General features: G+C 41.0%; 1 protein-coding gene and 1 long non-coding RNA gene across 5 annotated transcripts; both read left to right on the top strand.

The window, feature by feature from the left end:
• The first annotated feature begins 49,252 nt into the window (after positions 1 to 49,252).
• TSC22D1 (TSC22 domain family member 1) lies at positions 49,253 to 140,013 on the top strand. 4 transcript variants are annotated; one of them, XM_030946191.1, is made up of 4 exons: positions 49,253 to 49,799; positions 50,429 to 53,283; positions 137,585 to 137,636; positions 138,607 to 140,013. In XM_030946191.1, exons 2-4 carry the CDS (start codon positions 50,462 to 50,464, stop codon positions 138,862 to 138,864), a joined length of 3,132 nt encoding a protein of 1,043 aa, XP_030802051.1. In that variant the 5' UTR covers positions 49,253 to 49,799; positions 50,429 to 50,461; the 3' UTR covers positions 138,865 to 140,013. The 4 variants fall into 4 exon arrangements, with proteins under 4 accessions (XP_030802051.1, XP_030802044.1, XP_030802060.1 ...); XM_030946184.1 differs by lacking the exon at positions 49,253 to 49,799 and having other exon boundaries at positions 50,420 to 53,283; XM_030946200.1 differs by lacking the exons at positions 49,253 to 49,799; positions 50,429 to 53,283 and adding an exon at positions 136,833 to 137,164.
• LOC115902589 lies at positions 53,290 to 89,953 on the top strand. The gene is made up of 2 exons (XR_004060616.1): positions 53,290 to 86,874; positions 87,840 to 89,953. It is a non-coding gene; the product is annotated as an uncharacterized LOC115902589 (long non-coding RNA).
• Positions 140,014 to 144,179: the final 4,166 nt, after the last annotated feature.

Genomic DNA, 144,179 nt, shown 5'->3' with positions numbered 1-144,179 from the left:
ATTTTTGTATTAACAGAAATGATAAAATTAGAGCAGAAATGCCCTTGGTTGGCTTCTGCTGTGTTCTGTTTTCATAGGATCAACTGCCCTGAGTGGGAATCTCTGCTTGGTAAATCCCAGATGTCATACAGGAGTTCTAGTTCAAGCTTCTTGTTCCCATGTGCACAGCCACAAACCACACTGAACAGCCCCCTGCCTCGTGAATTCTGCCCTTTGTGTGCATCCACTGAGAAACCATGATGCAGGGTTTTTCTAGCCATGAATTTTCCACTGTTTCTGGTATATCCCCTACCCAGCTCAGTACGTGTAAATTCATCAGCAGAAACAGATCAAACTGGTAGGCTGATACAAGCAGTAATAAGTGGAATTGATAAGAGTTTGTCATTGGCCATGATGGATGGGATGCATTGGGTGAAGCAAATGGGGCCCATCTTTGCAGGAAAGCCTGGTGACACCTGTCAGCCCTCTTCTCACCTCTCTGTTGGCCCATGTCCTCACTGGTCCCAGGTGGAACCAAGCACTCTGATCAGCAGGAGCCCTCTGGACAGCTGCAACCCCAAGCTCCCCAGGGATGACTTGTAAGGCAGGACCTCATCTCGGGATCTCTAACTGGTCAGAGTGACCCCGAGATATGTCAGAAAGTCTCTTTTCGCAGCCTGGCGGTTGAAGAAGGAGCCAGAGCTCTTCATTCCTCGATCTCAAGGTTATTTATTGTTTCTTATCTATGAAATTCCTTTTCCTGACCTGCCGAGGTCTGCTCAGCAAGACAGTCCAGGCACTCTGCCTGCTCCCGGGGCGGTGTTATCTTTTTATACTAAAAACTACGTGTACAATATTTACAATTACTTTCCAATACCTATCACCTATGTTAGACAGTGAGCTTCTACTCTAAACCAGTCTAAAAGTGCCAACATCACAGCAGAAGAGGGAGGCCAAGAAGAAGAAGGAGAAAGGCTGGACACACCCAGATTCCTCCATCTTGCCCCCTGAACCCCCATACCAAAAACCCCAAAAAATCTATCTTTCACCCCATGACAAACTGATTATTATTCTACTTATATTTTTGTGGCTTGCAGATCCTCATATAAAGTTGGTAACTTTTTCCATGGGTCATAATCAAAGTCACAGGCATCCTGGGCTCTGTCCCAGGGTCTCTGAGCCCCCTGGCAGGGGTCCTGGCAATCCAGGACAGCCAGAGGGATGTCCTGAATTCCAACAACCTCAGATATAATTTTCTAGCCTGAAAGCCCAAACACTTTGGAGGATCAGGCCTCTTCTTTCCTCCTTCCTGCACCACATATCAGAGAACCAAGGACTGGAACCAATAAAATACCGAGTTTCCAGTAAAAACATCCCCACTAAGTCCTAAAGGAATTTGGGATACATTTTTCTGGGCTGCTAAGCACAGTGATTGCACCAGTCTGGAAAATAAAAGCTGTGGACCTGAAGTCTTGAATCAGGAGCAGGAAGCACCGACTGGACTGATAACTGGGATGTTAGCTTAAAATAACCTGGTGAATACAGCAGGCCAGCAAGGCTAAGGCAAGGGTGCGCTGTGCCTCTCCCATCATCTATTAGCTCCCCTGCTGTAAAGAGAAGAACTGATTCAAAACCAGACCTACATTCTTAGTAGCATTTTAAAAATCCTCCTCAAGTAACTGGATAGGCGTGTGAGTAAAATTCAGTCATGGATAAAAATTGCCAGTGAGAGTGTAAAGCAGGAGTTCACTTGCCATGTGGCAAAGGCAGCACATGGCTACTGGTGTCCTGATGGGCAAAGCAGGAGGAGGGGAAGAGAAAAGGAAATATGCTGAAGACATCAATTTGTCCAGGTTAATTGAAACTAGAAAAACCTGTGAGGCACTTCAGAGATGAGGTCAAAGTAGTCTGAGGAAGCCTAGAAAGAGCAATAAAAAGATTTGAGGAGCGGAAGAGACTGAAAGATGAAAAGGCTCAGGTGAGAGTGATGGTAGATATGAAGGAACCTGACAGAATGACTTGAGATAATATAGAATATGTCAGCTAAAGTAACATAGAGAATTTCAGCTGAACACGGCATTTCCTTTTATTTAACACAAGAGAAAAGTGACATCAGATGAAAATGAAAGATGATGGGTATAAACACCCAAAAAAGAAAAACTGCTTTTCAGAACAGTGTGCACCTCCACTGCCATAACTAAACAGGTGGGCTTTTTTCATTCTGCCTAAATACAGGGCAATGCCCATAGGCGTGTGACTTCATTTTTCTCTCACAACACTAACAGAAAATGCTTCATGCATGGAAGTGGTTTTCATAACATAGTGTTAGAAGAGATAATTCATCCGAATTCCAGGAACAGCTTGCATTTACATGAGTAATAGGCCCAGCAGGTATGTCAAGAGAAAAAATGCTCTAAAAGCCACCCTACTTTGAGGTGTGATACAACCAGTAATTGCCTAAGATTAGAAGGAAAAAAAAAATCCCCTGAACTATGTACTCCAAATGTACATGATTCTATGATCCTTTCACTTTCTTTTAGCACCAAACATTTCTGGAAGCTAATACATCAGCTGAGTTAATTATTAGGCTGGGACCTATGATCTTAGCAACCTCTGCAGTCAGGTGGAATGCAGTGCACACGCTACAGGAAGGGAAATAAAATCCCATTTTATAAAGCTTCTCTTAAGACAGCGAAAATACATGCAAACCTGATGGACAAGACTCCAGTGAAAGCCTCCCCTCCATGTACCCCTCCTGGAACCCCAAATATTCCCACAGGCCAACAGACCCAAACCCAGTGAAGCTCTGTTTCCCTGGGGAGAAATGAGAAGCCCAGTGGCCAGAGTGGCAGAGCTGGGTCCCCCAACCCAATCCAACCCAATCCAACCCAGTCCAACCCAACCCAACCCAATCCAATCCAACCCAACTCAATCCAATCCAACCCAACCCAACCCAACCCCTTTCGGCATATGAGCTGCAAAGGGAGGACACTAGCACCTTCGACAAAGAAGGCAGCAGCCACAGCCACAGGGCAGAGCACAGACTATCCCATCAGCTGAGTAAGTCCTTGCTACCCTGCAAGGCTAACTCTGAAGCCACCAGGGAAGGTTACACATGACTGGGAAAGTTGCCAAGCAGTTATATCCCAGTGTAAGAGAAAGTGAAAGCGTCACAATTTAGACATCTCTTCTTACAATGCTGTTCACGTACCTCATTCAAAATTCCTTTTTTGCCCTTTAATAAGTGCATTGTTTGTTACCCACCTGACTGCCATTTGGGAAAGTTTTAAGAGTGGCTGCCCCTCGGACAGCATAAGCTGGTATTTCCCAGGTTGCTGGTTCTGAGCTCAATCTGGCATGTTTGTAGTGATGCCCTTACACTTGAAGGCAGCCCTGGCTGCTGCCCACCCAGTCCTGCCGAAGGGTTACACACACATGACTCTTATTCACTCCCTCGGAAAAGCTGAGCAAGCTTTGTCTCCGTGAGCGGATGCAGTATCTCATTATGATCTGGAAGGATCGTTCTCAGACATTCAGCACTGGGATGACAAATCCGTAAACTCCTTTGGGATCTGTTTCTTTGTAAATACACAGACATGACTCATTACACTAATGTAGTTATGTGTGAAAATTCAAGGGGAAAATATAACCCCAAACCACCTTCATAAGAAAATAAGCTGCAAAGCCAAACATTACTGTGTGCTTTTTTTTTTGCCTGGCTATCAGCAGTTTACAAGTTCCCTCTTGTTGGCCCTTGGGAAACAGCACATCCTGAGACTACGAGCACCAGGCAGCTCAAAGCAATGCCAACACTCTTCAGTGTGATTAAAAAAGCAAGCTTGTTGTTATTTCCTGGAATTATCCATTGGCCTACATAGTCCATAAATTCCTTTCTGTATGCCATGCTGCCTGACCCTTGCAGGCCTGAGTGTTTATCCCCTGTGATGCCTGTGCCTCTTGTGCTTGCTAAGGGTTCCCAGGTCTCATCCTGCTCCCCAGCAAGCCCTTGGAGCTCTGATGTTGCAAGTTGTCTGCTAATGGGCTGTGCACTGGTGCTAATGAGGTTCAGAGCACTGACCACAGAGAGGATGGGCCACTTGTTATTTTTCTAATTAATTCAAGAACTAATCACACAGCAGCATGCTCTGAAGACAGCCCATGTAACAACCGTGTTAAGAAGTCTGCACAAATCTGTCCCCTCTGCATTCGCCCCTCAGTATTTTTCCCTGCTTTTTGCAACTCATTTGAACAAAAGATGGCAAAAAAATCTTGTTCTACCAGCCGCTTGTGTTCTCCCCCATGGCAGCTCATCTGTACATTAGCTCCTTCTGCTGTTTTAAATCATTTGGCATTCCTTTTGGGCCCACCCATCCCGCATACCCTGAGCTTAAATTCTTGACCCCTACTGGGAGATGACATTAGCTCTCCGCTTCACTGCCTCTCCCATCTTACTCAAAGCTTATCTAAACCCACAGTTGCTCATATCTCCGATTTCTCTTTTTCTTTTGGTCATAACACTCTAATTAGAGTCTTGAAGCATACAGAGATGTGATTTGCATGAAAGGCACTATTCAAAATGAAACTGGTTCCCAACCCATGCAGCTTAGCAGCAACATTTGAAGGCGATAAGTTATTTAGAGCCCTCACTTCTCACCATTATTTTTTAAACACTCAAAGCCCCATTCATCTGCTCTTTTCTAAATGATTGGAGCTAGTTTTGCTAGTTTTTCTAGATGGGTAGTACCCTCATAGCTCTGTACCGTGTTAAATAAACCCCAGAAGAGTTTCCACATTCCTCTTCAGTGTGTATATATTTACTTGAATGTGTATCACCTGTTCCCCAGCCCACACAGTGGATGTCCATCCTGTATGTTAAAACACAGAAAATAAGGCCATCATGATAAACATCTGCACTCACCACTTTCTTGCTCCTCCAAAGCTGCTTATTAAAAAAAAAAAAGAAAAAAAATCATATCATAGAGGTAGGTAACTTTAAAGCGAAGTACTAAGAGTAAAGATGAAGACATCTTATTATAGTAACCAGTTATTATTAAATATTAACTAAAATTAAATCTGGAAAGTTTGTAAACACCCTATTTGCATACCCAAGTGGTTGTCTTATGTTCAAAGCCTCCCCTCAGAAGGAAAGCAGCTCCCAGTGCCATTTGGCATGAAGGGGACATAAGTTACAGAAGACCTGACACGAGGAATTTGTGCTGTGGCTATTCATGGTACCAATGTTTTCCACGTAACTCTCCATTCGTGGCCTGCTTGGGGAATGGGATGTGTCCCAGGCACTGGAGAAAAGCCAGAAAAGGGCCATTTATTGGTAGCATATTCAAAGCAACATTTGCAAAACAAATTCAGCACAAACAAAATCTGGCCCAAACAATGTTGACAAATCCTCACTTGTGCTGTCCATGGAGAGCAAGTCCTTGCTGGGGCACTCTGGCTGGACTCTGTGAATGTCCTGCTGCCTTGTAAGGATGCTTTACCCATCCTAAAACTGTGAGAACTCCCAGCACGCTGAATGCATGGCTAATCCCATGGGAAGCTTTCTGCACTGTGCTGTTTCAGCAGCCAGCCAGGCAACAGCAAATTGGTTGTGCAGACCCAAGCGTTTCCCCGTCCCCCTGCCTTTGAACAGGCAAGGATGAAGAACAAACTTCTAATGAATGGACTTCAGAGCACTGAATGTGCCCCTGGCTGGAGTGGTGCAGCTCCGCTGGCCTCGGGCAGAAATGCTGCAGAGGAAGGACACGAGGAGCAAAGCACTCAGAGTTGAATTTGGCCCTGTAATTTCAGTCTGAGGCAGTACCAGGTTAAGCTATGCAGCACTACATGCAAAGTTGAATGTTGTTACTGCAAGGATCAGGGACAGAGGCCAGGCCAAGGCTGAATGCAGTGGCAAGGGTTAAAAATCAATAAGGAGTCTAGATGGAGAGCTGAGATTGCTACATCTGCCTGTAGGGCACGAGTGCTGAGCAGAGAAGATCCTGCTGCTGTGGGAGGATGGACCCCTGCTCATCACTACATCCCACCCCCACCTCCAGCAGCATCAGTAGCACTGTCTTTAGTTTCCAGGGCTCTGACACAGCCAAAATGAAGAGCAGGGTCCCAGACCTTGAGCTAGTCCCTTCTTCCACCCGGCTTCCAGACAGCCCTCCCCTGTGGATATCCATCCACTTCATCTGTGTCTTCAGCTGGCCTTTCTCTGTGGACTGCATTTATCGTTTTATATAAAAGATAATTCTGAGAAGAGCAAGCCAGAGAATGTGTCAGAGAAGGGGAAGAAGTGACTTTGTAACTCCAAATAAGTGCATGCAAACAGGGATGACTGCCAGTGATTACTCCCAGAATTGTGCCTCCTGAACCCACCACATTCCCATCCCGTGATGTTTGTTCTTCTCTCCAGCCTGACTGCAGTCATTATCCAAAAGATATTGTGGAATTTCACTGTCAGCTAGTAAAACTAGGCCCTAGAAATGATCTTCCTCTATAATTACTTCAGAATACTCAGAGGACCAGATGTTGGGGCATGTGGGACACATCACAGCATAACAGGATGGTTGTGGTTGGGCAGGATCTCTGGGGATCATCCAGTTCAAGCCCCCTGCTGAAGCAGGGCTGGTTGCCCAGGTCCATGTCCAGAGTGCAGTCCCAAACTCCAGCAGCAGGAAAAGTTCCTGAGGCAAGCTGGCTTCTCAGAAGGAGGAGAAATTCTCAGAAGATGCTCTGCCCAGATGGCAAAAGATGCCTTTGTGGCTTCTGTAGGATAAAGCAGAAAGAAGGGTGGGGGGAGACTGGGGTTTAAGTGGAAATAGGTTTTGGCCACAAAGAAATAGGTGGATACCAGAAAAGGGGGGCTGCCCCAAGTTAGAACAATAGTCCAAACTCCCATCAGTGCAGTTTCATTCTCACCTATGGAGCTGAATTATGGGCAGTGCTTTAAAAGAAAAGAAACCAGTGTTGAGAAGACAGTACAGCTGTTATGGTTAGAAGGAGACCCAGTGCCCAGGGACCTGGTGGGTGGGAGAGCCAGGCTCAAGTTTCTTCATTGCCTTAGGTTTCCTATGCCATCCTGGACAAATCCTGCCTAACAGTGCCTCAGTTTCCCACAGGAACAAGAGGCAAGTAGGAGCTTTTCTCAGGCTCTTTTCCTTCTTTTTCGTTGTACATGCTAGGATGGATAAACCTTAAGTATCAAGGTGCTGGTGCCAGGCAAAAGTGGTGGATATTTAGGTAGATAGGCAAAACTCTAAGCAGGTGGTGCCAGGTCACCCTTTCTGAAGATGTCTCTAGTAGCCTCAGAAAAGAGGTGATTTGAAGACCTCCCTGAAGTGTTTCACCAAATAAATCCTGATTATTTGGGCTTTGAAAAGACAAAGTGATTGTTACTCTAACTTCTTAAGGCACATAAGCATTTAAGCTGCCTTAAATCTTTAAGGTAGCACAATGTAAGCATTAGAGCCAACTCAAATCCCTATTAAGTCCTCTAGGTGCTTAAAGCATTTAAGCCATTTTTAAGTCTTTTTAGAATGACTGCTGGTTCCATGGGGAGGATGCAATGTTGAAAGACACTTTGTATGCGATGTCACCTTAAAGTTCATGCTGTCAGACAAGCTGGTGTCTCATATGCAGCCTTATCAGGAGAGATTTGAAAAATGTCTAGACTTTAATTTCCCTGCCATTTCAGCTTTGGTCCCAGGTTCACAACAATGCTTATAAAATGTGACACGGTTTTGAGAACATAATGATGGATCCATCAGCTCATCCTGGTGGTTCATGTTATCCCACATCAGGGCTCTACCACACTGGTCTGTGGTACGTGCTTCAAAGGACAGTAGAGGATGCTGAAAATTAGTGAGTTCCTTGTGCATACAGGGACAATCACAGCTCACAACTAAGCAAATCTTTTTCCTCTGACTTTTCAGCAGTGACCTTTGGATTGCAATCAACCTTGGAACGCCCAATCTGAAAAGGCAACATTTTTGGCATGCCGTGAAAGCGAGTCTTTATAATAGAAACTACTTTTGCAACTTTTATTGTATGACTTGAACTCAAGAGGATGCCATAACAAACTGCTGAGCACAGTCTTTCTATGAGAAGAGATGCAATCCAGCTAACCTTGTCCTGTGTACATAAAAAAACACTTAACACCTTGAAAAAGGGGCAGCATATGTGGCAAAAGTTCTAAAGGACTGGGCTATCAGTGGACAGAGGGTTTTTCCAGTAACTCCAGTGATAATTCTGACTTGTTCTTAATTTGTCTTGCTGGATCATATCCCTTATACAATTATGATTCTGAATGGCCAATAAAGCTCTCCTTTTAGCTTGATTTTTGACTGGCAGTGGCTGGGAAGTAGTCTGCCTCCTTCAGACCCTTAGCTGGTGCTGACATTGCAGGCACCCACTGAAGCAGCCCTCCAAAGTCAACAGAAGAAGACCCAGAGCAAGCACGAACTAGAGAGACGTCTCACCCAAGTGTTGGCCACTGTGCTGGGACATGGGCTCTCCTGCTGGAGCCCTTTAAGGACTGACCCTACAAGACGCTCAAGGGACTATGGTATGATTTGTCTCTCCTCATCTTCTAATAAAATCTCTTTCTGGCTGGGTCATCCGGTCAGACCTTGTCGCACTTCTCAGTCAATGGGCAGGGATAGGCACCTTCAGGAAGCCATTCTCATGACCTGTTTAACACAACTCTCTTAGTAAAGGACAGCCATACCTTAAAATAAGCTCATTGCTCTCCTCTATGAGTCCAGGCAATGTCAGATACAGGCAGCCACAATACACATTTGAGCAGACAAAACTGTGCATCTTACACCTAGGTACAAACCAAATGCTTAAATTGGCCAGACTGGGTCTTACCAAGTGTGCTCTGGTGTGTGTACAAAAGTGAATGACTTTCTCACCCACCTCTTGAGGTCAGTTTCGAAGACCCCCTTTACTTTAAAATGCCATTGCTATTGAATCATGGGGCCAGTCTAGATTCTCCTCCTTTCGCTTAATTGCAAACTGTTAGCCAGTATGCCATAAAAGGTTTATGCAAGCATACCCAAGTGGGTTTGAATGCTTTCCACTTCCCTGCTTTTGCACATGAGAACTTGCTCACTCCCATTTGCAGACTCTCAGCAGATCTGGGGGTTATGACTGAATGCCTCCAAGCTGGGGGATGCAAACAGACATCAGTGTTTGGAGTCAGTGACCGCACTCATGCCCACGATAATCACGAGCATGTACAAGCCACAGGGAATTGTTAACATTGAGACTGATTTGACCATAACAAAAGTCTCAACTGTGTTTTGTTATAAAGTGCCTCATTAGTTTGATATTCTTTGTGACATCCCATTGGCAATAGATATGAATAGAGAGTTTTTTTCCTGTCTCACACATGAGCAACAGGCACAAATTCCCACGTCAGCCAAAACCAGGCCTGCTCTCCACACCAGAGATGTGTAATCTGTGGAACAGCTTGCCCAGGGAGGTTGCAAAGTCTCCCTTACTGAAGATATTCAAGAACTGCCTGGACACAGTCCTGTGCCACATGCTCTAGGATGACCCTGCTTGAGCAGGGAGCTTGGAGCAGATGAGCCCCTGTGGTCCCTTCCAACCTGACCCACTCTGTGATTCTGTGCCTGTGTGTCTGAAGGACTGAGCCTGCAAGATGCTGAACATCCCCTGCTGATGAGAGGAGCCAGGTAGTTATTGCCTCAGTCTCTGGGATAATGTAGCCCAAAAAGGGAATGGAAAGTTCAAGAGCTTATTTAAGAGCTCTGTGCCCAAACTTAGCTCGCGCAAAAGGAATCTGCAGGCTGAGCAAGTGCAGCCTGCTGCACTGCTCCCTCTCCTCCTGACCCCCGGGGACGAGCTGAGGAGTATCACAACCCGAGCAGCGACTGCACCTGATGAAACTGAAAGGAGATTGCCATGCACAGAGTAGCATCTGCTGGATTGTGCAAATATGCAACATGCTTGGCTATGCAGACCAGCCATGGACAGCAGGAGCAAAAGAGGGCTGGCTGTGTTCCTGCTCGTGCAGCCCAGGGTGAGGCTCATCTCCTCTGCTGCCATGAGGTGCAGCTAGCTCAAGGTCACCTTGTTGGCCACCAGGACAGCCAGATCCTTCTTTGCAGAGCTGCTTTCCACCTGGCTGCTCCCAGCCTCCACTGGTACACAGGGTTATTCCCTAGGGGCAGGGCATTGCATTTCCCCTGCTTGACTTCATAATGTTCCTGTTGGATCACTTCTCCCGCCTTCTTAACATCCTTGTGCACGACTCAGTGCCACTGGTGACCTCATTGATGAGGCAAGCTGTCCTGTTAGGTCGTGTTCCTGAACCAAAACCTGACAAACTCCTCCAGCTGGACTCTGAACCACTGCCCACCACTCTGGCAATACAGCCAACTTTCCATTCACCTTATTTATATCCAAATCACTATAATTAGGGCATGCCCTATCAAGCATTAACTTTACAGATGAAGCCACCATGGTCAGGAATTGAAAGCATATCTGCTTTTCCTTTTGAATGCAGCTATCCCTGTTTGAAAGAGAGTCATCCCTCTTCTCCTCTGCTATCTAGACATGCAAAATGATTCAAACTGCTGATCCCATGAGAAACAGCAAATTTCATCACAAACATCACAGGAGCAATCTATTTGGCTCTGCACACTAGTGAGAAGGAATACATTTTATTTAATGAATTACAGATCAAAGGCCCTGAACCAAGCCTTGGTATCACCTCACTTACTACTTGGACAGACGAAAGACAATATTCCTGATACACTGAGACATCTCTGCTTATCTGAATGATCTGAAAGAGAGATTTGTAGTTGTTCCAATTAGATTCATAAAGAATATACTGCATGCTTGGCTATCTCTGAGATGGGCAGTGCACTGTTGTTAAATTGCTGATCACCTGCAGAGACAACGACCTCGATTCCATAGCACCCTCTTAATAGCTAAGGCGAGAGATCCTCTGCAATTGCAGTCAAGAGTTCATTCTGTTTGCTAAAGCCATTACGGTCATTATTCTAATTACCTATTGAGGCCTATTCTTGTGCGTGGTGCTGCACAAAGACAAAGGGAATATTGTTTCTGTCTCTCAAAGTTTGCACTCTTAATCACAGAAGAAGAGAATTCAGGCACCTAACAAATTGAGTGAGTTAGGGAGGGGAAGGAATTACCCCATGAATTAGCTACGAAATGTTTGTGAGGAAAATCTCTGGGTGAAAAACGGATGTATTCCTGTCAATCACCAGCCCCTATATCCTTGCAAAGTGGAGTGCAGGAAGACTGAGTGTCTAATAGCCTGCTTCACAGGCAGTAATTCCTCTGGAATATGGTGACTGATTTGCTTGACATTTCCTCTGGCGTCAGTGGTATTAGAACCATCAGGCAATTTCTAGGAAGCTAATTTGCTCCTTTCTACTATATGTTGATAAGGAACAAAGAGATGTTAAGTGCTGAAATCTCTCAAAAATCCATTATGATTTGGATGCAAATCTCAGGAATCCTTTCTTTAGTGTAATGTAAGAATTTATACAATTCCCTTTTCTATTTCATTAACAAAGTTTCCGGCTGGTAGTATCCAAAATAAATCTGAGGTCTGGCATAACATATAGACATGATTGTAGAGAAAAATAATTTTGTTATCAATAATATGCCCTTATATGGAAACCTTGTCAGAATGTAATTATGTATGCAAGCAAATGTATTGCTACATGCTTCTTAGGAAGACTATTGCAGAGCAAAACCGTGAACTTAAAAGGAACAGAGAGGCTTCAGATGCCCAAACTATTCTACAGTCTCTGTGCAGATGAAATTCCCAGTGCTAGTGTGTAGGGTTAGGAGCGCACTGTAACCCACCTATTTACCAAAAGCAGCTATTTGGGATTTCTTTTGCTCTTTTTTTGGGTAGTGGCTGAGACTGTGATGATCCCTGCTGGTAAAAATCAGGTTTGCTAGACAGGAATCCTCTGGCTTTAGTTCAAATGAGTTTGTGCTGCATGAGATGGCTTGGCCCAAGGGACTGGCCTGTTTACCTTTGTCTGTATTCCTGACCTTTCTGTTCCCGTTTTTGTCACCTACATGGCACTTCAGAGACAGTTCTGCTCCCATGATTGCCACAGCCACTTAGTGATGCTCAGCTTGGCTTTTTTGCAGTGCTTCTGCTGCATGGATCACGACTATTTGCAGCAAGAGACATTTGGGAGCCCACGGCAGGACAGCCCTTGTCCTGGTCTGCTGCAGTAAGCACAAAAGCTGAGATGGAGGATCACCATGAAGAAATAGCTGTGTTTTTATTGTTACATCCCTTCCTTTTTAATTCTTCCCCCACCTATTGCTACTCCCCACATGTCTAGGTATTGGAAATATAGTTAATATTTCCTGTTGCTTTATCCAAGGTGCAGGTTAGACACACAGAAGCATGAGTTCTTTCCCATGCAGGAGCCAGTTAGGCTAATTAACTGATGTGAACATGAGCTGAATGACTTTCAAGGTCACCTCATATCTGAGAATTGCTTTTGTGCTACATAAAACTCAAACTTCCCAGCAGACTCTCTCGCTCTACCCCTATTTTCTGCAATTTGTTTTATTTGGCGAACCCAACTCCCTTGTTACCCTGGATCACGGACAGTTGAATTCATTCATTCTTCAGGCTCAATGGAACGAAAGATTTGGGCAGAGTCCTGAGGTATCACCAAAACACACGTAACAGGGGTGAGCATATTGCCTGCTCTGCTGTTTGCTGCAGGTTGAAGATCAGTGCTCCCTGTGGGTGTGACCAGCTCCTTCTGGAAGCTCAAACAAGATTTCAGGTCTACCAGCTTTTAAAAGCTACTTGTTATTTACCAGTACAAGCATTTAACAGCATGCAGCTTCCTAAAACATTATTTTCCCCCCCTCTTGATTAGTTTAAGAAGAGGAAATACTCTTATTTATAAGAATAAATTAGTGAGAAAAGACTGAGCCCCAGGTGTAGTCTTATCTCAGACTCGGACTTTGCATACACTTACAGTGGTGGAAGCTACTGCACTCAAAGGAGAGTGCTACAACCTGGAGGATGTTTAAAGGCAAGCACTGAGTGCTAACAAATTCAGCAGTTTACTGATGATGGTTCTGCTAATATGTTTATGCAAAACTTGTCCTTTGATTCTCCCAAGGCATGGGTAAATGCATGCAAGCAGTGTTAATGATGAGCTACAGAAAGTGTCAATGTCTGAGCTCTTATTTTACTGACAGCACTGCACACATAGGCAGGCACCAAGCCCAACTATCTTTTTAGGGAAGGCCAAAGGGCTGGGATCCATACTTGTGTTTAGGTTCTTACATCCCACATAGGTGCTGGCAGCCAGACCCTCCTCACTTAACACCAGGCATGCTGCAAAATTCATGTGCTCGGAGCTTAGTCACCCAAGCCAGTGAGAAAAAATCAGCGTTTTCAGGGTGATTCAGACTTGAGCCACCTCTCAGAGCCACACATCTCCATGCAGGAAACCTACTTCAAATGAGCTCCCAGCTGCACTGCCACAGGTGCCTGAGGGCAGCAAGTGCAGCTTTGGTGCTTCTCAAGACTGCAAAGGAAGATAACAGGTATGGTCCGTAAACAAGCCTGGAGAGGAACTTAGTGTGAGAGATTGAAGAGTACTTCTGTTAGCAGCAGAAACATGAAGAAAAGATGGTACTTTACCCTCCAGGAGTGGAGAATAGAGACATTGGTGTATCTGTTCTATGATTTCCATGCCTGGGAGCTAGACAGTTGCTGAACCTTAATTTCTGCCTTTCAGACTATTCCATTCCAGTGTTCGAGTGTCTTCCCTAGGATGCTGGGGATTTTTATGCTGTGAAGAAGTTTATGCCCATTTCTTAAAAGAACACTGACTCCCATGCGCCATGTGTTCAGTTTTCCTTTCTTCAAACCACCTAGCATGGAGAAGAAGAAAAAGGCACAAAAAGAGTTCCCTGTAGGTAATGCAAAGGAATGCCTGCAAGGCTTAACCCTTGAGAGAGTGTGTTTGTCCTATATCCACAGTTTAATTAATTTATTTCTGGAATGGTGCTGTCCTGTTTTAGAGTAGAGCAAAGCAAACATTTATTTGCAGCTGCCTGCAGTGAGGTTACAAGTAAACTAAGGATATAATATTTTCTCTTGGAATTTATTCTATGAAGATGACTCATACTGGACAGCTAAATGCCATCAGTGTTGTGTCAGCTTTTACTGACTAAAGTGTTTTTCCATATGTGATAGTGGACTGTTCTTATTAATGGTTGAGCTGTAAAATCTTGCTTTCCCTCTTATTTATGATACTGGAAAAAATCCAGTGTGGCACAGTACATATGTAAGTCATTACCCTCCCTCTAAGCTCCCCCCCAAGTATGGAATGTTACTGTATTTTAATATATTACAGAAATAAACAAATGTTTTACATGTGGGGGATGAGTATAAATCAGAGATGACTCAAAGGGCAAAGGGGTTTAACAGAGTTTGCTGTGTCTGAAAATCTCTGGAGCCCAAGAAGAATTGTGAGGGGGTGTGGCTGTGCTGCTGCACTCTGCTTCCCCTCACTAGTTTGGCCACGTCCAGTTCTACATAGTGCCAGGCTTAGAGTTCAAAAAATTTTTCAGGGCTGCTCTTTAAAGGGCTCAGGATATCTGATGGCTTTTTTTATCGTGTGGTCTGTGTTCCTTACTGCTGCATCCCAAAGCCTGATGTTGGGGCTTTTCCTTCCAGACAACAGCTGCTACAGCACCTCTTCAGAGAGCTCCCATCCTTGAAGCCTCCTGAGGGCCATATGCAGACCCTGAGTACTCCTGTCCCAACCTCAGTGACTTCAGTCAGCCACTGTTGTGATGTCCACATTTCTTCTTGCTGAGACAAGCAAAGGACGGTGGAGGTTAAATACAGAGACACTCCTGAGAATAGGGATCTCCTGAGTGCCTATGGATTTTAGCTCTCCTCCCTTCTGGCACCCCATATCTCACATCTCCCTTTCCATTCGTGGTGCAGCTTGCAGAGGAGAATGATGGAGATTCCCTTTCCTGAGGATCTGTGACTTGAATGCCCTCATGCTGGGGAGTGAGCTGTCCCTTGGCTGCTGGCTCCCACCATGGAGAGTGTCATCACCCAAGGGCTAGAGTCCTTTGGAGAGCTCTTTTAGCCCCACCAGGTGCAGGATCATGACCTGGGCATCAGCAGGTGCCATTTGTACTGGTGGGAAGAAGGGGCTGCTGAAAACTGATGTCACACACAAGAGTTTCCATCCTTCTGCCTGAACTCTTTTACCTCACCTCTCTCTACCTGTGGACAATCCCAAGGCTGTTCCCTGGGCTTATCAGCATAGCTGTAGGCACTGAATCCATGCCTGAACATGCTGTGAGCCTAACCGGGGCCATCAGGGGTAGCTGGCAGTGGCCACTCAAGTGCTGGGTATCACATCTCTTACCCAGGAGGTGCCCAAGGGCCCCTTCACAATCAGGCCTTGATTTTGCCATGCCAAACTCCTCAGCTCAAGCATTTATGCTTGGATCAATTCTCTGTCACACGGGGAGCGAGAAAAAGAAATCTTCCTCTTACAAGAGCCTTTTCTTCCCTCTGGATCAATGAATACAACTTCATTTGACATCAGTGGGAGCTCTGTCAGAGATCAAGAGCAGTAAATGGCCTAATGGAAAGAATAATAATGCTATCATGTGTACATACCACTTCTCATCCATCTTGTGGGTTTAAAGATCTTCCTCTTGGTGATCTCACTGGTCATAATGCTCACCCTCAGCTAATTCATACATTTTAATTATCTTTTCAAAGACACTATCAAAAATCAGGAGGAAAATGGAAAAGCAGAGAATGTGCAGATTGCAAGCTGAAATGAGATGCTCTAAAAGTTGAGTCTTCCCTTCTTAGAAATATAATAGGCAATATAATTTTCAAAAAAACAGTAACTTTTATTAGGAGCTCCATAATATAAAAATTATGATCCTGAGATTTAATTTCATCCAGCTGTAAAGTAATACTTTGTTGACCTCAAACTGGTTTATACAGGCTTTTTTTTCTGCCTCTTAATTATAACAGGCACATCTTTATAAGCCACTGGATTATTTACTAATGCAGCACTTTCATTTTATTTCAAGTGGGAAGAAAATCTATTTGTTGTGGGATTTTATTTTTCGTAGTGTTTTTTTCCACTGGATGTTGCATCTTTGTGGGTACCTTTCATCTAATACAATATTAGCCTTCATGATGGGGCTGACACTTCCTTGATATTCACTTGAAGCTGGATAATAAAGTAGGGAAGAATAAGAGAAAGACAATAGAAAAGTCTGCATATATGAGGCAGTTAATTTTCTAGCAGCAGCATCATTAGGCTTTCCAAAAGTGCTTCTTTCTTTGAGATTTCACTCTCATTTTGATGTGTTGTGGCTCAATGGACACTTAAAATAATTATTGTTACTTTTTCTCTTTGCTTGAATAGCAAAAATATTCTGGCACTCTCACAGATTCAGTGGCCTCATTCACTTAGTTTAAACAGAAAGGATGAAAGGAAAGCTAAGTTATTTTCTGTATTTATTTTGGCATCCAGCAAAATAGAAAACATCATCTTGTTACTGTAAGTGGTCATTAAGAAGAAATTATGAGTTTCTTGATGGCATAATTTAGAAATTCTTAAAAAAAGAGGAGGCTAAAAGTGTGTGATCATGTAAAAAACTGTAATGGACTGATTTTCAAGAAGCATTCTGTCTATATCAGGTATCACCATATACTCACATTGTGGAAGACCCTCTGCACAATGAATAGATTACAGCAAATCACAAAAATGAGGAATCACAATAAAAGTATTTGTGTCTCATTTTGAAACACACTAGCAGCTGAAATTAAACATGTGCTTCCCCTCCCTCAGCTGGTTCACCTCAGTCTTCAGTGGGGAAACCAAAGCACTTCTGTACATGACGCAGTAAAACACAGAATCGGAGACTATTGATAGAAAATGATTTTAGGGTAATTGCTGCTTGCATTCAGTCTGCTCCTTGGAGATGAATGAGTTGTTATTAACCATATGCTCAAATCTGTCATGAGTAAATCCACCTTGTTTGCCTGGATGGGTCTCAGAGAATGTGAAGGGTTACAAGGAGGAAAGAGACATTTTAACATGAAACCTACATCAATGTGCTGTGGTCCTTAAATAGAAGAGAAAAGGTCTTCTGTGGTAGGGAGGGTTTCATGCAGAAATTCTGAAGTTTTAAGAGTAGGCAATTGGTGTCTAATTCATGTTATGAAACAGCACACCATTCCATCAGAACTGTTGGGAAGAACTTAGCTTGTCCAGCAAAGTCTCAGGACAAAGCAAAACATATGAAAATGTTCAATATTTTCCCCACCAGCATTTGGATGTTGGACAGCACAGGGCAAAACAGAGTTTGTGAGCAGCTGCCTGCTGTGGCAGGGGAATGTATGACTCCATCAGATTCTTCATTAGGTGCCAGAAAAGATGCATGTCAGGGAGCAGTCACGATGCCTTGGTAGTTTGGAATGATTCAGAAAACAGGAAAAAATATCAAGACTATAGACCAGTTTAACTCCTTTGAGCTCCCATTAATGAGCTAAACCAGTTCATTTCCAGTTTCCAGAGCACTCCTTCTATTGCAGAGGTCAGGGCTGAATCTCACAGAGGTTAAGTGCCTTTCCCAGGACTGGAGAGCAACAGCAGCAAGGGCTGTGGGGACTGATGACAAAGATAGGTCACGCAGCAAAACAATTGCAAGTCAGGAAAGGAATCTGGGCCATGGGGATGCTCAGACCCCCACACAGCCAGACGAATGCTAACCATGGTGGGAATAAGAAAGAAGACATTGTTCCTTCAAACATCTTGGGACTGAAGGTTTATCAACACAGAATCCTCTTCAGATTTTTTTCAAACATGGTTCAGCCCAAGGCTTTCCTGGATGTCAGTGAAGGAGTTAACAAAAGGCAGTGAAGACTAATGAACCTTTAGTAGACTTGAACTCTTTATTTCAGAGTTACAGGATAGATGTCTGCAAAATCATTTGAAAAAAATAATGGATTCCATCCTTATCTGGAAAATAAAATTATATAAGAAAAAAATTGAAAAATCTCAGAAAACATCCACCAGAAAGACATCATTATCCAGACTTCTCTAGGAAAGTATGAGAAAAGATAAGATCAAAGGTAGATGCACCAACTGCCTTGAACCATGTTTATACATAACATCTTCCATGTGTTCTGCTTTTGAAAGTAGATTAGCACTGGAAATGATTCAAAAACTTCTTCAAAATGAGCAATGAAGCTTTAGGAATACCAACATGAGGATGAGAAAACGCACAGAAAGAGGTTCAGATCTAGATTCAGGGCTGTAAGGGAAGCTGTTTTAAAGTCCTTGCAAGTTAAAAATGTTGGGGAAGACATCCAGACATCTGGACACAGGGAGCTGCTTGTGTCATGCAAGAACCTCAGCTATGAATAGAGGGAACCAAGAAGGGCAGACCAAGGAGAAGGAGAATTATGCTGAGCTTCTGGCAAAGAGAAATGAAAATTATCTAAAATCTCTTATTCATTTTATGTTATGTTTTGGGTGTGCGAGAGGAACAGAATATGCATTTGACTTAGTTTTAGTATGCTTTTTCTTTTTTTTTTTACTCTCATATCACAAAAATGCTTATTTAATGGGCTAAGATAAGCCTGGGAAATGAGAGTACTTACCTTCTGCATGGAGCCCAGATGTGGTGATGAAAGCAAAGAGAACCTGCCAACAGCTCCTTGAGGTCAAGATTAACCAGAGTTCTCTAATTTCTGCAGGTGTCACAGTGGTTCATCAGTGGCCTGATTTCACTAGAAGATGCCAATGCGCTAGATTATGGAAAGCGGGTGTCTGCTGACCTCATGCACACAGTCTGGGTTTCTTTGTTGTGTAGAAAAGAGAAGGAGATGACAAAGGAAGCTGTCAGCTGTATCAGGCTAACATTTCCCCAGCTGATTTTGACCAGCAAAATTGTCTTTGTTCCATTTGAGAAGGCTGAAGGGAATGTGTCCCTCCACAGAGCAGATCCTAAGGAATGGTAAATACGTTGGCATTCAAAATACACTTGAAATACAACATGCCAGACCTAGTCTTCAAAGAAATCACAGGTCCTGCCTCAGCCCACTGCCTGAGTACATGCTTCGCTTTGAGTCCCACTGAAATCAATGCCCCTTTGAAGTGTACTTTCCAACACTTTCAAGAAGCACAAGGGAGATAGCAAAAGGTTAACCCAAAGTAATGGCACTATGATCTATATAAATCTTACTCCTGGGTCTGTAGCCTTTCCATCTGCAGCTGCATAGATGGGCAAATCTCTTTTGATGCCTGGAACTGTTGCAGCCCACCGACATTTAGAAATTGCGCCTCCTGATTTATTGCTTCAGTGAATTTCTCTTGTTGCAACAGAAGGCGCAAGAGAGCCTCTGTGGATCTGGCCAGTCTGAGGACTCATCTGGTTGAACTTCTGCTGCTGCCAGTGCTGGGAGGGCTGCCAGTGATGGGCAGGTGGGAAGACACCCGGCTGAAGACAGGATTACTCGGACTGCTGGAGAGTAGGTGTATAATGCTGAAAAGCTTCAGGGAAAAGCAAACTGCAGCCTGGCTCCAGCATGGGGATGCCTCACCCTGCTGTGCCTCCAGCTGTATGGTCTGGCACCTTGTGTGCCAGAGTGAGTGCCAGCTCCAGCATGTTCTACTGACACTGCCCTGTCTGCCACAGGGTCATGTAACTTTGGGTCAAAATCGTCCCTATCATTTCCTTTCACATGTCCCTGCAAAGCTCATTCTTCACATTCTGCCACTCCCAGATCACCACCAAAGCTCTGACTTTCCAGGTTTCTCATCTGCCTTTTGCCTGGTTTTCCCCTAGATATATTTTGTTTCATTTTCTCACTGAATGTCACTGTTATTTTTCAGCTGGTATCCGTCTATTCCCACTTGTGTTTCCAACAGTAGTGACTGGGAATCTTAATAAACTAGAGTAGCAAACACAACAACTTTGGTTTGTAGGAACCTCTGAGCTAAGGGAAAGGGAAGGCAAACACTCTGCCCAAAGACACAAAGGTGGGCTTAGACTCTGGTGGCACAGAGAGCATTTGAGCTTACACCTGATCTGCAAAGATAAAGTTTTTCATCTGTTTGAAAAGAAAACAGCAATGACAGCACCGCCCCCAGCCCTCATGGTTTGTAAAAATGAGAGTCGGTAAAGATGAAAAGCAATACAAATAGAAGAAGAAAAGGCATCCCTATGAAAAGTGCAATTGGCATTTCAGAGGCTGCTTTTGCTTTTAATCTGTGGGTTTTAGAAATGAATGCACTTCAGTTGCTGTAACAAGAGATGACTTGTGCTGAGTGGGCAAGTTTGGTGATGTGTGGAGGAGCTGAGTGAGGAGCAAGCCCTGCCCAAAGGATGTGTATGTTCAACCTGACATTTCTCCAGGCACCCACAGCTGACCTTTAAACCAAACATGAGCCCTGGGCTCTCCCTGAGGTTGCCAGAACTTTTCTAACTGGGAATGTGCTGGGATTTAGTGGGGATGTTTGGAAATTGGATGGGGCATATTTATAGAGTACAGGTTCAGACTGCTCCACAGTTACCATGTCTGTCCACACCTTAAGGTGTTGTCCACTGAAACAGCCTGGGTCTGGCATTCCCTCTGCATGGGAACCCTCTTTTCCCCTTGGAGAGGACCATTTTCCCCAACTCCATTTCAGGGAGAAACTTCATGTCCTCGCTCTTCTCCTAACCATTATAAACAGCAGGTAAAGGGTGGATTTTATAACAGCACTGATGTATCTCCTTTAAAAATACTTCTTCCCTTCTCTCTTCACCTTTCCCATCTCTTTCTTTGCTGGCTTCAGAGTGAATGGTCAAGGGCAAACCCAATTTCACAGTCTTGGTATTATGTATGGTAGGCTGGAGAGCAACAGCTTTCTGAAGCAAGTCTAAATATGGAAGTTCTCATGGGAAAAGAAGAGAGAATGCATCTGTAGCAAAAAGGAAAGCTGGGATGAATGAGAAATGAAACACCGGAGGTGATTTCCTTATGGCAGGTGAGTACTTGCTTAGTTTAGGACAAAAGGGTTTATTGTAAAATCCATTAGCTAGTGTGTTCTAACTGCTACCACTTAACATTATTATTAAAGCATATATTTAATTTTATTTCATATATATAAAAATATTTTATATTTATATTAAATTTATATTATCAGATATTTGAAGGTACAGCTCAGACTGAAATGAAGGCTAATGAGGAGATAACTTTGCCCTAGCTGGCTAATCTGCACTAAAATAGTTTCTCTTGCCTAGATTAAGGTCACAGGTCCATGACTGCAAGCAGTTGTAGTAGCTGATTGAGTTTTCCTCATCAGCTGACCTGCACTACTGGCTGCGTATCTACTCTGCGCTCACCACAACACTGAATTCACATAATTTCCCAAAGGAGACCCTTGTGCAAAATCTGAGTCACAGTCTATGCTAAGATGTACAAAAGGAGTAGCTGCTGTGGCCTTGGTTGGCATTTTCAGCAGAAGACCTGCCTCAGTTTTGTGCCACAAGTACATCTCTTGATGCCATGACGTCTGGGTTTTGGATCACTCAGCAGTCCTTTGATCCTTTAAGAGTCACAGAATCTACGTGAGGCACTGCTGATAGGCAGTCTGAATAAAGCCCCTTTCTCTATCTAATCTGACTGGGCTGATGTAATGCACGATACGAGCCAGCATCTTCACAAGATAGGAATCTAGGAGCGGCTTATGTGGCTGAGCCTTACACCAGACACTGCCTGGTAATGCCGACTGCAGGGGGGAATTAACTAGAGGAACAGTCAGGGCTCTCTGCTGAAGGGATTGCATCAATTGTTATAAGATATATTTGCAATAAAGATCTGTGGTTCCTGCTAGTAGGTCGGTATCAGTTGTGGCTAAGAACACTATCTTGCCATCTGCTCTTGGCAAGAATCGTACAATCCTTTCTTTCAAGTCGCAGATATTACACTTAGTCAGCCTTTGTCAGCTCAGGACTTGACCATTATAATGCTCCCTGCAGGATGCTGCTTGCTGTGACCATCTGGAAAAAGAAGCTAGATCAGTATACAGCTGCTTATTCAGTAGCATTCCATACCACGAATGTCTCACACATCTGCCTTGTCGTCTGCCCCAGCTATTCATTTGAGGGTGTGGTGGGAGGTGCTGCTTTGAATCTATACAATGCTGTGCATGTAGACAGAACTATGCTAAAGGAACACTAGCCTGCAAAGTGAGGCAAAATTTCTTGTTTGGAAGCTGCAAGAAGCCTCTGGACTTCATTAAATACAGGGTAAAGGAGTATTTATATCTCCTGTCTTAGGCTACATGGACACAACCTGTCCCCACCAAGTAAATTTCTAACTTCTTCCCCTAAATTGCCTTCAAGCCAGATTGCTGTGACATCCTCCAGTCACTGTGATGAGTGGTACAGAGGGATGGTGCCCACCAGGTGAACAGCTGTTCTGTGTTTTGTTTCTCATTATCCACTGCATGGCCCACTGCCCCACTGAGCATGCATTATCCAAGCCTTTCTCAGAGGCAGGTCTGTTCCCTTCCTCGTGGTCCCTTCTGTGTCACTCATCACTGTGATGTGGTCATTAATCATTTTATTCTCACAGACTCATCTGTGAGAGTGGTGGTGGTTATGTCTTTGCCTTGCCTGACTGTGATTGTTACATTCTCCTGGGGTCTCACCTGCTTTGTTTCACCTCTCACACCAAACCTTCTTGCTGTTGGTGGCCAGTGTGGCTCTCACAAACTGAGGGCATGGTGCCTGTGCCTCCTGGATTTTTGACATTCCCCTGCCTGATGCCCAGGCTGCCTGGAGAAGGAGGCGCTCACCTCAGTGGCAGAGAAGACAAGCAGCAGCACAAATATGTGAAGTCATGGTGGAAGCATCTGGGAACTAGGAGCCTTGCAAGGTGGGCGAGGGAAATAGGAGCAAAGACTGTGACTGAAGTCAGGCCACTGGCTCTGTCCCCTGTGGTGCTGCAGAGACTGAACCAAGGACTAGGAGAGAAGGCTGGGTGAAGGATAAACAGCTCAAAAGCTGGCAAATAGTTAGGGTTGGAATGATTAGGAGACCAGGAGAAGGAGGCATGGATGAGAAAAGAAACAGCAGAGGCTGGGAGAGGCTGGAGCATGTTTTCCACCAAGGTCTTGGACAAAAGCCACCCTGGCACTCCTCTGCTGGCAAGAAACAGCCTTGAAATTCACCCACAAACTGTGCTATCACCCTCATCTTCTCACTGGTCCAAAGATTGGATGGCAACCTATCGCTACTATCAATTACTCCCTCAGATCAAGTGTCTGAGTCACTTCAAGTCCCAGAGGACCAATCTACCACAGACCACATCTAACCTGCTGGCTTTTCAAGGCAGATCTTACCTGTGGAGGCAAGGTAGAAGTTAAAATTCAACTCACAGTTGAAAATCTTTGGAGTTGCTGCCATACTGTGAGTCGTATTTTCCCGGGTAGTGTTCATGTAGGTCGTAGCAGCAACACAATGAATGCACAGCTCCTCTGTAAGTAGCTACAACTGCACGAGGACATCACACAGCCTATTTGCACAGCCTGTTAGCTGCATAACTGCTCTTCTGTATACTAAATCTCTGGTTCAGCAAGTTCTTTAATCACGTGTCCCACTTTAAGCACGTCCCTGAAAATCAGATCTTATGCCACGTACCCCTGAAAAATCAATTTTTGTTGCAGTTTGTGGCTTTTTCTGTAATTTGAGCTCTCTAGCTGGATTTGTCTGGAATTCTGTGCCTGAAGCAGAACATCAAGGAAACATACATGTTCTTATAAATTATTACATTTGTCAAACAGTTATCTTCCTATGGCTTTAAGTGACACATCGCTGTTTTCCATTTTTTTCTGCATTATTACCCCATGAAAAAGGACTACCCCTTTAAAGCACAAAAATCTGCTGCTAAAACTACCCACAGTCTGAGGGTTTTTTCCTCTTTTTGATTAATGAGAATAAAACAGGACATCAGAAAAAGCCACATTTGACAGGATCTATTTACTCTATTTGCTTCCCTTAAGCTCCATAAATTGTATGGGCATACCATTCAGCTTCACAAGTGTGTCTGCAAATCACAAACACCCTAAATTGGCATGATCCCACAAAGCCTACCATGCACTGCGTCTAAACACATTTGTCCAAATAACAATTTTATATCTGGTTCATATCTAGTTTAGTTCTAGTATATACCAAAACCCCTACATGTGCACAGATCAAGATTAGTGATTCAATGATGCCTGCAGAAAAATGGGAAAAATTAACTGTATTATTAAAACCTAGAAGTTTTTCTATGCATTTAGGGACAATATTTTTTGGCTGGAGTTATCTAAACTGCACCTTGCCTTCCTACTCCTAGTAATGTGCATGACAGACTTCGCTGCTGGCTTCCACAGGGATGATTGATTGCATTTGGATATCAGAGAGCACATTCCTGGGTCTCAGGAAGTGTGTGAAGGCAGGCAGCACATGGCTCCCCTGGTGACTTGCAGAGGTTGTGATGGAAAGAAACCATGACCTCTCTTTTTTGTCTTCAGAAATTTTACAGATCTGTCCACAGAAAGACAATTTGGGAATCGAGTAACCTTTGTGTTTTCGAGGCTGCAATCTGAATAGGCAGAGAAGGAGGAAACCACTGTCAATAAATGCAAAGCTAAAAATAGGAAGACCAAAAGCCTCAGCAGGACTCTGGAAAAATTCTTAAGGTGGAAGTAAGAGTTATTTATAAGGTTGGAAGCTGAGAGGGGAGAGAGAGGTCAGTAGAAGACATTACATTACTTACATAGTTTGGGTTCCAGAAATTACTTTCTGGAGCACACAACATCATTAGGAGGTGGTTCTGCTCAAGTCCTGGGTCCTAGCACTTTTTGTGCCAACATGTCATGCCATGCCAGGAAGCAGGTTTCTAGGTATTCCCAGGATGTAAGAAGGACAGGATTCATGACCTGTGACTCTGATTTGGAGAGCAGAGATTCTTTCTTGATACATGTTTTCAGATACATGTTTTTCAAAAGCACTTTTTGGAGCCTGAAAGCAGGTCAAGCTGCCTCCACGGGCATGGTCCTAACTGGGAAGTAGTTTGATGGAATTGTAGACAGATGCAAGCCTTAGGTGGAGTCATCTTCTCCAAACTGAGGACTGAGTTTTCTACGTTTGTTACCTAGGATGTGTCCAGACATCTCCACAATGGAAGATGAGCTTTGAGCATTGGTACTGACTTAGGCCATGTACAATTAAGCAAATAGTTCAGTGCAACAGGGTTAGATGCTGGAAAGTTGACATTTACATGATATAGATTGGTCTCATTCTAGTCTCATCCCATTAGCACACCAGATGTGTCCCCAGGGAACACCTTTTCATTGAATTTTATCAGCAAGGGATCCAGCTGGTGTCTCTGAGACTACTGCATGATGTGAACCCTAGCAGGGAAAGGAGAGGTGCCTAGGGGATACATTTCAGAAATACTTTCCAGTGCAAACAAAAACTCTGCTGTAGACAGATTATTAATCCTCAGATTAACAATTTTTATACAGCTGAAATAGCTACCATGATACCTATCCCTCAGTCTGAGTAGTCCACTGAAAATGTGAGGTCTGAGACAAAACCAAGATGACTGACCTCATTTATACTTCTAAAATTTGAAAATTGTATAGGTTTTCACCTCACATTTTTCAAAGGAAATAGAGGGAATATTTCTTTCACAAGAGATAACACAGTCTCTTTTCTATCTTTACTCTTAAAGGTAATAAAATATTTGGGTATTAACTAGCAAATTACCAAATTCTGCATTATAAAATCTGTTACAATTTTGTTTAATGAAAAGTCTTGGGCAAGCTAAATAACAGATGGATATTCCAGCCTAATGTAATGTAATAGAATATAAATGACCAGTAAGTGTGTATTTAAATATCTCCTCTTGGGCATATTTTAAATTGGCAATTTACATTAATTCTGAGTTAAATTGCTAGTGAATTTCATGAGGAATTTAATCTAGTTTGCCATGTCAGAAGAAAGGACAGCAGTTATGCAGGAGGTGTGTCCTGCCTGGCGGTTCAAGTGGACCTCCTTGGCTGTGGAAGGACACCTCTGAAAAGCTGCCTGTGCAGAGGAACATCAGAAGGAAATGTTGGGACAGTCAGTTCCTGCATGAAATAATTGACAGCATCCCACGGAGGAGCACTAATACTTCAGAAGTCTGATTTACTTCTTGCCCACACAAAACAATTCCACTGGCACAAGTGCGGGACAGGGAATTGCAGTGTGGAGGCAGGAAGGCTCACCCGGGGCTGTAATCACTTAAATGGGCTTTGCTGCATGAGGAAATGAGTGAGATAAGGAGCAATGAGGTGGAAATGTCTCTCGCTGAGGCTGAAGCTTGAAAAGCAGCGGCAGTCCTTCAGCAGCTAATTTAACAGTCATATTGCATATCAAAGGGACCCACTGACTTTTGGAGTGCACAGAATAAATAATTGATACCTCACCAGGGGGACTATCATGTCTCAGCCGTCAAGCTGATGGGAATTAGCCTCATTGGAGGGGATGTTTGCAAGGCCAGACCATAGGCAATACTGTTGATAAGCAATTTGGCTGTGACATAATGCAGAAGTCAATGACATGTCAGTATTTTGTTACACCATTTTACTCTCTGCTCTTCATTAAACCCTTCCAGTGTCTGAAAAGTAATTTCTTTCCAGTCACCAGTGCAGTTGTTGGAGCCCTCTGACCCCAGCAGCCTGGTCACAAGGGTGTCATGACATTTCTGCTAGAAGAAAACAGCTCTCTGAAAAGCGTGTAGGCAAGAGAGACACTGAACAGGCTATTTCCACTGCGAGGTTTCTTGGATGTTTCTGCATTTGGGAATGAAAATACTAAAATTATTTTTTAAAATAAAGGCTCAGGGTCAGGATCCTGCCAATGGCACCTAACAAACAGGATGGTTCAGTGTCACCCACCAGTTTGTACATAAGGACATGACTTTGGATGGGAAACTGGCTGTACCGCCATCGGCAGGAAAGTGTGTAACCTGAGGTTTCCTTTGTATTGGCCTGGGGACAAACACTTCACCAAGAGAAAATCCCATTGCAAACCATTTGGTCAGAGTCAGTGCCTTGTCACGCAACTTAGAATCTAGATGAGGGACATGAAAATCATCTGGGAATATAACAAAGACTGCAGGGAATAGCTGAGAACTGGGAAGGCAGTGAATGAGGCTGCTCTATGACATGGCTGCGTATCTTGGTCTGATTCTGCACTCCCATGCTCTGGATCTGTTTGCATGCACCTAAAATTTAGAAGAGAGATTTTCCCAGACACCAGAGACAGCAGAAAAACAGACTCAGGTGGAAGTAAATCCACCCCACATCTTTATCTGCAACAGGAAAAGGAGACATAACAAAGCTTTTATTTCTCAGGGACAGGCTAGGACAGGCTATTAGACCTGAGAGCTCCTGAGTATCACAGTGATGACTGCTGAGACCTTTCAGGGATACAGAGCAAAAGTCCCCTCTATCCCCGTGTCAGGGGGCTGAAAGATTGTAGCACCTCTTGCTCACATCTGAGCAGTGCCAGGGCTTGGAACACAGTGTGCCACTGCAGCCAACTCCCAGCTCCGGCCCCAGCCTGCAGCTGTTCCTTGAAAACAACATCCCAGGTCATTGGTTCCACCTGGGATGGGACAGGAGCTGCCCCCCAGCCTGGCCCTGCATGCCATGCATGCCTCAAGCCCCCTGCAATCAACAGGGGGGGCAGCAGCGGAGGGGGGGGAACCCGGGTCAAGCCCGTGCCATTAAGTGCTAATGAACAAGCTGGCAAGAGAGGGGGTTGTTTTTTCAGCTTCCTCCTGAGAGGGAGCCTAACGTAACTAAATACTACGAAGACAAAGGTGAGCAGGTCATTCCTGCTTTGGGCGGCCCCAGGTCACAGCTCTTTCCACTGGCGCTGGGTCACAGCCCTGCGCCGAGCAGGGAGCTGGGTGAAGCTGCTGCACTTGCCCAGTGTCAATCAGGGATGGGGCAGGGAAAGGCCATGAACTCGTTCATGCTGAGAACATGAACAGCCAGAAGACAGGCTGTGCTCTGCTGCCCATCATCTTCAGTAACATCTGAGCTCTGCCTTAAGCTTTGGAGGCCTTAAGCCCCCTCAAGGAGGCTGCTGTTTTCAGAAACATGGAGGTCTGTGTAAAAAATTGTTCTATGGGTGGAATCTGGGTATGGCCCACAAGACTTAAATACATGGAACTCCCCACTTTGCAGTCTGTACTGCTTTCAGAATCCTGAAGCCAAGGTCAGAGGTGGTGGAAGTGATGCAGATTACCTGACATTACGTTGTAACAAAAAAATTATTGGGAAATTGTCAACTTATCAATAAGCAAGACCATTTTACCAAAGTTTCCGGGAACCTAAATGCCATCAGTGAATATATCCTCCCAAATCCTCTCTGTATTTACCTCTGTACAGGTGAAGAACTAAATAAAAACGGGCACTGGGAAATAAAGTGACTTACTCAGGTCACACAAAAGACCCGCTGCCCTGCTTTTTGGCATTCAAACCAGGTACACATGTTGGGAGCAGTCTCACCCCATGTTCCTCCTCTTTTCTGAGATTAATACCCCCAGAAGCTAAGCTCTCTGGAGGTGCTTGTGTTTTCCCTTTTATGGCAGATGGAGCCTCATCTGGGTAAATGGAAGGCACTGGATACAGCTCAGCCTCTTCTGAGACACTGTCCAATACCTTTAGAATGATATTAATCACCATTCTCAACTGTACTGCTCAGTCTCAGATCAGGATTTAGCATGCTTGCATTTCATAATCTGCCTCTGAATTCTAAAATAATCCACCACAACCACTGTAGTAGACTCTTCAAATTAAAATGCTGTTCAACAGGAAAATGAAGTTCTAGAAATGTATTGCAAAATTAGAATTACCCACAAAATAAAATAATTTTGATGTGACATATCTGGCTGTAAATTTGCCTTGCAACAGAAATATTCATAATTACAGTAATTTGCAGCTCAGCCTCTTACTGTAGTTACATGATCCCATAATTGCTGAGTTGTCTGCAAAGCGCTGGTTGTGCTAGCTAAACCAGTTTGCTGCTTTAAAGGAACAGACTCCCAGCCAGCTCCAGTGCGTCCTGAAGCCATGGAAAACTTCCTAGAGACTGCAGAGAGCACTGGGCTGGACTTCAGCTGGAAGGGAGGATATTCAGCCTCCTGCAGAACTGTTTCAGTAACATTTGTTCAGAAGTGTGGAATACTGGGATGGAGACAGATATTGGTAAAAATAATGTGAAACAACCTCTACTGTAAATCGCTGCATCCTAACTGAGCAGTTCTGGGTTTATGCCAACACAAATGGAAAATACTCTGGTCAACATTATGGATAAAACATTGGCTTGTAGTGAGGATACCAAGCTGTTGATTTCCTCAAATTCAGAAATGAATGTTCACTTTATAGGAGCCACAATTAGGAGGGGTGTAATTCAATAAATACTACTTCCAGATTACATAGGCATGCCCCTCAAAAAACATTGAATATTTGAGCTTGATTGCAATTAATGACCTTGAAAAAATAGTCTGTTTCTGCTCTTACATTAGAAATGGCATAATCCATGGAGGTATCTTGTCAATAACACCAGTAAGCAAAGAACTTGCACAGGAAAGGAGAGCCTAAGGTTTAGGTCCTTGATCCCAGGGCAGCATCTGCATTTAATTTTGGGTAAAGCAAAAAAAGAGTCCTAACATTCTCTGTTCCTAAATCATGAGCCTTTAAAGTTGCTTTCAGCTAGCTCTACCATCTTGCTTCCTCAAACCTGTGTTCCAGGGAGGTTTATAGTCAGCAAGAACAGAGACTGGACTACCTGTGGAACTGTGTTCTCTCCTGGGATGTGGACACTGTGGGCTTGGACTCCTATAGATTGTGGTCCAAAGGGATTTTCCATCCCCTAAGGAAGCCTTCTTAGTTACCAAGCTGTCAGAGGCAAGCTGTGCTGCATGGTCAGACAGTATGTAATGCTGTAATAAATAACAGATATTGTTTGGTTTGGTTTCGTTTTTTAAAATAATTAAAACTTTTTTTTCTAATAATGAATACTACTACTAAAGCTATCTTTCTTTTGGTCTATAAAATTAATGTTACACTTAATCTCATTTTTTATGACACTAGAAAAAGAGAAACCTTACAAGTGAAAGGTTTTTATACTTTGGCCAGTGTTGTAGCCATGCCTGTTTAGTCAAATTTATTGAGCATAGTGTTTGAAGGATAACACCTCTATTATCTAATGCCTGTCAGCAATGATCACCCACTTATGAAGCACTTTTTGCAGCCAACAGCACGAGGTTTCTTCAAAAAAAATCTGTGACCAAGGTTGGCCAGGTACCAACCTAATTCAGCTAAGAGACATAACCACTAAGTTCTTTCTGCTGTGCCTGGGGAAGAAGCAATTAAAAAGCTACTTTACCCAAAAGCTCAGGAGAGTCCCATGACACAGTGCCTCTTAGCAGTCTGAACCTTGCTGCTGATGGGATGTCTGCTTGGAAATGCCCCATCCATCCAGCTCATACATTATAGCATTTCATTATGCTCACTGCAACTTAATACCTCCTACAGCAAGCAGGTTCCTGGCACATAAAAAAGCCACCAGCTCACGTGGACGCTCATTGCTGTGAGAAACCTTGCGTGATGTGCCACAGTATTTTATACTACAGGTTTTGTGGCAGTTGCTTACAAACACTGCTATTATTAGAGATATAAAATATGGCTATTCAGCTTGTGTAAATCCCTTCAAAAGACTATTTCAGTATGTGACCTCTGGAAGGAGAGTTCAGGTGCACATACTGCACCTTTTCCCTTTTCCCTGGGCCAAGAAGGGAAGCTGCTAGTCAGGCTTTGCCCAATAAGTTTAAGGAGTCTTCTGGCCTCATTCCACCTGAATTTTCCCATCACTTCTGTTGAACTAGGTTTCTGTCACTGTAGTTTGAACAATGCTGTACATTGCTGACCTTCCTGAGTAGGAAAGAGTCTGACTTCAGACCTGGGATTTGGGATTGTTCATCCCCACACTGCAATGCATCCTCTTCCTCTGAAATCTGTATCTGGAGCTGCTTGTCCCTCTCCCCCCTCATCCCTAGCAAGCCTTCACCGCCTCCTCATCAGCCCTGGGGTCATGTCAGGGATGCTGCAGGTGGGAAGGAGAAAGATGAGGTGAGATTGTGGTTGCTGCCATGCAATCAGGAATGGGAGCTGCAGGGACGACTGCTGCTGCTGGGAGGGTGGGGGCAGCTCCATCCTGGCCAGTCTGTCCTCTGCAACCCAGTGGCAGCTGCATCACTGCAGCACGTGTGGCCAGTCTACAGCAGGCACTCTGCCACTTTCCTTTTAACAAAAAGGCCAAGGGGAAGGGACCTGCAATCCCTCTTCAACTTGCAAGCCCAAGAGCAAATGATTGTCCAGTGTTTCTTCTGAAAGTAATGGATTGCAGTACAGGAATATCAGGACCCAGAGTGTCTGGACAAGCTGCTGTGAGCAAAATCACCCCTCCTTCCTCCCTGCATGAACATCATAAATAGATGTTGATGCCATCAGTAACCACAGCAGCGTGCCAGCTAATGGACTGGCAGCAAGAGATGTGCTGCTACCACCTCAGCAGAGAGACCTGTTGGAGTAGAACTTGATCCAACTCTGTTCCTATTCTCAATTTTTTTTGTTTGTTACAGTAGGTCATTGGGGTGGCAGAAATGCTAGAACTTCTTTCTGGATGGTTCTTCTATCCTCTACCCCACCTCTTTTTTATTTTTTAACACATACCTCTCTGCAGGTTTTTAATTGAAAGTACCTTTCTCCCACCTAAAGAGCTGACAGAACTGATTCCTGGTGTCTAATATAGTGATTCTTATAGAGGGACACACTGGTGCCTACAGAGATGGAGCCACAGTCCACAGACAAGCTCTGCAATGGGTCCTATGCTGACCTTCAGCACATGATACTAAGGATCCATCTTCTCAGCAGTTTTCTTGACTGTGTCCCAAATTATGGATCAATTTTATGCTATCATCTTATATAATCTATTTTTTCCCTCTCTTAAAAAAAAATAAAAGCTATGACAAGAGGGTTGTTACATCAGTAAGAAAAGCAGTAAAAACATTGACTTTATGGAGTCTTCTGCCCTGGGCTGTATGTTTTGTAAAGCATTTTTTCAATCAGTGCCAGGCTGGGATTATGAAGTGTGATAACCAGATGCAGATAATCTGCATGTACAAAGCTGAATAGCTGGACAGTGCAAATGGCATTGATTTTTGTCATACTTGATGAAAATTATTATTCTGACCTTAATGCTTCCTTAACTTTCGAAGTAGTGTGTGGTGTTTTATCTCTATGGCTTCCTGGCCCCATACTGCTTCTGTCCAAGATAACAGAAATTTCATCAGGGATTTCAAAGGGGACAAGCTCATACCAATGGTGTCAATATCAACTGCATCATAAGGCTATTCTCTTGGAAAAAATACCTCAGCAGGAGTTCCCTGAATAGGAAGAACCACAGTATGTGTAACAGCACCAAATATTTGCCATATGACTTCATGTGGATCCACATGTCCATCATAATTCTCACAGCTGATGTGGCAGAAAGTAGATGCTCAGCTGGGCTCATTTTCAGGTGTCTGTTTCCTCTAGATTGAAGCCAAAGTCCAGATCTGTTGGCAGTGACTCTGTAATGTCAGTAGAGCTTATGCTTCTGTGGCCAAAGGTAAATTGTGTCATTCTTTTTAATGAAATGTCCCTTAATTGCCTTTATTCCTTTGAATAGCATGTTTAATAAATAGAATATACATTTTATAAAGAGACTACAGAAAAGGAGAGCTGCTAATACCGTTATATAATCTTGCAAATCCTAAACCTGAAATTGCCTTTTGCTTGCTGTTCTACAGCACATCTTTTCTTTGTGTCCTCTATAGCTGACAGAATAGTGTTTGTTTAAAAAAATATGTGACAGAAAACACCATGGGAAAAAATGTATTGTGAAATCTCAGCCAACCCGCGGGAAGGCTCAAGCCGGGACTGTCAACACACACAACCCCAATTCAATGTCTGCTCTTTGCAGCAGAAGAAGGCAATGCAGAACTAAGCAGAAATTAATTAGAAGAGCAAAAAGAAAGAACAGAGCAAATTTTATTTTTTCCTAATCCCAACCCAAACATGATTGGCAAATACTTGTCTACTGTATAAGGATATAGTTTCACTTCGTAGTTCCTACCTAGTGAAAGTCATAAACTAGCTCACAGTGAAGTTATCATGTTTTTGAAAGCCCAAACAAAACTCCTACTGATTTCAGTGGAGCTAGGCTTTCGTTTGATAAGCTTATCTTCTGCAATTTCAGCACTCTAAGAAACCAATATTAGTTTTTCATTTTTTTTTCAAATCCTGCATTTCTTGGTCTTTGTATTTCAAGTAACTCATCAAAAACACTGCGAACATATAGCATGATGCTATATATTTCTCAGAGTTGTAGGATGTCATTTTACTGCTTGCCCCTCACAGAGACACACTAGACAAAACAGACAAAAGGCTTCTGTGTAACTCTCCCCAGTGTAAAACAAGACCAGCTCTTAAATTGACTTTTCTGATTGGAGATGGATCTTGAGATTGATTAACTGTTCAGGGCTTGAAGGTACCCACAGGCTCTGCCTAAAAATACCTATTTGTTTGGCTTGGTTCCATCAGAGAAAAAAAAAATTGTGCCACACCCCAACAGATTCACTCACATCCGTTTTGGATGCTTTGGACACTCTCCAAATGAAAGTGGTTTTGCTATTGCTAAGGAAAGGTTTTCACCTTTTATTATAAAGTGGAAATATTGCTATGGAAGTAAAGCATCAAAAAAAAAAGCAAAAAAAAAAAAAAAAAACAACCCACCAAAAAAACACCAAAAACCCATCCAGGAACTTCAAGTGGATTTGATAGCTGCTTAGGCCAAGCTGTCACTTAAAATTCCTTTGAAGCATGATGAGGCCAGGAGTCCAGGACTCCACAGGAGTCCAGGCCAGAACTGGTGAGCAGCAGATTTCTGAGCTGCTGTTCTGCTTGGTACCCTGACCTTCCCAGATTGCTAATGCCCCCCACAGTATCAGGGTTTCACTGTCAACAAACCATAGAGTTCACAGGACTCTTTCTTCTACTAAGCTACTAAGGAACTCTGAACTATTTTTGCAAGCATTTAAGCATACTTTAGAAATGATCTGGATGTGGGATGTGCAGCCAGTGCCAGGCTTACCTTCCAGAATGAGACTGCCCTTCCCAGGTGGCATGACCTGCACGGAGAATTTCCGATAGTGTCATAGCAATGTACACATTGCTTATCACACAGAGAATTCCATTCAGAGCCTTTTGACAGCCTCTGGGGTTGTGAGTGACTAGCACTGGCTTTCCACAGAGACAATACGGTCTCGGGGCAGGTGTGGGGCTTGGTGTGTCACCTACCTTACGTCAGTATTATAAAATCATCACATATGCTATTGCGTCAGTAATGGCTACAGAACCTCCCTCTGCAGCTGCTGCTGCTCAGGGTGGCAAGCTGGCCTGCAGCAGGGCTAGGAGAGACTGGCTCCCTGCAGCTCTGTGTCTGTGAAACTCAGCAGAGCTATGGCTATAGGGCTTTTATGCAATAGAGCTTCTCTCTCCTTCTCATGCACTTCTCTCCAACCTCGTGTCATACCAGGAGTAAAAGTTAAACTACAACCTTGCTCCTCTACTTCATGAAGCTTATGCAAACTAAAGGTGTTTGGGACCTCTATCTTTTTATCAAATTCCCATATTGTTTGAGAATATATGTAATTGTTGGAGTTTGAAGAAAAAATGGGGAAAATATTCACTCACAGATATTTTGAATCATTTGGAAAGTAGGTTAAAAAAATACTACCTGAGATGTAGGGCTTTCACTTTCTACCATGCTGCTCAATATGAATAATATGGTCACAGCACATATCTATTTATAGAAATGGTGCTAGGGCAGTGCTCCTGGACATCCTGCTGGTAGGGGCCCTTCTGCTCTAAAGAAAAAGCCTTTCATGAGTAGGATGCCAGTCACCATCTCTGCCGTACAGTACTGTTCCTAGATACTGGGCACACCAGAAACCAGAGGCGCAGGTTTAAATGCTGTCCATGGCATGTTGTGACCAAAATCTGGATTTAGTTATAGTCACCTTTTTAGCTCCCTGAAGGTATTCAAGTGCTTTTATGAAAGATGGGGGTTCACACAAGGCAGAATGGAGTACTGCTGGGATATGATTTCACAGAACCATAGAATGGTTCGGGTTAGAAGGAACCTTTAAGATCATCTTGTTCCAGCTCTGCCACCTTTGGCAGGGACACCTTCCACTAGACCAGGTTTCTCAAAGCCCATCTAACCCAGCCTTGAACATTGCCAGGGATGGAGCATCACAGCTTCTCTGGGCAACCTGTGCCAGTGTCTCACCAATCTCACAGTAAAGAAATTCTTCCTAATATCCAATCCAAATCTACATTCCTTCTATTTAAACTCTTTCTGTTTTTTTAGATCACTTGAGGCAGAGGCTCTAAGATTTCTTGTACCCCCACAAAACTGAATATCCTTGGATTTGTTGTCCACATCCATTGCTTATGCTGTCTTTTCCACTAACTTGTCAGGTCAGCAGGTAGTCTGCACAGAGTCAGCTGCCTTTGAACAATCAGAATCCCTTTCACAATACAGAATAGGAGCTGGTTTGGGGTTTTAAAAATTGATTTATTTCATAAATATGCACTTCTTTTTTTTGTCCAGCAGCAATTTATGCTGCTGAATATGTGACTTTCCAACAAATCCCTTGCTTAAAGCATATAGAAAGAAATAATAATAGAATGGAGAACTCTAAGTCCTGTAAGACTTATGGAGATCTCTGCCAAAGTAGGTCAGTGTGTTTGCACATCAGTTTTAGCAGAACTGCTAGAATATTTGTGAGAGAAGTAAAAATCTAAAACTGCTTTATTTGTTGCTGGCTGTGCAATCTGCTAAGATTTACTTTAAAAAGTGGTTAAAAATATAGTGAAACTATTTTTATAGGAACTGAGACAATAGCAGTCATGTTGAGAAAGGAAGCAACATGCTCGTATCATTATGCAAAGCTCTAAATGATTCCTTCAGTAGGCTCCAAATGTTTCTGATTTAGTCCCAGATGTTTCTCATATTTATTATAATTTTTAGCCTTAAGAATTAACAAATTATGAGAACTTTCAGAAACCTATGGTAACAATCATGATCTTAGAAAAAAATTGTTTACCTGGGATTTCCTCAAATAGCAGGAGAACAAATAGAAAATTTCTGAGAAGTTTAGTGAAATATCTGCCAATTTAGATCCTGGCCTGTGTCTAGAAGCCATAGCACTTTCTGCATCCTAAACATGCAGATGACTGGATATACAGGTTTTGATAAAATATTATTATACTTATACAAATATACCATGCAAATTCTTTGGTACCCTTACACCTTTGTCTCAAAGCAGAATGTTTTCTACAAAGATGCCCAAATTTTATTCTCCTTTCCCAGTCTCCGGTAGTTAAATTTAATTCCTGTTTTTTAACTTTGCTAAACAGCAACAACTGGTGGCCAATTATCATTTTGGAGCTGTGTTTTCAGCCAAAGAGCTGGATTTAGAGCTCTGAAATGTGAAAACACAACCAGGGCATTTGTATCACACGCAGTTGCCAGCCTTTCCTATAAATAGCTGGGTCAGGAGAGCACCTGTGTTTTTTCCCTCCCAGCATTTGATGGATAGCTTTGCTGGCATCTCTGCAATAGACGCTACACTAAATTCAAAAGAGAGGCTTAGTCAGTTCTAAGTAATGGAAACTGTCCAAATTCTCTTTGGCTTTGATTCTAACAGGGAAAGACATAATTTTCTTGTCTCTTTCCAGATTAAACTCCATTCCATTTTCTGCTGCCCTCAACGCACACTCCTGAAAATCCCACAGACACATTAACATTCAGTCAATGAAATATTTCTAGAAGCTAGACTACTACAATGTTTAGGTTCTTCTGCATTTGCAAGGGCTTGATTTTAGCTTGCCCTTACAGTGCATAAATTGCCTTTAATTTTGACAGCCCTGAACAATACCATCTTGACAGCCTGTAACGTCTTGTACCCTCGCTAGCTGTGCCACCCTGTCTTTAAGGCTGCCATTTTGATCTTCTGTTGATTGCTGATGTGAGAGAAAAAATTAATAATCACCATCCAAATCATGAAGAACCTGGCTTTTCACAAGTTCTCATGGAAGTCCATGGGGAAACTTTTTCAGCACAGATTGTTTGGAAATTCCTCAGAATGCTGGTGAAACAACAGTGTGCAAATGTTTTCTCTTTCCCTTGTGCAGGATAAATAAACCACCCCCAGCTGGTAGAGTATCAACAATTCCACATTCTGGCATTGGGGAAGCAGGATGAAGGGAGGGATAGTATATCAAGGGAAGCACAAGCTGCAGGTTCGGGCTCTGAATGTAAACTATAGCTATGGAAAAGACGAGATGTAACCTGCTAACATCGACCTCTTAAACCCTTCCCTTGAAGATGGCATGCTACAGAAAGTACAAGCTATTTTCTTGCCACTCACAACCTTTCCTTCAGCTCCTTGCAGACTCAGGAGGATTTGCTACCCAAATTTATAGCAGATCATGCTTTCAAAGTTTCTTTGCAACTTCAAAGGGCAGGAGGGTACTTCAGACTGGAAATTAACAGCAACAGCACACAAGTTCTAGACTGTGCCAAGTGCTGGCACTGTCTGGGTAGTCCATTCCAACACACTGCAGTGTCCTTGACCCAACCTTGTATGAACCACCTTGCACATGCTAACATGTGCACTAGCTAAGGGCAAGATCACCAGCCAAGAATACAGCCCATTCCTCAAGTGGCTTCTACTACTTGTGTCAAATTTCAGATTACTACATTGATGGAGACTCCAAGATGGCTTAATGGCAGCTCATGCACATCTCTGCACACCCACAGTTGTACATTGCTTGCTAAGCAATGTAGTCAAACGTGTTCAAAAAGTGTGTGTCATCCTCAGCAGCCTTTTTCCACATAAAATTCAGTTCAGCTGAAGTAACTTCAGTGGCCTGAGCATATGTAGAGCTCCAAAAGGCCAGGTTCCTAGGTTACACCTTACTTTACCTAAGCCCCATCGAAACTGCTGAGTTTCGTGACAGAGCACACTCCACCAGATTGACCAGTTTGTGTTTGGCCATGACACTTCTAGCCTGATTTCCTTAGGCAAAGGTTTGTTATTGCAGTCTTCATGCAAGGGCACATACATGCATAAGTGTACATTTGCATGTCTATGAATTCTCATCACTGTCCATCACTCATTAGTAATGTTGAAGCTCTCAGTCACTTCCAGACAAATCTGACAGCAAAGCAGAGATTTCTAACATGCTTATTTTCTATGGTCTGTATAAATAGGCAGTTAGTGAATGGATAAAAGCTCTGGTAGTATATCAGTAGTCCAGAGGAAAAGCTGTAACTCCTATAGTGTACATCTATATCCCTCCATTAATTTTCCAGGACCATTTTCTGCCATTGAGGGCAGCAGGCTGTGAACAGCCCATGCCATATACCACTAAATGCTCTTGCCCTCTGAAACAGGGTGGCCAGCTACTTGATGGAAATGTTGTTGGCCAAAGCTCACTCCCACACTGTGTTCTGGATCCATTTGGGAGACTGTTACAGACACAGGTCAGCACCACGCCAAGCACCGTTTGGATAATTTGACAGTACAGAGCACTTGAATTTGAGTGGCCAGAACTGTTCCCTGGGACTGTTTGATGTAGTACAGAAACTCGGAAGGGTTTAAGAATGTGCCATCCATAGGAAAAGCTTGGATCAAGGTCACTACCATACTAGACAAGGGAGAATCCAAGAATGAAGTACAAACCTTCAGGGAATAGGCCTCATTAAATCTGTTTCTGACAGAATGACTTGTTTAGCTGACGGCAACTTATTTAGAATTCACTCCCACTAGCAACCCATTTCAGATATGATACAGAAACTCTCAGCCCTGGATGCCAGATGCATGAGTTGGTTTTTTTTAGTATTTATTTAGCTGTTCAGATTTTGTTCTCTAGTTTGTTTGTAGTAGCTTCCACCATTATTGTTTTTTTAAGACATTGTAATTATGTGCATCTTTATTGCTTAACATATGAATCAAATGATTTATCTTATTTGTTATCTGTAGAGGCAACTGAGAATTCAGATTGTGACCTCCATAGCTAAAGCATGAAGATGTTAAAATCTGAGAGTATGAAGTCTGCTAACCAGCAGCTGCAAAGTCTCATCTTCCACGGCACAAAGAGAGACAGTGGACAAATACCAAGTATCTGCACACTGGGTATCTGGAGAACAGCCTCCTGCAAGGATAAACAGCTGAAAATTGTAGCAATGCTGAGAAGATTTAAGACTTGGAGGAGCTGGAAACTTGAATGCCCATGAGGACTCTGAAAATTGTAAGCTGTAGGCTCTATCTCTTGGGAACCAGAGAATGAAATCTCATATTCCTGCTGCAATATTATTAACATCTGTTTGTATTTTGCTGGCACCTAGTGACCCAAATCCAAGACTAAGCCAACCAACTGAAAAATGAATACACATGCACCATGGGTCCATGATGTGCATACACATGAAGAGAATGACTCCAGAGAAGGAAACTCTGTTTGCATGCATCTTTCTTTGTCATAAATGCACTTGTCCCGTGAATAACAGCAATAACAACGCTTGCCTACAGACTTTTGCTGTGTACAGAGCAGGCCTCCATCCTTCCCAATTCATCAACATTTTTCTCCTCACCAGAACATTGCCCCTTCTCAAGCCCTTTTTGCCCCCAGAGAGGGCTGTGTGGTGGCTGGCCAGACCTTGCCAGCTGATCCACAGTGCTGTGACCACTGCCGCCCCAAATGGCCGCAGGGTTGCCTGCTTTTCCCTGGAGCCTGTGTTAGGACCTCATCCTTTCCTAGGCTGCAGAAGTGCAGGATCTTCAGTGCTAGCATACCTTTGGGATCTCTATTCCTGTCTGAAATGAACAAACAGGTTCAGAGTTATTAAAGAGGGGCTGACAGACAAGCAGACAGACAGCCAGGCAGAACAGTTGTGTAAGCTTTGTTTCCTTAGGAAAGCAGGCTAAAAAAAGAAACAAAATGCAGTATTCACTCATCATTGTCTACAAAAACACTGAAATCAGCTATTTAACACTTTGCAATGAGTGTAATGGCTCAGCAGAGTTATTTATTCTGCTCGAAAAACCTGTTTCTAGGCCTCAGAGGATTAGTTGAGAAGCAGCATAACCTCTGCGTGACCCTACTCGAGAAGAAGCTGGTCTAACTGGAAGCCTGAAAGCAGCATTCTGAAAGTGGTGGCAGCTATGTGTAGCTGTTCTAGGACTGAAGTTAAGGTGAAGTTTTGCAGAGAACGAAAATACTCTAAGCATCAAAAAGGAGAAAGAGTCACAGAAATTAAGTGAAAAGTAGGATTGAAGACAAAGAAAAAAACCCAGGATGAGCACATTAACAAATGCATTTAAGTGGATGTGGAACATGGTATATGATTAAAATTATAGGTTAAAGGTATGTACAGATAGTTGTTAGAAGCTGTATGGTGAAGAAATTTGTACAACACAGATTTGGTGTTCTTAAACACTTTTTAAATCAACATGAAGCATCACTGCACCCAAATGCAAAGAATGCCAGAGCAGAGAAAAGGTGACATCAGTAACATGAAGCCAGGTCTGAACCCAAAAATCTGCTTTCATCTACCTGCCAGTGTTGGGTTTGGGAGGTCATGTTCACGTAGACTGTAGAGAGATGTCCAGTTTGGGAAGAAGAAAGACAAAAAACATGGGAAGGAGCTCTCAGCTGCACAGATCAGGCTAAACCAAGCCCAGAGCACCCTGGCTAATAGCATCTGACAGCAGGAGGAGGTGGAATTGTCAATCAGCAGACAATGAAAGCACCATCAAGTTATGTTAGGAAACATTATTGAGATTATTATTTCCTAACACAAATTAACATATATGTTAGGAAACATATATTAATATTATACATATAAAATAATACAATGTATGTTTTCAAACAGAAAACCACAGATAAAAATATTTACTTATGTATGCACATACTTATATACATGCATAGATTTATCTATATAAAGAATGTAATTTTATTCCCCAGCATAATGTTGAAGAATAAAATCACATTCCTTTCTGCTCTGGGTAATCACTTGTCACTTTAATCCTGGTGTCAGGTAAAAGTCTTCAATTATTGATTGTTGTTCTTTGCCAGATAAGAGTATTGTATATATTAATGGTAGGAATAATCTTACGGATTATATGAACCCTCTCTTGGTAAGCATAGGATTACTCTGTACAGGCAGTTCTTTAGTAATTTATATTGGCTAAATTTGAGTGTCACTGTAATTGATTTTCTACCCTTTTCTCATGGGCTGTCTTTCACTGTTAGTGTGCAATGTACCTTCCAAACTCTTTCTTCTAATGTTCAGCCTAAATATTCTTTTTCTGATGCCATGGGGTCACATACCTCCCACCTTACACAAGGTCCCTTTTGATAGACACACACTAGACATCTAATTACCCTGGATTCTCCTAGCAATCAGTGGAGACAGCTCCAGAGGATGCAGAGCTTGTCGGTGAATGTTCCTGCTCTGTACGAGCAATGTTACAGCAACACTTCTAATTCAGGTACCTCACTGGGGTTGAGCTGAATTTGGATTTTGAAATACTACCCCTCCCCTTTAAATAGTCACAGATGATTATCTTGTGATTTAATGCCTCAACCTGAGGACACTCACAAACAAACACACATTATGACTGAAACTCCTGCTTTTTCCAACATCAATATTTGTTGCATTTTTCTGGGCTATTTGCTGTTCTCCAATATATTTCTAGTACCACAATGTTCTAAAATTATTACAATTCACAGGCCATATCAAAAACACCATCTTCACAAATGTCACCAAACATTAAAAATGTTACTTTGCATCCATTTTATATTCCAAAATCAGATTTAATTTTGTGTTTATGAAGCATATGAACTAAGCAAACACTTCCGGAACTACTAAGCCTGCATGTTATTTCCTGGACCTGTGTGATTGACACATCACCTCTCATCTTCATGTCAATGAATTTAATTTGTATCCCATTCACTTCCTCCATTATGCACCAAGAAAAAAGTACCATCTCCTGCAGCCCACGCCAAGAAGGAGTAGTTAGGAGTCCTCTCACCAAGGATTCCCCTCTGACCATCCTTGCTAAGCTGCTGAGGAGGCACCCTGTCAATTGGAAAGCAAGTGTTCTGCATGTTACTGAGCTCGATTTAGCACGAGTGCTGACCAGGGTTTGTCTTTTACTTCCCACAGATGGTTTCAAAGAGACAACTGGGAAACACAGGGCAGGGTGTGTTTGCTGCAGGAAGCAATCCCCTCACTTACAATGTCACCATATTTTGTCTCACAGGACAGATACACTGACACACTGCCCTTTATTCAAGTAGAATGGGCTCCATCAGCACAGTCTGAGGTGTGTTTTGACACTATTTCTGCCTTTCCTCATATGTTATCTAAGAATTCATTCAGCACTGAGATGTGGCAAGTAACCCCAGAGGGTTTTAAACTCTCATCAGTGCTTCCATGCTGAAACTACTAATAAAGGTATTAAGACTGAGGAGGAATAAAGCACTTTCCAATCAATAGCAGCATGCATTTTTGTTAGACAGCCTATTTAAAATAGGGATTTTTTTGATTTCTTATGAACAACAATTAAAATGCCTTAATAACAGGTAAAACTGGAAACTAGGTAATGTAGCTTGATCCTAAAGCCATGAAATATTGCAGGACTGGCTTTTAAGCTAAGACACAAAGCTCCATCAGACACAATGTCAGCATCTTTTAAAAAAATATTGGCAGCATGAGGAGTAACCTTCTTCTTGATAAGGACTCAACAGTGTTACCAACTAAAGGTAAACAAAATCCTGTGTCTCCATAAGGCCACACCTTTGCACATACCTCATCTTTTTGTCTTCTAAGCCTACAAATATTTACACATTTAATGTTACGTTTTTAGGGGTTTGGTGACCAAATGTTAATCAAAGGGACTATTCACATAACTGAAGTTAAGCCTCTTTGTGTTTGAACTGTCAGGACTTGGCACATCTTTTGTTCTACTGAAAGTGATAAAGACAAATTTTTTTCTTGTGCTTGACTTAAAAAAACCTGTTTCCAACTGAATTTTGTCACAAGGGCGTTTTTAATACAACTTTCAAGGCTTGTCAGTGTATGTGTGCAGAAGCAAAAGTGACACGTACAGTATTTAAAATTCAGAGAAAATCAGAGACAAGATGCCTGAAAAATCATAATACAGGGAAACAAACTAAAGACCTCACAGATACAGAAGAATTAAATTTACTGTTATTGTGAATGAGTTTGTAAGTCCTTTAGCAGAGAAACACTGCAGTATATATAACTTTTATTATTGGAGTTATCAGGAAACATACCAAGTGACTACTGATAAAAATTGTGTTTACTTCTGCTGTGCTCATGACCAGCCTGTGCTTACTTTCAGTAAGCAGTTCAGTTACATTACAACTAATGCATATAAAAAACAAAGCTGAAGTTTGCTCAAGTACTGTCCCATAGAAAATTCTGGATTTCTGCAAACAAACACTTGTTTCCACAGAATATGTTTTAAATGGCCAGAAATACTGTTGACACAGCCAAAAGGGAGATGAAAACTAGATACACAAGCTTCAGACAATTAAATGAGTTTAAGAAGAATTTCTCTGTACCCTCCACAATCAGGAGATCCTATCTGCCTCCAGTTACTGTGTGATAACATGACAAAAATTGTGTGGCTGTACAAAATACTAACTAACTACATTCTACTTTTCCAAAGAATTCAGCATCGAAGAAACCCATCTCTTCAGGGGAAAAACAAAATTTAATTCTAGGCTGAGATTTTAAAGATTTGTGCCTTATCACAACAGACACATTCACTCCTGACCATTCAAGAAAGCCACACATAAATCACAGAACTTTTAGACATCACAAAATTCCCAGTGTAGTGAGGGAACACAAAGTACACTCCCAAACAAAGCATTTTCCTAAGTGCTTTTCTCTATCAAGTTTAGGATCAGTCAGAAGAAAACAATTCCACACCATCTTTGCAACTGAGAACTACAAACCAAGAGCTCACATTTTTGGCATTTTTAAACAGTCCTATGCAAATGTTTATGATTAATTCATAAAACCTAATCTAAAAAAATGGTTGACCATTACTTTGCTCAACGCTTTACCACACAAAAAAAGAGGGGGGGAAGGAGTGTCTATTTAACTGTATGACCATTTTCCATTGATTTGATCATCTATTTTATTTAATCTTCAGTTTAATTATATATACCATTTGGCTGACTAATCAAAGATCAAACAGTTAGCAATCTAAGACCTGTACTCTACAAACACTTAATTAAATAAATGATCTCACACTACAGTTGCATGTTGAGGTATCTGGGAAATATTTTCCATAATTTGGCACTTCTACAAGATGCAAATTCATCAGTTGACTACAAATTCAAGAGAAAATGGAGGAATAAAGGAGAGCAAGATGAATACAGTGATAAAATCATGGTGATCTTTTGGCTGTTAGTTCATTAGTCATGGGATGGTGGAGGATTTACTTTTAACCCTTGCTCCCACAATACAGTCAATATAGTCCTGTATGTAGTCTACACACCTATAAAGTTTAATGTGATGATAAAGCTTCTAAACTTCTTTCATTAAATCTGAATTTGAATACAATCCCCATTAAAAAAGACTGCCTACTTGGCCACATTCCCCAAGTGCAGGTATAATGAATATTTTAAAACAACTTTTCAAGATGATCTAGAAAGATATGATTTTGTGTATATTGGCATTGGAATACACCTTACTAGTCTAAAGAGGACTTTTTTTCCAAGACTGCTAGATTGCAGTCTTGAATTGTTAATTTCTGCAAGCATTTATTTAATAAAAACTTGTGAGAAAGCTTCCCTTTCCCAAATGTTCAACATTATTTAATAAGAATTAAAATAAGGGATGAAAAATGTCTCAGTAGGCGTTTTGGAATCAGTAAACTCAATCAACCAACTAACCAGCCAACTAAAAACAAAACAAGAAAGGAAGATCAAGACTTGACTTGAACTTTCCAAGAAAATGCAGAAGCAGAATTACCACTTTTTCAGGGCTGAAAGGTGAGAATTTTCTTATGACTACTTCTCTTAGAAGGAAGAAGAAAATGCATACATCTCTTTGCAAATCAACTGAGAGACTACAGTCAGCAATATTAATGAACAGAGAGAAGCTTTCTGTCTAAACCAACAATGGCAGCTTCATGGGAAAAAATTCTTTTCATTAAATTTTTAAAAAATTATTTATGAAGCAGTCACACAGGATTTAAAGCATGCATCAGACTGATTTGTCATAATTCTGACTGTTTTGAGTAAAAACCCCACAGTATTCCTGCTTGTTGGCTTTATAATTACTTGGTACAAAGACATAAACTACTGCATATGCTAGGGTGAATGCACGCAACTGTGTCAAACAGTAAAGGAGCCAAAGAAAGAAAATATTAAAATACTGCTTCTTTTGGTATCCTTGGAGAACCTGTGGTGGTAATAAGGCTTGTTGTTTCCTGTCTGAAGAAATATTACATATACAGGAGACAGATTTCTAAATATTTATACTGTGAAGATCTTGTTCTCTTGTACTAGCCCGAATCATAAGATTTTAAAGTTGAAATAAGGGTTATTCCAGACACTCACTCTCCCTGCCTGGCAGTGAGGACTGCATCAAGCTCCTCTGTGCTTGTTCATTTGGGAAGCATGTATGTAAGAGATGCAATCCAAACGGATTCCTCTATCCTGGCAACCCTCCAGCACTCTTTGGTCTGCAGCTGAGGTAATGATGGGATTGCAGGACTGCCTGCCTTGCAGTCATGAGCAGTGATCATGGTCAACAAGCTGCTGAATTCATCCAGTGATGACACAAGTAACTCTGGTTCCAGCTGGCTGATCAATACAGTTAATTAAAAACTAGCAGGTAGACCAGTTTGGAATAACTACTGGGTAATTTCACTTACTTTCTACACATGGTCGGTTGTGTGGTGGCTGAATTTTGAAATATCTGGTGTTTTGTAAATTAGGTATATGATGAAATTTCTTTTCCCACCTTGAACAATGAAAGAACACAATTCATAACAATTCTAAATTTCAGTTTTTAATTTTTTAATTTTAATTTCATAGAGTTTAATGGATATGAAAAGGAATTAAAATTGTTCAACTGAGAATCTCATTTTATGCTTAGACTAATGCTTACAAAAAAATGAAAGAAAGAGAATTAAGCTTATACCTGAAGAAAATAGGCAAGGAAAGAAAAAGGGTGTAACATGAAAATGTTCATGTTTACAAACAGCATTAAAAAATTACTTTCAAATGTGCCACTTCCAATGAGCTTTGTCTAGTTTACACCATTATTTTGATTGTTAGCAGATCAGTGACCAAATTATACAGATAAGTTAAAACTGTTATCTAAATTTCATTTTTTCTTCAGTTTCTCTTCATAAGAAGAGAACAATATGGACCCAATTAATAAAAACACCATTTCACACACTGTACTATGAAGCAGCCCAACTACTCAAATTGAATATAAGTTAATTAGCATAGGCAAAGCAAACATTTATTTACTAATAGTACTTATCTTTTAATTCTTTTTCAGCCTTGCTGATATTGATTAGGTACATACAAACTTTACAGCTCAATCCTTTTTAGGTTCCTTTTGCACAAATTTTTAAGTCTAGAAACCAACTCATCTGTATTCATAGCCTCTGCGCTTTAAAAGTAGTTGGACTTTGTTCAAACATTCAAAAAATCATCTTTGAGCTGTGAATTATTACAGAAGACTTAATTCCTCAAAGGAAATTGTTCTGGAAAAGTCATAAGCAGACAGAACAGGGATTTTTAACTGCAATTGACTTGCAGTGTTGAGCCCTCATCTCAAAAATGTTTACATGTGTGAGTTATCTCATTAAAGACAATCTAAGATTTCAGTGTTGCACCAAGGATCAAGATTAGACAGATTGTGGGCACCTTTGTGATGCTGCCCTGAAATCTGTGAAGCTTACATGTAGGCAGCTCACTTTCAGGCAGTATGGTCTTTAAGTATAGGCTTCCATCTGGTTATCAGTTTTTAAAAAATAATATTGGTTTGCCCTCAGGAAAAGAAGGATCTTATTTAACTATGTGTCAATTGTTCTTTAGTTTCTGTATAAAGGCAGTACAGCCATGCAAGGAGCAAGAGTTGCAAGTCTAACTTTCAGGTACCTGGAGACCTGAGCTGAGTGCCTGCATTCCAGATAAAAGGAATTAAACTGCAAAAGGCAGGGTTTTCTCAAAAGCCACCGCTATCCCCACACTAAATGAGAGCTAGATAAGCCAGGTTAGCAGAGAGAGACAAGATGGAAGTCTGAAATTCAGGAACAGGCAGCAAAAGCTCTCACTGTGTGTGACCTTGAATCCTTGTCCTTTTCACAAAATGGAGCAAGAAAAGCAGCTTTTTAGTTCCTCAGTGATTAAACGCCACAGACTAAACATGGGAGACTCAAATCTCCTCTCTGCCTGAAGGAACTAACGTTTACATCTCCCATAAGAACTCTCTAATGACTCAGCTACATGATATAATACCTTGGACTCTCACAACTTTTTTCCCATTAAAGCTCTACCACTCTTCCTTATGTGCTTAAATATTCACTGCAGCAAGAGCCAAGCCCTGTTTTTTCTCCATGCCCTCTTGATTGTCCTGACCAGTGGGCTCCACAGTCAGGTTACAACATTAGCCTGAGCCCTTCAAGTCCTGCAAACATTTCACTTCCAGGCAAGCCACACCAATCTCAAAGCAGCGATTTGTGGTATCTCCTGCTTGCTCATAGATGTCTCTGGAGACAAAGCCATGCTGCCAGGAGTTGGGAATGCGAGCAGCTCTTCATGGTGCACACCGTATGTAGCATCAGGCTGCTGGAGAAACAGGACAGAGGGTGTGAACCTGTCCCCGTCTCTGTCTCTGCAGGAATGCAGGACACCTACCGAGCTCTGAAAGGCTGGCTGGAGAGGCGGAGCAGTGCCAGTGGTGGGGATCCATTGGGCTAGATCGATTGATCGTGGTGGGGCCATTAGATACCTGCCAGGCAGCTCTGTGCAAGCCAACAGGCACAAGAACATGAAGGAAAATCTCTGGGCAGATATGGGTGCATCAAGTGTCTCTGGAGATCGGGTGCTTGCTGCCCACCGAAGGGGACAAGCTAGCTCCCTTTGGGATGGCATGGGAGCAGCCCCGCCGTGTTAAGCTTTGCCGCCTGGTTCTGACGATGCCGGCACTGGAACAGTAAAGGAAGGTCGGCTGATTTCACCTCGATTCCATTTAATAAGTTTTGTAATTTATTTTTTTTTTTTAGATCAGGGCTTCGGTACGGTTCTACTGGAGCTTTCATGAGAAGCTCCTCCACACGTACACACACGCACATTGACACACCGCATGTGGATGCGGATGAACGATTCCACCTGACCTCCGGGCATCCCTGCCCCGGCACCGGCGGTGCGGGCAGCGAGCCCCGGCGGGGCTGGGGGCTGGGATGGAGCGGGGCACACGGGCGAGCCGCCCGCCCCGGGCACAAAGGGAAAGGCGGCCCCGAGCGAGGGGGATGCGCGCACACTCCGCTTTCCTCCCCTTGCGCGGGGGAAGGAGCGGGCAGGAATATTCTGGACCGAGGGAGGGGAGGAAGGAGAGAAGGTGATGAATAACTTGAATAAATCTGCAGCGGAGCTGAGGAGAGGGGGAGGGAGGCGGCGGCGGCAGGTCATGTGAGGCACAGTCATGCTGCGGGCAGAGAGGGGGCACCTGGCGGGTACACGACGCGGCCGGCGAGGGGAGGGGAGCGGCCTAGCTACCGCCCGCCATGGCCGCGGCCGCAGCCTCGCCCCCTCCCCAGCCGGGACACCCCCACCCGCCCGCCGCGGGCTCGGCGCCGCTCGGCCATTTCCGCCACGCGAGCCGAGCCCTATTTCCGCCGGCCCCGGCCAGACGGGCTTTATGTCTGCCGGCGGGCCGCGCGTGCGCGGCGGCCGCCGCCATCTTACGTTGTCTCTCGCCCGCCCTCCCCTTTGGCGAGCTTTCCCCTCCTCCCCCCCGCGGCGCCTCCTCCAGCGCTCCGTGAGGAGACGGGGCAGGCACGGGGAGGGAGAGATCTGCGGCGGCGGGGAAGCCGGGAGTAGACCCTGAGGGAAGAAAGGACGGGGCGGACGCACACGCGGGAGGAGGAGGAGGAGGACGGATTCCAGGCGCGGTTCTGCGGAGGACGAGCGGGTGCCGCCTGTTATAAAGGGGGAGGAGGCGGCGGAGGGGGAAGGAAGAGCGTGCGGAGCGGAGCCTCCTCCAGAGACAGCCAGACATAGGGAGGAGAGAGAGGCTGCCTGGCTGGCTCCCCCTTCCTCCCTCCCTCTCTCCTTTTCATGGACTCTTTTGTCGGGTTGCTGCTGCTGCTTTTCTTCCGTCCTTATTCCGTCTCTCTAATACCCAAAATGATTCAGCTCCATGGCTGCCACTGACGGGGATGTCCCTGCCCGGCTCAGCCTGCCGCTGCCGCCCTGCTGTGCGCCAGTCCTGTACGTATCCGCGCCTTCCTCCTCCTCCTACTACTAAGAGCGGTGATGGCGAGGGGCGCCGGCCGCCTCGCCGGGCTGCCCTACGGGCCCGCCGGCTACCCTCGCCCCGCCGAGGCGGGGAGGGAGGGAGGGAGGGCGGTGCTGCCGGCTGCCGGCGAGCCGCGGCGCCCGGCGGAGCCTCCGCGGGGAGGAGGAAGGGGCTCGCCCCCGGGTCGGCCGGCTGGCTGCCCTCCCGGGTGAGGCGCAGTCGGGGGGCTGGGGAAGGGGGGGGCGGCCGAGCAGGGAGGTGGTGGTAGAAATCAAAGGGAGGCGGGGGGCAGGGTGGTAAGGAGAAAGAAAGTGAATGGCGGAGGATTGGAAGTGTCACATTCAGAGGCGGCGGAGGACCGGTGCTCGCCCCCTCCCTGTCTCGGAGGGGAGGAGGAGGGGAGGGGAGAGGGGTGGTGGTGAGCGGCGGTGCCGAGCCGCCTCAGCCCGTGCGCTGCGGGAGTCGGGGGGTTGTGCGTGCTGGTGTCTGCCCTGCCCTGAGCACGCAGCTAACTGTGTGTGTGTGTGTGTATGTGTGTCTGTCTGTCTCTTTCCATACCGGGGGATTGCACGCTTAAAATACACTCGATACAATGCACCAGCTTGACTCAGCCGCAGACATTAGTGCTAGGAAGATGGCGCACCCGGCGATGTTTCCTAGAAGGGGCAGCAGCAGTAGCAGCGGCAGCAGCTGCGTTACTGCTCCCACTGCACCAGGTACCGGCGTTGGGAGCGCTGCCCTCTCCGCCGAGGATTATCAGCCGCCTTTGCTGGTCCAGCCGCCGCCTCCATCTCCTGCAGCAGCTTCAGCAGCGGGTCCACAGCCGACACCCCCTCATCCACAAAGCTTGAACCTCCTCTCTCAGTCTCAGCTCCAGCCACAGCCCCTTGCACAGACTGGAGCTCAAATGAAAAAGAAAAGTGGCTTTCAAATCACCAGTGTGACCCCTGCTCAAATATCAGCTAGTATGAGCTCTAATAACAGCATAGCCGAGGATACAGAAAGCTACGATGACCTGGATGAGTCTCACACTGAAGACCTGTCATCTTCAGAAATCTTGGATGTATCTTTATCCAGAGCCACTGATATGGGAGAACCTGAGAGGAGTTCTTCTGAAGAGACTCTGAATAACTTCCAAGAGGCAGAGACTCCTGGGGCTGTTTCTCCAAACCAGCCTCACCTTCCTCAGCAGCATGCTCCTCTGCCTCATCACCCTCAGCAGAGTGTTGTGATCAATGGAAGTGTTCATCCCCATCATGTTCATCATCACCATCATCTTCACCACCACCATGGACACCATCATCCATCCCATCCTGGGGTGGGTAGTGCCCCAATTTCTGGAGGACCACCGCCCAGTCCATCGTTTAGAAAACTATCAACAACTGGAAGCTCTGACAATGTTATATCAACTGCACCAGTTTCTGCTGCATCATCCACTGGTTCTCCGGCATCTGCCGTGTCTAATATCCGCACTACAAGTAGTCCTGGCAATTTAGGTATAAGTCCTGCTGCTGGAACTAGTACCTTAAGTAATATTGGTGCTGGTAGTTCTAGTGTGGCAAGCAATGTGCTTGGTACTATAAATTTAAGCAACATCATGAGTACTGGTAATGTAAATGCTTTGTCTGGAACTAGCAGCAATGCTAATGTGAATATCTTGAGTGGTGTTGGCAATGGTACGAGTGCTTCCTCTAGTGTCATTAACAACGTTACTAATCCAACTGCAGGAATGGCAGTGGGATCAAGCCAGCAGCAGCCTGCATCTGGCACGTCAAGGTTTAGGGTTGTAAAATTAGATTCTAGTTCTGAACCTTTCAAAAAAGGTAGATGGACTTGCACTGAATTCTATGATAAAGAAAACACTGTTGCAGTTTCGGAGGGAGTAGCAGTAAACAAAGCAGTAGAGACGATAAAACAAAACCCGCTTGAAGTGACTTCTGAAAGGGAGAGCACCAGTGGGAGTTCTGTTAGCAGCAATGTAAGCACACTGAGTCACTATACAGAAAGTGTGGGAAGTGGAGAAATGGGAGCACCTACTGTGGTACAGCAGCAAGCATTTCAAGGTGTGGGTCCACAGCAGATGGATTTTAGCAGTGCTGCTCCTCCAGCAATTCCAGCATCTAGTATACCACAGAGTGTTTCTCAATCACAGCTTGCACAAGTCCAGCTGCATTCTCAAGAAGTAAACTATCCACAGCAGAAGCCAGGGGTCCAACCTCCTGCACAGGCCAGTCTAACCACTGTTACTGGGGTTCAGCCAGCCCCAGTTAATATACTAGGTGTATCCCCGTCTCTGGGCCACCAGCAACCTGCCCTTCAGAGTATGGCTCAACAGCAGCTGCCGTATTCGCAGCCGGCGCAGCCCGTGCAGACTTTGCCAGTGGTGCAGCAGCAGTTGCAGTATGGGCAGCAGCAGCAGCAACAGCAGCCAGTTCCTACGCAGATGGCCGCGGGTCACGTTAAGGCGGTGAACCAAAACTCTGTCACAGGGGCTATGCCAGACTACATTCAACATCAGCAGATCCTTCAGACTCCAGCCCCTGCCATGCAGCCAAGTTCTACAGCAGTAGGAGCTGGGCAACCGGTTCCTGTTGCCCAGGCACAGGGCATGCAGCCTTCAGTGCAAGCACATCCAGCTGCTGCCCCGGCTCAGCCTGTTGCACATGCTCCAGCAGCAATACCAGGTGTAGGTGCCAGTGGTCAAATGCTAAATGTTGGGCAGCAAGGAAGTGTAGCAGCTGTGGTGCAACCACCATCTGCTGCAAACCAAATTCCACCTCCAGTTATGCCATCAACGGCTGCTCCTCCATCTTCCCAAGTAGTGCAGCCTGTGCAGACAGGAATAATGCAGCAAGGATTACAGGCTAGCACCACAGGCCTTCCTCAACAAATGGTCATTGCTCAGCAAAACACCTTGTTACCTGTACAGCCACAGGCACAAGGAGTGGAATCTGTAGTCCAGGGGATGACTGGCCAGCAGCTGCCTGCGGTAAGCCCTATACCTTCTGCTAGTACTGTTCCTGCACCAAGTCAAGCTGGTTCAGCTGTGCCTCCTGGCATACCTTCTGCTTCTGTAGGTTTGGGACAGCCACAGAATGTAGCACAGGCTTCGGCTGTGCAGAATGGCAGCTTGGCTCAAAGCGTTAGTCAGCCTCCCTTGATATCAACAAGTATAGGTATGCCAGTGGCGCAGAGTGTGCCACAGCAGATGCCATTAAGCTCTACCCAGTTCCCTGCACAATCACTAGCTCAGTCCATTGTAAGCCAAATCGAAGACGGCAGGCGCCCTACAGAACCTTCCTTGGCGGGTTTACCTCAAGCTGCCGGCGTCGAGAGCGGTGGTGGAGCATCGGCCGCTTCAGATGGCGGTAGCAGCAACGTGCCGTCCTCGGCCTCCCTCTTCCCGCTGAAGGTGCTGCCCTTGACGACGCCTCTTGTAGATGGTGAGGATGAGAGGTAAGACTGCCTGTAACTTTATTAAAAGATGGGCTCTCTGATAGTTTGATTTGCACTAACTTGCAGGTCTTGTTACAGTCATTCTGTGAATTGAAGCAGTGTGATGTTTCTGTTTAATTAAAATACTATTTCTCAGGTCTCAGCACACGCAGATATTGTATTAAAGAACTTGTTTTCCACTTGAGGGGGTGGGTTGTATTGATTATGCTTTGAAACTACTGTGTGGGTAAATTGTGCTTAACAGTCTGTTCAGTGTGTATATTCCCACTGTGTTGAGGAAGACAAGAATACTGTAGAGTGTGGGTATGCTAGTGATGATTGCAGTTTAGATTATTTATTATATGGAAATAATTAATATTTATTCTTAGGTATATTTTTTTCACAAGCCTAGACTTCATCCTGCCTTAGCTTCTCTTTTTAAAGTATTGACTTCACTAAGGTTGAACCAGTTGCGATTGTGTGGTGTATTCAAAACCTCTTTGACAGCCAAGAGATTCTTTAGGCAAATGAGTATGGTGGGATAAGGGATGTTCAGCAACATTGTTGCGGCTCTTTGAATTGAACCTGGGGTACTTTTGGTCTTGATGGTGTTGCTTCGAAGTGTTAATGCATGGTGAGATCTGCTCAGCCTGCCAAAGGGTGGTGAACCTTTGCATCTGCTGCACCAATTCTGTGCAGTTGGAGTAAGAAAACTGCATATTTTTTTCCATTTTCACCAATTCAAACTACATGTATTCTCTCACCTTCACCTTTTCAAGTAAATGACCACTGCCTAGTCTTAATAGTATGTGCATGTGAACATTCTCATTTCTTTGACAGTATGTGCAGAGAATTTGAGACCTGTGTGTGCAGGCTGAATTGATTGAAACATCAATTTTAAAGTGTGATGGTTTGATATTAATTATGTGTGGAAAGTCCTCAATGTGTTGAGGACCTCTTGTGATACGGGTTTGTGAGTGGCCAGGAAAACTGTTGCTTCTTCCAAAGAACTTCCTGTCTAAGAAGCTACATTAATGGAGAAGTAACTTTTAAGATAAATAACCGTCCTTGGGAATGTGGAGCAGGACAGAAAACACTAGAAAAACTGAGACTAGTGTGAGGAGACAAAAAAGGCATTAAACACAAGGTGGGAAAAATGCTGTAGCAATTGGAGGTGAAGCACTTTTTAAATACCTTCTTGGTGCCATAACTTAAATCAGGAGTAATACCAGTGGCCAGACTTTATTAATTTTATTTTTTTTAAATAAAATGGGTTGCTGGGAGAGGCTGGATTCTTTTCTTAATATTGAAAATCCTAACTCTATCAGCAGTCTCTGATTATGTTGATCATAAGGTGTTGACGGCCGTAGTGGCTTTCATCACATCTTTCTAAGATGCCAGAGAACTGTAATGAGTAGCAGCTTGTCTTCCAGGAGAGCTACAAGACAAGTTCCAACACTGTTGCATTCTGATTATGTTTTTTTAGTCAATAAGTGCATGAAGGTGATAGAAGACAGATTGAGGTGTTAAAGCCAACAGTGTCACCATTATGCTGTTAGCAGCTTTTCAGAAATACTTTTTGGTTTTCTTTCATTTGAATTTTGTAAACTGAGACATTAATCCTTCTATTCACGAGTCCCACTGGCGTTTGGTAGTGTTGTTTGTTTTTGTTGTAGTGTGGTTGTTGTTTTTGGGTTTTGTTTTCTTTTATCAACCAAAAAATCCCCCTAAGCTTTCAGGGGATCCTAGCCAAGTAGAAAAATCATAACCTTAAAGATAGGGTTTTAGAGAATGACATCTAGAATATGTCTGTACCCTGATTTTAAGAGCATGTGTTAACAGTTCAACATGATTGGTAGTTTTTCCAGAATGTTTAAATCCCTCAGGGTAACAATAGCCAGAAATACCTTCTTCCTCTGTTGTTTGGCCAGCCAAAGATCATATCCTTTCTTCTCCCATGCACGTTGCGTCTTTGTTCAATCTGTCATCTCCAGGTAGGCTACACTTTTGTTTCGCTGCAGTTGGAAAACCATTTATATTCTTTACACAAAGCAGGATATGACTCTATTAAATGGAGACCAAAAATAATTGGGGTTTTTTTGCACGGCAGTAGTGGCCAGGTCACTTTTGTGTACAGTCAGACCATTTACAGCAGCACGTCTCCCTGTATATTTGTATGTGACATTAAAAACCTGGTGAGATTGCTTCTGTTTCTGCTTCCAGGGGATCTCAGGGCAGGGTCCTTCTGTTGTCATCCTCACTAGACTTTCAGGCTGGAGCTGAGAGTTTGTTACCCACTGAAGGCAGTGCGAGATACGTTGTTGCTCTGCTTGGCTCCGCGCTTTTCTGGCGATGGGATCTCTCTAGTTCGTTTTTTTGCTGGTTTGTTAGATTATCCCCTCTTTCACAGGAGGTAAAGGGTAGTGTATTGTAAAAGGACATAACCATTTTAGAAGCAGGTGTATTGTAATTATGTGTGTTTGAAATCCCCATTTCTCTTGCTCTTATCTGCGCACACATATATCACTGAAGATTTCTATCAATACGTCCCAAGTGATTCTAAACCTGGCAAAGGAAAAGGCAGGAGAAAAGAAGTGAGTGGTGACATAATTGGGCCAGCGAAGAAGCTGTAAAATTCCATTTAGCGTGCCTTTAAAAAAACATCTGACCCATGTAATACCTTGTATAGATTAACTCCCAGCTTTCCTTAAAGCTGTATATAACTGCCTTTAAAGCTGTGCCAGTATCTTTAACTCTGTTCAGTTTTTAGAACGCCATTTGCAGCTCTTTCTATGCCTGTTATCAGGGCATGGCCTTTTAAATATAGACAGTGTGGAGTGTATCTGCTTTGAGAACCGTAACCTTTTATTTCCCCAGTATGAATTACTTTTATTTCAAGTCATAGTGAAGATTAGATATTAAAAATTAGCTGCTTGGCACAATGCCATATGGAAAATTAATTTGCAAATGTTAATAAATAAAGACAGGATACAAATAATACTCCCTGTATTTTCTGTATTTAAAAAAAAAATCAAACTGCTGAACAAAAAACCTCAACAAAATCACCAAGCAGGTTCTGTTCTTCTGACTAGTCTTTCTTAAGCATGTTTGGTATGCCATAGATGTTTGTGTGTTGGTAGATTCATGATCTCTTAATTTTTTGGCCTGCAAAAATGCACATCAGTTTTTTGGTTGTTGAATACTTTTTTTCCCGTTCTCAGCTTGAGCCATGATATGGACTTAGTGCATAGTTCTTAATTAGTTTCTTGGATTTGGAGTGGTTACCTTGATTTATTCACTATAATTACCAAGTCTTGCTAATTATAGGCATGGTCTTTTGAGTTTAGTATTTCATCTTTAGAACTGTAGAGCAGGATTGCTTTTATTTTCCTGTGTTTGATATTTAAGCATGGAAGAATACATGTTTATATCACAGTGAATCTTTCTGTGTATTTACACTTAGTGTTGCAAAATCAGTCTTGCATTCTTGTAGACAATGTTTTGCTGTACTTGCTGGCAGTAAGATTTTGTATGGACTTACATTATTTTTAAGTTACCTGTGAAGTGAAGACTTCAAAAGTTAATGTGTTTTACAGCATCCTATGAAGGCTGCTATAAGTGAATTTAAAAATAACTTCAGCTGAAGTGTTGTTTGCCATTACTCAAAAGCAGGTTTTGTGAATGAGGGATAAGAGAACTAGTAACTGCGTCCCTGTCCTTGAAAACATTTCCTGCAGAATTGTTTGCGTTCTTTAGGCTGGTGCAAATTGTGTTCACCTGTTTGTGCATGTCATCCAACGAAGCTGAAGAGAAAAGAGGAAAAGATGATCTAAACACAAAACAAGCATAGGGATTTAAAATATGTTTTATTATCTGACAATATCATTATTTTTAAGAGAAGTTTTTATTAAAAGATCCCTTTAGAAATGTTTTTTGTGTAGGACATGTCTTTTGGCTTGGTACGAAGTTTGTAGAGGGGCTGGAAGATGAAAGCTGAACATGAGAATCAAGACTTGTGAGCAACTTTTAAGAGCTCTCTAGCAGTAGTAACTAGTACTAGATTGTAAAGTGAAGGTACAGTCAGGAAGCTGGATTCATGTTCATCATGTATGCAGCCATGTAGTGAAAAGGTTGACAAGTGAGATTTTTACAGATGTAATTCAATACTTTTTGAAGATTTTAGTAAGCAGTAGTGAATGAAGTAAGTGAGGTAGAACTGGAAGCTTCAATTATATTTTTGCTGCAGTAACTATTTTGCATACTTACTTTGATTGTGTAAGTGGTTTTAGAGTTTTTATGGGCTTTTTTGTTTGCTGGAAGTTTTGCTGCTCTGTATTTGGTGAGAAATGAAATTGATACTTTACAACAAAGGATTTCTGGTGGATTAGCATAGATTTATAGTGATTTTTTTTTTTGTTGCATCTTAGGGGCACTAGTGCTGTTTTCTGTCTTGCAGATTTTAAACTTGATTCATAGTCTTGCCACCATTTTGAAAACCATGTGATTTGAGTTCTAGGAGATGAGCTGTTAAAAAAATCTGTTCGTATGTTCAGTTGAGCTTTCTGTGGAACTTGAAAAAATTATTAACCTCACTAATGACAAGTGAATGAGTAGAAAGAGAGAACTTCGAGGAAGAAAATGTGTTTGCTGTTGTGTCATGCTGACAAGTCCAGTTTCACTTTGTCTGATGGAGTAAAAGACCTATTGTTGGTGGAATTGACTTTGTTAGTTCTGCTCTGAGTAAAGAACAATGAGGAATTTAGGGTCTGCACCTTGTGTGTCTGCTGACCAGCTGTAGGTGGCAATACCTTTTTTGATGGAGCTTTTCCTGGCCTCTTTTATAGATGCATTTTCTGCATGCCATGATACACTTTGAACTAAGGGTTGCTAAAGTGCTTGGTATTACATTGCCTTTCAAGACAGGAAGAGCCAACAGATACCAGGGGGTTATAAAAGCAGTGATTTAGGACTTAAGGCAGATGCTGAGAAATTATCTCTTCAAGTGATTTCCAGAAACCATTCCTTAGCACTGCAGTTTTGCTTGCTCTTTGGAGCAGTGTTTAAATATGAAACCATCTATGTATGTGTATGTGAAAATGAGCAAACATGATTTCAAAGTATTTAATTAAATAAACAATCATTGTTACTATCTCAAGGTTTGCATTCTTTATGGGCTAATCTGAAAATTATGATTAAACGCACTGACAAATGGATTGGTAGTGAAGTGTTTCAGCCTTTAAAAGTTACTGTGATCTAGATAATGGGGAACAGAGTGAAGATTGTATCAGTCCATAGTAAGCTAGCAAAGTTAGCAGAGTGTGAAGGGAAAATAATTAACAAACAAACACCACCATCCCCTCCAAAAAACCCTAACCCTAGCGACCCCCAATATGTTAGTGTATCTTGCTTAGGCATAAATAAAAAGGCGTATGGTTAGCACACCTATGCTACAAAAAGACCCCCTACAACCTGTTCATTTTACAGGTTGAAATAAAAGTACATAAGCCTTTTCAGATCTGTCTCTTAACAGCTTAGGAAGTACATCAAATTGTAAACAGCAATATTGCTAGTCTGGTCTTTTAAACAGGAAACTGCACATGCCTGAATATCAGTGCAATTCTAGCAAGTGATTCTTGGTATGACCTTTCTGGGAATAATTTGTGATCTGGGCTAGCAGTGTGATGTAGGTGGAACATAAAAATGACTAGAAAAGAATAGTATGTCTTTGTTTTCATTGATTTAATGCACGGGTTCTTTTTCTATTCTTTTGATTAATTTATGAGACCAAAATGTACTATGTGTAATACATGTTATACTTTAGCAAATGACTGAAACCTTCTTAAAGTGGGCCTATACCTTTCATTTATGGATTTACACCACCAAAAGCAGTGCTATTTAAGACAGACTAAGGGTAAGATTATTCAGTAAATTATTTCATGGTAATGATTGCTGTAAATAAGAAACTAGTTTATTCTCAGCATGGTTGTACAGGAAAATATAGCCTAAAGCTAAGATGGAAAGAGTTCCTGAGTGACTGGAGATATAGCATTTTATTTGTTTTAGCCTGTTCTAAAGCACTCAGACTTAGGAATTGTATGATGGAAGTGCAGCATAATTATGGTATCAAATTGGAGCACCTGATCATCCTTCTGGCTTTAATGTCTGGGAACACTTTAACTACTTTTCTACCTTTGGAATTTGCTAACAAAGATAGTAATTGTGCTACAGTCAGTGGTGTAGAAATCCTTATCAGCTTATTTTGTGCAAGCCTCCAAACACCTATTGTGCATTGTCAGTGTTGGAAGCGGGATTTGGTTTGTGGTTGCAGTTATATGCAAAAATCTCTGACTTCGACTGAAGCCGAATTGACTTTCCCGAGAGAGGTATTTAGAGGTTATAAATGTTTGGCAGGCAGGGATTGTAATGGTGCCATACAGGCAAGTGGAAGAGCCTGTGGTAGTTTAGGTGTTCTGTCATTGTTGGTTACCTTATGGACTAAGTCACTTGTTAGTACCTACTAAATGAGGGCTTCTGATTTTGCTGTTGTGCAGAGGTGAAGAATGGTATTCATCATGTTCAAACACATCCTTATGCTTTAATAATGGGAACTTGTTCAATTTTATGAAATTTTTTATACTTGCAAAAGGAAGATCTTTAATGTGTTTTGGTAAAACAGAAAAGTCACAGTAAAGTTTTTCACTGTTTTCTTTGAGCAGTTACTTTGATTATGCTTCCTTTACATTATTTTGGTATTATTGCGTACCAAAAATGACTCCTGAGTTTTTTCTTCTCCACTGGGTTTTGTTAGATCCTTGTCCCTCATGTTTAATGGTTTATTATGCTGTTTTGAGGTGTTGTTGAGGCTTCCTATATTGATGACCTTTGACACTCAGGATGTAAAGTTAAGAATCGTAGGCATTCAAGTTTGAAATTCTTGTTCCAATTTCTGTATTTTCTTGCAGTGCAGGGTTAGCGATGGTCCAGAACAGTAAAAGTAACTTAGCTTGTTTCAGCAGAGTATGGCTACCAAAGCAAACTACTCTTTAAAAGTACCTTTCTTACTGGGGCTTGTAGGTATTGTACAGTCTGAAATGGGTACAGAATTTTGAAAATACACTAGAAGAACAGAGTAAGGAGTAAAGTAGTTGGGGATTTTGTTTATCATTATAGCTTGGGAATTTAACACAGTTCTGGAGCTTACTGTAGTCCTCAAAGAGCAACAAATGCATCTACCACTGATGCTATTTTTTTTCCTCAAGGAAATTCTCAGAAAACAGCTTTGTAGTTGTTTTTATTAAATTTAAGGGGTATCTTGTTCATCTGTTTATATATTTCTGAATAATCCATTTTTTTGAGTGTAGCTGAGAAGTACCACTTTATAAATTGCTAAAACAGGCAGCAGAGGATCTTCTCTAAGTTTAGATTTAGAGATGAACTTGCTAATAGGTGAATGCGACCACAGTCTGTTAAAAAAGACAGGCAGCACTTCTAGTAAAGTATAGATTTGATAGCAACTGGAAGTTGATTGTAGAGTGTTTTATAACTTGCTTAAGTTTTTTAAATGGCTTGGCCAGGCATATTGTTTGAGCTTCTGTGTGATTTAAGTATTTTTCTAGCCTTCTTTTTTATGTCTTGTCTTTTCTTTTTTCTTTTTTTTTTTTTTTTTTTTTGTTTTTGGTTTTGTTTGGTTTTTTGTTTGTGTGTGTTTGGTTGTTTGAATTAGCGTGGATATCAGCAGGAAGTTTTCAGGACTTTGATTTCCCGGTGTGTTACTGAGTTTTGAACTTCTCCAGCAGCTGTTTAAGCAACAGTGTCAAAGTACTGTGCTAAATACTAGGGATAGTACTGAAAGCTGCTGAGAATGTGGATACACATTCAACAATAGTTTTAGCATCTTAATGCATTTAATAATAGGGTTCTTTTTTACTTCAGTACTGCAGTGTAGCTCTTAATGATGAGTTACACAGGTAACGTAATTTCAGCATGCAGTGCTATTACTGTATGGTTGTTTCTTTATTCTCACTGTTACACTTGGTTCATTCCCCCTGTAAGATCACAAGGTGTGGATCAAATGAAAGTTACACCATCTGTTTTGCAGATATTGTTAGCCTTTTATTTGTAATCCATTGTCTTGTGGGTCCTAGTTATTGATAACTGAGTTATCAATATATTAATTGTCTTTGGTTCTTACATATCTAGTTAGTAGTCCTTTTAGTTACATTAAGTGTTAAATTCTGAGTTTGGTATCCATTAAGTGTTGCTTATGCTGGTTTATAAATGGTGTTTTCCTCCAAATCCTTGTAAACAAATAAAAGTTATAGAAATAGCTCTTAATGTTTCTGCAGTAACTTTGAAGTCTATGCAATGTAGAGAGATGAAATCCCTGTCAAGATGAGAGAAAACTTAAATGCCTCTTAAGCTTCCTCTGACCTTCATTTCACCCAATTCCATCACAGTCATGGATAGATAACAAAGAGAGATGATGACTGGCAGTTGATTTTTATATATAAGAAACTGTAGAAATCAAAAATGTTAGAATGTAGCCATACTAAGTTGGTTTCTATATATTTAGTGCTCTTATAGCTATTAAGGAAGACAGTGATTAAAAATTAACCCAGTAATTCATGTATGATTGCTTTTATGTCTGTTGTGACTGCAGTTTTGAAATACTTCTCTTTTTGAAGAAAAGCAAGCAAAAATTTCTCAGACAGAATCTGAATAATGAGTGACTTGTTTGGCATATATTGCCACTGAGCTGGGATAAGCAAAGGGAAAAAAAGGCTTCTGTAGATTTCCTGGAAGATTATTTTAAGCTTCATAATTTTACTGGATGTATGTGTGTTGAAATATCATAATGTGTTTTTGTACCATATGAAAGATTCCATATTTTTCTGAGGAAGTCTGTCTGTGGACTATAAACAGTGTTTTAATTTGTACTTCCAGATTGAGCCTGACAGAAGTGGAATGCTTTTCTTTCCCTTTAGGATTTTGTGAGGGTTCATGCTGTAATGCCTGCCATATAGGAAGGAATGTAAGGGGAAGGAGAGCAACTTAGGATGTTTCATGATTATTGTGTGTGTGTCAACTTGTGCATTATTAATAGTAATTCTCTCTTGATGTCACTTTCAGTAGAGGATTCTCAGACTATAAGCATCTCTGAAATCTGTCAAAAAGGATTTTATAGTAATAATTAGTTTATATTTAGCATTATGGTTTATGTTCTAAGCTGTTCAGTGAAGAATCGTGACCTGATCTGAATTTGAAATGTCTCCTGAACATCTTGGTTAATTTGCTTTTGAAATCCTTCAGTCTGAAATTGTTAATGTTCCTTACCTGTATGTACGCATATGAGAATATATAAAGCTTTTTTTTTTTAATAAAACAACCCGAAACCAACCTACTGGTGGAAGAATGAGCAATTGCTGCTTTTACAGTCTCATTTCTTGCAGTCTTACAAAATAAGACCAAGTGAAAATAAAATAAAAGGAACCATGAGTTAATGACTACGTACTTTAAGTACTTGTTAAATAATTTACTGTAGCAACCAAATGAATTCAAGGTATAAATGTACCTCTTTAATCTGCTGAATGAGGTTATTATGTTAAGAATGGATCAGCATATTGCACTGCCAAGTGTTTCTGTAGTAGGCCTAATATCCCAAATTGGGTGAAATGTCGAATTGCTCATAAATGTTCAGGGATTGGTGTAGGATGTGTGTGTACCTCCATGTTATTTTTTTTCTTTCCAAGTGTATGAGATTCCTTCCAATTCTGTAATTGCTTGTGAAAAGGAGGAGTTGCTGAGCCTGTATTTGATTGGAGAGAGAGGAGGGAGGGTAGAAGGTGTGAAAGAAATGTTCATGATGCTGGTTTTGGTTTTCTTCTTCATTTCTGGTGGGGAAAAGGATTTTAGTTTTTGAAATACTGTCAGGCATGCAGTGTGTCAGTCAAGTATATGCAGTTGCTGGCAATACAGCCTCTTCCTATTTATGGGATAGTAGCTAAAATGCCTTGTGAATTGGTGCCCTGCTTTGCTGGCTGCTTTATAACAAAGAGCGGAAAAGATAATGTTGAAGGATTTGGTGTCTGATGTCCATACAACTTCTGAAGCGATTTTAAGACAGAGATGCTTTAAAGCAGGCAAAATCCTAAATGTTTTTAGTGGTTTATGGAAAAACAGAGCAGCAAAGCAGGATTAGTAATCTCTATGTTCTTGTGGAGTTGTACCCTGCTAATAATGAAGTGCATCATCAGGAATAGCACTGTGCTGGCAGTTGCTGGAGCCTCTTCAGGAGGTCTCACCAACTGCCCTTGGGGTGTGTAGGTCTGTAGTGCTGCTTAAGTGTTGGATGTGGGGAAGAAACTGAGCAGTCTTGTTATTTCACTGGAATTTAACATGGAAATGGAAGATAATGATTTGCATCAAGATACCTTCAGCTTCTAGAGCACTGTGATCTGTGGAAGGGGAGAAAGAAATACTAGCATGTTATAGCAGATAGGTGTAGTTATCTTCACTTCCTGCATTTGTCTGACTATCAGAATCCAATGTGGAATCTTTATTATGTATGTTTACTGTCAAAATTCTTAAAATATTTAGAACAGTTTTTTTAAATTCTTGTGAAATTATTGAATAAAAATATTTTCTCTGAAAAAGTTCTCCAAAGAATTTTGTAAAGGACATTGAACTTGTATGAGGTGTTCATACATATTTTTCAAATAGAGGCTTGTCTTGATACTTAAAGGATTTAAGCAAGCCATGTAATCCTCCCTCTTAATACTTTTTATCTGGGGAGATGTTTAAGGAAAGCTGTCCAGGGTTTTAATTTTTAAAATTTTATTTTAAAAAGTTTCCTCCTATTCCAACCTCTGAACATGATAGACTAAATCATTCTTAATGTTTCAGAAACATGTGCATTTTATGGCTATCTAAAATGTTCTAGTTCTTTTTATATTCCAAGAACAACAATAAAGAACAAAAAAGCACCCAAGCCCTGGGATGTCTTTTTGTTAAATAATGAAGTTTACATAATATGTTAGCCAGAAGATAAGTCTGATCAATATAAGAGCCATGCAATACTGAAATCCCAGACATCCATCCTTCTAGTTTGGCTGTAAAATCCTATGATTTTGTGGATTTACAGGTACTCTTTAAAAATACATTCTTGAAGTTGCTGTCAGGTTGCTCTGGATTACATCTGTAGCCTTTGTGAATGCAGACAAATCTTCTCATGCTTTTGTTACTGTGATCACTAGAGTCATACATATTGTATTAATCAAATGATATTGCCGTGTAGCTATGCTCAACTTGGCAGCTTGGCAGCGTGAGGTCTGTGCTCACAATTGGTCAAGTATAAGTTTTGGCTGTCTGTAGCAGATGGTAATATGTATGATATGTAGAATTTCTGTAAATTATATGCTAGAAGTTCTTAAACAATGCATTTTCTACTAAAAACTTCAATTTTCTTGGATACCATTCTTAAAAATGTAATTATAATATGAGAAATCATATTAAGTGAAACAAATATTTTCTTTAGTATTTTATATCCTAAATTATATACTCTAACTCAAGGTTTGCATTTAAAATTATGTTATTAAAATGGTTTCTTCCATTGCAGAATTGTACAAGCATATGGGTAACCTTTATTTAAAATGTTTTTTCTCATCTGTTTCATGTTTTTCACCACTGATTTATGTTGTCTGCTTCTGATGAAGAGGCAAGATTTAGAAACAAAGCCATTTCAGAAATCATTAGATTGCTGGAAAGATTTGCATTTTGTTTCAGAAATAAAAGTAGCTAACATTGGTAGTCTCATCTTCCTAATGTGACCACAAGAAAAATGTACCAAAAATAATTGCTGGGAAAAGTGGGCTTTTTTCTTCATGAAAGATGATCCAGCCATGTCTGAATACTATTTAATTATAATGTCTGTCAGTGAATGTGACTAGTTTCTGTGAGATTGTTCTTAAGTGGTGAACAAGGGTTGTTTTTAATCTCAAACTGGTAAGAAATGGTTTGAAATACTGTGTTTGAAGAGATGTGCAATTTTTTCTGGTGAAGCAAGCAATTTTTTCTCTAGGTATTGATGTGGTGGATTTTATGAAGATGGCCCAGATAGGAAACATGAAAATTAGAACTTTCTGCTTCTGGCTGTTTTGAAACTTAAAACTGAATAGAAAGTGTGTTTGAAACATGGCGATGAGCACCTAAGTGTCAGTGTGGCTGCTGTTGACTTGTCAGAGTGATTTTCTTGAAGGATGATCAAGTTAATTCACCTAACTGAGCAGCTGATGATAACAGTAATAGAAGAGAGGGATGCTGAAGAGAAGGCTCAACATGAACCTGAGAAGGCTCAGTATATAAGGCTCTTTCACCTCACCCTATGGGGTGAAGAACTTGGAAATATTGGATTGAGGTTTGCCTTTTGGACCACTTTGGTTTTGAATTCGAAACCTTTACCTGCTAGAAACTTTTGAGTCTAGAAATGTATTTCTGTCCTATTATACCTTCAGTATAATTTCTTGGGAGGAGGTAGAAGAGTTATTCTCTTAATGGTTCATGGTAGGAGGCCCATTGCCATAAGGAAAAGTGGCTAGTGGAGAAGCATTTGGCCAGCTGGAGCGGGTTTTGTGGAGTCTGGCTGGTATGACTGAGTGTTGTGGGGATGCCATATGTCCTTGAAAAGTGACTGTTTTAATCAATGCTTAACTGTTGGGGCCAAGACCATCCAGATTTATATGCAATAGAAGCAATTGTTTGATGTTAATTGTAGGTTTCCTAGGTTAGTATGTTTTATGTGTGTACAAAGTGCATTTCAAGATTTTGTAGTGTGTTTTCTTTGCTTGGAATGAACTGTTTGTATTTTAGCTTCATTTTATTGCTCTGCTTACATGCTGAATGACAGGCTTCAGAACTTTGTTCTGCTTCTTTCCTAATAATGTTGGCAAAATGCAACACTCGCCAAGCTTGGTTATGCTGCATGAACTAATGCATTCTGTTTCTAAGTTGGGAATAATGTCTTAGAGTTCTTCTGCTTCAGGTTTGTGTCCTGTGCTTTTTCCATTTGTCCAGTTTGGTTCAGCATCTGCTGTTTGCTTGAGAACTCCTGATGAATGGTAAATACTTGGGTTCAGGAAAGTGAGGTTTCTGTTGGTGAGTCTGAAGAATAGAAGCAATAAAAGGGTATAAGGAAAAGAATTGTATGAGCGATTTAACTGAAGTTGGTGTGCTGCTATTTCCTCATCAGATTGTGAGAAGACCTCCATTTGTATTATTTTCTCTTCTTTGTATTCTCAGAAAGTCATTCTTACTGAACCAGAAGGCTTTTGTGTTGTCCTTGTAGGTTTGCTTGCTCCAAACATTTGGTGTCTATAGGAAGTGGAGCCAATGTCAGGATCACTGGCTTTCCTTTTCTCTTACATCACTGATATATTCTCCAAGTACAATGGAGAATTGTACCCTGGTCATTTTTGCCTTCCTGAGGATTTTTCACTCTCACCCACTATTACTGTGGTGAATTAATATGTTGAAGAGTTCAAATCTCTTGCTAAATGTGCCAGAATGGTCACTTGGTTTTGCTGTGGACAGGTGAAAAGCACAGAATGTCCATCTTATAAATTAAGATGGGACTTTAACTTGGTTCTTTGAAACAAAAAGCTGCTGTTGCTGAGGCCCACAACTTCTCAAAATTGAGTTGTGGTGTTGTATTTTTCTTAAATGACAAAAGATAATCTACAGGGATTAGAAGGAATTCAAAATGAAACAACCAAGTAATACCTAAACCAAGAAGTAAATCTCTAAAGCTGAATGATAAACCTACATCAGACTTCTGATTGAGACATTGACTCATAAGGAGCCTTAAAGCTATGACAGCATGGTCACTTCCTTGTGCTTTAAATTATAAATGAGGGCTAGCTTAGAACATGAGCTAGACTATATGTGCCCTCAAACAGTTTGGGAACAAGAGACCATGGGTAGAATTTCCTGGGCTAATATTAAGAAAGATTTTGTCTGTGGAGCTCATTGGCCTAAGATTCTGTGGAGACCTACAGGAAAAAAAAAGTTTAGAGGTTGTTGCACCTTAAAAGTAGGGGAAAGGGTAGCAACTACTCTATCCTGTCAAAGCATAAACCAGAAATTGTGTAAGTAGAAGCAAGATATTTGTGGTGTCATTAAGAACAAAACCACTTATTCACAATTATTTTTTGGGAAGCTGTTCTTATGCTTGAAAAATGTAACGGTCAGCACAGCAATGGCTCAAAATAGCATTTTGGATGTTATAGCACTGGCATTAGAGCCTCATTGGCAAACATCCAAGAGGCCTGTAAAAGAAGAAAATGCCTTAAATGTTAAAGTTTCAAAAGCTTCTGCTTAAATTTAATTTAAATTTTCATTTATATTTAAATTTAAATTTTCTAATATTTTCCAATTATATACCTATTTAGTCAAATATTTGAGAGTGAGCTTAAAATCCTGTGAAAACACACTAGATGGCAAGAATTCTTATTTGCAGCACAAAATAATTGTACTGATTATAGGAGTGCATGTAGGTAGGTAGCTGCAAAGAAGTACTCAAACTTTTTGTGTACAGAATCAAGTGGTCACTGTACCAGTGAGATAAAAAGAAATAATTTCAGCATCTGTATTTTTCTGTTCTCCCTGCTTGTGTATATTTTTCAAATTCTTAGTTGCATGCCAGGTTACTGTGTAGGCCTTTCTAGGTCAGTTCTTCTTTCTAAACATACCAGTAGGTTTAGTGGTTACCTGATGCAATTGAGGTGTGTTTGTCCTTTGGCAGGACACTGCTGGTGCCAGAGGGAGGGGTGGCCTTTAGCAGCCTCCTTCTCTGCTTTTCCTTACTCTTGGCAGTTACATCCTGCCTCAGGGTAGGAAAGATGCCTCCTGTTAGAGTAGGCATCTTTCTAAACCCCTCTTAGAGTATCTGTGGATAACTCATAGGTGTTGCTAATGAATAAATAGGCAAATGGCAAGCATTTAATATTACCAGGTTCTCAATTTTACTGCCGCGTAAAGCAGGACTTGGAATAAAGGGTGGTAAATGCTTCGTATGCTTCCATGTGTAATTGTATTGGGTAAATGCTGTTACCAAAGTTGCTGTGAACTGTCTTCACAGTAAAAAAAAACGAGCAAAAAACCAACCAACCAGCCAAAAAAAAAAGCAACTCCCCAAATACCAAAAAAAAAGATAAATGGACGTTTTAGGTTGATTAGTCTCTTTGTGGTCATGTTTGTAACCAGGAGACCAGGAGTTACTGTTTTAAAATTAGTTACCAAGGCTCTGACATCTGGCATAAGTTTTAAAAGTATGCCCTCATCACAATGCTTCTTTTTCAAATGTTTAAAGTAATTATCATAGAGGAGGAATTTGACTTTATGCTGCTAATAAATGCTGGAGCACATTTTCCAGGACTTCAGAGTTGCTGGCATATCTGATTCTCTGCAGATCAGGAAGCACGTCAGAGATCACTAAACCCTAAAGGAGACGAGTAATCTACTTAGGCGTTTGGGGGTTTTTCTGACTTTATTTATAACTTCCAGTTTGAAATACGTTGAAAATAGCTTTCTTTTCATTGTGCTGTATTTTTGTTTTAATCCATCCAACAGCAGAGAGGGAAATTTGTATCTTGTCGAGTGTGTGGAAACAAGTGTGCTTAGACAAGATCTGAATGTGAGCCCCCAAAGGGTAGCATTGTGGGAAGGACTTGGGTCAAAATCTGGGTAAAGACAAGGCCCAGGTACTGGATCTGCCGTTTCTCTCTGGCTAAATATTAGTGTTGTGTTTGATGTACAGCACCTGTTCCAGACCTCTGCTTCAGAGGCTGGAGGAGTCTGCAAACTTTTCAGGAGTTATACTTAGTGTTTGGAGAGGATGTTTGATTAGGTTTTAAGGTGCAATGTGCTGTGGCTTGTATAGAAATAATGCATAATGTTGCAAGTCAACAGTAAAAAGAATAATAAATGTTGAAATGCAGGAAGGCTGTTGATCTTATTTGAAATATACAAGGTTTGGCAAAACTTGGGCATTTTTTGTAAAAATTAATTGCAGTTATGAAAGTCAATAAATAACCCTAGTTTGTATTTACTGTATAGAAAATGTTACTTCAAATATTGTTTGCTGCCACATGAAGTAGCATTGGAGAGAATTACTCTGAAAATACAAAATTCAAAACCCAGTGTAGTATACTCCAAGGCTTCGCATGGCATGTAGCTAATGTATGAGGCCAGTTAGCAAATGTGGGTTTCCTTAGTGTTAGTCTTGGCATGAATTTCTATTCTTCATCCATTTTTTTCTGTCTATAACCCATTTTATGTAGTAAGTTGCTCTATAGTATCTTTCCATAGCCTTAGAGAAACATCTTGAATATGAAATTAGGATATGCTAAATTACTTGTGCCTAAAATAAGGATTACCCAAGTGTTCTATTTATACTTTGACTATTACTCAGGAAATTTTTCTTCCTCATGCTGGGTAGTCATTTACATCACATTATTGGCTGGGTGATATTGTAATATGCTGTTTGCTGGGAACACTGAGGTGATGGATTACTTTTTCAGTAGGCTTTGAATATCTTAAACTTCTCTGAAAATAGGTGCAGAATTACGGGAGTGGAATAAAATACACATAAAAGAATAACAATTAAAATTCTTATTCCGTTAGTCCTTACCATGTGCCACATCTTGCTCATGTCTGCTGGAAGAGGCACAGACATATAAGCATTTTACATTCTTGGAAGAAAAACTGCTGAAGAAGGAGGAAGGTGGTGCAATTACATGTATATGCTACTTGTGTAGCTTTACTCTTAAGAAAATGTACCTGATCCTCTCTAATATAGCTTTGCTGATATGCTCTGTAAAGCATCCTAGGAGAAAGGGGTCTGAGGAAGTTGGGACTTTATTGATCTGTGATTTTTGGACTTGTTCTGTATCACAAAAGAGACAGCAATTTGTATATATGGCTGAGCAATAAATTGCCTCTGAAGATCAGGAGTAGAAGCTTGACTGCAGGGGAAGACTGTGCTCATGAAGGTGGTTAAGTACCCAACATACAGGATAAAGAAGGTGCGCTGATAATCAAGACTAAAAGGAGTATGTTCTTTAGTAAGAAATCTTCATGTGGGGCATGTTTATAAACCACTGGTGGGTGAGAAGGGGCAGGTAGGAAGATATAGCCAAGGCTGTAAGTATATCCTCTTCTTCCAGGTATTGCCCTCTAGCAGTAGGTGCTGTTTTAGCCCGTTATTTTAAGCCACTGTACTGAGTATGTTTAGGTATATGTAATTAGACTGGCTAGCATATTTCAGAAACACTTTCCATATTGTCATTGACTAGAGCATTGTGCTCAACTTACAAATGTTATTCTTGTCTTTTTGTCTTCCATATTTATGGTACTGTATGATATTTAAAGTGTGTCTGTAAGAAGTGTCTGTGTATGTGCTGCTTCCTGGATGCAACCAGATATGCTTGTGATGAATGGCTCAACAGCATAAGAAATTAAACTCTGAACTAGCCATGTGATTCTGTAGAACAGTGGCAATTGGGTTGGATAAGTTTATAAATCTAATTAGTCTAATAACTCGGTGCCAGAAATTTTAATAGGTGCCTTTTGCAAAACCTTCTATTATGCAATCAGTTTGGATTTCAGCGTAAGAGTTTGAAGTATGCAACGTTGGTTAATAGGCTTTGGAGATGGATGGAATTTTATTTTTGCTGGATGAGGACTTTAAGCTAAGGTGCTCTTGATACTCTTCTTTTTAATTACTTAGAATAAAGAATTGTATTGACTGTTTTGCCTTTGAAAAGAATTGTCACTGCTATTTGTGCTTTGGAAACATTCATGCTTTTGTAATTATGGGTTGAGACTAATGGAAGAAAGTTATGAAAGGGATTGCTGAGTTTCTAGTATTGCCAAGTTTGGATAGTTAGGTTTGGTTAATTGATGTGGATTAAATAGTTTTAAAAACTGTGTACCAAGATGGTACTGAAGTTCTTCTAGCTAAAAAAAGAAATGTAAGCAGAGTAAGGCTGAACACAGAAAAAAAAATAAGCCAGAGCAGCTCAGTGCATAATTTATGCTATGTAAATTGCTTTGAAATTAATGACCCCTGATGTCATTGTCCTTAAAAAAATGCAAAAGGGAATAGAAAAGCTTGCATATTATGTAGATCTTGACTGTAAAGCTTGTTAGTCATTCTAGTATATCTCTTACTTGAAAAAAAATAGAAATTGCTAAAGTCCAGAAGCTTAAGGAGTTATCAGATGGAGTAGAATAGATGTAGAAATTCAGTGAGTGTGTTTATCAATAAATGTACTATTTGTTGGAATATGAGGCGGAAAAGCAAATACTTTGACATTATTTGAAATTCATATGGAATATGCGACCAGTTGTAAGTGCTGTGTGACCTGATTCAGGTATTTGTTGTAATGCTGATTTTCTGTTCTGGTTTGGATGACCCCTCATGTAAATTTAAGGTTTTCAGATGTTGCACAAATGAACCTTACATTGCATCTCAGCATCAAAACAAACTGTTAAATTATTTTTTTTTTACTAATAGTTTTTTTCTTTTAAAGGTTAATGTAATCAGTTCAGATAATTAGCTATGTAATAAAAAGCTTACTGAGTAATTAATAAAATCCCATTAAACCTCAGGTTTAATGCATGGAAGTCCAACAGAAGGGAGATGAACAAATACTTTCCTTAACTTTTTAATTGATACTTAATAATTCTTGCAGTCCTAGATAGATCTAGGAAAAGCATTCCTAAGATATTTGTATGTGATTAGTTATTTCTGTGCTGTATCTAGGCAGAATGAATTTCAAAGCCTTTGACAAATGCCTATTATTTCTAGATATTTGGAGCCCATTTTTCCCTGGAGGAAGAGTGATGTATCTAGGGAAGAATTTTCTATTGGAATTTACTCATAGCTGTCTAAAAATTGAGTATTTGTATTACAACTGCTTATCAGTGTTTTGGGGTTTTTTGTCAGAATGGCTCTCTGAGGAACATTAGCAAGACAGAGGGAAATGTGAATTGCCATGGTTTTGACACAGAGTTGATTATATTAGTTCTTTGAACTTCATCTATCTCTTGTAACAATGAAACTCAAAAATAGGAATCTAGATACATTCCTTGAAGATTTTAATTTCTCATAACTTTGACATTTGAATAGTTTTTGAAGCTATTTATATATTTAAGATTTTTATTAATATAACTTCAGTTGAAAACATGTATGTATTTCAAGAGATTTTTTCAAGTCACTGAGATTGCACATTGTGTTATATCTCTCCTACTGTGTTTGCAGTATAATGTGTTCTTTATCATTAACGTGGCCATTAGTTTATGAAAACTAGAAGAGATGTCTTTGCTTAAAAAAAGTCTTTGATGTTTAAAACCTTATTTTATAATACTTAATAAAGAAGTGTAATATGGAATGCCCATGACAATTTCAGTCTTTGGTCCAGTTTAAATAAATCACTGTTTTCAGTGGGTCCCAAGTAACTGTCAGTATTCGCTTGACAACTAGGGAAGAGCAGTTTTGTCTCCTTAATTCTTCTTTTGTATTTAATATAACTCAACACTTAAATGCCCCAATAACAAACTAACTCAACCAACCAAAAAAGTCCCTCCTGCCAATATTCATGTTCCAGAGTGGTTATGTTACTTGCTTTCTTGCTCTTTTGGTTCATTTTGTAGTCTTGCCATGTACTCTTTTCAAACCTGTGTGTCCCAAAGCATCCTGATGAAAATCTCTTGAAGTCAATCAAAATAGTGTCCCTGAACATTGCTTGCTGTCTTTGCACTTTTTGGAACTTGCTCTTTGAAGCTTCTGTGTCTGTTCACACTTTGTTTTTTCATGCCTTTTGGTGTTTCCTAGGTCTTGCAGATAGATAGAAAAAAATTCACACATTTCCTGTAGCTGTCTCTTTGCTCTTCAGTTTCAAAACAAGTAGTTATAAATAAAAAATACAGTTATTGGACTGTTTCAGTTGGAAAAGAATTTAACATCTTTACTAAATATTTACACTCTTGAAATTAAGACTTTAAGATGGCAAGCTCTTTATGTGATACCCTAATTCTGGTGTAGAAAAGTTTTTAGTGACAAATCAGTTATAGACAGTTCCTGACAGTGGAGGCATGGTATATGGCCTGGAAGAAATTGCTGACAAATAGAGAAAGGCTTCCCCTAAATTGGGAAATATCAAATTGTGACACATGTGTAAACAAGAAAGTTTACCAATTTTATAATCAGGTGTCAAAATGATATGTTAAATATAGTTACCTTGTGGGCTGGTGGCACATTGTACATCACTGAATGTTTGATAGTTCCTGTAAAGAAAAAGCCTGTTTTCACAATAAGTAGAACACAGGACTCTAAAATGAAGCTTCTCTTTCTTACAAAGAGAAGTACCATTGTTACTCACTCTAAAAAAATGGGCAGGAAGAGAGGAAGGTGGTCTGTTAGTTGCTAGCCCCATTTGTTTCTGCATCTCAAAAGTGTATTCTTTTGTAGCTTCTTACTGCTTTCTGCTACCTGGCCCTGCCACGAGCAGTGGTGTTTGGACTAAGTGATCTCCAGAGGTCCCTTCCAGACTCACCTAGTTGGTGATCCTGTGGGAAATTCAGTACACTTCCATAAATTTTTAAATTTTTATTTTAAACTATTTGTTACAAAGCAAGGAGATGAGATACTTGTTTGATAATTTTTTTTATTTTATTTTTAGAGAAATGAACATAGAAATTGGGACCAATGATTGTAAAACCAGAGCTGAAGGTGGTGCTTCACTAAAACAAATGTTCTTCCTCAATCACAGAACTGAAACCAGAAACCCTAAGTATCTTAGGATGATGTATGGACAGCAAGCCAGAGTTTTATTAATCCTCTTAAGCTTGCATTTAAGTATTGGTTCTCTAGAACACCTTTAACTTGCTCCTGATGCACACTTGTATTTTATTTAGATTTTTTTCCCTAGCAATGTTTTTCATAAAACTTTATATAGATACTGCTGTAAATTCCAGTGGCTGCCTGGTTTCAAAGAGATTTCTTCCTTCCTAATGTCCCTTTACCTTTCTCTGGTTACTGTCTCTACCTTTGCCTTTCTCCTCGACCTGTTGGTTTGTTTTATTGAAAGGCTTCAGATGGGATGTTTTAGGAAGATGAAAGGAAAGATGATGTGGTCAATTCACCATAGTATTTTGTCTCTCTTAAGCCCATAGTTGTGGTGCTGTTTATTATCCATATTTGGTTTATTTGAATACATTATACAATTGTAAATTTAACTTAAAAGTAGTGAGTTTTAGGAAGTGTTAAAATTTGTGTTTTATATAACACAAATCATAAAAATAAGTATTTGCCATCAGTATATAACACTATGTGTGTTATGATGGGGAACATACATTTTTAATGAATTTAATTTACTACACTAGTTTGAGAGAGCGAACGTCTAACTTTCTTTGAAGTTTCTGGAAGGACCATGAAAAAACTTAAAACTTACTGTTCCTTCTGCAGTCTATAACTAGTGCTTGCCTGTTTTATCCTTTGTTTAGTTATAGCCGTATCATGTCCCCTTTTCTGGCTCCTGCAGTCTTGGAATCTACAGTGCTATTGGCAAAGCTGCTATGAGCTCAAACTTTTGGGACTGAAGGATTTTAAATTTTGTTATGCATATTTTGGGGGGATACCTAAGGAATGACTGTCTTGGTTTTGTTCCTGTGTTTGAATTCCTTTTCACTGGTGTTTGTAGAAGGGAACAGAAACTTGAAGTAAAGAATTGCAAAGTTTGACAGAGCGTAGCAGAGAATTTGCTGCTGTCTGTCAGCAGTTCCACTTTTTGTGGTGCACTGTTAACCCGTTCTGGACAGCTGACAACCTGTGCAGGTCCTGTAGTCCTTCCAGAGGAAGCAGCAACTGGATAGGCAGGATTGGCACACAAGGGGAGAGACATCCATTGTACTTGTTGTATGCATCTCTAAGTCTCAAGGGTTCACTAGGCCTAGTACTTCAGACTTACCGTTTCTGGATATTCTAGAACTGGAAAGTTTCTGTTCATCACTTTCTCATTTTGTGTCTTCTGATCTGGTAGAGAATGTGGTATAAATGCATGATGGCAGTGAAAATAACACGCTCAGACTATCATTAGCCAGTAATTCAGAACTTGTTAGGTCTTCGTGTGGGTTTACTTTGGCCAGTGAGCAGACCAGAGTGAGTGTGTTGGAGCCAAGGAAATGGAATATGCTTTTGAACCATTGTTCAGGTTTATTCCAACTATTCTTTTTCCTATTTGCTGATTGTTAAATGGCTTTGGTAGGTAACTTGAGGGAAAAAAAAGGTGGAGGAATTGGCACCTGCATGTATCTCTTCAAACATCCTGTTGTGAGCCTGTTGATTACCTTTTCATGAACTTCTGTGAAACTTTTTCAAAAAGCTTGGATGTTGAAAATTAAAATAAACAGGAGAGGGAGGTATCTGGAAGTCTGTCTTCCCTTTCCCAGGTTCTGTATTTTGGGGACCAATAATTTCATCATGACAATGGTAGTTTTACAAATGCTGAATGTGTTTTCCCATGGTGTGTTTTTAAGATTCATTTGTGTTATGGCTGACAAACTGCTAGTGTTGCAAACGTTATCCTGAGTGTGTCTTGGTGAAAAGGAAGGCAAGTCTAAGGATCAAGTCAGCATGAGAAACAAACCAATGATTCTAGCTTCCTAATTGAGTTAAATTACCTGACAAATCAGACTTTAAAATGGTTTCCGAGGTTGTAAGCTATCTGAAAATTGTAGGAAGGCACTTTTTTAGATACACAGCATAGAAACTGGGGAAGGCTCAGCAAAACTGACTAAATGATTCTTTTGCCTTTCTGCTACAGTCTTAGATTGAGAATTCCCAAATTCTTTTTTTCAATTAGCCTTTTAGGTGAGCGTTTTTTAATGCTGAGAGGGACATGTTGTTTCTGAGAGGGTATGACACTACCTTTCATAAATGTTTCATAAGTGTGGTTTTGCTTCTTTGGAAATACTTTGAACTTTGGTTTGTGTTAGGTGAAACAAGAATGTGGTCACGTGTAGTTCTATTGTACTTTTGACTTAACTATTGCATTCCTTTTTTTTTTTACAGGTTTGTTTTTCTAATAAAACTGCTTGAGTTATAATTTATTCTCAATTTCATGCTGTCTCTTGGATGATACTTATTCTAGCACAGAATAGTCTCACTTAATATTTTTCTAAAATACGCTTGTACTAGTGGTCTCAAAAGAAGGATGCTCCTGAAACTGGGACAAGGATTCTTCACTCAAAGCCATTTGCAATTGGAGAAGACATTCAAAACATTTGTCCCTGATTTGGTTGGTGCAGGAAGAGATTTCTAAAATGTTGGGTACATAAAAACTGGGAACTTCATGTTCTTCTCTCCCAATATGAGCAATTAAAACAAGTGTGGGAAAGAACAATTATATCCATTGCAAAATATTCTTGACAGGGCCTAATTTCTTCAAGTACTTGATTGCCAGCTCTGGTAAGTGCTAATGTGTTCATAGATCATCCAAAAAATTGTGTGTAGAAATTTAGAATTAAAAATGCATTAAAATTATGAGCTGTAAATTCAACTGATCAGGCTCTTTGAACTACAACACAAATAGCTGTGTGCTGATTGGAGATTTTCAAGACTGAAAGCTGTCTTCCTGAGAATCCCTCTGCTTTGCTTGTTTAAACCTTGATACAGTCTGATTTTTCAAGTGTCCACTCTAAATTCTTGGGCCTCTATTAGAAAAGTTTTGGTTGCAGGGTACATGTGATGCTTTTAAATTTTTTTGCACAGTGATGCAGATGTTTTTACACTATCCTTCATTCAGCCTAAAGTAGTAACATGGAAGTAATAACAAAAAATGTTTTGGCAGCTTTGTGTTACTTAGAAGGATAGATTTTAATGTTAGCTCTCTTGTCAAGCATAGCAGCCACTTCTATGAATAAATATTCTTACCAGCAGATACTGTTGTGTGATATTAGAATGGTTCTTAAATATTTGGCAAATAAGATGGCAACTTGCATTGGAACAGTGTTTAAAAACCAGATAAAAACCATATAGACTTGCATCAGATCATGAAAGAAGCTGAATTGTACTTAAAAATAGCATGGCTGATGCAGTAGTCAGGCTAATGTTGAAGCCTAAGTATTATACCCATAACACTGACTCTAGTCCTGCCAGTGGCTTCGTAAATGAATAAAGTTAATGCTTCAGGAGCATTGAATTCAGTGGAGTTCAATCCAGTCAGTGGCTCTGCTACAGGGTTAATGTAGGATGTAGGAACCCGCCTTGAAAGATTTTATTTTCAAGTATGTTTGCCCCCCTGGGTATTTTTGTTTAATGTTTGAGAAAGAAACAAAAAGATCCATGAGTACTGGAGTTTTAAAAAAACTGTGTGCATGACTTTCAGGGGTTTCTGTCAAAAGTCTTGTTGACTGTGGCACTGCAGTTACCCTTTTTCTTATTGCCATGCTGCTCTTCACTTTGCCCCCAGTATTTCAGTTTTCTCATATCTCTTTCCCATGTTCCCTGTTGTAGTTTCCCTTTTGTTTTGTCTATTTTGACTTGCTGACTGTCTGAAAAGAAACCCTGGCTGGGCTGCTGCTGCTCTCCCCACTTGGGGTGTACTACCTGGATAGCTGGTGGTTGTCCATCAGAATGAGTAATGGTGGGGATGCCTCTTTATGTTCCTCACCTTGTACTTGCAGAGGCAAAAACAGGGCCATGCTCATCTACTTCATTGGTCCATTCTTCTGTTCTTTGAGGTGAGACACTGGATATAAAATTAACAGTGGCTTCAAAAGTGGTTTTGTGGGAGATGTGCAGTAGAAATACTTGTTTTCTTCTGTTATTTTGGGTTTGTTTGCTTTTGAAGACCCAGTAAGAATTGTGCAGTAGGTAGTAATCTTGTTGAGTATGAGAGGTTTATGTTTGCAAACTATTTAAATGTAATAACTAGAAAATTTGCAAGTCCATGGAGTTACAAACCCTGTGTGTGAACTAAATAAATTTCTATTAACTTTGTCAATTTCTGAACAAAATTAATGGTTCTAATCAAACATGGAGATGAGTTAGTTGTTACACTAGCTATGAGCCCCCTTTTCCTGTAACTTGTATGTTTCTGTGTTTAATGCTAACTCCAATTCTGAGCAGATTGTTAAGCTGGTTTGGATTTGGCTTCCTCATAGTAACTCTGGTTCCTCCCCTTTGAATTGTGTACTTTGCCTGGGCCATGGGGAGATGGATTACTTATGTCCTTGTCCATAGTATCATGCTTTTACATCAGCCTAGCTTTGGTTTTGCTACATATTCATGCTGCAAATGAATGTGTAGTGGTGGTTTGAGTCTGCCTTATGATAATTGGAGAACAGAGTAATCAGATGATATTGGCTTTTCTGATTGCAAGCTGCTGCACAGGCATAATTTTTTTTGCATTATTATTTAGGACACTGTTTCAGAATAACTGTTTGCTTGTATGTAATTGATGAAGAGGAGAAAAGGAAGATGTGTTAATGCATACTGGGGAAAAAAGATGGATTGGTAGTGTGTAAGAAGAATGTTAATGCTCACATTTTATCTCTTAACCTTCCCTTTAAAATACTTGAGCTTTGTCAATAGTGTCTTTTACCACTGTTACCTAAATTGCAGTTAGATTCATAGAACTGCAGAATGGTTTGTGTTGCAAGGACCTTAAAGACATTATAGTTCCAATGCCTGTCATATATTTGCATACATTTTTTTTTAGTCTGTACTCAGTATTGTCTTGCTGCAGTTAAAGAACTATAGATATAGTAGAGTTCAAAAATCTGTGCTATCCAGTTAATGATTCATTTCCTTAAAGGCCAAGGTTATCATGGTGAAATTATTAGCTCTTTGAGAATAGTCTGCCACATGCAGGTGATCAAGTGATTCCACTGGAGTTGTGGAATTATACCCTTCCCCATGTCCTCCCCTGCCCCAGTGCTCTATGTCCCAGCTTTGGAGATGGGTAGCATCTTCCAAGTAACTTTTTTAATGCAGATGTCTTTTAAATTTTTTAAATGTCTTTTATTGCACATTATTGTAATGAACTGCAGTAAGTATGAAAGCAAATCATTACCTGATTGTGCTTGTGAGCAACTTGGTGTTAGGCAGAAGCATTTTATTTAATGTAACAACTCTTTTGAGGAAACACTGACCTTTACTTATGTTTGATACAGATATCAGAGATCAGGCAACTAATTTCATGCTAAAAGAGTCATGTCAAGAATACCTCCATTGTATGTTATTGTCAGACTCGCTTCAAAAATAAACTCTGAGTGTTGTAGATATTCATCATAACAGAAATGTTAGGTAATGATTCAAAGGTAGTGTTGTTTTCAAGAGGGTTCCTAAGTTTTCCTACCGTAATGATTCTGTGATACCATCTTGCATGTTTGCCTTGAGTGCGTGGGAAGCTCTTTTCTATCTGCCCTGGATTGTGGTTATTTTTATCAATGAAATCTTGACTCAAATGCAGGAAAGAGGGTCCTGTGAGATTCAGTGTATGGTTAAACACTCTCCAGCCCAGATCAGTCAGTGGGGTAAGTTGCTATTTTGGTACGGTTATTTGATGTCTGACTTTTTCCCTGTTCTGAATAATTTTTGTGAAGACAGTATGCCTAGCCTAGAAATCAGTGGTTTTGTGTGTATTCTTTTATGTATAACTTGATACTGTTTTTTTTTCTTGTATACAAGCTAAACCAAGTGCTAATATTTCAACAGATACAGAATGACAGTCAAACACTACACACTGGTATGCCTGTGAAGAGGCACTGCCAAAGTTAATTGTGTCTAGTGCAAAAGCTTGGAGTTCTGGCTGATCAAAGCAGGTAGGTGTGAAGGTGCTTGCATGGAGAGAAGATAAGGGGACTCAATGCAAATAGTTTTACATAAGCAGAACAAAATTATACATTTCAAATGGCCTTTACCTCAGCTAACTGAAACATTCTTAAAACTTGCAATGGTCTTATTCCAAGCGGTTTGGAAAAAATGATGCAATTTTAATTTAATACTGAAATGTGGGTGAATTGAGGCACTAGTCCAATAAGGAAAGTTAAGTCAGCAAATCTTCAGAAAACATTTAATTAGCTAATTAAAGACAGCATATTTTGTATGGTGGTAGCAGTACAAGACAATTTAGAATGATTTTTTCATGTACTGTTAACACATACTAGGTAAAAATATAAAAATATAATTCTGATCTAAAGCATCACTGACTGCATATGAGACTTTTTAAACTTGTGTCTTGAACCTGAGAGTCAGACTGTATTACAGAGGTGTATTATGGTGTGCTTGCACATCATTTGCAAGTCATGACTAAATCAGTTCGTCTTCATTGTCAACTGCTCATGTTAGACAATAATAAGCCTCTGTTGCATCACAGACCTATTAATGCTGAAGAACTAAGACAGCTGACAATAGCATTGACATCACTTTGTGCCTGAGCTGTAACAGTTACTAGAAAATTCAGTTTGGGCTGTAGAGTTCTTACTGCTTCTGAAAATGAAGAAGGGATCAAGCCCGTTGCTCTGAGTGCATTCTAGATTTATTAACTCTAAGAGTAAGGAAACCCTTTGTAGAAATCAGGACTTGATATGGAAAGTAACGCAAATGCTCAAATATGAAATACAACTTTTGAGTGCTTTCCAGAATAAAACTTGGTGAAACTGATGACTTAAAAAACCCGGGTAATTTGTTTAGCTTTTTATTTATCAGTGTGCCGATATTGCCTTTTCCTAACATTAATCTATTAAATATTTATATTGGAGTAAATATTGCATGAGAGGGGAATTTCTCTGCTGTGTTTGAATTCTCCAGAGATTGCAGACACCAGAGCGGGAAGTCATGAAGTGTCAAAACTTAGAGAAAAGCCTTGAGCTGTTCTCATCTGGAAATTCAGATAGGACCTCACCCTACCTCCAAAAGACCCACCAAAAAAACCAGAAAACCCACCCAAAGCCCCACAAAATCAAGCATCCAGTCTGATGTGGCTGTTGGAACAGCACTGAAATCACTCCTCTAACATTCCTTGTGCGTGGTATTTCAGCTTCCAGGTTCTACAGATAGCCAGTCTAGAAGACTCTGACCAGAGAAGTGTAGGAAATATATGAAGATTGAAAACTTAGTAAGAGAAATGATGCTTTAAAAAAATTGTGTAAGAAATTTGTTACCTAATTGTATGTATATAGAATCAAATTATTTTGATCAAGCTATGTATCAAGAGCTACAAAGGAAAATACAAAAACCACTGTTAACATTAAGAAACTACAAGTTTTATTTAATTTTTTCAAGGAAGTTCAAGGTATAAAGAAATGCTGTAACCTTTATTTCTCTAGTTGGCTTTCTTAAGCAGAAAAAAGCAAACAAATAGCCATCATATGATGTCTTAAAAAAAAGGGTTTTTTTAAAATATTGGCTCATGCACTCTGCCCAGAAGCATAGAATTTCCCTAAGACTGAAAGAAGGTCTGTTTTTATGACAGAAATGTATGTTAGTGCCAATAAAGTCTGTTAATCTGATTAAAATGTGGTTTAGTTAGGCCAAAAAAGGCTTGCTTTCAACTGTACTTGGCATAAAAGCTGACAAGAAATAAAAAGCATGTTAATGAGGACATTTAAAAATATTCTTGCAATATAAACAGTTTAAAAAAGAAAAATAATTATAATATTGTTTAGCAAATACCCATTTCTCTAATTGTATAAAATTGGTGCTTCTATTAATGGAATTGTTTTTAAAAGGTAGTATTTTCTGTAATCAACCAATCATTCATTTTCATACCTCTAGTGTTTTCCTGTTGTTGTATATGTGCCAAGAAATATTGGCTGTGTTTCTCAAATGTGTGGTGTTGTGATAGCTATATATAATTTTGGAATTCTGTGTCATGCTGAGTTCAGAAAAGCCAGGGCTTTTTGCCTCTCCTAAACTAGAGTTTATGGAGGGTCTCTCGGGGATTGGTACCTCTGCCAGTCTTAGCTAGGTATTGTCTGATGCCTTGTCTGATAATCTCGACAATGCTATGACCCTCTGGGGTCTAGTAGGCCTTTAAAGAAGTTGAGCACAAAACATTTCTGGAGAGAGGCCAAATGCTTTTAAAACACCTCCTGGAATTTAGAAAGTCAAGATTGTTGCCATTCTGTTTGTTGGCATATTTATCTTTTAGTGACAGGTTGCATGATAATCTTAAAAATAACACTTAGACCAAGGTTTTTGCTGCCTTTTCTATCCATCTTGGGGCAAAATAACATTATATAATGTAGCTATTATAATATTCAATGACTTCTGCCCTTCTCTCCAATCAAGTCTCCTCCTCCTGTTTCCCCCCCCCAAATGCCCTAGACCAAAAAGTTTTGGAAAGCTACTATTTTTTTGTAGTTTCAGTAGCTTGGAATTTAAACAGCTTATATCACTCATTTTGATACTTAATACATGAGCCATGTTGGTGCTAGTTTCTGGGAAAATGATGTTTTACTAAAATTTGTTGTTCTTGTAATATTTATTTTGAATAACAGTTCAACTGGTTGCTGGTGTGTAGATCCCATGGTGGGTTTGCAGCCTGCACATACATCTAGAGATGTAATTAATGGCAGCAGGAGACAGCAACTATAAGAGCTGCAAATGCTCTGCAGGGGTAGTTGCACCTTAGATCTAAAATAATTGCATAATGCTTTAAAATTTCAGTTTGAGTGTTGAGAAGTATTAGACCTGACTGCAGGCAACTTGAATTGGGTATGGTAATTTGTCCTGTTTTCTATGTTCTTCTGCTTGGATCCTGCAGTTGTTGGAGCTGCAGTATTAGAAATATGAAAAGTATTGTTGCTTATATTCTATGCCATTAACCAAATGGAGATTCAATTTTTTGCTTATTTTGCAGATGGTATCCTGTACAGTTTACTCTTAATTGTTTAAACTTTCAATTTCTTGGCTATTGAGCTTCTGCTCACTGATGCAGAAAAATGGAGACCACTCCTCAGTGACTCGTGAATTGGCTGTGGAATGTGCCCTATAGAGAAGGAAGAAAGCAATAAAGGGAATTTTCCTCCAGGCATATTTATCAGCAGTCAGGGCATAATGGAAACACATGGCAGAGATTCCTCTCTTTGCCCAAAGAAGATGAGGGTATTGATTACAGGATTCATGACCATCTTCCATATGCTCACTAACAGAAGTGCTGGTGATTTCCTGGCTTCATCTCTATCTGTAGATCACCAGCGTGTTTTTCTTGTGTCATCACAGCCATAATTTCTTTCTGCTTCAGCCCAAAGGGTCCCATCAGAGGCTGCCCTTGAGGTAAATCAACAAACTGCAGTACAGTGACTGAGAAGAGCTGTTGGATATTCAGCTGCTTAAGCTGACTTAACATCCCATCCAGGTAGTACAAATCACTCCTGGTGATTGATATGAGGCAACAAAAGAACTTTTCCCAAAATTCCTGTGAGAGGGATTCAGGTACTTTGGATGGTCATTTCTAGACTTCTTTTTCATTCTTTAGAATTTTCATAAGGACAATGGGGTATTCATTAATATTTCTCATCTCAAAATGCAGAAAGATTTAGTTGTTTCAGCCTGAAATATATATCTCTGTGTAGGAATCAATCAGGCTAGGGTTTTTGATGGCTAGAACACAAAAACTACCAACCTCATTTATTCTTTACAGTTCAAGACAAGTCTGCTCAAGAGAAGAATTCTATATGAAAAGATAAAAATAAGAGTTTTTCCTTGGTTGTAAAAGGAAAGATACCATGATCTTAATGAAAGAGAATGACTTGATGTTAAATTCTTACCTAGCAGCTTGTTTCAGATTGATCTTCCAGAAACTGTTCAGCTGTTTCTGTGAGAACACCAATGGACAAAATCCTCAGAGTGCTTTTTATTTTCCCATTAAATTTCACTTTGGATCTTTGTGTCTTCTGCTCAAGAAGAGGCATGAATCAAATAAGACCAAGTACTCCTGTCTCCTACGCTCCTGAGGCTTCAGTAGGTTATGTCAGTGTATTGAAGGTGATCTGGAATTTTTTCCATTGAGTAGGGTATTTTGTGTGAAGAACTATTTCTTACAGAGGTGCTAGACAGATTCCTGTTCGAAAGGACTCTGCAATAAGCTGGGTCATGCTGCTTTGTCTGGGCTGATCTGCTCTGATACCTTCTGTTGTTTTGAATATCTTGATACCTTCTGTTGCTGGAAAAGAATATTGACTTAGAAAGTCAGTAGTGCTTGTAAACTTCAATGCATCACCTGAAATGAAGCTTGTAGTGCTGTGTATGGCATCATAGTTTTGAATGATAACTAGTATTAGAGCAACTTGCAATGCCTTGAATCTCAGGAACTTATCAAATTATCTGGTTAAAAAGAACCTTCTCTTCACAAGGGAGTCTTTAAGAAGAACTAAGGCTTTCAACTGCTACTGTCCTTTTATAATGTTTTTCTTAGCCAGCAGATACAGAGCAGTAGACACTTGCATTGAACACATTCTTTTTATTATTTTATCTTCTTTTGTTTTCTTCTGTCTCCTTTACTGGAAGAGGAGAGTACAAACATCAGCCTGGAGACATCTCTTGGCCAAGGCATTTATATTTGTGTTCATCACTTACTCTTTGAATAGGAAGAAACAAGAACATGCATGTGGGATGAAAAGACTGAGCCTCACTCTCTAATCTTTGAAAGTTGGTCTGAAATAATGAGACAATATTTTGTCCAGTTGAAAGGCATAGAAACATATCTTGATCTTGAGTTGCTGAAAAGTAATGAAATTACAATAAAAAAGAACCCTATTTTTGTGAACCACTCTTTCTATTTATACTAAAAACTCTTACCTTAGCTTGACATACTGTAACCATATTCAGGAACAAAGAAGCAGAGTATCCTTCTGCATGCCCAAGCAGTTTCTCTAGAAAGAAGTTGCTGATTTTTCTGTTTTAATTACTTTAAGTTATCAGGATTTGTCCTTGATGGCTTTATCTGTCACGAGTTCCTGTATGCTACTCTAACTGCAAAATTGCTGTAGTTTTAATGACAAAGCCTTCCCTCACCACCCAGTTTTCTTGTATTATTTTGAGCACAATGAACGAAAGAAAGCTTTTTTGAGCAGCAGAAAACTTGTAATTAAAGAACATGTGAGGTATCTAACCATATAAAGCTATTTTGTTTAGGTGTGTGCTCTAGAGGAGAGGATGAAGAAACACCACCAATTGCCCCAAAATTAATTAAGCAAAATTCTTCAAACATAATGAGTAATGTACCTCCTTGGTTAACTGTTGGATCATGCTCTACCTGATGTCTTAAGAGCAAAGAAGAGCCTGTCTGGTAAAGTGATGGTGCCTTGTGTGCCTCAGCACAATGACTGCCCCACATGCAGATGCCTGGCACTGCTGTTGTGCAGAAGGTACTGCAGTGGATAATAACCAGTAAATGCATATGTGAACAGCTATCCTTGTAGCTGTTGGAAGTCCAGTGACTTCTGGTTCTGTTTTGTTGTATGTGGGCTCCATGCTACTTATAAAATTTCACAGGAGTCTTAACCAGCTTTCAGGATTTGTGAAGAAGAAAATTTCAGCTCTCTTACACATTACTTTTGTTTATTGTTCGTAATTCACAGCTCCTAGGACATTTGGGTTTTCAGAAATAAAAAGAGGAGTATTTTAGAAATCCAGAAATATGATGCAGGAATATGAGTAGGTTCTTATCTTCCACAGCAATCATAATCTGCCTAGATGAGATCAAAGGTTGTCACAACAGCATTAAGCTACTATTAGTGTTCAATCAGTGTGATTTTGGAAATAAAGTAGAGTACTTGAGATTGGACTAAGACCTTTACAGAGGAGTTGGGAGAGGTGTTAGGAAGTCATTGGTGAGGGAAACATTCAGGTAAGTATGACCATTTCTTCTTAAAAGAGATTATGGGGAGATGTTCACTGCATTGCAATAGATGCCATTTTTAATTCACTTGAGAAAAAGTGAACAGAGGAGAGATTTGGATTATTTTTCCAAGAAATGAGCGCTTAAATTTCCCCCTCCCCCCCACCTGCATCTACTTGTAACAAACTGAGAGAACTTTCTGGACAAAACATCTTATGATTGATCTCATCTGTTGCTAGATGTCTTAATAGTCTTGAAAGTTCACAGTTCAACACTTTGGGGTTGGTTTTTTTTGGCATCAAAGCATGAAAAAACTGCATGTACTAGTACTCATCTCTTGTCATCCTCCCCTATTGCAGTGACTATGTGTATGTCTCTGTGTGGCAGAAAATGAGGGAATACAGATCATTATTCAAGAAGTTACCAACTAGCACTTTTCCTTCCCCTCCAGTCTTTCTGCCTCCCTACCCTGGAAGTATGGAGTCCCTGCCTCAGCCTACGGCTTCATTCTTTTTCCAGCTGCCCACAAAAGTAAAGAACCAGTGTGAGAGTTTGAAGAAAGAATCCGCTCAGAGGACTGAGTCTCAAGCAAAAGCTCCAGGTTGCAGACTCAGAAAGAAACTTCCTTTGGGGAAGGATCTGCTTCCAGGATTTGCTCGTCTCTTTTTCCTTGGGCAAACAGTTCTTGAAGCAAACGACAGGGTTGCAGGTAGGTAGGGCCCCTTTGAACTGCCATCCACTGAGGTGTGAAGGATGACTTTATGCTGTTTCTCTATGCATTTTTTTTTGTTGATGTTGTCTTCCACCTCTCTAAGCTGAAAGAGGGAAAGAGTGTGAACATTGTAAAGAAAAAGTGTTGGGGAGAGAGAGAGGAGAAAAATGTTCTGGGCACTTGGAAAGAATGCCTCTGTGTAAGCTTCCTGTCCATGGGTCATATTTGTACTTCAGTTCTGTGAAGCACTAATGACATTCTTGGTGTGACCCTTCTCTAGACAGGAAACTAAGTCAAGAGCAGAAACTGGTGGCTGGAGCCAAGATAAGGCCAGTGATTCTGTATGGTCCATAGCCACACAGTTTTCATCTCCTCCCTGTCTCTTTACACTCCTGCTAGATTTTAATGTGCAGTAAGGCAGAGATCATCAAATGGGTCTGAAATCTGACGTGATTCCCAGCACTGAAAAAGTTCCCCCGTTCTAAACACGTAAATATGTTTCTTCCTTTAGAGGAGCCTGTGGCTGCTGGGTTTGTAAAGTCCTGTTCTTTTGTCCATGTGAAGAAAATAGACTGGAATTCTCTGATTAAGGGGATGTGCTGCTAACCCACATGATCAGCAATCCCTCAGGCCCAGAGAAGGGGAATCAGCTCAGGTAAATTCTGCCTTTCTCACTTCATGCTGTGCAGAGCAGCAGCCTCTTCCTTGCAAACATCGGTAGCCCACAGTCAGACCTTTCTTTTTCCAGCTATGTCATTGCTGGCACAGGAAGTTTATTCTAAATTCCTTTTTGATTTTTAGCAAAAGGAATCACTTGAAAACTGGCAATGAAATTCTAAGGAGATTTTACCAGTTCCTCTTTCGTGCTGAGTTGAAGTCATTTGGAACTATGTTACGTGCATTATTACTTTGGTGCATCTTGTGACTCTCTCTCCCTCTTCATTCCCTCCAAATTGCTTCAGGACACCTTCTAACCTTTATACTGCATCACAAGCCTTCAGCAGAAGATCTTATGTTGCTGGAAGATGACTGGGTTTGGATCTTGGCCTTCCCTAAGCAGGATCTCCTGGCAAAAAAATGGGATTGGGAAAGAAATGGCTCCTTTTTCCATCACACAGAACCACCCTAGAAACGGAGGCCTAGGCAGAAAATTACTTGTAATGCATTGTTCTTTAGGAAATGTGTTTGGCCTCCCACGGTCCTTTTTTTACAATGTCATATAGATATCCTTTATAAAACCTAAACCTGGCATCTTCCTATCTGAAGATCAAGTCAATAAATCCAAGATTAAGAGTTTACAGGTCTAATAATGTGGTCGGGTCTTGCTGTCCCTTGCATAGGAGATGCCACGTGAATCTGTGAAACAGGGTTCTGCTGTGGTTCAGACTGTTATATTTGTAAAGCCTTTGCTACTTACATTAAAATTATTAGAAATAATAAAGGTTCTTGTAAAAATGGTATTTAGACTTCTACCTTGCTGGGTTTACTTAAAAAATAAATTTGGGCCAAAATGTCACAATGGGCAATATGGGAAGTAGTGCATCTTTTGAGGTTTCCTGTGGCTTTGTGTCACAAAAAAGTGTGTTGGAACTGTTAAGAGCTATAAAAGGGGAAATCTTAGATTTTTCTTTGAGAGAGAGAAGTTGTTTGTTAGAAAGCAGAAAGCTTTTAATCGTTCCCCCTAAGGGATTCTGTAGTCAAACTTAATTAAATGTCTTCTAAGATCTCAAATAAAAACCTTCTGTTTGGCAGTAGCAAACAGCACACACATGCCTGTGCACTTGTGCTGTTCTCACTATAGGAAATTAGTTTCGAAGAATGGGGCTTAGTTCTAGTGTTCAGATAAGGAAAGGGGAAAGTTTTGTTCTGAAGCTGAGTGTGAGAATAGGAGGCAGGAGGGTGTACCAGACCCTCTGGCAGTAGGTGAAGAGCACTTTTGTTTTTCTGTTTTCTGCTTCTGGCAGTTGAAGTAAACTAGCCAGATGCTTGTACTTGAATCCAATTATTTTCTTAAATCAGTTGTCACAAAACATTTTTTAACTAATGCCTAGATCTTTTGTTAAATTCACCAGCTTATTTAAATTATTCAATAGTCTTAACATAGCCCTGAGGCTACTGCTTCATGGCAGTTGTCACTTCTTACTATTCTGGAATGCACTGCAGTCCTAGTACATTCTAAAAATAATTGTTCAGATGGTGCTGTTTAAGTACATACTTATGTAGTGAGCCATTTTCACTGGACTTTCTGAAATTGGCTTTCTGTTGGATGGCTTTTAAATATCTTATTTTGTGGTGATTATCAAACTTGTTTATCTTGGTGCTTCTGTGGTTATTGAGTAAAGTGCTGAATTTATAACCTGGTATTTTTAGAGACCTGATAGTCACATGCCTGTGTTAAACTATGCAAGCACAGTAACACTTGTTAACTTTGAAGTTTAAAAAGAAATCAGTTTAATGTATCAAATTCAATCCTGTTATAATATGTGGAAATATGTATGTGATGAACTTAAAATTGAGTAGTTGCTACAGATATAGACATGAATTGTGTACTGAACAGAAGTAATTAGACATTAATAGCTGAAGATCTGTGGGTCTCAGAAATGAATTCTAACATCTGTGACTAGAGTTTTGTGCCAGCAGTGCTTTTAATTGAAAATACCTGTTTTTCAAATTTCTAGTCCATTTAAGGTCTGATATACTTTGTGCCTTAATAGGTATACTTACACTTGCCTCAGCCACAGTTTTTGGCAATTTTATTTTGTAGTAGGTAAATTTAGGACTGTCAAATACGTACGAGACAGGCACCAAGAACTGTTTGTTACTGTCTCAGTTCTTAAAATGGCTTTGCTCCTCCCCATCACAATTAGGAAACAAAACCACCAAAACAAAAGCAAAAACCAAACTAAAAAGCCTGTTGCGATTCTACAGTCGGTATTTTGATGTTTGTCTTATCAGCATAGCGTTAGCATGTTTGTCACGCTCTGAGTTTCACAGTTGGAATCCTGGGTTCTTGATACATCCTTAGAACAATAATTCATGCCTTTGTGTTACTAAATAATAAAGATACCTGAAACAATTTTCTTCTTGTTTATATTGTACTTGCCATAAGTGTATGTATCGAGTGACTCCTCTGACAAACTCCGGAATGTCAGGAAATGTGGAAAAACACTTTATGATTTCAGAGGTTTTCAATGCCTGGTACTAACAGAATTTCAAAAAACAGGCCTATTTTTCCTCTTTCTGTTTTCTTAAAGATTTCTTTTGAGCATTTGAGCTACCTAACTCACTTCATGTGATCCTTTAGGTCTTCTTGACCAGATACCAGCTCCTCCTAATTGTTTCATAGCCAGTTAATAAAATTCTGGCTTTTGACACTGTTTTGCCTGTCCCAGAAGAGCTGTCTTGTTTAACTTGAAAGTTTTGCTTTCTCCTTTTCACCATATGTCCACCCTTTGTGGCTTATGCTGCAGCTCTTTCTCTATTACAGGATGCTTTGAGGAAATACCCTGTAAAGATCAGGAAATTTGGGGGAAATTCTTGCTGATGTTGCTGCTTCAGCCAGAGCTAAACTTGTTTGTGTGAGAGATGCTTTGTCAGTTTAGTGTCAGGAAGGGAGATGTATCAAAAAATGTTATTTTTGTAAGCAAGAAAATTATTTTGATTTTATTAACAAGAAAGTGGGACTAAAGAGCATAGCTTCTGGGGTGTTTGTATCCCCTTGCTTTACACTGAGGAGGTGGGTAACAAAATATGAACAATTTTATGTGATTTTCTGAAAGCCAGACTTGTTCCTTCAGCAATGGTGTTATTTAAGTTGGATTTCATTCTTCCAGTCCAGTTTGCAGGATGTGGGGATTTGAGCAAGTAACAGTGTCAAAAATATTTTTCAGATCTTTTTTTAATTGAGGAAAGTAGGCTTATACCTTGGTTTATCAAACATGAAAGCATCCCTGAGTCTTGAAAGAATGAATGTGATTTAGGGGTAAGTTTAGAAAAAGTGTTTTTAACTGACAGCTGGAAAAAGGCATTTCTGAAAGCAGTGGTGACTAATGGTTGAACCATTCCAGTTTTGTTTGTTGCATGGATTTGAGAAGAATTGGCGGCTGCACGGCTCCTAGGACAGGTCCGTAAGTTGATGTCAGCAACCTGAGGTGAGTTGGTGGGTTGTTGCAGGAATTGCTGTTTTGCTGTTTAACTTGGGTTGTCAGTTTAAAGACCATATTAAGCTTGTGATTCTTTTGCTGATGACAGTGGCACTTCCCTGATCACTTGCTAATTTTTTTAAAGAATATAAATTTACTGTTCTCCTGAACTGTTCTGTATTGTATTGTTTTGTTTCCTTGTTTGCTCTCACGTGAGTGGCTTTGCTTTCTCCCTGGTAGCAAGTGACATTTCTTGTTTTTTCCACGTACTGTACAGGAAAATGTGTGGGTTTTAGCCTCGTGTTAAAAAACAGTAACTGAAGAAATTATACCTTGCACAGATGGGTGTCACTTTCTTTGGGGGCAAGATAAAATATTATCTTGAGAGAGGGTTGTAGGAGGTTGCACCATTGAGGAGGCATGTAGCTTTTGGTGGTTTTCTTCTGGGTAACTACTTCAACAATTGTAACCATACCAGTATCTGACTTCCTCTTGCCAGATTCAGGTTAAGATATCACCTGTAATTCTGAACAAAATAACTTTTAAATAAATAACAACTTGTATGGTTATAAATGGATTTAATGAGATCATAATTGGCCTGCAAAGATAGAAATGTGATTTATATAGATTTTCCCAAACTATAACTTTGTCCTGACTTAAGCTGCAGTTTCATCATTGGATGGAATTACTTTAGAGCTCACATTAAAGCATCCTTATACATTTGGATGTTTCAGAGGAATTTCCACATACCTGCTGCTTGATGTGTTTAGAACTTTTCAGAGTAGTAAAATTTGCACTATTTTTAAAAATGGTTTCCTGGTCTCTGGTAGCACTTTGTATTAGATGAGAAAGCATGAAAAATTGATTTGCAAAATCTTTGTGTGCATATATAAACAATGGAGAAATGAAATCAGACGGAAGTGTATAAGAGTACATGAAGAACAGCTGACATCAGCACAGCTGCTATGTACAGATGGAATGTTCCTGGGTGACTTCAGGATTACAGTGAAATTGAAGCTTAGTTGGATACTGGAACAGCACAGGAACTGGATTTACAAGCAGCTACCTAATGTAGGAACTCTCCTTTAACAGGCACTAGACTTGACAGAAAATCACTTGAAGCAGCTAAGTCTTTTTTCCCCCCTATAAGTAATGATAGAAAAGTCTGGACTCATAGATTTATAGCTTGTGTGGTTAGGTTCTCTGGTGTATAATAGAGTATAAGTGCTGAATGGAAGCTTTATTATGCCTCGGGCGCTAGTTGTGTTTATCACCTAGTGGTGTCTGAAACCTGAGTTAATGCTGCAGCTTTTTTTAAGGGGAAGAAAGCAGGGACAAGTTAGAAGGGCTTCTGGACTTGTACATTTGTTCTTATGTAACTTTTTAAGACCTTTTATACTTTGGCAGCTGCAATACTTGCAGCTGCTTGAAATTAGGAACAAGTTAAAAAATTGATAAGAACATAGGAATAAGGATATTCAGAGAAAGAACTCACATTAGTTTCTTCCCTAATAAATTAAGAGTGGTGATAAAAATGAGAATATGCTATACATCAAAAGCAAGTATCTATTCCCTTGTATTAATGCTAAATTTTATAATACATTTTCAGCTATTCTTCCCTATGCTTGCATCTGTTCTGGAGATTTCTCCCATTTATCCCTTTTCAATGAGTACACTAGTCAGGTCTTTGATATTTCCTTTTTAACTAGCTTGGAACTGCTGGGTTTTTTAATAAAGCAGCTTGAGAACATCAAACAGTAATGCTACATTTGTTCAGAGAATAAAAACTTCTGTTCCCATGTCAGTCTTCACATCATTCTCCAAAAAGACATGCTACTTGGAAGACGTAACTGTATCTCTTGTGCTAGCAGTCAAACCAGTGCTTCCAGTGTGGCAGTACTGAAGCTACAGGGCACTTTGCTTGTCTCTCCAGGCACCATTAACACCCAAATTCCTGCTTGTAGTTGAACTCAAGTTACTGTTTCAGATTAATTTTCTGCCTCCTTCAAAGACTTTTTAATAACTGTAATTTTGATGACAGTGTAATACTGATACAAAAGGCTGTCTGTGCTCCTTGCTCATTCTATACAAATTTGCCAGTTCAGCATTTTTCTCCAGGCTTTAGCACCACATATGAATGGATGAGATAAATCTCAGATCTTCACTTGCCATTGCTCTTAAGCAGTGAATGGTTTGTATTGCCACATTTTGTCTGAACTGCCATCTGTTTTCTGTCCCTCCTTAAGCGTCTGCTGTTTCAAAATCTGGCCTGCTTTTTTGAATCTGTGTACATTTTTCCTAAAGAAATTCTCCTTTCTGCTGTTCTGTAAATATCAAAGTATATGCAAGATGTTATGGCTTGACTAGCTGTTCCTATTTGGTTCTTAGTACAGAATGCAGAATTAGATTGGAGATGTTTGAGAACCACGTTGTGTAATCCTTTGGTTTAGTGAATAGTCTCATCAGTTTGATTGACCTGTGACATTCACTTATTCTCAGGTTGCTACTTTATGGAACTTTGTTTTTTATGTGGACTTCACTGGAATAAATCATGTAGTGACTGGCTTTCTGTGAGGCAGATATTCTTGTTGCCTGAAGGAATTTTTTTTCTGCACTACCTAAAAGAAAATACAATAGAACTGCTAAAGCCTTGTATTTATTCCCCCTTCTTTGCTCCTGTGTTTGCTCATTAACTTCTAACACAATTAAGAGGTTTATTTACTTGGCGAACTCCATCCACCATTTGGAGAATCTGTACAGGTTAGATAAGCCTGGAGAATTAATTGCTTTCAATATGATCCATTATTTAATTTATAAAGTACATTAATATCAATAAAGCCTCACCCTGTATCAAAATATAGGAATTTACCTTTCAACCTAAAATTACAGTGACTGTAATATGATATAAATGCAGTTTCCACCTACTCCCTCAAACGTGAGCTTCAGCTTAGTCTGTATAAAATTCAGGATGTAATTATTTTCTCCTTTTTCTCTCTATGCCAAGAAGGAGACTTTGTTTATTACATGAGACCATTGGATGGTGTTTCAGTACAAACATTACTAATTTGTTTTATAAGGCAAGGGATTTTATTTACACCCCAAATGAATGTCAATTCCTCATTTGCACCTAAAGTTAAAGCTTGTTCCTTCAAAATTCTGTCTTAAACATTGTCTGTCATACAAGAATTTTGCTATGCCAGAAATCTCCCTAAGGTAGAGTTTTGGGACCTGTGGTATAAAGTATGGTGTAATATGTGATACAATATCTCTTCTTAACATGACACAAAAATAATTCAGAGACTGGGGACTGTACCCTGTTGGGGTTTTTTCCTCCCAGTTTGAGGTGTTTTAGAAAGGAATAATTTGTCCCTGTGAATGGTGTGAAGCTTTGTTAGTGAAGACCACCATTTTTTAATAAGCCCTCTGCCCTTGTTGCCTAGATGCTGTCTTACTTAGCACACTGACCTTATTTTTTTTTTGTCTATGTTTGTAGTAGTGTCTTCTTCATCTAAAGACAGTAGAAAGATTTTTTGTTAAATATTTGAATGTTTATATGTAGTTTTTTTACTGTGCTGTTAGTGACAGCTTCACCTGTGAATTTGTTAGCCTTTTGCTAAATGAAAACATTCTTACAGATATGGGAACTAGGTATATATTTCTAGTGGTTTTTAAATAAACATTGTGCTCTTGTATATGGAAGTGGTCAATTAAATACAGATATATTATTAAAGAACTGCTTCATGGCACTAAGCATTTGTACTGTACATTTAAAATGAAAGCTAAACCCCGAAGAAGCTCAAACTAAAGCAGCTAACATGACTGCCTGCAAAAAAACACACTAAGATAATGAGTTCTCTGAGTATTCTGGGAGAAGCAATTCCAGTGGTTATTAGGAGGTTGGGTTAAAGATGCAGATGATTACTTTTAAAGTGAGGTCACTTAGTGAGAGAGGATATTGTTTTCTTCAGCTCCAAACCCGTTACTTTTGGAATCTTTTTAAGTGCTTAGTAAATTTAAAAAATGAATTTGTGTCAACTCCCAGCTCCTGCAGCTTGTAAGAGTAACTTGGAGTGCTGGATCTATTTTGTCTGTGGAAATGGGGTTATATGTCTGTATATAAACAGATCCATAGCTATGTCTATTTCTACAGCTAGAGCAAGTTGGTGTGGAATACAATTTTTGTAAACAGCTTTGGGAATTTAGAATTTCTATTTCTTCCATTTGATTTTAAAGACTATCAAACCCAGCCTCTAATAATTAAGTACTAAGGGCTTTAAAATAACTTTCCCCCAGCTTTTCAAAGCAGTGTTATTATACTGCAATTATCTAGTTTTTGATGATTCAGCACTAATGTATAATCAAAGGGGTTTTTCCCCACAAGGAGCAGTGATCACCCTCTGCAGCAGTGGTGTCACTCTGTCACTACATGGGGCTGTCAAAGCTTTTTTTGCCATCTTTTGTTACTCCTGTGTGATGATTTTTTGACTTAACCTGAATGCTCTTGACCAGTAAGGGCGATAAGGTTTAAATGCTGAGCACAGACTGATTAACAAGGCATTAAGTCAGTTAATTCTTTCATTTTTAAATAAAGTATTAATATGGTTTTGGTGGTCACTGATGTGCATTACAAGTTAAAGAGATAGCTTATGTAAGCAGTGTGGATTTCTAAACTATTTGAAGTTTTTGGTGGTTTTAGTCCTCAGTCTTAAACTGTGGAGTTCACAGAAATTAGGTTGCTGAATTTGCTTGCTCATAGTTGCTGTTGACATATTGAAAGACAGGTCTATTACTAACTTGTTTAAAGAGGAAGGTTTTAAATCAGTTTGTAAGCCTTGCTCTGTAAATGTGGTTTAGAAGGGATTTTCCTGTTTTATAAAACAACATTAGATTTACTAGGGAAGAAGTGGCTTTGCCATGCCTGTAGCTTAGTACCTGAGTACTAGTTCAGTGAAACTTGAAATAAAGTTGGCTAGGGCTTGAGGAAGGTGGGAGTCATGTCCTCTAGATGGTACTGAAATAACATGACCTACAACCTAATTTTTCCATGCTTTCTAAACTTCAGATGTGGTGGACTTCAAGTATTTCTCAGTTACAACCATAATGGTGTATAAGATTAAGACCAAAAGTACCACTGGAGGGGAAAATAAATTTAAATCCTTATCCTTTAGAAGTAGTTTCAAATGCTGAAGAGCACGAACTAAAGATTTCTGTTTTGAGAAGGTGCGTTCTAGTCCGAGGCCATCTGTAAAAAGATTTTTCATAAAAAGATCTCACATTCATCTAAGAATTCAAGGGGATTCATTAATACCACTCTTAATTTCATGGAATTGTAGAATGTTCCAAGTAGGAAGTGACCCACAAGGATCATTGAGTGCTATGTGGGGAAGACATAAGAATTCTGTATGGCTTTAACAGAGGACCTGTTACTGCAGGGCAGCCTCCTTGAGAGGTGGCTGCTGAATTTTCATGGAAATGTTCTGGTGCTCATGGATAGACAGACACTATCCAACACTGTTACCAACTTGTGACATCTTAACCTCTTAGGACTCATTTTGGTTTATGCTGTTGTGAGTTGATGTACCCTTGAAGAACATGCTGGCATTCCTGGTTGACATAGTTGCCTGTTGTATGCCTTGCAAATTATGGGATACCTTCTGACTCTAAACATGTGCTTAATTAACATTGCTGTTGCTTGGAAGGATGGCAGTGCACAGGGCAGTGTTTTTCCCTCAAATGCTCTGTTGAACAGTCCTGCTGGGTCTGTTCTAACATCTCACCTGGAGATCTGGGGCATATTAACAGGTTTTGGATTATACTAAACCTATTTGTTACAGCGTGTTAGAATAGATGTTGTGGTTGGGGCATGTGTAGGGAGAAGATACAGACTTCAGGAGAGGCTAAGAGTTCCTGGGAACTCTTAACAATTGTGTAAGACTTTGTACAATAAACACAAGTACTCCAGGTTTATCTTGGCACCCTCTCCAGCTGTGTATCTTTTGTGTGAAAGGCCATTAGTCATGTTTCTGGATGCCAGAATAAGATAGAGAAGTTTATTGCTTGCAGATGGTGCTTCACATGCAGAAATAAATGATTTCTGCTCCTGCAGTTACATGACAATGTTACACAGCTTGGTTGTAACTTTGAATTGTGCTAACACACATCTGAGGCTGGAGTTCTTGGGTTTGACCAGTCCTTTTCCTAAAGCTTATTTTGATGTTATGTAGACCAACTAAAAGTTCTTAACAGGTTAGTTGTTACAACAAAGGAATCACAATTTGCTGAATAAATCTACTGCTGTCTTGCTGATGGCCTTTTAAAGTAGGATTGAAAGTGTAAGTTAGTATAGGAAATGGCCTCTGAGCCATAAAGATTTTTTCCTTTCATCATATGTATACTTTGGACCACGTACCATACTCATGATTTTACATGAGAGGAGAGTCTGCACACAGAGTAATTAAAATAATGTTGAAGTAACCAACTCTTGGTGGTCAGACATTTCTTCTGTAATCTGAGTGCTGAAATCTCAGCAGTTTGACAATTTTAAAGTTTGTGTTTCTCTGATATCATCATCACAGAAATTGATAACATTCTCTTTTTTCAGTAATATTTCCCTCTGAGGATTTTAGGCCGTGCATAACTACTGCATCTATCTAAAGATAATTTCATGAAAGGCCTCTTCTCATGCCTTCATGTTATCATGGTGATACTCAAGTTTCAGCATAATTGGATGTGTCAGGACTTAGCATTAATTTTGGTCCGACTTGTTATTTTGATAATGGCATTAAACTCATACAAATTTGATGCTATCACATTCAAATTCTAAAGGTGTCCTAGTCTATCAGTATGTGAGTAGTTCTCCATTGACACTGATGATGGGAGGTTTGTTTCCATTCTCTTTTACTGTTATATTGAAATGTAATGTAGGTTTATGATAGGATTTAAAAACCCATGACTTTTAATCTGAGTAAGCGTATATAATGTTCTTAAAAGCTTCTGTTTGTCTTGTATCACATCCTTCTGACTCTCCCTGGAAAAAGATTCAAACATTCAAAGAAGTAGTCTCTAGAATATCTTACATTTTAACCTGGAGACAGAACTGATGTATAGTCCATTATCCACAGAGACTTTAGGTCTGTTTGATGCCAGGTAATGCCATTATATACATCTTACATGTGTATTGTTTTATAAAAGTATTTAACCTGAAGAAGCTGTTACTCTGCTTTGAATGTGGTTTTGTTAATGAGCATTGCTTGTTAGGTAGACATTGTAGTGCTGGAGAGGTAGGGAGTTATCCTTTCTCTTCAGCCTTACTCTTTCTACTTCTGATTCTTGCTGATAGCCAGAATTTTATAGAGCATTGCCCTGGAAGTTTTTTCCTTTTTGAAAGGGTAGTAATAGTCTTCTGTTTTGGCAGCCCACTTCCACTTGGTGGGTAGGACATTGTTCTTGTCACTTCTTCCTCCCTCTGCCCCAGCTGTTTTATTGTTGACTTTGCAAGCAAACTGAAACTTCCTCTCTCATGTTTAATATAGAAAGGAGATTCTCTGTCCTAGGATCTTCCCGAACTATGTTAAGAGGTCGATGTTTTTGCAAAAGCAGCTTAAATCTGTTATCCTCTTGTGTGAGGTTTCTTGCACTTATGTCTGTGTTGAGCTTTAGGCTGCAAACAGTGATGCCACAGCTTCCCTGGTAATAGTACAGGTGGGAAATTAATAATCATGAGGGAATGATCAAACTGAAAAATAAAGCAGTTAGTTAGGAATGTCTGGTATAACCTAAGCATATGGCTGTGTGGGTGGCCATAGACTTTTTGGAGCTTCATGTTTAGAAAACCTGCCTAACTAATATTTGGATGATTCTCTAGCTAGTAGAGCATTCAGTTCCAGACACTTGGTAATCAGAATTTTTGTAGTCATGCCCACTGCTCCAAATTCCTGTCATTCATCTGTCTATTTTAATGTGTCTCTTGTGGAGTAGTTGTAAAATTACCCACTGTTTTGACCTCACAAATGGGAATATGTGAGCTCCTCCTGCTGCTGTTCAGCTGGTGTATGGCTGCTTAGACCATTGAAGTGGGACGATGCTTCTGCATGGAAGAATGGGGCATGTAAAACTATATGCTGACTAGCTATATGTTTGACCTTTCCAGAGCAGTGACAGACAGTGTTTCAGCTCACCACTGCAGTGTTGAGAGTGTTTTGTTTATTCAGTCAGATTTTCAGAGCCCCTCACTGAAGTTCAGCCTGTACAAATTTGCTCTCATACGAAAGCCTGTTTTGCTCGCCCTTAGTGGGCTTGCCCCGCCATACTTCCTCCCTCAGCTTAGCTGGCCAAGCTCATTGCTCCCTCAGAATGTGAATTTCTGTAGAATGTTTTGCACAAGGCAGTGAGCCATTTAACAGTGAGACTTGGGAAACAGTGTGTTAAAAGTTATCAGTAATAGTAGCTTGTCTGCTAGGTTGTACATTATGTCATTGAGATAAAATAGTTTGGAAGTAGTGAGGTTTTGATTCAAATAAAAGATGTGCTTTTCAGAGAAAATGGAAAGGAAGAAGGATCTGAAAGAGCTATCACCCCATGTACTGGTGAAGGAGAGCACAGGCTTACTGTAGGGAGGCAGTGGTAAGGGAGAGCTTTTTACTCCTAACATAAAAACCCAGCCCTGCTTCCTCTTTATCTGTTCCTCTTCCATTTTCTAATTAATTCTTTTTCTTCTGACCAACTCTCTTTTTCTATACATGAACAGATTTGCATTTTGCAGCTGCTGTAACCACTAGGTAAGAAGTGATGAGTTCTCTCACCTTCTAAGCATAAAATGGTGTTTCATGAATTCCCAACAATGTTTGCAGTTCTAGTTCTGCCTTGCTGAGCTGCCATCTAATTAAAACTTCAGCTTTCTTCTTATCTCCTATACAACCCAAACCTCCCATATTTTTTAACCTCTTTACAGTTCAAATTTCTTAAATATTAGCGGTGAATGAGTTTTTGTCATCCAGTGATTTGGATAATATAAGTTTTAAAAAACCTGTTCAGTATTAGTTAGGTGTGTAATTCTGTGAATTGTGAACTAAAAGAGTTGAAAGTCATTTATTTGCTGATAGACAGTGCTGTGCAAATACTGTATGGTAGATCATTCAGTTGCTTAGCAATAACATTAACAGTCATGAGTGTTTATAAAGCAAATATAATACGATATGGTCAACAAGGTATGTGGTGCTTTTTGTATTACTTAAGTGTCCTGATAACTGTTGGAAAACGTTTATTAGGATTACACATGAGCCAGCACCTGACACTCAAGAGCAACAACTTGAATGAGTAAATCTGATAAATTATATGCCTGTTTTTTAATCTAAACCCCCACAACTTGAAACAAGTGGTGAACATGATGGTTTTCCAAATACACTAGCTTTGAACTTTGAAATGTTATTTTCATGGCTTTGATAAATACTCTTGTAATGTCTTTGGATGTTCAGGCTGGAAATACTAAGGGTGATAGGTTATGTGATTAAAAGGCTTGTCTCCATGTGCACAGCAAAGCCCTGAGGCACAGCAGCGGGTGGGGGAACTCGGTAACCTCGTCAGAGAAATGAGCCCCCTGACCTGGCTCCTGCCAGGGCTGTCACTGGAGATTATCAGCCCTTGGGCACCTAGGTGGCAGACACTTGAGTTAACAGAGGCCAGCCTGCAGACTGGAAGGGAGTAGATGCAGGTAAGAACATTTTGGAATTGTACCCAGCTCAGAAAGGGACAAAGCTGGGGAAAGGAGAGATCGGTGACTTTGTGGGTAATGAATCATGGGTAAAATAGAGGAGCAAAGGGAGCTGCTTGTGTGTAAGCAGGTGGCTGCTCAGGATGTTTGTGAGGCCATGCCCTGGCCTCATCAGTGCAGTCTCATTAAACTCTAATTGTTTGATTGTCTAAGGGGCTCAATACTGTGTGTGCCTATAGGGGGTCTCAGTGCCAGCAGCTCGAGTCTGACCATGGGTCACAAGGGCCCACATGGTGGGGGCAGGTGAGGGGGTGTGCGTGGGGTGCGATGACTAAGGACAATGAAGCAGGAGAGGGAGCCGGAGAGGAGACTTGGGAGTGGCCATCAAGTCCAGAAAAGACCTGTGTGCATCTGTATGATACAGCTGCAGGAGCTGGGAGCCCACGCCAAGTGCTGCAGAGACTCTGGGGTGTGGCTGAGACCCCCGTGAATGTGCATATTTGTGCATGAAGTAACGGGAGGCTCTGGGGGCCAGCTGCTGGCTGGAGAGGGCCCAAGGTCACATCCCAGAGGGCTCTGTAATGAGTGTCTGCATGCTTGTGAGGGGGTCTCAGTGCCAGCACCTGGAGTGGGCCAGGGGGGCTGGTGTGCCCTGTGCTGCTAGCTGGGCAGACCCTGGCTGCTGGGCAAACTGTGAGCGAGCCCAAGGGCAGTTACAGGGCCGGGTATTCTCTGAGTGCATGTGCACGTGTGTGTGCTGTCTCCTAATGGACTTTCACCCCAGCAGCGGGAAGAGGATGTTGGTGCTGGCTCTGTTTACACAAGTGCTGAGTTTGCAGTGACCTGTGTTGCCAGACGTGTGTGTGCTGTGCACGTGTTTTGTGTGTGCCTGTGGGGAGCTGTGCTCAGCCTCACTACCAGGCCTTGGGGTGGGGAGCTGGGGCTGTGGCGCCTCTCTTGGGCTGCTGGATTCGGCAGCTGCTACTCAAGGGCTGTGGGTCTCTTGTCTTGGAAAAATCTCTCCTTATCAAAACTCAAAATCATCATCTGAGATAACTGGAATCTCCTGAAGTAAATTTTCAAATGTACTGTGCTGGTGAAACACATAAGAGAAACTGTAGTATAATGGGAAATAATTTCAATGTAAAGACTCACAGATGTTGGGCCTTAGAGAAAGTCAGAAGTCTGAGCGTACACCATTTATAACTAATTTAGAACATATATACAATTTAGAATATAAAATTTGGTTTAAAATACAGCTATTAAGTGTGTCATATGGTGTTGGGCAGCATTGTTCCCCTGCTAGATCTCTACTTTTCAGACTGTTAATGAAATCCTTTTGGTAGTACATTGTCATTTATTTATTACTGTTGCACTTTGTTTTGAGACAGCTTAGGCAAATTCAGATCTGACCTTGAAACCTTTTCTATGGGTCCTAGATCTGACCTTGAAGCCTTTTCTATGCATGTGTACCCTAAAGCAAAATCCGTACAAGCAGCACATATTTAAGTGTCTCCCTTTTCTAGGATAGTTCTCCATTTTGATTTAGCAGAGGTTGCAAATCGTATTAAGTCTACAATAAGTTTCTCTGGAATGATTTAAGAAACTTCATCTGAAGGAAAGCCATCATTCATAAAACCTTCTAGATACTTAAGCTGTTACTTAGTAATATTGTCTAAACTTATGTAAGTTGACAAGCTTTTAAAAAATAATTTGGTGAATTCTCTCAGCCACCTGTTTGGCTGGAGGAAATGCTATCAGTAAAAAAAAACCAAACAACTCAACAACCTTGATACAGAAAACCAGGAAAAGTGAAAAGCTCCTTGAAGCAATCATGAGAATAAATGTTTGATGCTCTTGTGCTCTGTGAAGCTTCAGATACTGTGCTGCAAGGCTCTTTCAAAATGTCACGGGCGCTGTGTAAATAGGTTGGTAGTATATTCAGCCATATTCTTGTACCCTGATACACCTGTCCCCTTTTTATTTATTTTGTTCTTAAAATGAGCTCAGACCTCTGAAGAAGCTCACATTAGACATTTGGCGTCATTCTAATGTCTCATCTATTTTAAAGCAACTGATGTAGGGGGAAAATGAGGAATGGTTTGCTTCATACAAAGTACATACTGGTAAAAAATCAGCATGGCTTGTGCTGTTTGGGGAATGGTATGTAGCCCAGTGGCTGAAGGCTGATGTAACACAGTAGAAAAGAGAGTTAAAGGTTTCTGATATCTTAATGTGGAGTAAGTTAATGCAATATATAAAAGCTGAGGGGGTTACTGAATCTGGAAAGAATGAGTTCATTCAAAATATGTAGGTTGGAATGCCTGCATCATAAAAATGGAAGGAAGAGTCCTCTGGTGAACTTAAAATAAAAGAATTTAGATGAGTTTTTGAAAACTAGAAGTGCCTTATCTTTATCTGTTTGTTTGGCTTTTTTACTTACTAATTTCAGCAGAGGAATATTTTGGAAAGAACATGTTATGCAAACCAAGTTTCTAAGGAGTCTGTAGGCAAAACAGAGTTCAAGACCTGATATGCAAAATGATTCATGTTCTACTGCAATTAATTATTGGGGGTATGTGTATTGTCAATTTTCTAGTGTAAAGGATTATATTTATCCTTGAACAGATCCTTGTGTGAGAATTTAGAAAGACTGGCACTCAGCCTTGTGTGACACCATTGTATTGGAAACAAGATTTTGCAGTTCAGATGACCTGTGATGTTCTGGCTCTGGCTGTTAAATATGGGTCAGATCTTTGAGAGCTGTGGGAAGGTCTGAGTTCTGGACAACAGTGAACTGATGAAATACTTGTGGTACCTGATTTTGGTTTTTGTTTGTTTGCTGAGGATTATAATGGGCACATATTCTTTCAGCCTTTGTGCATTCTTCCATTATGGGTCCACAGTGCTTTTGTTTCGTTTCCTGGCTCACTTAGCAGGTGACTTCCTGAGAAGTCACTGGCAACTGAATACTGTGGCTCTGTTATAGGATTAAAACTTTGTTTCAGAAGTCATTAGCTTCATCCTCTTTGACCACTAAGTACTGAAATAAATGTTTTCCATATTATGTTCTGTGAGCTTCTACAAGATACAGCTTGACTTCTAACGTGTGTTAGTATTTAATCATAATTAAAAAAGGGTAGGTCACTTACCTGAATACTTAGATAAGGACTTTTTTCTTGTCTATGTAGTGTCTGCTTTCTGATTAGTCACTTTAAAATGCAAAACACTGGGGTATGGGAACAAATGTCTGCAGTGATTCTGGATTCAGTTTCATGATAATATTTTCCCTTCTACTTGTTAACATAGTTGCATGTCTATTCCTGCCTTCACTGATCTTATAAAGCTGTTGGTTCTTTCCTATTCTTGTTTGCCAAAAAGTCTTAGGCTAAATTAGTTGATGAAAATGGCTCTATTTTGCTGATGCTGAGTCAGAAGTGTTTATTTAAAGATGATGAATTTAGTAATCATCAAACCATGTTTAAATCATCAGGAATGCTAATTATAGATCATCCAACCTATATTTCTGAAATCCTTAATGACTTGAAGTCCAAATCCTCCTTTCTTAAGTTAATAATAAATGCATTGGTTTCAGTTGGAAATAGGTGACTGTAGTTCACAAAAGATAAAACTAGTAATTATGAAGATGAAAACATAGAACTTCTTTCCCATGACATGGAGGGGAGAGAAGCTGAAGTTCTCTTTTTCCATGTCATTTAGGGTAAGAAAGGAATAAAAATATTTTGAGATTTTTCAAGCTATATATATTTTTTTTTGTGTGTGTTTATGATGCTTTCCTATGTTGTGGTATATTTTGAATATTTAGTCTGCCTGACTGGTAAGTTTTTTTCTTAATTTTTGTGGCTTTTGTTAGCATTTTGATTAATATTACTAATTACTAATCTTTGAGGATCATACTGTTGATTATGGCTAGTTTGGGAGTCAATCCAAGGAAGAAAACTAAGTCTTCCCTTAAGCCTTTATGATTTATTTAGCACTTTATTCCAGTAGGTATTTATAGTGGTAGTATGCTTTAATAGGTAGGGGAACATTTCATGGAAAGCTAATTCTGGGACAAAGCTATTTTAGAAAAGAATGAAAAAGCTGTCTTCTGTGCACAGACAAGGGGATGGTTACTGACGTAAAGTTTGAGTCTAAATTGTTATCATATAATTTTTGTCCATTAGATGTGATGAGGGAATATTCAGATTGTTGTGCCTGTCCTTTTTTCAATCTGGAAATTCCATTTTCTTAGGGATTGTGAAATGTAATTGCATTGCAATGGTTCTGCAGGCTGTTGTGAAGCAGCGCTGTTTTACTGAATGTAGATGTCCCTTACATTTTCAGGGACCAAAATACCATTGTTTCTAGTTTTGCCTTTAAAATGGATGGAAATCTGGGTACTTCGTAGTAAGAATCTGTGATGAAAAGAAAGAATATGAAATATTTTAATATCTGACTAATTTAGATGAAGGATCTGTCCATGATTGTGCCTTATTTGCTTTCAGAAACTGATGACCGGTTCTACGGAAAAGTTTTGTTCAGATAAAATTGGCTGAAAAATGATTCAGTGCAGCTTCCTAATAGGGCATCATTTGAACTTAGTGGACCCTTACATGTTATGCTAACTGGTGTTAAATAAAATTAATCCAGAGCAGGCAGGTACAATTACTCTTACTGAAGTTACTGTTAGAGTGTCTGAATTCAAGGTGTTTATGAGTGTTATTTAATCAAATTTTAAATAGAAATAGTAAGTCTATTCTAGGCTCTACTGGTATAAAACAAGGCATTCAATAGTCTTCATTTTCCAAAGTGGAACTTTAAAAAAAAAAAAAACTAAAAAAACATGTTTTACTGTAGATGAGATGACAAGATGAGTATGTTTTAGGGGCTGGGAGAATTATTGCTGCTATGACTTTATTTTTTCAGTATATGACAGTGGCTTCAAGAGAAATGGTACAGAATGCATGTGAGATCAAGTAATGCTAAGTTTTCAAAATTTATAATTCTGACAAATATGGGAAATTCTATGCTGTTAATGAAGGCAGATTTAATACGGCAGTATTGCTGATGAAAGGCAGACTTAATTGCCATGGATAACATCCCATGCTTCGTTAAAACTCTCCTTTCTGCACTAGCCTACTCCTTCAAGTTTAGTGTTATGTGGATGCATATAAAGGTAAGACTGCCTTAAGATGCTTCAGGTTTCTGAAAGCTTTGGGGAAGAAATGACTGCGACGCCCCTGAAAAGAATGTTTTATCAGAGGTTTTCTTTAAATTCTACCCAAGATTCAGAGATCAAATATACACATGTTTTCTGATACCAAGTGTGAGCTTCTCATTTAGTGTTGGGAAGAAAATAAGATTTTTATCTTGATGATGGGAAAAACCCAAGTCCCAGCATCTATTATCTAATTCTCTTCAGTGAGTTCCTGTTGTGTCAAATTACCCATGGTTTGTTACTTTTTTTTTTTTTTCTGTGACCTGAATCTCTCAAAACTTTGTGACAGCAGGGGATTGTCACCTCATTAAACTTTTGTATGGCTTTGGAGCCAGGACAGTCAGTGTTTGAGAACAAATGAGTCTGAGCATCAGAAGAATGTTTTGTGCCTGTGTCGAGTCCCAGTTCATAACTGCCAAGTTTAGGCAACTGCTTATCTTTGGGCTATTCTTAACCTCAGCAAACATGTATTGCAAACATTTCCAGCATGTCTAACCTTGCTGTTAGAGCTCAGTCTAGAGTATGACTTCTGGAAAAAAAAAAAAAGGAAAATTCCATCATAACTTTGCGACCATCAAGTTTTTGGAACATTTTAACTATTGGAAGCTATAGTATAGAAAAGTGTGTTTAGTATTGGCAGTGAGTGCAGAAAAAAAAGTAATTGGTCTTAAGAGACTTCAAAACCACTTAATATTGTACTTATGTAACACAGATGTTTTGAGAATAATGTTAAATGGGATGATGTAAGACTAAGATGCATCTCCAGTTCACTTACAGTCTTCATGTAACCTACTTGCTTTTTTTTCTCTTGTAGTAATAGCAATGTTGATTTCTACATCTGTAATGTTTCTGTCCTGCTTTTCTGCAGTATTTTGCTTTTGACTTGTGATTGTATGGAGCTGTGCCCACTGCATTACTAATTAAATATATATCTTTGAACTTTAACAAACTACTAATAGTGATTTAATTCAGGCAGCATTCATCTAAACACTTGGACTGAAACAGTTGTTCAGAGTGATAAATTAGAAAGCAGTCCCAAGCTACACAGGTGATGAGCTTTGTGAAGGTGGTCATTCAAGTATTACAGAACAGCACCAAAGCATATAAAACTTGTGCAGATTCATAGGCGTGTTTTTAACTTAAGACTAAAGTAGCTAATGCTTGCCTTTGTATCAAGGGTTTTTTGTGATATTATGTATATGTACGTATTGCAGATGTGGCGTTTTTAAAATGAATTCTACTTGGCATGAATGTTTTGGATCAGTCTCTGGGGTTATTTTTTAGATAGAATCTCTCTTGTCAGTTTGGATACGGCCTTCTTTCAATGCTGTCTGCAGCCTGGATCATGATATCATACCTAATTACAACATAACTGTTTGTGACCGCTGTTTTTAAATATGTAATTGAATCTAATTAGCACAATCTGCTAATACAGTTACTGTGTTGAATTCTTGAGGTTTTGGGGTGCTTCGGAGCTAGGACCTAGTCCTATTTACATTTGCAAGGCAGAGAGCAGGGCTTCATCTGGGACAGTACTACAAAACCTGTTGCCTTCTGTGTGGTGTATTTGGTGGTGTTTTCACTGTCATTTCACCCTTTGATACCCCTCCTGCCCTAGTTCAAATGCAATTTGGGCATTTATGAAAAGGTTTCATGTACTGAGTTTCTTGCTATCTTTGGCGGTTGCCTTGATCACCTTTGCCAGTAGAAGTCTGAGGGCATGAGACCTTCCTCCTTAAAAACATCTGTGAGGGAGGAGAGTTATACTTTTTATTTTTCAGGCTAGTGTAGTCTGTTACCTTAAACTGTCAAAAGAAAATAAATATGAGATACTAAAGGTTACTGCTTGTGGAGAGCTGAGAGTCTGGTTTGCTCTCCAACCAGGACTGCAGAAACGAAATAGCTGAAGTAATTTTTCAAACATAGCTTAATATAAGGTATGTTCTGATGAGTTGCCTGCTGTACTTTTGTAACTGTACTTTTTGTGAGCCATAAAGTTTTTCCTGGTTCTCATATCCTAGAGCTGTAATATTTTGGAAATTGATTACTGGTTCTTTGGATACTCTATTCTTTTCCTTTCTGCTGTTCCAGAAGATAATTTGTGCTGTTTTAGTTGAGAGTGGGGGGATCACAAATGTGTGGCTTTCGCTGGTCTGAATTGCAAGGTCCAGATGAGGTTTGCACCATTTCTGTTCACTGCTCTTCAGCATTCCTAAAGCTGAGTCTTTTGGATGGCACCTTCCAGCTTGTGGTGGTCTGTCAGGGTAGTGGTGCTCATGAGCTTTGGGCTCTGTCTGTTCTTGTACCATTGCTTCAGAAAGCAGCCTCATGTAATTTTGAAGCTCACCTTCATTTAAACAGGAGGTTGAACTAGATGGAAGCCAAAGGACCCTTCCAGTCTAATTGGTTTTTTTCTGTTATTTTATGGTTGGTAACACCTGTATTATACTTAAGTGGTTTTGAAGTCTTACATTTTACCTACTTGTTTTCAGTGTTTTTTTCATTTTATTGGACTTACTGTGTTATTATTTGTTCCCATATGTTGAAGGCAGAAACTTTCAATTCTCTGACTTGTAAAACCTATAGCAAGAGACACTTGGTCAAATAAGAATTGCCCATCAGTATTTTTCCCTGTGCATCCTGGCAAAGGTCCATTTTCAGAGATTTTTCTCATAAAGAAAACTCAGTGTCTGCTTCACTTTTTTGTGACTTAAAGAGTTAAAAGAACTTGATTCAAGAAAGCTAAGATGATTCAGTGAAATAATTGAATAAAACATTGCTTTGATAATGTAAAAGTATACATTTGGGTTTGATCAGATAACTTGTGGAGTCTACGTGCTGTATTGAAACTCCTGTAGTAGACAAAACTCCAGGTTGGCACAGTAACAAAAGATTCAGACTCTTGTATCAAATCCTGTTATGACAGTTGATTAAATACTAAATTTGGAAGAGTAGGTTGCATAAAGTATCTGTTTTTCATTGAGTTCACAATATTGCAGGCACATCTTTTTCTTTGACATACTATGTTCTAGTGCAGGTGTAGGTAAGTCAGTGAGGGAGAAGGTGAAGTGGAGGAATGCAAAAAAAAAAAATCAAGGCTTGATCCCTTTCTTTTGTGATTACCTTTGCTGTTTCTTAGTCACTTGAGTTTCTGAACATATGGATCTTCATGTGACTTGGAGTGATTGTTTGAGGTGAATCCAGATTTTTTTGAATGTTGTTTTGTCTTACAAGCTTTCACGCTGCTGGGCTAAGAAAACTAACAATAGTTTCCATTAATGCTTGACCTGGCAATGTGTATGTTCTGCCTGTTCAGAGGGAAGGCCAGTGTTACTAACAAAACAGTGCTGACATCACTTTTATACTAGTGATGCTTTTGGCAGTTGAAGAACAAGTCTGTGCCATGTTGGCTGATGCTCTGTTAAAACAAACAAACAGTAAAAAAACAAGGAAGGAAAAAACCAAACAACAATACCTTCAAGTGTTTTGTGTGTTCATAAAAAGGAAAAACACTAGGCTGCATGTTCACCAACACTGAAAATGGTTGCACAGGGGAGTACACTCTCTTTAAGCTTCACATTTTTCATAAAGAAATGCTAAAAAAACCCAATAAAACCCGATTTTTAAATGTATTCAAGAAGTAAAAAGTCTTGAAAATGAAGACTCTAAAATCTGTGTTCTGAAATAAAGCCTCACTTGTGTGCGCTGTGTACATACCCACACTTGTGTGTATTTTCTTAAGCTAGGTTCAGCAAGGGCTTGTTTCTTGTGGTATCCCTGGGAACAGTGGCAGGATTTGAGTGCACAGCATCTCACTGATTTAGTATTTGCTCGCAGGTAACCACCAACTACCAAAGTTGGACTGGGTTGGAGGTGAGAGTGCAATGACCCTTTGGCAGCTTCTGCTAAAACAACTCTTTGGATTGTTTTTATTTCCTGTCATATGCTGTAAGGCTTGCCCAAAGGATAAGAGTCCATTCTTAATAAAGCTGCAATGCTGTGGGCATGCATTTTTTGTGGACTGGCTAATGACCTCCTAGCAATAGAAAGGACTAAATTTAGGGGAGTTTTCAGGGAAACAGAAGAGGGAGTCTGGTAATCCAATTGATAAAAGGATTGCTTCAGTCTGAGGAATGACAATGGCTTCACAGTGGGGGAAAAGAGAAGGTTTCTTAAATATAATGTCAATTCAGTGTTTGGAAAGGAAAACAAAAAACCAGGTCTCTTATACATTAGGCCACCATAAATTGAAATTGTCATTTTTCCCCTTTCTCATGAAGTGTGGATTTTCTGGTGTGACACCAGTGTCTTGCTACCCTTGCCTGTGGCTTTTTTGCTGATGAGAGGACTGAGGGGAGGGGACTGTGTTACTTTAGCTTGATTTGAATTGGCAAGCATGGTATACTGCAGCCTGTCTGCTGTGGTGTTCTGCAGGTTACTCTCCAAGAAAAACATGGTGTGCTCAGTCTGATTCAGATCACTGTCTCTTTTTGCCTCCATTCACTAGCAGGCTCCAGCAATCAAAGCTGTGCTGGCTCCCTGTATGTGCAGCACCAGGGAGATTTTTCTGGGCTTTTCCTGCGTGCACACAGCCTTAAATATCTGGTTAGAGGGAAAAACCAACAGAGGTTTTGGCTTCAAGGTCTTTTTAGACCTGAAAGTGTAGTGAGTGACTGGTGGATGCCCTAGGGAAGAGGCTGGTAATGGTAGTAGGGCTGGTATAGCGTCCTGGAGGCACCTCCTTCTCAGGACAGTCAGAGAGATGAGTTGCTGGTGGGAACATGTCTCAGTCTAAAGGCTCCCTCTCTCAGAATTTTGGTAGGACTCTGTCCCTGTGAGCTTTCCCTTGGCACTCTCTCTGTGCAGTGGGACTGTAGTAACAGCAGGGGATGTATAAGCGGCATGTGGCCCAGGCCTAGGGTGATGCACAGTAGGTGGGAATAGATGTGCCCAGCAAGCTGTGGTTTCCCATATCCGGCTGTGCTCCACCGACATCCACAAAACTGCCTTTCGCTGTCAGTCGGGTTTTGTCTGCTCTGATGCGCTTATTTATATACCCAGTCTCTGTGTAAAGCCGAGATATTCCTGTGCCAGCGCGCTTAGCCGTTATCGCTGTGGGTGAAGGCCAGATAGCTGAGTCGTTGTGCCTCCGTTCTCAGGCTGTTTTCCGGGAGATAAAGCCGTTTTCTGTAGGGAGGAAGGAGGGGGAGCCTGGACTGCTGCGTGCAGTTCTGTGTGCGTGTCTCACGGTATGTGTGTAGTTATTTATCTGCAGCAGGTGCGCGGTGGCGCCGAGCGCGGCTCGGGGCCCGCACGGGGAGGGTCCCTGGGCCGGGCCCTGCGGCGGCGGCGGCGGCCGAGCCCGCAGCGCTCTCTGGCGGCCGTAGCGGGGCGGTGCCGCCTTCCCGGCGGCCGTGCGGGCTCCGCCCGCGGCTCGGCGGCTCCGGGAGGGATAGGATGGGATGGGATGTTTCCCTCCCCAGCCGCGTCCTGTGCAGGGTGGGCGGGAGGGCCGCCCTGCGGGACATGGCGGAGCGAGGCGGCGACAGCGCCTGTGCGGTGGCGTGTCCCGCTCGCAGCGGCGGCGCGGGCGCGGCCGGCAGGTGGCGCGGCTGAGCCACCGCCGCCTCCTCTCCATCCGTGCCCAGTGCCGGGGCGGCCGCGGTGTCCTGAAATAACCGATCTGCATCCGGCTCATTCCTGAAATAACCGATCTCAGCGGCACGGGCACCTGCGGGGAGCAGCCTCTGCTGCTCCGAGCTGTGTCCAGCTCATTCCTGAAATAACCGATCCCAGCGGCACGGGCACTTGCGGGGAGCGGCCTCTGCTGCTCCGCATTGTGCCGAGTTAATGTGCACAGGGGAGACGACTCCAGTGTGTGAGTCTGAAGGGAAGATGAATCCACAGCTGGCCAAACTAGCAGTAGTTAAGATTTGTGAGGAGTGGGTCCGGCGAGGGACAGTGATGCCCCACGAGAATGCAGATTCTGTTTCTACATGATAGTTGTGAAATGAACTCAGTAAGTTAGGCAGAGCTTTATACTGACTTTATATATGGGTTTCTTGGGAAGACAGGGTTGATGGAAGTAGTTAATAGCATTAAGGTTGCTTTTTGCATGTATGTATCATGGTTCCACTTCCAGACTGATTGTGCAGAGGCTGGTATGGTATTTCCTATTTAAATTTCACCTCGATTCAGCTTTTAACTTAAAAGATGTTTAGAGCTAGACATCTGGGGCAAAGTTGTCAGTAGGGGCTTGCCTGACCTGTGTGTCTGACCAGAGAAGCATCTGCCTCCCCAAGCCCATGGACCCTAAAAGGAGGGAACCATCGAGGGAAGGAAAGGCAATAAAAGCTTTAGAGCTGCCAGGGTACGGTGGTGTTCAGCTGAGTCTGCAGTGTCAGCAGAGTGATGTGTTAGAATAAATTTTGCTTAGGTAGGATATTCTCAAGGTATCCCTAATTATTGCAGTGGTTGAATAACTCCCAAATAGGATGAAGCTTGTGAGAAAAATAATGAATGGTCTAAAGCTGTATTTACACTTTATAGCTTTCTTGTTTGAGTTCCCAGTAATAAACAAGGGAGGCTTTTCTGTTGTGGCGTGACTGTTACAGATAGTTCCACATATAAAGAGTCCTCTGGGGGTAAGGTTGGTGCTGATAACATTGAGCCTTTCTGCACTGAGAGTGAGGAATTTCTGCTTATGCAAGCATTATGCATTTTTAATTCCTATTTTTGGGAACAGTGTGCTGTATGGGAAGTTTAAGAATCTGTGTGACTTCTTTGCTTTTCTCCAAGCATTACATTATGCATGTGGTCACAGGATGGCTTCTCGTTGTTTTGGGGGATTTTGTTTGGTTTGTGATTTTTTAAATTTTTTTTTTAAGCTGCATTTGTATTTTAGATGCATAGTTGCAGTGCTGATATTAGTGGCAGCTCCATCTTGCTCTAAGTTGGTGCAAAATATAAGTGTTTGTTGAAAAAATGAATTATTCGTCTTTTATGCTTGTTGTATGGAAATGAGTGTTTTGTAGGCAGTTGAATTATTATATAACAGCGGCTTTGAAAACAAATAGGCATCTAACTGATGAAGGGAGTTTCAAATCAGTCTGAGTAACCACTTGCTTTAAAAACAAAATCTGGAATACCTTTTAATCCTAGTAAAAACTTTCTTTTATGGACAAGTGGCAATTTGAGACTGAAAACTTCAGGGTGGCAAGAAAATAATTGGGATAAATGCTTAAACAGCAATAAGACGATAATGTTCCAGTTTCTTAAGGTACCTTCTGCTGTGTAATTGAGCAAAGGTTCAAATCTTAACAAAACTATTTTTTTCAATGGGAATTGCTAGATATGGAGCACTCTTTTTGAGTTGTTGAAATAAATGTAAAAATATCTGAAGCTAAAATATTTTAAGGTTAGTCTATGTAGCTTAGGATAATATATAATGATTTCTCCTGGGAGGTTTTTTTTTCTTTAAATCTTGTTATCTCTGGCTTTCCTAAAGGTGCCAGATTGACCTTTTTGTGTGGTCATAGATCTCAGCTTTCCTTACAGCACAGTGTGCTAGAAGATTCTGCATTCTCTGCTGAGACATCTGCAGCTCAGATTAATTCTGTATGCTTGGTATCCATTGCCTTCACCTTCTACCCATCTTCTTATGCTTCCCTCATGCTTGGAACTTTGTTGCCAACTGTGTCTTCTGGGAATAGGGGAAAGGAGAACACCTGGAAGGTTTACTGTGTGCCAGTTTGGTAAACCAAAGGGAAAAGTACCTGAAAGAATAGAGAAAAGAATACAGGAGAGGGGGGAATGGAGAAATGGATGGGCTCAGAAACCAGCACAAAGCACAGGAACACAAAAGGTGCTACTAAAATCCTTTCCAGTAAGGGTCTCCGTTTCAGTAGCTTTGTAGAGTCATAGTATCTGTGGCTACTGTGCATAGTAGATTTTAGCTACCAGAATTCTTTTATAATTTTGGGGCTTTTGTGTGCTTGTGCTTTGTTTTATGAGCTTTCCTTTTGGCTTATGCCGGCCACTGAAAAGTCTGCTTTATAGGAGGGAAGAATATTTATAGATGCTAACCTCAGTTCAAGATATTTATTCTGCTGTTTCTGTGATTAGTGGAGAAAAGGCAGTGACCCAGGGTGCTATCCTCTAGACATCTAACCTTGGCTATGCTAAAGTGGGCTTTAGAAACACCACTTGATATCCAATATGTGCATTACTTCTTCTAAGCTTGCGAGCAGACCTTTTTTTAACTGTGCACTTACCTTGCAGGGTGCCTTTGAATGGTCCACACAGTTACATGTGAAAATGACTCTAATAATGCTTTTGAATAAAATAATTGGATAATATTGTATCTATGTCAATACCTCTCTCTTCCTAGGCACAAGCGATTCAGTCACTTCTTGAGTGACCCTGAAATAACAGGTTTAATGTTAATTGTACTTGCTATTGTGTGTCTCTTAATATGATAACTTTGATTATAACTGAGATTTTTTTTGTTTTTCTGCTGTCATTTCTGCCTGCCTGCTTATCTTCATTGGAATGTGGTTCTTCAATTGTTCTGATAAACTTCTGACACAGGTAAATACCAGTCTGTTTGTATCTGTATTTACTGAGTATGCCCTTTGCTTAGCAGTGTGCAAGGAATCTTGAATCAGATATGCCACACAGCTGTAGACTGGGAAAAGGAAATGCTACTGCCATGATGTGCATCTTTAGAAAAGATAATTAGCCAGGAATATTTCTTTCCTTATCTGGTCTTCCTTATTCCTCCCTCACTTTTAACAACAGTAAAATAGATATCCAGATAGAAAATAACAAAATTTCGTATTTGCTTTTTGGTGGTGGTATATTCTGCCTGGTGTTTCCCAGGAGACCTTATGCTCGTAATGGAGTTGGTGTGTGTGTAAGGAGGGGAAAGCATTCTAGAAAGAAAAATGTTTATACACTCTCACTCTTCCCACTCTGCCAGTCACTCATTTCTGCCTTCACTGTTATATTGTTCACATGGAGTAGCAGGGGGTAATTTTTGGTTTTCCTTCAGACCCAATGAAAAGGAGGAGGCAAAAACATGTGGGCAGGATGAAGTAGGTGAACCTTTCATGGCAGTTAGTTGGAGCCCATTGTGAAATACAATAGTGGAATATGTGTAATGGAGTGAGAGTAAAGGAATGTTATTCAACTTGTCTTGTTAGCTGCATTCATGCCTTTTATTAAAACACAAAGTTCAGCCTTTGTCAATGGAGGGCCTGTAGTCTTGAATGCTGAGCAGGTTACTTACATCTTTGGATTTAAGTCAGTATGTATGTGCTGATAAGGATCTCTGCAAAGGTTTAATGGGATATTGAACTGTTCACCAAAGGGGAAAGTAATAAACTTTGATTGGTTTGGTTTTGTTTTTCCTCCTCCCAACTGCCTTGGAAACAAAACTCCTTATTCTTTTAACTTGATAAATTGATATTCAGAAGCCAGAAGTACAGAGTGTTTCTGGAATACATTTAGAACCCATCATCTTTGCCACTTCTGGTGCATTTTTCAGTGAACAATATGAAGTGTTAGCCATTATTAACTACAATTGAAGTGCACATAGGTCGATAAACTGGCATTGCATCCATCCATCTGTCCTGCTCACTCAAAATGGCTGTGCTCTGAAGAGGAGTGAAAACAGCAGCTTATTGTTCAGAGCTCACACGGGAAAGCTGCTCTCCTAAAAATCCTCATGCATGAAATGACTAAATCAGTTGTGATTGTGGAAAGATGGATGTAGGCTGAGTTTTTGCTTTGGATAATGATTAAGCAGCCTGCACTGAAGGGCAGCTGCTGGTGCATGGCTGAGCTGCAGTGCCCCTGGCAGGACATCCTGCATGCTGGAGGTGCTTTGGTGGCTCCAAAAGGCAGGACAGCACAGTTCAGGGCTGGATATGTCATTTGGGAAGGAGCTACCGTAGCACTGTCACCCTAGCCCTTTCCAGAGGGGGAAGATGAGCCATGCAGGGGTCTTGGCTAATATAACTGCTTTACTTCTGGTACTTTAGGTTAAAGAATTTCTCTAGTACACTGTATTTGGAACATGAACTAAAGAGAGAGTTGTCACAGGATGGATGGTTTTGCTCATGTATGTGGAAAAGGGAGCTTGAGAGTCTGAAACTGTTACATTTTTTTTCTCTTTTTCTTCCTCTTTTCTAAAAGTTGTCATCGTAAGACAGTGATCCCATGTCATCAGTTTATCAGTGGAAGTGCTGTTCTGCCAAGAGAAACTGCAGGGCTGTGGCAGCTGCTTGCTGTCGATTTAATTTTTTGATTCTTCCCCTCCTAGATTTTTTTTTCCCCTTGAAAAGTATGGCATTTCCAGAAATGCTCTTTCTGTTTTTTAGATGTTATATTAAATGTACAAAAAAAAAATCTGCTGTTACCTTTCTTTTGGGTATTTTTAGCCAATAATTTCTTTATCCTCTTCACTCCCTCATGCAGTTCCTGACCCTTTTCTCTTTAATGCTTTGCTCTACTAACTGTTTGGCTTGCCCTGATTACTTTTTTCCCCCTCTTTCTTCCCTGCTTCCACTTGCCTTTTTATTTTGAATCTTTGCTTCTTATTGTTACAGCTCTCTTTAGGTTACTGACATGTTTTTCTAGTTTCCAAATCTGTAGTTTAATGGTTTTCCTGTGGTTCTGTTATTTAATATTTAATTTCATTACAAATACATTTTTTAGTCTTAATTGTAGTGTATATAAAAATAATCTTTCTTCCTCTGAGATGCAGTCATACTCTTCCAAGTGCTTATTTTGGTCTCCCAAATATCCTTCACAGCTTTTTGCTCACCTGATTACAGCAATTCAGTTCAAAACCACTGATAATTACTGGCTATGGAACTGACATCCCACTTGCTGGATTGAGGGGTATTTCAGCGCATCTGAAATGTTGTCGCATACTGTGCTTCTGACTGATAAGGGAAGAAGTGAAAATATTGTCAGAAGGTCTCTGGAGAAAGTGCTTTGTCACGAGCAGCTAATTTCAGAATTGCTGGCTGTTGTTACATAGCCAGATAAGAAAATTGAAGGTGATGACTTTCAGTCTTTTCTGAAATAAACATTGGCAAAGGCAGTCGGTTTAGAAGTATACCAAAATAGACACAGCATAAAAGTTAAATATTCATTATAAAAATAATGAAGTATTGGACTAGTGCTGTCTTCTAATGCCTGCTAAAGGAGCTAATGCTTAATGTTAGGGTGTTGTTGACACTTCACCTATTGTAGCTTAATCATTCCTGGTGGGCCAGTGATGGGATTCATGACAGGAAAAGACCCGTGTGGTATCAGTGTCTCAAAGTGGCAAGGTTGCCACCTGTGGTGTTACTTCATTGATGCTGTTTTCCTGTCAAATCTCTTTTAAGCATTTCAGTAGGTTTCACAGCATGATGGAAGTAATTTGTACAAGAACAGGTAACACACAGAGCACTTGTCAGACTGTGAAGTTTCAGTTTCAGCAGCAAGCTACACCTTTCTTTCTTCTGCTTGCACAGCACTTGCCTTGTGCTGCTCATGAGAGGTCTTGGGGTGGTCCAGGAGCCAAATGCTTGGGCCTGGTGGAGTCACCTTGGGAAGTGATGTGTTAATGGAGGGTTTTATTCTGGTTTAAACATCAGAGAATCACTTTTTAGCTAGATCTTGCCTTGCAGAATTTCTGGCCTAATTGAAGGAAGAGAGGCATGATAACAATGTTTTTCCTTCCATGGGAAAATACTTGTCAGGGCAGAGAGAACCCCAGTCGATCTGGTCTCTGCAGCTTGCTTAGAACAGTGGGGGTCATGTTAAAACTGCTGTGCCCATGATATCAAAAGGGCTTGGTTACTCCTGTATGAATTGGTGCTTTTGTAGTGTCTCAGAGGTGATGTTCTGCGTGCTTTCTTTTGTAATCAGGCTGACTTGGTAAAAATAAAGACAGTAGCCTTATGACTCCCAAAACTAACTGAGCCTGAACTGCTGCTTGAGTACAAGCTGCTCTCTGAAACCTGAAATAAAGGAAGAATTTTTAACTCTACAGCTGTCTTCTCCCATACTTTCCTATCTTGATAATGGTTAGAACTACATTATTCTAAATCTTTGATTTACTCCTTTAATATGGGTGTCACCAAATGCTCAAGGATTGTCTGCTGTTATTTAGTTTCATAAAGCTACAGTATTACTGAGGAAGGCTATCATAAGCATAGCTTTAACTGGTTCCTGTTAGCTCACAACTAGTAATGAGTCTCAGTTTGGAGGTTTAGGCAGGGCAGAGATTTAGCCTGCAATTTTCCTGTGGATGTTTTGGACCTTTTCAATAGGAAGCTCTGAGTCTTTCTTCATGGTGCATTTGTCTGTCGAAACTGTGAGGTTCCATTTCATGGATTGTATGACTGGCAACTATAACTTGATAGTATTCTTAAGTTCTCTCTTGAATGCTTATGTTAAATGCTGACATGTTTTGGGGGGCAGGGTTCCTTCCCCTCCAGTCTGGCTGAATTTCTGCAAATCCTTCATTTTTAACTCTGTATTGAGTTGATGTAACATGCTGAATAAATTGTCAATCCCTTGCAGCAAAAAAATGCTGAGCTGTTGTTAGGTGTTCTTCCAGTTCATGTTCATCAGGCTTCTTGTTAATCAGAGATTCTGCTGGTTTGTGTTTCACAGGTACTACAGCAAAGGAAAGGAGCACTCACTTTAAACTAGGCTAACAAAGCATAGCCAGGCTAGAGACATGCCTTACTTGTAGAAGTGGAAGAGATACTGGGCTTGTCCCCTGTAGGCTTAATCTGATTTTATTCATCTCCACAGTACAGAAAGCAGTAACCAGTAACTATTCTAATTGGCAGTGCTTGTTCAGTATCAATGCTAACAGAGTTGCACAGTTTGAATATGCTTTGACATTTGCTCTTCTGTATGATTAAATGACAGAAGTTCAGTGACTTTCAGTTAGTGGAATGTAAAGCCCTCACTTGCAGATGGCTCACTGTAGTTCTTGGAGGAGAAGACTGACTCCTGCAGCTGCTCCTTCATGCTTGTGCTGGCTTCCAGGTGCTTCTAATGTGTATTCTTAAATCAGGACTGCTCTTGAGATTCAAAAATCATATCTCTTTGAAAGCCAGGATGATTGATGCTTCATATTTGATAATTTTAAAAAATGTTTCTTCCCTGGGTAATTAACTCCAAATTAACCAGACAGAATTTTATGAAAACTTCAGAACTATGTGATATAAATAATGTCTTGAAAGGAAAATAAATGGACCAGTTCTTGGAAAAAGGTTCTCTTGCATCATTAAACACTAAGTTATTTCTTCTTGTGCAGGAACTCCTCAAGCTACTGGTTGCTGGCAGGTTGGAGGATACTGTCGGAAAGTTGCATTTATCTGCTTGCCTTTTGGGGTTCTCACCTAAATAATCTGCTTCTGGCCATGCCTAAAAGTGACTCCCAGGCAAAATGGATATTTCAGTCCAGTGAGATCTTCCCCATATGTGTTTCTGGCTCTTTCACACAGGGAGGATTTGCTTTTCAGCAGTATAAGTAGGGGTACCAAGATGAAAATAAAAATTGAGTGTAAACTAACAGGCTAAACATGTGCAATTGTGCTCATTTCTGTGTAACTGAAAGCCATACCTTTGGTATCACTTGGTGATGACTGTGAAGGATGTACAAGAAAATTCCTCAGATGTTCAATTAGGATAATAATAGCTGAAGACTTTTTTTTAATTGCTTAATGATGGACTGAAAGCTATCTTCTCTAACTGCACTTCATTATAGTCATTCAAAATACAAAGATAGCTAAAATACAGCAGTGATTTTTGCTGCTGGCATTTGGGAATGAGATACTTCTCAGTTTGTTGTCCATGTTCTTGCCTGTCACTTCAGTTCTTTGGTTTTCACTGCAGTGCAGATGTCTTTTTACAGGGGTTTTTTTAGTGCTTTTTACCTTGTAATAAAAACGATTTCATTTGTTAATCTGGCATGCATTGCTTTACTCATTGGTTCTAATATTTTCTGAAGTCAGTTTTAGTTTTTGTGTGCTGCTGTTGCTGACTAGCAGCCTTGCAAAACCCTGTGCTAAAGCACTCCATGAAGACTGATTTAAAATAGCAGGGTGCTAGGTAACAGGGCATTAAAAATCCTGTAGGTTAGGATGCAATTGAGGCATGAGATATCTCCTGTAACAGTAAGCACTGTAACTTCATATAGAGGTTTCTTTGCTGTATTTGTAAAGTATTTTTTTAACCTCTAAATATCTTAAGGATTGCATGTTTGTAACTTTAAAGTCTCCAGAAGAGCTTGAATGTCTGGTATATTTTATGCTTTATCAAGCACTCATAGGCACATCCAAATTTTAAATTTATTCTTCATTTGTTGCATCATGTCAAAATTGATGCTTGTTACTGTAGGGCACTTTATGTCTGTAGTCTAAAGGTTGGCTTTATTTTCTGCTTTGTCATATGGTGAAGTCTGCATTATTCAAACAGTGTCTGAAGTCCTCTATAGAACGTGGAAAGTGAACCTACTAAATGTTTACCCCGTGAAGGCATGGCAGCTCAATCAGTGATGTGTAACATGCTGAGGAATGTGGGCTGAAGTGCTACACTTTATTCAGACCGACATTAAAAATAAATTCTGCTGGATGAATGCCAGATTCATTCACTTACAGGTTAGATTTAAACTTGGGCTGATGCATTTTTTAATTTAATTTTTTTTTAAAGCAAAACTGTTAAGGAGTACCACAAACCAAGAATCTTAAAATAGGCTCCCTCTTCCCCTTTGGATGTAAGAGCTATGGGTGGGGGAGAACCTAGGTACCCTGATGCTCTCATGCATGAAATCTTGTTTTTTGTTTCATTAAATGTTAAAATTTGCCTGTATCTGACATTCTCATGTACCCAGAGTGATAATTCATCTGTGTGCAATCTGTCACTTTACATAAGAGCCAGGATAGTTCAGGACAAAGGAAGGAAAGCATAGCTTGGTTCTGAATTCTTGAATATGACAGGAGAAGAACGACGATCCTTGTACTTCAGGCATTTTTCAGTTGCAGCTAGAGGCTATTTTTCAAAGCAATAAAAATATTAAATCTCTCAGATAATCCAGTTGTTTTACAATTTCTTTGTGATTTCTATTACCTGTAAGTTGTTGACTTTCACATAACTGAGTAATGCTTTTAATTACTTGAATGCACTGGAACCAACTTTGTCAAATTTATGGGAAATGCTTACAAAAAAAATTATGTGGTTGTCAGAATACCTGCCTCTGAAACAGTTGTGTTTTCACTTTAATTTGTTTTCAGTCTGGTAACTGACAGACCATACCCTTTGCTTCCTTTTGTGAAGGTGAGAAATGGAATTGATATAGATTCCTCTGGCACACAACCATCCCCCAAATGAAAAGTTGATTAATTTGAATCAGGTGCTTCTAGATCAGTGGTATAGAAATAATTTTCCTTGACATACCTAAAGTATCATCAAATGAGATCTGAGTGTTGCCTTACTGTAAAGTCATCACCAGAACTGGGGCTGAAGCATGAGGAAAGGTGATTGGTGTTATCAGAGATGGAGCTAGCTGTGGCTTTTCTTTGTGAGTGCAGCAGTGAACTTGCTGCTTTACAGAATGAAGGAGCTGCATATATGCTGCAGTCCCACATCATACATGCTTGGATGTGTATATATTTGCTTTTCACTTTCAATCTCACTCTGATGTGGCTTCTTCTAACAAGCAGAGCAAATTAGAAGAATTTTAGCAGAAATTCATGAGGAGGATGCTGCAAAAACAATATTTACAGTAGTATCTTTTTACTTGTGTTTGGATGTGAGTGGATAGTACAGTTATTAATCTTCCATAAATTTTATTCAGTGCTTAAACTTGTGTCTCTTAAAAAGTTCCTCCCCCCACCCCCATGTAATCTAACATTTAGTGATCTTTCTGGCTATATGGGAAACCCATATTTGAGTCAGAACAGCTTTGGAGCTGAGTGGTGTATTAGTCAGACACGCACAACTTACTGGACCCTGTTTTTAACTCTCATGGCACAGCTGCTAGCGTGATGGAGCTCCTGTTCAGAGGGCATCTCGCAATAGGAAAGGAGAAAGTGAAGACTGGAAAGGTTAATGTCACTGCTTTCATCCCTTTCCCACCCCAGCATATGTTTGTATTCATAGTTTCAGGCATCCTGGGAAACACCTGTGACCAGTGCATGTGCTGTATGCACAGTAGGTGTGGAGAAAGAGGGTTCTCCTACCTGGTGTCGTCTGTGCAGTTTTACAGGCAACAGAGATGGCAAGAAGGATGTTAAACAGCATTAGGAGAATGGCATCTTAAAATCTGTCAGCTCTCTTGGTGCAGTTCTGTGGGACACAGAGTTAGCTGAGCCTGACTGCCTCTGCTCAGCTGTGTAGAATGTCTGGCAGAGGTTGTAGCACATCTGATATATGGGATTGTGTAACCAGCAGGATTCATTAGGAGTTATTGCTGTACCAAGTTTCTAACTCTGGAAGGATATATAAGGATGCCACTCAAAGTAAAAATGATTTGGTTCAGCTTTTTGGAATTGGTTTTGAGCATTCTTCTAGTCAGCTTGGTGCTTCAGCTCTTTAAAATAAACAAGATTCCATGCTTTAAGTAATATTTCATTTTGAATACTGAAGTTACTCAATAACACTGGGTCAGACTTTCTCAGTAGTTGTTTATTGGTGTTTCCTTTGTTCCTTGTTTATTTTCCATTGAAGCCTGTTGACTTTGATTCACCTCCCTCTTATATGTGGTTGTATCCACTTGAAGCTTTCAAGAGTAGCTCTGCTTTCAGAGTAAACATCCCTCTTTTAGGGTTTTTGTATCAGCCTGCCCTTCTCCAAGGACCAGGATCCAGGAATACAACTGCTCCACCATCTGAGTGGTCCCACCTCTGTGCCTTTTCAGTGGGAGTGAGAGGAGAATGCTAAAATCAGCCTTGACTGTTACCCATTCCCATGCTGTGCTGAGAGAGACGGACTTGATATAATAAGAGAAACTTTTATTGTAAAGTGTAACTTGTCAGCTTCAGCTCCTTGGTGTGCCTTAAAAGGAACATTATGCTCTGTCCTTGTAAGACAGGCATACAAGGATCTGGGAAGGCTGTTTAGAAATATTCTGCGCTCCTTCACAGTTAGTACATCTGAAGCTCCATTTAAATTAGCTGAATTCCCTCCAGGCTTTGGGAATGGGGAACTAATCCCATTGCATCCCTCATTTCCAACAATTTGCATTTTTTCGTTTCTTTGCTTCCTCACTACCTCCTAAAGAAAATATTCCTTGTGTGAGATGGTAGACTTCTTGGTTCTAAGTAGAGTTGGTTTTAACTCTCCCTTCCTCACCCAAGCCAGACCCCTTTCTGTTTTATTGTATAATACCTACTTCTCTTGCCGTCCATCACCTCTTCACTGCCTTGGCAAGGTACAACAGAAGTGCAGGTAAATAATGTATGGCCATGCTCTGAGCCAGCTGACAGAGGGCAGGTTTAGATCAGATAACAGTAAGCAATTCTTTGCTGTGAGAATGGTGAGACACTGGCACAGGAGGCCCAGAGAAGCTGTGGATGCCCCATCCCTGGCAGTGTTAAAGGTCAGGTTGGATGGGGTTTTGAGCAACCTGGTCCAGTGGAAGGTGTCCCTGCCCATGGCAAGGGGGTTGGAACTAGATGGTCTTTGAGATCCCTTCCAACCCAAATCATTCTGTGATTCTAAGAACTTGTTCAACCCTTCCATTTGGTTTCTTTCCAATGTATTCTTGCAAGGCAAATCTACTTGAGGAAACACATCTGGCATCGCTTCAGCAGTCAGCAGTAAGCCCAAGTAACGTTTGCTAGTTTGGGTTTCTGGTTTTGTCTCTGCTTTTGTGTGGTCTTGGTCTGATGGAAGGGTGTAACCATTGCAATCAGTGCCCATGCTCTCTGGTGTGGTGGGAGTTCCTGCACACATACTGCAAGTGCCTGGCTGTTTCCGTGGTGAGGGTTCTCTCTCACTCTGCAGCTTGCCTGTGGAGTAAGGAAATGAATCTTCTTTCCTTCTCTGCAGTGTACTGTGGGCACTTCTTTTCCCGCTGAAAAGCATTCAATAGGGTCAAGAAAGAAAAATGCTTACGTTGAAGCAATGTTGGATAATGGTATCTCTGTATATAGGCTCATAGTTACATGGCAGAGAGTTACTACAATGCACCAGAACCTCCTCATGGCAATCTGTTTCTCTGAGGAAGAATATGCAGTATTTGATTGTGGTTTGGCTTGATACATAATGAGTTGCTATCTTCATCTGACTAACTAGATACATGTCTCCAACTCTCATCACTGGTTCTTTTTAAAGTAGCAATGACGGACAGGATTTGTCTGTGTAAAATATTTTCTGGCAAACAGGCTACTGTCATTTTTGTGCCTAATTAGAATTGCCATTAAGCCTTAGAACTTTGATTTGAGAAACAGTACAACTTGTGCTGCCTTTCCCTAAACAGAATTAGCTACCTGTAGTGATTAATGCGTGCTTCACAAAAAGTGGGAGCAAGTTGAATCAGCTTCAGACTTGAGGAATTTGGCAGTGCTGAGAGAAGATGCATTTGTTTGAGATTTGAAAACGTAACCATGAAGATTTTAATCTCTTTTGATGCTTTATGTAACAGAACACCATGTGACCTCAGGATCTGTGGTGTCACTGTTTGCCCTTCTTGTTTTTCTTGATCATGACCAACCAGTATTAAACTCAGCAAACTTTGAATTGAAGCAAGTGGATAACCTTTAACGGGCAAGGCTTTGCGATTCTTAAAGTGCTGCAGAATTCAGGACCCGTAGTTAATAGTGGAATGCTAATGCTAATCTTAAAGCCACCAAGGACTGAGAGGTATTTCTTCTGGCCCTCCATCTGGGGTAAACTAATCAGTAGGTACTAAAAAGATACATCAATGAAAGTGAGACTTCTCCAGAAACAAGTGCCTGACCAAATAATCATGAAAGTGTTATTCTTGGAACTGGAACAGCATCTGAAGAGGTATTTGTAAAGTTTTTAATATGTAGATGCTTGATTTATTTGTTTTTATTTTTGGGGGAGGTTCCTTTATTTTGTTTGTGCGAGTATTTAATACTTCTAAATCAAGGTGCTTGGCACTTGTTAAAACTGTTTCAGGCTAGGAACATCATACTGGTTGAGAGTACTGTCATGCAGAGTTGATTCCTTATTCAGTGGAAATCTACATGCCTTGAAATATCTTTACTGCAGTATTTAAAATAATCCATATTATAAAACATTTGCTCTTACAGTGCTTTTATTTCTTTTTTCAAAAGATGTTGTTCCACTTATTTAAAATCTTAAGTAATGAAATATTCAACCAAAAAAAGGGAATTTAAAAAAACACGATTTGAAACTCATTCTAAAGTAAGTTTGTATTCATTCAAATACTTTTAAATTCTTTTCATACATAATATGCACTATCTTCTGTACTGTCACATGATGAAAGGAAAGTTTAGTTAATCAGTCTTGTTAAATGTTTGGAGAAAACTGAAATACAGCTTATTCTTCTGCAACCTCCTTTTCCGTATTTACAGTGAAATATGAACTGCATTTTTTTATGTGGTTCTTTCTTGTATTTAAAATAAATACCAAGTAACTTGGTGAATTGGAAGAATTATTTTACTGAGTTAAAAATTCATGACAGTGGAGGGAAAAAATGCCCTGACTCTTCATGTTGCAGAGTTGTTTTTCTGTGTGCAGAAGGAAAATACCCTGTGGGAGGGAGCATGGAATTTGTTCCTAACTTCTGATCTCTGAACTGGTGCTTTTGTTATGCCACACCCTTAAAATCTAAACCCCTTGATCCTATATAAATGTTTGCATATATCAGCTAATACGTTCAACTTCATATTTTTGTCACGTTATGTTTGTGGTATTGCCCGTGGAGAACAGCTTTCCTCTGCAAATGATGTTGCTTTAAAGAATATAAAACTGTATATTGGAAAACTTTTTTTAAAAGCTCAATTTTAATTTTTTTCAGTAATTGATAGTTTATGAAAACATGATGGACTTTCAAATGAACAGTAAACTGGTAGTAAATTAATCTGAATGCTTAAGGATAATATTCTATAACAGCAATTGGTATGTAATGGGAACAGTTATGTTATGTGTGAGCAGCACATGTATACAGCAGTGATTGGTATGTAGTACTGAACAAGGGAAGTAGTATTGAGGAGATTGTTTCCTACCATCAACCAAGCTATTCCACAGAATGTGTAATGAAAAAGGTCTGGTTTTCTTTAACCTTTTTGCATTATTAAAAGGTTTTATTGTGACTGACTTTTACTGATCCACACAGGAGCATGATGTAGCACCTCTAGTCATAAGCCAAAGTCTGCATCTGCTAGTATTATACAGAAAATGTGGACAGTTTCTCCTGTAGTCTTACTCTGCAAGCTACTTTCTATTTAGTTTTCGTTTGCCTTTATTTCCTCTAGTTTCTCTTGCAGAGATGCTGGTTTTCTCCTGGTTGTTGTTCAGTGAATTCACATTGGCTGGTTGTCCTGTCACCATAAATTGCAAATGCTAAATGGCAATTGCAAATGGCAATCTTGGCTAATATTGTATGGGACTGTATGTTTTTTCTCAAAACTGACCCTGCAGGGTGCATGGGTCAAATACAAAGAAGCATTTAGCTTCTTCTGGTGTAGATGCAGAATTTGAGAGTGGGTGCAGTTGTGTGTGGCTTTCTGGAGGAAAGAGAAGCAATTCTGGGATCAGGCATCTCATTGAAAACTTAAGAGACTATGAATATAGTTGGTGAATCTTTTCCTTCTTGCAGTCTTTGGTCAAGGGCATTTTGCAGCATACTGAGAAGGATTTGTACTCTTAATAAAATTAAATACTTTATGCATATTTTGCATTTTAAGTTTGGCTGCCAGAATGAAGTCCAAGATTCAGAGTTTATGCTCTGGAGCTCCACCAAGTTGTTTTGGCAAGCAATCCCTAATGTCTGTGTGCTGCTGCGGAGCTGTCTAGCACCGGACAGCTGGAAATGGTGATTGTGGGGATGTGCAGGAGCTGCAGCCTCTTGTGAAGTGCAGACTGCAGACAGGTGGCTGTGTCCACTTTGGATGTACACCACCATCTTTCCATATTCATACAGAAAGAATAGTGGTGTGGCATCCTCCATGTTTCTTTTTGAAACTTGGTTGGAAGTGCAGAAGATGGGAGGGTAGGGGGAGATAAACACAGGTTAGAAGATATTTCAGCCTTTGGTTATGGCATTAACTAGAAGGAGAGAGCATTGGGTACATCTCCTAGCTCTTAGGATGGGTAAAGTGGGCTGTATGTGGTTAAAATACATGAATAGTGAGGGCAGGCATGAAAACATCTGTCTTGCTATTATATTTAGGTCATCCCTATTGAAACATCAATAATTTAAATTTATTAAAAGCATACCTGAATGATGGACATCTAGTCTCTGACAGGTGGATTTGGCAGTGTTAGGTTTTACAGTTGGCCTCAATGATCTTAAAGGTCTTTTCCAACTTAAATGATCCTATGATACTGTGATATCAAGGGATTGAAAACTCACTGTATATATGAGCAAATGTTCTTATGCCTTTAAAAAAAGAGGCTTTAATTCATCATTAGGCAAATATTAGGTAGTTGTACTCTAATATGAAGAAGTAAAACAAAAGTTTAATAACTTAGTGTTTTCTCCATTTGAAGGTATTTTTTCACTCAAGTTACATCTCAGTCCTCCCAAGGATTTAAAGGATCCTTTCAAGTACCTTGACATCTTTCAGTCTATCAGTGTAACTAAATTCTCCCCCAGCCTCAGAATCAGTTTAATGTTTCTGTTCTACCTGCATCAATTTATTGCCAGCTTGTTTTAAAATGCAGAGTTCTTCAGAAACAGGGCTGAAAAACAGATTTGGGCAAGTCAGGAGCCTATCTGTGTGGCAGCAGTGCTATCCTGTGACTCAAACATTCACTTACAAATATTTTTGTTTGTAGTTGTCATGATTGCTTGTACCTGAGCTGCTGATTGATGTTACTGTCCACCTGGTGAGGGCCTCTATCAATTAGTAGTAGCTGGGAACAGTCAGAGAGGAATTCCCCTGTTCTGTACCTTGTGTGGGAGGAGGCATGCCTCCCTGGATGGGAGGTTGCCTAGTGTGGGTTTTAGAAAAGATCCTTCTGTCCTCTGTGCTTGGTGGACAGCAGTGGTTCCTTGGCTTTGTCAGCGGAGCTGGAAGAGGGAATTTAAATTCTGTGTTGCAGTAGGGATTTTCTCTCCTTCCCATATATTGAGAGTAGTGTGGCAGCTCATTGTGTTGTTCCTGTAGAAGAGTGGCTACTGGGCTAGCCCTGCGTAAGAATGAGGAAACAATTCCTGGGAGCTATTTTGGACTCCATGCATTTCTAACTGCATTACTCACACTTCTGATACTACAGTTATTTTGGTTTTGTCTTTGTGGGGATTGGGTTTTGTTTTGAATTGTTTTAAGCCACAGAGGTTCAGGGTGTCATTATAATGATAGTTGTTTCTGGAGGATGAACTAATTGTTTTTCAGAAGTGTTAGGTGCCTGACATAGCATATACAGGAGCCTTGGACCTTATATATACAAAAGACCCTTGGGCATCTAATTAAATGGTTTAGCTGGCTATCCACCAAAAAACATGCATTAGCAGTTTCAGGGAGAGGACAGGAATGCTTCATAAACAGGACCACTCGTAAATGCAGCCGTCACTGCGTAAAGACGATTACCCAGATACTGATTAGGTATGAAATGATAGGCTGCAATCTTTCCTTTGCAAGGTGTGTATTAAAAGATAAAGAGAACATCTTCTGCTGTTTGCAGAATGTCTGGCTCAAGGGCAGCTAAATGTCAGTGGTGTGTGCCCTGCATGGCCACCATGGATCCCGCTGTCTCGAATGCTTTCTGCCTTTAAGCTAGACGATGCTGTCCTGTGGAAAATTAGAGCTTCTTATTGCCTGAGGTTCCTTTACAGGATCAGTGGGGTACTGAGGAAGGCTGGATCCCATTTAAAGGAGAACCAGGACTTCAGGATATACAGCCTTTTGGAGAGGACCTGGACCCATGCCAGCTGTTCGCAGTCTCTGGCCTAGAAAGTGCTCCAGGGACACGTTCAAAATATGCTGAGCCAGCACACCTGTGTTCTGTTCTCTCTGGTTTGCAGTGTGGCAGGGTTTCAAGAACAAAATGTTGTGCTAAAGTAGGTAATACACCCCTAAAGCCACAAGGCAGTCAGGTCAAACTATAATTTTGATCAATCTGTTCTTTTAAGTAATTTTTAAGTTTTGAAGCACACCTAATTTCATAGTCTTACCTACTTTCCCACGTATCTTGTATTCCATTTCAAATCAGTATCACTTTACATTTTATTCCTTCAGCAAGGAGAGTGTAAATGGAGATACTCTGTTGGGATTTCTGTGACTGTGAGTCAGCAGGATTAAGAAGCCTGGGAGTGCTTTCCCACTCTAGAGTTGAGCTTTACCTGTTTCTCAGTGCTGTACTGAGTTTGAAGCATGGGCATTCATCAAATTCCTCTCATATCATTGTTTTCACAGATGGGGGAAGGTACAGGTTAGGCAGGAAGTTATCCCACAAATGCTCAACTCAGTGGCTGTTAAAGGAAAGTAAGATTTTTGGGGTACGCTGCACTGTGCAGTAAATCACGTCATATTCTTATTTGTTTGTGGAAATTCTCCCCATGCTTCCTGAATGGTAATGGAGATACATGGGGTTTGATTTCTAGAAATTAAAATTTCCATTCAAGTAGAAAAATACCTTTAGATTTGCTACAGTAAATTCAGCCTGTTCTTCTTGGATGGTACAGAAGGTCTTGAATTTTTTCTATATTTTTGGGGAAGTCACCAAATTATGATAAACTGTGGGTTGTGGCATTACTAGAGCAGAGTATTTTGACCACTCAGAGATTAAGAAATATGGCATTTCAAATTTGTGTAATATGCATGCATTGGAACCCGAGGAGTTAATCTTAAAGTAATTTACCTACTTGTACATTGATACTGCTGATACATGTGAAACCATTTGCTGGTGATTGCAGAGACTGAAACTGTGGGAGTGTAAATGGGCAACTGGATAGAGGTCTATTGTCTTAAAATAGTTACTGAGGAAGAAAAGTGGCACTGAACTCTGAGCTTGTTGTCTTTATTTTTCTATACGTGTAAATAAGTTGCAGTGTTGGGAGTTCATTATTATTTAACAGAATGACCTAAAAATGGTTCTGCACAGCAGGGTGGTAACGAGGGATGAGCCACCACAAAAACTGAGAAGAGGCCGATTTTCATCCTCGTTCACGGCACATCGGATTCCACATCCTGGGTGCTCCTTTCCCACACTGAGGACTTTATATTTTATTTCTGTACTTTTCATCAGCTGTTCTTACTAATTTCTATAAAAGCTGGGGTAGGGAACTTCATTCCCAGCTTTCTGAAGACCATAGGACAACTCTAGTTAATTGCAGAGGTTTGGGCTTTTTTCCTAGCAACCCTGAGTTGGCTTCCAGTGTGATAGGCTTCTGTAGGGCACACAAGCTTAATTTCAAGTGTCATACCAAAAAATGGCCATCAAAGGGCAGATGATATTCAGTGGGAAGTGTAGTCCAGCTGTTAATGCTGTATAAATACTTTTTTAATAAGCATGACTAAAAAAATCTTGGATCAGCATTATTAGCTGATCCAAGATTTTCAATATAGTTTCAAGGGTAACAATTAGAAACAGGGGAGGAGGTGGGAAAAGAGGAAGGAATGAATTAAGGAGTTTTTAAAAAAGGCATAATGGGTGTAAACTTTACAAGGAGCTGGGAACAGGGGAAATGAAGAGCCTCAAGATCCTCCATCTCCCCTTCCACAAGTGGCAGCACTCAGTAAGACATAGTTTTTCCATTTCAGGAGACCTGGTGTGGCTTTCCTGCAGCCTTAAGGAAACAGAAAATAATACAAGTTCAAAAATAACAGAAGATGACTCTTCTTAGTTACAGTTTAATTGGGCTGGTTTTTTAATTTGATTACTAAACCCACTGTGTACTATTGAAGGTAACCTGGGGTGGGTGGGTGTCAGCCATTTTATTGTTGTTCCTTCGGGGCTGTTTGTCCCCTGGGTCAGAGATGCTTTTTAATACAGAGAATTTCATCTTTCCAAATGCTTGTCATGTCAGTGTGCCAAAACACTCCCTATACTTGCATGTTTATGTTAAGTGTAACTTACAAAGCTCCAGTGACTCTTTCCTTCCCTCTTCATTTAATTTTAGAGTATGTGGTTGAAAAATCTGTTGTACAGTTAGAATAAGTGGGATTAAATATTTGTGTAAGTGGTTTTTATTTCAGGATGTTCTTGCCTTTGTGAAAAGCATTTACACATGAAAGGTACACAGAAGACTAGGGAATTGAACACTCTTTCTATGCATTAAATCTTAAATTATTGAAGCCAAATTTCATGTAAAGGAAAAATAAATTTGGGTTGTGAAACTTAAAGGTTGTAACATTTTATCACTCTTCAATATATGCTGCATTATGACACTAAACTTCTTCCCCACATCCATCCTGGGGACAATGTCAGCATGCAATGTGTGACATTGTGTGGAGCTTTCTGGAGGAAAGAAAATATTCCTGGCTCAGATGTGTCACTTAAAACTTTGAGGAGGCTAACATATTGGTGGGTTCTTTCCTTTGCAGTCCTTGGTCAAGGGCACTTTGTGGGATGCTGAGGAGGAGGGCTTTCACCTGTAGTAAAATAAAATATTTCACACCTACTTATTTAAGGGTTTCTGAAATCAGGAAAGCCTGTGATTCCCAAACTGTGTATTACTGCAAATGCATAACTTCTTTAACTTCTTTAAATTTAAAGTGGAGTAGCAGCTGGATGTAATTTCAGGTTTTGAGTTATGATAGACCTCAGCTGGCTCTGTGAGGGGACTTTAAAACTCATTGGATATGTAGAGAGCACAGACCTTCATCTCAACTGCATTGCTAGATGGTTATCTATGGATGATCTCGGGAAAGGGGATGCCCTACATCCCTCTCCAAGCATCAAAACTGCTTTAAGATGGCTCATATTTCCCTGCAGAGTTCTTTCTGATGGGTAACAAGTGGGTCATCTCTTTGTTTGGCTGTATCCAGATACTTGATTATAGACAGTATATTTTGTTTTGTCAGCATTAAAATTGGTAGAATCATTATAATTCTCATTAAAAATAACTAGGATTGACTTGGTAATTAGTTGCCTGTCAAAGAGAAAGAGGATATCCTCAGAGGAACCAGTGAGAACCTCTCCTTGTTTTTCTTTTGATCTTACATGGTTATCTTCTTGCTTTAAATGCAGCCTTCTCTCTCTTATGTAGAGCTCACAGCATGATACTTCTGTGTATGCACTGCGATCAGAGATACTCTCAGGTTATTTCCAGAGCCCCAGTAGGGTGTGTGTATTCTTTCCACTAAATATTTATTTACTTATGCTTGCACATCTGGAAAAAAGGAAGAAAAAAAAGGGGGGGGGGAAGGATTTACAAATACAGCACTTCATTTCACTGGCATATTGCATAGCTTTCCCTTTTATCTGTTTTTCCTGGAACTAAACCCCCATTTCTAGCAAACAAATAAACTAAATTATAGATGCAAATAAGATTACTGTGGGGGAGGAAAAGGTCACATTTAGGAAAACTGAGAGAGTACTGTCTTGTAGAAAAAGCTTTTTCAATTTAGCAGAAGTACATAAATTGAAATAGTGGAATTCAATCTAGAAGTAAAATACATGTATTTTGGAGCTGAGCAGTAAGTTCTTAGTGGCTTGGTTACTTTAAATCAAGATCTTAACTAAAGGTTTGGAGCTGGAGAAGGAAGTTGGCTGAGATTTTGTGATCTTTATTTAGGCTATCTGAAGATGGGGCTTGTGTGGGTGGGGTTATTTTGTTTGGTTGGTTTTTTTTGGTCCTTAGTCTGTTAAAAATATTTGATTTACTGTGGGAAAGAAAGTTTGTTGGAAAGCTTCTCTAGTTATGTACCTTTACTGAGAGGAAGAAAAAAAAATCATGGTCTCTTGAAATAAATAAACCTTTAGTCCTTGATGTCAAGTACAGCCAGAGCTTTCTCTCTCAGTTATTAGCTTGGCACAATTTTGCATAAGTTGGATGCTGGGAGGGTTGCTGTCAGTACACAAAGAATTTTGAATCTATGAATTTTAAGGCAGAATGGTACTCTGCCATTTATTCTCCATTTTTAGATGCCAAGTGGAATGCACAGTCAGATGTCAGGTAGAATCTAATTACTATAGCCTTTTCTTGAGCAAATAGCCGATTTTATTTTTAACCTCTTCAGTACTTGCACTCTGCAGCTGAAAGCTGCAGTTGAAGTTCACAAGATCTGAGCCTGTCTGAGCATAAGATGAAAGTGGGCTGTGACAGCAATTGCTGTTTTTCTAATATGGTTTCTGGTGTGGCATCTTTGTAACATCAAAAGATGAGATTTATTTTATGTTCAGAAGATGCTTATCGAGGGCTTTTAATGTTGTCATCTGAAGGGAGCATACACTGACAAGGTACTTAAAAGATAAATGTTTTAACTTAAAGAACTTTTTAACACGCATGGAGAAATATGACAAACCCGACTTGCATAGAGACGAAATGATTCTGTGCTGTAGTTTACCTCATTATGTGCTTAAGATGAAAAGCACTTTCTTCAAGTGCTTAGCATGAATAAATTGAGACAAGAGGAAATTATTTAGTGGGAGGAACAGTGTTTAAGAGCGGAAATATTACAAAAGGTGACACGTGCTAAAAAGTCTTTTTGACTACTGTTTGTATGTTCAATTTAAGAAGTCAGTTTACTTGAGGATCAAAGATGCTGGTGAGCTACTCGTTTGCTGTATTGTTCTCTACCCTGCTGACTTCTCAGGAGCCCATCTCGATTCTTTCTCTGTTACTTTATGCAGTTTGCGAACACCTGGGGTGCTCTGTAGATAGGCAGGCTTCCAAAGCATGTGCTAACAACGTGAATTTGTCCAACCCAGTGCAGACCTAGAGTGCCTTAACCAAACTGAGGAATTCTGCAGCCTTTTTCACCTCTACTCACAGGAATTAAGGCTTTTCCAGGAGTCGAATATCATGTATTATCTCTTAATGAGGTCTTAAAAGAGATGGTTATAATGTTTTGAGTAACACAGTAGCAATCTTGATCGTCCTTCCAGAGGAAAACTGAGTTTGGAGAACCATCTTCCTTAAATCTTCATGTACTTTCATGATCATGAGACATTTGTTAAAAAAAAAACCAGCAAAAACCCAGTCCTTAGAGTTCAGTGTCTGTCCTTGTCAGGCAGATGATGGGGTAGTGAACTGAGAATATCAGAGATAGTGGCGCTGTCCCCTCCTCCCAAAAAATTTCACCCCAGTTTTGGATATTAAAGTAGTTTATATCATGGGTTTTTCTTTAATTTCCTAGATGATCCACTTTCTCAGCCATAAAGGGACACTTATGGTTTCCTTTTTTGTAGAGTGGGCAAAGCAGAGCATGCATATTAATATGCAGTCCTACTTACGCAGCTGACAGCTTTCTGTTGAATCACAACTCTGCTTGTAGGCATCTAAAAATAAATGACAGATTTTGTTAAAAACCCACTGAAGTTAATGGAACATGGTTAATGAGTTTAGTGGGAATTTGATTTAGGATCATATGTGTTATCTCTTCTTGGTGAAGATTAATATAGATTAAAGATGGCAGTGTTGTTAATTTAGTTTGAGAATGGTATAATTTTTCTGTTGTAAACGGAATAATGGCATTTGATAATTATCAGTTGTTACGGCAGAACCCACAACCATCTTGGGATGAATCCATGACTTTATTTCTACGTGTATGAATGAAACCAAACACAATTGTCTGCTGTCTGTCCTGCAACAGCAAAGCAGGAGTTTTCAGGATACGTCTGTCCAGGCCTGTGAGTTTGCTATCTTCAAGTTCTTTTGTAAGAGCCTGATTAGCAGTGATAGGACTTAGCTGGTTTTAAACCTACTCTGCCCTTTTTCTGATAAAGAACTACAAGGCACAGAGGTGGTCCCAGAGCTTTTGTCCAACTGCAGTTTTGTTAATTGTGCTAACTGCCATGGGGAGGAGTCATTTGAGACATTACTGATTTTGAGCCCAGCCTGTCATAAAACATGAATTTAGATCAAGTCAAGGACAGGAGCTGATAGAGATTCCAGTAGAGATGCCGTGCTGCTGGCACTGTCTGCCCGAGGGCTCACTCGGTCGCTGGTGCGTAGTGAGAAACCTCTGCAGAGAAAGTGCTGCGGGAGGTGTCCCTGCAGCACGCGGCTCCTGGTGCTTGTCCCTCGGGGGGGAAGCTGGAGCTCGGTGCACGTGTTCAAAGGCATTGCTTCCCTCTACTCGCTGTCACGAGTTTGCAAGGCAGTACAGGGAAGGGTTTTTCTAAAACACTTCCTTTAATTTTCAGCCTCTTAGCTGTTATCCTGTGCAAATTCCTCACATATCCAAAGGGTGGGATGAGTGCTGTGCCCTTGTGGGATGTGAACCCTCTATGTATGCAGGAAAGTGGCTGTGAGGAATTATTATTCTTAAATGTGACCTCCCTGTGAACAGGATTAGTTTGTACTACTCTGCTGGCATTATTGAATGAAAGAATAGCAGTCTAGGACAACATAAATAAACTAAGAAGGATGATGCAGATACGCAAATGCTAAATTTAGCTTTAAGATGATTATTCCGTGCCTCCTGGCTTTCCTGCTTCTCTGGGAGCAGCACCTGTGATGTATGTGACTTGTAGCTCTTGGAGGAGTTTGCTGTAGAGAATGGAAGAGGTTTTTGACTTTTTTTTGCGCCTTTAAGTAATGTAACACATGCTGAAAGTGCAGGTCTAGAAAAGAGTGGTTTTAGAGGTTGGCTGTTCGTTGTGACAGTATTTGATGGAGGTCTAGTTCAGCCTTGGGTCTCTTTCTAGGCTGTTACTGGTAGAGATCATTCAGACAGGCACTGAGTTTAGTTGCTGTGTTCCATGACACATAAGAGCATAACATTTGTTGAGAAAAACACCACAGTTAGAGGGAGAAGGATCTTATCCTAAATTATTAATGCATGTGCTGCAACTTTTAAGACTAAGTGCCTTATGGTGCAACCTAAAAATAAGTGAATAGGCATTTTCCCTGTTACTGCAGAATAATATCAGCCGGCTTGCTAGAAGTCCACAGGTTTGTGCCGTATGTGCTTTTGTAGACGATTGGTGGCTGAATATTTTTTTCATAAAAAGCTTTATGGGCTTGTAAGGTGTGTGCAAAGGATGACGGGGGCTCATAGCTGTCTGAAAGAGTTTTATCTGCAGTCTGTGGGTATCCTGCTTGTCCTGCTTGGCATGGGCTAAGCGAGCAGAGCTGCGGGGTAGGGGCTCGGCTTTGCGGGGCAGAAATGTGCGGATGTCGGGCCGAGGCGGAGACACGGCTCCCGGGGATAAGCCGTGGCGGAGGTACGGCGGCTCCCTGGATCAGCCCTGGGAGGCGGCACCGGGACTTTCCCGCTGCCGTGCGCCGATAGGTGGCGGTGTCGGCGCGGCCACGGGCGGCCCTCGGCGCGTACCGCGCTCCCGCCGGGCCGTGCGGGGTTTCCCCGCCGCTCCTCGGGCCCGCTAATTTTTTTTTTTTTTAAATCCCGCTCCGTCGCTGCGGGCAGGGGCCGGCAGCGCGCGCGCCGGGGTTCGCGGAGGCGGCGGGACCGAGCCCCCCCGCTCCCCCGCGCGTGCAGGACCGTTCCGCGTGGGCGCCGCGGGGGGCGCGCTAATGAGATGCGCGGGGCGGGGCGGGGCCCGGCAGCGCAGCCAATGGGAGGCGGCGCCGGCGCATAAATGATGGGGGGGGCCGGGATGCCCGGGTTTTGTGCTGCGCGGCGGAGCGCTGACCCCGCTCGGAGCCGGCCGAGCGCAGCCCCGCAGGGTCCCGCAGGGTCCCGGCCCCGCCTCGCCTGGCGGAGCGGCCGTGCACGCACACACGCTTTCGAGAGGAGCGAGACCTGAATTAATTTTTTTTCCCGGGAGCGTTTCTGGCCGCGGTTGCATGAATGCCCAATGTTGTAGACCGGTGGCAATGGATCTAGGAGTTTATCAACTAAGACACTTCTCGATTTCGTTCTTGTCGTCATTGCTGGGCACCGACACCTCGTCCCTGAGGCTCGACAGTAGGTAAATAAGTGTTGTGTCCGAGCGGCTCTGCCGGCGCGGCGGTAGCGGGGCAGGTGAGCTCCTGGCTGGCTCCTTTGTCCGGGGGAGCCGCAGCGGCAGCACCGGCGCCCGCCTCTCCCCCCGGAGGTGCTGCCCTCCCCGGCGCCCAGCGCTTCTGCCGCAGCCTGCGATTGAGCTCCATCTTTATGGTCCGTCGGGGGGCAAAAAGTCGGGATATTTGGTCGGGGCTGCGGGCGGGGGGGCTCGGCGTTGCTTTACAGGTTGCTTTGCTGCATTAGAGCATCCTGGTGAGGCGGCGGCAGGGCAGCGTGAGGATGACTTTCTCAGCCAACTGGCTACCAATGCTCGCGTCTCTTGTCTCTTAAATAATTAAGCCGCCGCTAATGTTGTATGTTTTTTCTCTTTCTTTCTCTCTTGCAGCTCCTCTGGTGCAAGCGTAGTAGCTATCGACAACAAAATCGAGCAAGCGATGGTACGTACCGATGGGGCATCAAACCTTGTTCGTGCTTGAAGCAGTAAACAATATGGGGATAGAGCGGCGATACCGTGCTGGGACGCGTTTCGGTAGCGGAGCCGGGACGGAAGGGGAGGCACGGCGTCGGTTTCGGGAGCTTTTGGGTTTTTTTTGTTACTTTTATTTTTAATTGATCAAAGGCTTCCCGCGGGGAGGAATGCGCACGTTTGTGTATTGATGCCGGGGAGGGAATGACGGCATTGCTCTTGGCTACTGCCTCCCCAAACGATTGATCCCGGCTCCATGCGGCGGCGGAGGGGCGCTGCTGGGCAGAAAGCGGAGCGTATTTGTGGGGCTTTACAGTCCCAAAGAGAGGAGGGCGTTTTGGGGGACTTTTCATTTTATCTTTTTAACCGCCCCCCCCCCCAACCCCCCAAGCGCAGGCGAGCGCATCCCCTGCGGGGCTGCAGCCGGGGCATCCCCCGCCGCTGCGCCCTTCTCCCTGCGGGCAGCACGGGCGCTGCGGTGCCCGGAGCCGGCGGCTTCACCTCGGGGGCCGCCGCGGCCGCTGCCCCGGCCCCCGCCCAGCGCAAGAGCCGGGGGCCCGGCCGCCCTTTGTTACTGGAGCGGTGCCTGGAGCCGCTCTCCCGGGAGCCTCTCCGGCTGTTGCTAGGCAAACTCCGAGCCTTTAACTCTTGGCTATAAATAACTCGGCCGCCCATTGGCCGCGCCGCGCTCTGACGTCACCCGCGGCCGGCGGGAGGGAGGGAAATGCGGCAACCTGCGCCCAGAACTGGCTGCAGCCGGCGCGCGCGGGGGCGGGGCCTGGGGCGGGGCCGCTGTGCAGGCCCGGCCGCACGTGAGTGCCGGCGGTGGCAGCCCGGCCCCCGGCACGGCTCGGCCGGGACAGCGCTGCATAGCGGGCTCTGCCGCCCGGGCCCAGCGCTGCGCTGCTCCCCTAACGCACACACTCTGTTCTGCGTTGCAGGATCTGGTAAAGAGTCACTTGATGTACGCAGTAAGGGAGGAAGTGGAGGTCCTCAAAGAGCAAATCAAAGAGCTGATAGAGAAGAACTCGCAGCTGGAGCAAGAAAACACTCTGCTAAAAACACTTGCCAGCCCAGAGCAGCTTGCCCAGTTCCAAGCACAGCTGCAGACTGGTTCTCCGCCTTCCTCTTCCCAGTCACAAGGGACAGCACAGCAGCCTGCTCAGCCAGCATCACAGGGCTCAGGGCCTTCAGCATAGCTCAAGATGTCATCGCCACCATGATTGCTGGCTTCTGGACTGTCCAGAGCGAGGAGGACTAGCGGGAATCTGCCACAGCCACCCTTCATCCATTTCAATGCACATTGCAATCCAGACTGAAGACTCCATGCCTTGCACACATCAGGAGAGGCTTCTCCCCCTTGTATTACACACTCATCTGTCTCTCTTACCTCCCTTACCCCTTTGGCTTGAAGGAGTCTATGTTCGTAGGTTGGTTGAATAAAATAAACTTCTTCCAGAGAATTAGCACAAGTACACTGTGGACTGGAGCAGCTTCTGCAAATGGCTGAGAAATGAAGCTGCATGCCTGATTTTTTTGTTTGTTTGTTTTTAAATCTTCCACTCATCCAGTGCTACAGCTGATACAAGTGCTTTTCAAACTTGGAAACGTGAAGAAATAGACTGGAGTAAAAAGTGATGGCTCAACCCCCTGTAGTGCATTGGGGTTCCAAAGTGTGGACTGGTGCATAGGATCTAAGAGGACGAGGGAGAAAGGTAATCTCAGTGTTTAACACTTAATTGTCACCTGAAACCTTAAGTGCAAATATTTGCACCGTTTTCTGAACCAGTGGACAGGTGCATAAAGCTGTATTATATATAGAAAACAGGTAGGTGACAATAGAGTTGTTGGGTCATAGGATAATTACCATGAAGGTTATTTGCCTACTGTACATTTGTGTATTTAGTGTAATTACTTTGTAAAATAGAAAACTGTAACTATTTAGGTTGTACAGATTGAAGTTTAGTTGTTTCATTGGCTGATCTGAAGAAGTTTGAAAATTTTTTTTTATGCTACATAAATAAGAATGCACCTACGCAACTGTTCAGAATTTGGCAAATTAATGCTGTTTGTGTAACTTCTGAAGTTCCCTGGCTGCTGATTATCTTGAAGTAAATCATTGTTCATTGTAGTTTGGTTCAAGATGGGGAAAACCACTCCAAAAATTATCAAGCCCTGCTAGCAAAGTATTACAGAAAAAAAAATGGATTTCCCAGTATGAATTTTTTGCATATGATCTGTATAGTAGTATGCATATGTTTTTGTGCATGTTCTCTACAGTTGTAACACGTCAATGTATTTAACTGTTGCACTTGTCAACTTTCAATAAAGCATACAATGTTGATAAATCACTGTTTGTATAGTGTACTGGTGTTAACCACAGCCACTTTTAAGATGTTGCAATGCAGTTTTACATGGGTGGTGAGGTCAGCTCTTGAAAACAGGCAGATACTGAAGTTAAAGGGAGGAGGAGGGAGTAGGACACTCTTTGACTAAGCAAAATGCTGGGTTTGGTCCAGTCCTATATGGTCAGGACTGTGGGGCCACAGATATCTGTTGTATATAACAATATATGAGTTGTTTCCTAGTGGCAAACTGTGCCCTTGCCTGTGCACTGGTCATCCCATGCTGGCACAGTTCCCACCCTTAACTCGGGGTGACAAAGGCAGTATGCACTGCAGCTATCTCACCAGTATTAATTGTGCCTCCTGAAAAGTGTTGAGAATAATTTCTAGTTTTGTGTAAGTTTGGGAAAAATACTGATTTAGTAATACTGATTAAAATTGGATCTGAGCTTATGAATTTCTAGGTGACTGAGTAGTGAAGGTGTGATCGATACACTGCAACCAGGGGAGCAAAGGAATTAGCAATTTTACAGCAGTGGAAAAGAAATTAATTTGACTTAAAATATAAGGGTTATTTACAAAGGGTTTTTCATAGGGTCATATGACTGCTCACTTGTAATGAAAATCAGGAGATACTATTTTTGTGGAGCTTCTTGTTACTGAGAGTAATCAAGTGTAGCAGGGGAATCTAGAAAGCTGGAGGTTCAAGGTGGGACAGGTCACTCTTGTGTAATTCATAGCTAAATTTTTGCTTTTGGTGCATACTTACCATGTAGCAGTTAAGGCACTGCTTAGCTGAATCACAAGTAGTTGAATTGCCTTTATTGGGATTTCCATATTAAAGTGCTTGTGTGAGTGTATCTTCATGGGAGTGTGAACTTGAATTCATAGCTTGTGTTCTTGAGATTTCAGTGTACAATTTAGGAGCACTCTTAATGAGGAAACACCAGTGAGAAATGCACGGTTTTTGTTTCTAATGGATTAAGCTAAAATTATAAATTGTTGATGGCCTTTGTGGCAGAACAACACTTGAATTATTTGGATCCGACAAAAGGAATGCTAATTTTGGTGCTTTTTAAAGGGCTTAATTGTCTGCAGTTGCCTTTATATTCTGACTATCTCTTCAGTGCTTCCAGGCTGTAACATTGTAAAATTGACTTTTTTTTATATACTTACACAGATCAGCTTTTTCACCCACTTCAGCTATCAAAATTTGCAAAGTTGTTTTTTTTTTTTTTTAATGAAATGGACCTCGGAGTTTATTTCTTTGAAGAACGGCATCGTTGTATTCTAAATTCAAGTTTGGAGTTTTTTAAACTGTTCTTTAAGAAATTATTTGGAAGGCTTCAGGACTTTGGTTAGGCAATACATTAATAATTTTACTATACTGTACTAAACAGTGGGAAATCAATGCTGGCAAATCTGATCATTTATGTACTGAGTAGTTCTAAATTCTTGGAGCTATTTATTAATTACTAACATGAGGCCAAGCAATGTTTTGTTGCTGAGATGATTTTAGCAATAGCTCTGTCAAAGCTGCAGCCTCTTCATGAAACGGATTCAAATTGACTGAAATTGTGCTTGAAATCCAGACAAAGAGTAGATGTTTGTCAGCTATGTTGTAATACTTCTGGAATGAATTGTTTTGATTTTTCCTTTTGTTCTAGAACAAATAATTTTTCAGAGAACTTTAAATCAAATGTTATCAGTGGTCAAGAGTGTTGTCTTTTTTCACCAACATTTTTCTTTTTACAAACTCCGAGATGCTCATGTTTCCATCCACACTGAGTCATATTAAATGTAACCTATCTTTTATATGTCAACCTTTTTATTCTCTGCATATCTCCAATTCAATAACTTGTCAGGCTGTATTCAATCTGTTTGTCATTTAATTTCTTGCTATAAATTAGCTGCACACTGGCTTTATTTTTAACAGCAATACGATAAACTGATCAAAGCAAATTATCACTGAGACCAGATTGCTGGTCTTTTTTTTTTCTTATGGCTTTTTTTTTTTTTAATCCAAAACTTTTTTGGCAAATAATTCTGAGGCAAGTCTAGGCAGTTCAGATTTTGGGGTCTCCATAAATACTTGAAAGTGTTGGCTGTAGGTGGGGGTAGAACTACTTTTTCTCAGAGTAGCTGGTATGGGGTCGTGGGCTGGATTTGTGACCAAAACAGGTAACACAGAGATGTGTTTGATACAGCTGAACAGGGCTGCCACTGAGTCAGGGACTTTTCTGCCTCTCACCCCACCAGAGAGAGGGCTATGGGTGCACAAGGAGCTGGGAGGGGGCACAGCCTGGACAGTTTACCCCAACTGACCAGAGGGATATCCTATAAAATACAATGTTGTGTGCAGTGTATAGAGCTGGTGGAAGAAGGGGAGGAAGTTCAAAATGATGGTGTTTGGCTTCCCAAATCACTGTTACATGTGGTGGAGCCCTGCGTTCCTGGAGATGGCTGAACACCTGCCTGCCCATGGGGAGTGGTGAATAGATTCCTTGTTTGCTTCTCTGTTAAACTGTCTTTGTCTTAACACACGAGTTTTCTCACTTTTCTGATTCTCTCCCCTATTCCACTGTGGGGGAGTAAGGAAGTGACTGTTGTGGAAGGAAATAGAAATAAGAGCAAGTGGCTGTTGTGGCACTTAGCAGCTGCCTGGTTAAACACAACAGTCCTTTTTGTCACCTGCTGTGGGGCTCAAAGTACCACCAGATGTGATTGGAATGTGCTTGATCGATTTTATCACTAATATTGCTGTTTTGCTATTAATTGACAGGCTCCTGTTTGTCACAGGACTTGCTTGCCTGAGTCTAGTGCTCATTAGTGGCTGCTCAGTGCACTGCTGTGCTGCTTATCTCCTTACTCTGCGGTGCCTGGGAACATTTTGATAACAGCCATGGCGATGTGTCGGGCTGGCAGATAGCCAGAGCTGCTGCTCTGGACAGGCTGGAACTCCAGTGTGAACTTGAGTGGAAGGGCCTGGGATCTGTGGGTGTCCATGTGGGAGCTGGACACCCTGAGGCATCTGTGGCCCTGGATAAGGCCATGCCAGAGCAGGTACATCTCACAGCATCTGTGGCCATGGTTGTGTCTGTGCCACAGCAGCTGGACCTCTGAAGGGATTGTAGGTAGCCCAAGGGTAAGTCCATGAGAATGATTGCTGGAGAAGGCTCACCTTGAAACATCAAGGCTCTACTTGAGGTCATGCAAGACTACCCCAAAGTGTGTGGCTGTGGAGAAGCCCAGGAGAGAGCAAATACACCCCTGGAGGGACTACAGTCATGGGTAAGGCCATACTGGACCAGGTTTACTTTCCGAGGGACTGGCTGTGGGGGAGGCCATGCTGGAGCAGGAACATCTCTGAAGGCATTGTGGCCCATGGAAAAGACCATGCTGAAAACAGTCTACCTCAAAGCATCTGTGGCTGTGGTTAAGTCCATGCCACAGCAGGTAGACCCCTGAAGAGTCTGTGGTTCTTTAGATAAGGCTTCACGTGGAGCAGGGACACTCCTAAAGGACTGTGGAAAAGTCCAAGCCAGAGCAGGACAAGCAGAAGAGTTAACTGCAACTTTAGACCCCATGGTCTGCTCCAAATGTACCAGAGGTGGAGATTGTAATGGAAACATCTTGAAATTGCTGTAATGTAGAATTTGGCTGGTGTGTTATAGGAATTACTGCAGCAGGAATCACCCAAACCAGTGGAGGACAAGCCTTACAGGAAGCAGTGCAAGTGCAGCAGTGACCTGACGTGACCTGCCTTTGGTGCCCAGTGACTCCACACAGCACACCACATCTCCTGTCCTGACCAAAGCCAGGGACTAAATGAATGCAAAGGACATTTTGTGGATGTTTGTGGATGCTTGGCAGACATTTCACAGGGGTCATCCATAGACTAAGTAAATGATACTTGTGTGTTATATCAAAGGGTGGTGACAGTGGTGGTGGATAATGAGGATGTACTGGATAGCGTAGGACCTGAGCATGAAGTAAATGGTATTGAATCAGGGATGGAGAATATGCTGGTTTGAGCTGGGATGGAGCTAGGATTCATCATAGGAGCTAGTGTGGGGCTACAGTTTGGTTTTGTGTGGAGAACAGTGTTGACAATGCAGGGATGTGTTTGTTACAGCTGATCAGGGCTGACGCAGACTCAGGGCCCTCTC

Source organism: Camarhynchus parvulus, chromosome 1, assembly GCF_901933205.1.
Source record: "Camarhynchus parvulus chromosome 1, STF_HiC, whole genome shotgun sequence".
Taxonomy (NCBI): domain Eukaryota; kingdom Metazoa; phylum Chordata; class Aves; order Passeriformes; family Thraupidae; genus Camarhynchus; species Camarhynchus parvulus.
This window is presented reverse-complemented; position numbering and strand designations above follow the sequence as displayed.

Excerpts from the sequence above, each read along its gene's own strand:
- TSC22D1 (XM_030946184.1), top strand. The coding sequence starts at position 50,420 with ATGCACCAGCTTGACTCAGCCGCAGACATTAGTGCTAGGAAGATGGCG. Across the intron at positions 53,284-137,584 it reads GTAGATGGTGAGGATGAGAG|CTCCTCTGGTGCAAGCGTAG; the intron begins GTAAGACTGCCT and ends TCTCTCTTGCAG. Across the intron at positions 137,637-138,606 it reads ACAAAATCGAGCAAGCGATG|GATCTGGTAAAGAGTCACTT; the intron begins GTACGTACCGAT and ends TCTGCGTTGCAG.